The sequence below is a fragment of the Pseudonaja textilis genome, chromosome 2, assembly GCF_049901715.1.
Source record: "Pseudonaja textilis isolate UNSWEBS1 chromosome 2, rPseTex1.2, whole genome shotgun sequence".
NCBI lineage: Eukaryota > Metazoa > Chordata > Lepidosauria > Squamata > Elapidae > Pseudonaja > Pseudonaja textilis.
This window is the reverse complement of record NC_141991.1, coordinates 220,222,641-220,366,819: the sequence shown is the minus strand read 5'-3', so window position 1 is coordinate 220,366,819 and position 144,179 is coordinate 220,222,641. Positions and strand designations below refer to the sequence as shown.

At 37.2% G+C, this 144,179-nt stretch overlaps 1 long non-coding RNA gene across 2 annotated transcripts; it reads left to right on the top strand.

Annotated features, from left to right (window-relative positions):
- The first annotated feature begins 40,544 nt into the window (after positions 1 to 40,544).
- Positions 40,545 to 123,829, top strand: LOC148127377 (uncharacterized). 2 transcript variants are annotated; one of them, XR_015742275.1, is made up of 3 exons: positions 40,545 to 40,630; positions 86,528 to 86,613; positions 123,769 to 123,829. It is a non-coding gene; the product is annotated as an uncharacterized LOC148127377 (long non-coding RNA). The 2 variants fall into 2 exon arrangements; XR_015742274.1 differs by lacking the exon at positions 123,769 to 123,829 and adding an exon at positions 95,004 to 95,424.
- The last annotated feature ends 20,350 nt before the right edge of the window (positions 123,830 to 144,179 follow it).

Genomic DNA, 144,179 nt, shown 5'->3' with positions numbered 1-144,179 from the left:
TTAGACTTGGATTAATTAAGCTTTCAGGTGGAGAATACTGGGATAGAAGACTGACTCAATAAATACAAGGGCAATGCTTCTGTTCTTTCAATTTGGCAACCAAACAATTTTCTCTAACGTACAAGTTGGGGCATTGCCTGACATCTTTTCTGGGCTTTCTCCAGCATATCCACTGTCTCAAATAAGTTTATGTACATAAATCTTTTCTAGTTGCTGAAAGTAGAAGAGAAGGCCTTGTAAATGAGGGAGAGAAAAAAAGCCAACCCAACAGTTTGAATAACCTCATCGCTACCATTCAAAGAAGCAAAAAGTATTGCCTCTATGACATGACCCATCTCACTGAGGTGCAGTACAACTATATTACACAGGAGTTACACATTAGCTATCCCATAATAGAATCTTGTAAAGGCACAGGCATGCCATTCATGTAGTTATAAAGGAACAGAAAAATTCTAAGAAAAGGTGCGTCTGCTTTAAGATTGGAGATACCTTTTGATTCCACTGGGCTTCAAACATTTCTTAGAGATCCAGTCTGAAGCAGTAACCAACCCTAAATAGAGCTCCTGCCAAATTGCAAGTAACTGGCAGTCAGCAGAAGTAGCCTGCAGTATTGCATTCTAACCACTGCACCACCATGTCTCTTCATTATAAATTTTAATGAAATTATATAGATATAGATAATTATTATATTTATAAATTATAAATATAGTTATATATATATATATATAAAATTATATTTACATTATTATTATAAATATGGAAATTATAAAAGCAGAGCTAAAACATGAAAAGATTAAAAAGTGAGTCATCTCCCCTCCCCTCACCCTGCTTTGTTTCGTGGGCAGTCTATGATCTGTTCAATAATTCTTGAACAAACCAACATCTATCATGCAGGCCACAAAGAAGAAATAGGCCATGGAGAATAATCTGAGGAAACATTCTGAGACAGACAGCCAAGTGACATGGAAAGAAAGTTATAGCTTAGTGTCTGTAATGTCTCCTCTGCAGGATATCCATGGTTCAATCTTTGGAATTATTAACTAGGATTGAAAAAACTTCAGGATGGAAGCCTGAAGAATTATTGCCAGAAAATCACTGCTAACCAGACTGGCAGATGGACCAGCAGTCTAACAATATAACACAAGGGTTTTTTGTGTGTGTGTTGTTCCTAGGAGTCAAGGTGAATGTTTTAAAGGAAGGATGGACACAGCCAAATAATTATCTTATTCTTATTCTACTTAATTCTTATTCTATTCTTATTTCTAGTTAACAGCTCACAAACACTCAAACTATAGCTTCATTAGATCAAACAAATACAAAGATGATTAGGAGACAAAGTGTGCTATAACACTTTTGATATACTTCATAGCTGAAAAAAGTAAAATGAAGACGCCTCAACACTGGACCAAAATAATTATAAATAAGAATTTTGTTACAAATTGTGTTCTACAAAAAAAGAAAAAGAGGCTTTGCTTTCACCTTCTTAAATGTTAGTTTAATAAAGGCATCTAAATTAGGCAATTGCTGCAAATATCTTTATGCAGTGCCTCTTAACTTCTACCTCCTTAGCTACTAAACTACAGTATATTAAATGCATGTATTTTTCTTATGGGCACTTAAGTTAAAAACAAAAAAAATCCAGACAAAAGAGAATTTATGATTGCCATTTGAAAATATAGTGAAAAGGTGAAGTAGATTAGAAATGAGGTACGTAGAGAAAGAGTTAGCATCCCCTTCATTTTGATATCCTCCCGCCCCACACACAGCAAAGCTCTTTTTCTTTTGAGAGTTGACATTGGGTCAGTGTGACATATATTTTTGTACGTGGTGCCTGCTGTCAGAGTAGAGCCAATTACTGTTGCCAAAGTGTGCTTCCATGGCCAAGTGGCAGCCTAAAGTTAAGCCTTCAACCATGCACAGGGTGTAATCTCAGTAAATGCTGTTTCCAGTGTATATTGGACTAAAAGCTCTTTACAAAAGCCAGGCATCCTTCAGGTGAGAGTAGGAGTTAGGTAGTGTGTAGGGAAACAGGGAGCTGAGAATGGCGCTGTGCTTTTTTACCTATTACCTTTGTACTAATGCTCCTCAGGAGATCTGATCCATAAAGACACTAGCATATTTTAAGGATCTTGTACTGGCTTAGAACTGTTGGCAGGAAACTCTTGCTTAATCGTATTACTGTGCTTGCATCTGTTTCAATGATGCTTGAGACAAATTAGTCCCAGTCTATAGTCACCAGGGCTGCAGCCAGGCAGATGATAAAATCTGGGCACCTGGATAAAAACCTAACATAAGAGGTTACGTTAATACCAAGCCTCCTTCTTTTCAAAATGCAGCCAATGTGAAATACAGTGTGCGTGCATGTATGTATGTATGTGTGTGGTTCTATAATTGTCATATGTGACTGTACACAGAGATATTTACACTGTTTTCAGTTTTCCTATACCATAGGAACTTCCTATTAGCAGTCATAATTTAGCAAAGGTAACAGAGAGCATACATTGGATTTAGTTAAATTTGGGGGGCGGGAGTCCCACTGGGCTGCTGCTTTGAAGAAATACTGTGGTGCACTGAGATGAAGCAGCAATTCTTCCATAACAACTACTAACTGAACCTGGATTTTACTGAAACTTTTTGATATATTGAAAAACTGCAGAAAAGTAGATAATTTTTAAAACAAATCTGCTATTTTCTTTTATTAGATTTAGGGAATGACTTTGGGTGGGTGACTTTGGGCCAGTCACTTTCTCTCAGGCCAACTCACCTCAGAGAGTCTTTGTTGTGGGGAAAATAGAAGGAGGTAGGTGTATTGGATAAATCTGCCACCTTGAGTTATTTGTATAAATAAAAGGTAGGATACAAACAAACAAATAAACAAAATAATAATAAAAATAAAAAAGTTAAAAAAATGCAAGTATTTAAAAATAAATCTATGGTGGTATCATGATGGAGATTGGAAGGATTGAAGATATATGGTATAAGAATCATATCTATCTTAAATGGAAAATACTGGTTGCAACTTTATTAACATGAAGTTTAGTGCAGCAAAGGATCTGCATTCACAGTTCTGGGCATGATACAGAACTGCTGATCTTTAACCAGTGGTGAATATCCATGGAATAGGGGTGGGGAGCCCAACCCATGATGCCCTTAGCAACTCTGATTCCTAAAGTTTCTTCTGACATCTGCTCTTTCACAGAGGTCTATTTTTCATGGCCATTCTCCACTTATTCTCACAACCTAAGATTCAAATACAAATATTGATGCATCAAGTTGCAAGAAAAATGATTTCTATGAAGATGCATTAACCTAGGGTCCATGATGGATGGATGAACAGGAAGTTACATGCTTTGCAAGGGTGGACCATGTGAAGGCCCTATTTAAGTAGATTAGAGGTGGATGCAAGCTAAATCCACTGGCTTCAGGTTTAGTCATCCAGTCTTTTTCCCATGGGGAGCCCCTCAGTTTCTCAGGTGCTTTTTCTTAGCCCATTGACTATCTACTTCTTTCCAGCTGTGCAGTAGTTATAATGAAAACCATGAATCTGCTGCATCAACCAAAAGAGAATCTGCACAGCTCCAAATACCAAACTAGATATTTGAAGCTTATTCCAATAAATTTGGAGTTTATTTTTTTAACCCCACAGTTTATTGTTTCCACACACACACCCCAAATCAATAGCAATAGGGACAGAGGTGGTATTCAGCAGGTTCTGACCAGTTCTGGAGAACCGGTAGCAAAATTTTTGAGTAGTAACAGATAACAGATAATCAGAGTTGGAAGGGACCTTGTAGGTCATCTAGTCCAACACTCCACCCAAGTGGAAGACCCTACACCATTTCTGACAAATGGCAGTCCAATTTCTTCTTGAAAGTCTCAAGGGATGGTGTTCCCACAACTTCCAAGGGCAAGCTGTTCCATTGGTTGATTGTTCTCACTGTCAGAAAGTTTCTCCTTATTTCCAGGTTAAATCTCTCCTTGTTCAGTTTCCATCCATTATTCCTTGTCTGGCCTACAGGTACTTTAGAAAATAGATTGACCATCTCCTCTCTGTGGCAGCCCCTCAAATATTGGAAGACTGCTATCATGGTCCTTCTTTTTACTAGACTAGCCATGCCCAGTTCCTGTAACCGTAATAGTTTGGAGAATCAGCAAATACCACCTCTGACTGGAAATTTTACAGTATCTTTCTCCTGCAATGCCCACCAAGCCATGCACACAGAACCGGTAGTAACAAAATTTGAATCCCATCATTGAGTAGGGAGTAGGCAACAGAATAAGATACATGGTATAGGAGAGTGGAAAGGGTTAATTCTTGTTCCTTGCTACAATTCCAATCCAAATTTGAATAAATATTAAAGAGCTCCAGATGGAGGATTATCTTGAGGTACATATAATTGACGAAATTAGCACACACTGATTATGGGAAAGATTGCAATTCTGTGTTGCGTTGCAAGAGTACAAAGTGAATTCTGTTATTATAGTATTGCTAGAAAGAACAATGAAAGGATACAATAAAATGAAGCAATAAGTGCCAGCCCTGGATTTTTGCATAGCCTTTAATTAGAGTTACTATATCTGGGCTGCAAAAATCCAGACAACCATTAGATGACAGGTCAAAGAATCAAATACTCCCTTTGCCTCTAATACAGTAGTTATCTGTTTTGTTTTGTTTTTCATTTCAGATGTAGTAGCTCTACTTTCCTTTTCCTGCCATAATCTCAAATGTGAGCATATAAAAACAGCATGTTTGGCATATACGCATGTTCTTAATCCAATCTATGTCTCCTTAATATTGGACTGAATAGTGGGATACATTTCCCTTGACCATATTGTTTGCCTGTAAAGTAGAGAAATCCAAGAGAAATATTTCTTTGCAAAAGGCATCCATTGCTTTGTAGAGAGGCAATGTTCTCAGAGCCATCACCTTTTAATTTGGAGATAGGAAATTTGCTGTTTGTGACATGGTTGCCTGGGCAACCAAGATTTGCTGTTTCATCTTTTTGCCATGCCACAGCCTTGGTGGCAAGCAAGTCTCTCATGACAGGTTTGTGAATGGGACATAGGAGTTTGTGTGTGAGAGAGAGAGAGTGAGTAATTAAGAGTATCTCTGTCATAACATAAATATAAATTATATTCTGGTCTAGAAAGATAACTACTAGTAAGAGTAGTGATCTTAGTATGTTTTTATTTATTTGTTGTGCTTTTCTTTAGCTGTTAAATGGGAATACTCTAAGTTTAAAAAGCAAAGTGAAAGAACTAGAATTAGCTGTGTTTCCCCAAAAATAAGACCCTGTCTTATTTTTTATTTTGGCCTTGAAAATAAGCATTTGGGCTTATTTTCCAGGAGGTCTTATTTTTTTTTAACTGCAGGAGGCAGCGAGCTCAGGGGCTGATGGGAGTGGAAGTGCAGCAACTGCTGGCCCCGCTCTCTCTGTTCCACTGCTTGCCGATGGCTGCAATGGGCCAAACTCTTGACAAGCCCCAGCCTCCACCTACCCGGCCTGCTGGTCCAGCTGCTGAGGCCGTGGGCAACCAGACAGTGGGATGGAGAAGGCAGGGCTGATGGTAGCTGTCCAAACACTTTTCACCCAGAGGGTTAGGGTTGGGCTAATCCCACACTTGCTGACTCTCATGTTGGCCATGCCCATTCCCCCAGGCTTATTTTTGGCATAGGGTTTATATTAAGCCCACCCACCCCCCAAAAAATTGGGTCAGGGCTTATTTTCAGATTGGGTCTTATTTTCAGGGAAACACAGTATGTATTTTTAAATTTTAGATTACATAAAAGCATGAATTGGATTTCCATGTGGACTTGAAACCCTCAAGTTTCATTGTTGAAACAGGTGAAACTTAGTCTTGTGGCACTTTAAAACCAACAAATACACTGGGGATGTATACAGAGGAAGTAAAAAAAAATGCAATCAAAGTCTGCCCCTTTTGCATTTATTGCAACAGACATAAAAAGGAGTGAGGCTTTGGTCACATGGTCATGGGCACAGTCTTGACTTTTTCACCATGCTCCTGCAATGCGTTATAGCACCATTATGTCATAAATTGAATCAGACCAACAGATGGTTATATCATATTTTCTAGTATTTGCTTCCAAAGGTTATTTGCCTACATTCATCAGTGAGATCATCGGCGTTCTGATCAAATGCTAGAGAATCTGGAATACAATAACACGGCTAAGCTAAGTGGAGAAAGACTATTTAATTCAGCAAAGACAGATTTAATCTTGAAAAATAGAAATGCTTCCATAAAGTAAAAGACTGAACAAACTTCAAAGTGTACGGACTGGGTAAACCTTTGTATATTCCTTACATTTCATAGCAAAAAAGTCTACAAATATCTGAAAGATCAAATAGGATAAGCTGAAGGCTCATTCAGGATGCAAATCTTTTTGGCACAGACAGAATTATATTGAAATATTTCATTTATTTTTATTTATTTTATTTTATTTATTTATTTTTGTCAATTGCTTACAAGATAATAGGTATAAGGAAAAAACATAGTTATGAATACATGGATACATATAAGAAAAATAAAAAATAAAAGAAACAATAGGACAGGGACAGTAGGAACATTGGTGCGCTTAAGCACACCCCCTACAGACCTCTTAGAAAAGGGGTGAGGTCAATAGTAGACAGTCTAAGGTTAAAGTTTTTGAGGTTTGGGGAAAAAACCACAGAGTCAGGTAGAGTATTCCAGACATTGACCACTCTGTTGCTGAAGTTGTATTTCCTGCAATCAAGTTTGCTGCAATTAACCTTGAGTTTGTATCTTTTGTTTGCTCTTGTGTTGTTATAGTTAAAGCTGAAGGTAGGTAGGTAAATTGACAGGACATTGTAATGTATGATTTTATATATTATACTTAGATAAGACTGAAGGTGGTTTAGTTCTAGGTTTTCTAGGTCTAGAATTTCGAGTCTGGTGGCATAAGGCATTCTACAACGAGTAGAGGAGTGGAGAACTCTTCTTGTCAAATATTTCTGGACTTTCTCAACTGTGTTAATATCAGATACATAATGCGGGTTCCAGACTGATGAGCTGTATTCAAGTATTGGCCTAGCAAATGTTTTGTATGCTCTAGTTATTAGTGTAATATTACCAGAGAAAAAGCTACATAAGATTAGGTTAACAACTCTTAACACCTTTTTGGCTATGTGGTTACAGTGGACTCTAGCAATTAGATAATTAGAGATGAGTACTCCAAGATCTTTGACAGAGTTTGGATCATCAACAAGATCTTGACTATTCAGCCTGTATTTTATTTTCTGATTTTTTTTTTTTGCCAATATATAGGACAGAGCATTTATTTGTTGAGATTTGAAGTTGCCATTTGTTTGACTATTCTGATACATAGTCAAGGTCTTTTTGAAGAGTAGCAGTATTGTCTGTGCTGTTGAATAGCTTTACATCATCAGCAAAGAAAATGCAGTTGCTCTTGATATGAGGAGCAAGGAGCTCCTTGCCAAAACTATGGTCACAAGCCATGGTCATCCCCATCTTCAAAAAGGGAGACCCCAGCCTAGTTGAAAATTACAGTCCAACCTCTTTATGCTGCGTTACCTGTAAAGTCATGGAATCAATTATTAAGCAATCCATCATCCTCCACTTAGAAACAAACAACCTACTCTCTAGTAAACAATTTGGTTTCAGGAAAAAACTATCCTGTAATCTGCAACTCTTACACTGCAAAAACATATGGACTACACAACTCGATCAGGGCAAAGCAATAGACGCAATCTATACAGACTTCTGTAAAGCCTTTGATAATTTGTACATGACAAACTACCCCTAAAACTAAAATCTTACGAGATCTCTGGACACCTGCATAACTGGATAGAAGCATTCCTGTCAAACAGAAAACTGGGAGTGTCCTATCAAATTCTGTACCTGTCAATAGTGGTGTCCCCCAAGGCAGTGTTCTAGGAACATCTCTCTTCATACTCTACATAAATGACCTCTGTGATCATATCAAGAGCAACTGAATTCTCCTGAAAGATTTTTCAAAGATTATGCTTAGAGGTTCAGCTATGACAGTGGATATCTTTTTTAAGAAGTAGGCACATATTCCATCCAGTCCAATAGATAGAGATGGTTTTAGACATTGTCTTTTGACATTGTCTTCTGTAAAATCGATATGTATTACATCATTGTAGTTGTCTGTGGTTCGACTAGGAAATACTGGGTATGATCCATTGCTGTTTACAAATACTGAGCCAAAGAATATGTTAAAGAGGTTGGCTTTAATAGTGTCATCATTGCAGTCTTTACCATTAAGTCCTTTCAGGGGTGGGATGGACCTTGGGTCTTTTAGTTTGTTGTTTACAAAATTGTAGAAAGCTCAGGTGGAATTGGTGCGTAGAAGTTTTTCTTCTTGTTTAATGTGATAATTGGTGCATTCAGTCTTTATCTGGTGGCATAAATTTTTGTATTGGCTTTTGAAGTTGGTAACATGACCAGATTTGTTTTTCCACCAAAGTGATTTCTTTTTGGATTGAAGCTTCCTTATTGTTATGGGTAATTTGTTTTTTCTGGTTTTGGGAGTTGTTATTGGTACATGAAGTTTGATTACTCTTTTGACTTCAAGTAAAAATATGTTGTAATGGTCTTCTACAGTACTGCATCCAGTGAAGTTATATCTAAGATAAAATCAATCAATTAATATCTAGGACAGCAAGATTTTAAGACATTTTAAAAGATTTTAAGATAAGCAGGATAAAACTGGTAAATGTTGTAATATTGCTTAATGGAAATAGAATTGAAAAATGCATGGGGACTTTTCTTTTCATGAACATGAAAAGAATTGGTATAAAAAATACTTTGGGAAAATCCAGAACAGAAAGCTGTGTAGAGGTTTGGGGAGTATATCATATGTTGCATAAATAAGCCAAATGTCACGGTATTAGGATGAAGTGCTAACTAGATTGGGCTCTGGCCATCTAATTTTGCCAAATAAGATTCTTCCAGAGTGAAACAATTTGTTTCATTTAGTGATATATAATTCCAGTCTGCCTCTATAAGAAAAAAACCTTGAACATGGAAATATAGTTTCAACCATAAAATAGCAATTTAGATTTCAATGAAGCACAATTTGTATTTTTAAACTTTATTCTAGATATGATATATAATACTTCTACGCTGTCACAAATAAAATGACTCTCGGTGACTTACAGGCTATATAAACCAGAATTATCCATATTGAGCTTGAAGCCAATCACTGAAATTATAACAAAATAATGGTAACCATAGCTGCGCCTAGATAAAAAAATAAAGGCTCAAAAATAACAAGATACAAATAATAAATTAAAAAGCAGACAGTCAGATGGCCTCAGGTATGCATTTAAGTAAAGGCCCTTGAAATCACCACAGTTTCTGAAAGTTTCTGGAAAAACAACAAGAAAACAGCCTGATCTATATTAGGAGACTATTCTGAAATATTTGAAAACCTAATCAGTTTGGAAATACCATGACATTATAAAGTTATTCATAAATTGTATTTGAATAAATAGTTCCAGATATAGAAAACATTGTTTTTTAAAAATACATTTCAATTTGTTCTATGATTTGGGCATTTGAACCTTGCAAATCAAATATGAGCAACTAAATTAAATTCAAGAATGAAAAAAGCCTATTTTATTCTTAGAGAAATCCTGGTCATATTCCAAGAACTTTGGGGATGGAGGATATTAGGATCTCAAGTTTTTGTGAATAATTTGAATTACTGTATCTACATACTTATTTTTTAAATCTTACTTTAGATCTTGGGATAGAAACAGTACCTGCAAACAGTACTTGGCAAACAGTGTAGACTGAAAATTTCCAAAATTAGACTTAGGTGTCCTAGCTTGACCTCAATAGATAGTATGATAATGACACATTGTAATTCATCAACATTCAGAGGCTTATCAAAGTTACATCTGGCCCAATATTAAGTCTAATGGAGATGGGAAAGGAGGTCTTCCATTCAAAACTCAGCTTAACTATAGATATATGGCCAAGTGGCTTTGACTAACTTTGCACACATAGCCTTTTTCTTAATAGATCAATGGAATTTGGGGAACTTGCCTCAAACTTACAACCATTGTAGCATCCCATTGGTCCCCCGATCAAAATTCAAATGCTTGGCAACTGACTCATATTTATGATGGTTGCAGTGATTATCACCTTTTGCAACTTTCTGAATAGCAAAGTCAATGGGTAAACAAGACTCACTTAACTATGTTACTTAATTAACAATTGCAATGATTCATTTAACAACTGTGGCAAGTTCATAAAATGGGACAAGTTCATAAAATGGGACAAAACTCACTTAACAAATGTCTCACTTAGCAATATATATTTTGGGCTCAACTGCAGTCATATGTTGAGGACTACCTGTATTGCAGATAACTCAATCTGTCCTGCTTCAGGTGTGTTGTAGCTGCAGGATTCAGAATTCTGTGGGGACTACAGTTCAATACACCTAGAGAGTACACCACTAGAAAGGGCTAGTATACTGGATCATGACTGTGTTCCCCTTTTACCCACAACCTCATAGCAATTGTCTCCTGACTCAGCCTTTCTGAGAAAATTAGAAATAAAGTCAATTATTCTGCTGAAAAACCCCAGAAGCTTGTTAACAGAGGAATAATATTACCATGATGTATAAATCTACATTTCAAAATTCATTATTACTTTAATCATACCTACTCAGGCTTATGACTCTAGGTGACCTTTAAAAAAATGTCAGGTATGTTTGCCAGATAGATTTTCAGTATTTGAATCATATGCAATTATCATAAAAGTTATGAAAATTTAGATATTTCTTTTCGGGTTCTGGTCTGAGAAGATTGCTTTTTGATTTCTTATCTTCAATATGGAAACAATAAGTCCAACTTACAGATTCCTGGCTTCCTATAAACAGCTCTATTAAACCTTTTCCAATAATATATTTTAGTTTTGGTTGTCTAAGGATGCTGCATACATAGAATTCACAGAACAAGTAGATACAGTGCGCAAAATGTTGCACTGCATCAGGCACACTGCCAGCCTAAACTAAGAATATACCTGAAACTATGATCAGCTGATCTTCTGTGAAAATGTAGTGCCCTTGATTCTGCACTATTAATAGCTAGCGAGCTATTTCTGCAGCATGGAATGACAAATTGATTGTGCAGTATTTGCATTTCTTGCAACACTTCCAAGAGTTTATTAATGAAGAGCTATCAATCTGAGATTAAGTACAATATACACATTTATTTTTTTATTTTTTTATTTTATTTTATTTGTCAATTGCTTATAAGATAATAGGTATAAGAATAAACATAGTTGTGAATACATGAAATGGATACATATAAGAAAAATAAAGGAAACAATAGGACAGGGACGGTAGGCAGTTGGTGCATTTATGCACTCCCACATATACGCAGCATTAAAAAAAGGACATCTCAGTTGCCTCTAAGATGATGCAATCTGTTTGATGACCTTAAAATTTAATTGCTTAATTATGGTGCAAATAGAAACCTAGATTCAGAGTTTATGCTCACTGCCAGTTGCTCTATTTCCAGAATTAGACAGCAACCATTTTTGGAAGGCAAAATGGACAATGTCATTCTGCATTTACCCTCTTGCCATCATAAATACAACTTTTCTGCTGCAATTTTAAAAGTATTCTGTTCCCCTTTTGTTCCTCTGGCTGCTTCCCTTTGGCTGGTGTGCTTCATTTCATTAGAAGTTAAGCCTAACAGTTCATTGGTTACTTTAAAGAAGCAGGCATGCTTCCATCACCAGGTCAATAGTTACCATGGCCACTAATGTCTTCTAGAGCTATCTTTATCAGAACTGCTACAATAGCACAATATTTATAACACTTTCCTTGAAGGTGGAAAATTGCTAGTTAGAAATATGACAGAATTTATTAAAAAGTATCTCCATGAGATAAAATCTCCATGACTTTTCCCAAGTGTACATTTTCCTAAGTCCTGTGGTGCACCATTTCATCACTTTTCTAGTCACTTCAGGTAGAAGTGTTTCATCTCCAGCTATCATCAACCTTAAGTGGGTGAAAAAAAGGTAATGAAATGACGTATCACAGAACACTTTTAAGCCCAGGGAAAAGTAGGTAGCTCAGGAGAACAAAAGTATAATTTTTTAAAAAATATGGCAGGGTTATAACCAGTAGCCTTATATTTGAAGGCTATGGTAGCATTACTATACTACTAAAGATAGCTCTAGGCAATACTATAGACCAGGAATACCTAAACTTGGTAACTTTAACCCAGCTGACTGGGTTTTCCTGGGAGTTAACAGAAACCCCTGCTATAGGGCAGTGAGAAAGGTATTTTTATTTTAAAATTGGCTATAATGGACACTTACACACTCACAAGAATCTATGCAGTGGTTCAAATAATTTAACAACCGGTTTGCCTAGGATCAGGTTGGCTGGTGTTATGTCCCTGGAACTTGCCAAAGTCCCCACCCAGGTCCGTTCATGCTGTGGGGGCGTTTGCTGCCCCTCATTGGCTGGCCTCCCTCGACAGCCGGCTATAAAAGCCGGCTGCAGGGTTCGGCCAGCCACTGATCGCTGTGAGCCTGCTCCAGGCAGGGCTAACACGTTCAGTCCTTTATTACTCTAATAAAGTCTTGTTGCATCCATGCCCTGGTCTAGCCTCTCATTGCTCCATCTACAACACTGGCGACGAGGATGGGATGGCTACCAGAGGCAATCCGCAACAGCTGAAATCACTCAATTGCTGAGCCGCAGCCGCGCCGCTGGAGAGCTCGGTCAGCAAAAGCGAAAGGAAGAGCGTCTGTAGCCGCTCAGTTAGCAAGCTACAGGGAAAGTGAAGCGCTGAGAGCCGCAGCCGCTCAGCACAAAAAGAGCGCGGAATTCAAACGGCTGTCGTTTGAATTCGAGTCGGAATACAGCGCGGTGCTGCCATTCCGGGAGTCTCTGACGCCAGCACAGGGTGCGAGATTCAAATCACTGTCAGCTGCGGTCAGCCACTACCGCCTACGCTCTCCAGGAGCGCGAAATTCAAATAACGCTGCCAACGACCGTTGCAGCCTGAGCCATAGCGTAACCCAGAGAGAACAGAGAGATTCTGTGTAACCTCTCAAGAGCTGAAGTCACTAGCCTGACAAGAGCACGAAGGGCCATTTGTCATCCCAGAGAGACCTCACAGCAGTGTAACCTGCAGAAGTTCTCAACATGAACTCCAACCCAGCCTTCCCACCGTTCAAACCTGATGAAGAAAAGTGGGAATCATACAAAAATCGTTTTAACCACTACATCGATGCCATTGGTCTGGCTGATGCTGAGGAGCACAGAAAGACGTCATTCTTCCTCAGTTATTGCGGAGCCATCGTTTTTGATACCGCCACAGCACTCGTTGCTCCACGTGAGTTAAAGAATGTCCCCTGGGCAGAATTGCTGGAGATCCTCACCAATCATTACTCCCCCAGGCCCTCACAGATCGCGAGGCGTTTCACCTTCCGGATGAGGAAGCAAGCGGAAAAGGAAACCGTCAACCAGTATATGGCCGCCTTGAGGACTGCAGCTCTCCACTGCGGGTTCGGGAACTATTTAGATGACATGCTCCTAGACCAGCTCGTCTGCGGGGTCAAAGACCTTCACCTCCAAAGGTGACTACTTGCCAGGAAGGATCTCAACCTCTCCCAGGCCGTCGAGGAAGCCTTGGCTGCAGAACTGGCAACCCAGTCAGCCACCAAAATTCAAGGTCCCGTTCCCAAACAGAGCTGTGCCACCATTCACTCAGAAGAGGTGGTCAACGAAGATGATCCCGACAATCAAACAGACATCCACCGCCTCGCCCATGCCAAACAACCACAGACAGGATCCAGGCAAGAAAGCAACAGTGCACCCAAACACATCATACTGTGCCTATCCTGTGGAGGACCTCACTCGAGAACTTCGTGCAAATTCAAGGGTGCCATCTGCAACAATTGCCACAAAAAAGGCCACATCGCCAGAGTCTGCCAGGCCGCGCACAACTCAGCACAAAAGGTTCCTTCCTTTTCCCATTCTGGACCCCAAAGGCAAGTACTAAATTGTCACACTTGCTACCATGCTAACCACACCTGTCATTCTATTAGTAAAATCACACTCTCCATTTTATTAGAAGGTAAACCTTGTCGTATGGAGGTTGACATGGGGTCAGCGCTCTCAATCATCTCTTGGAGCACTCTCAAGAAAATCCAGCCCAGACTATCCAGAAACCAGCTCCAGAAGTGCCAGATCACCTTGAGGGACTATCAGGGAAAGGACATTCCAGTACTCGGCAAAGGCAAGTTCCTTGTTAATTTTAAAGCTTTCAAAGGCCACCTGCCTCTAGTGGTAGTTAACAGCAACCTCCCTAGTCTCTTGGGGCTTGATTGGTTCCCCTACCTCGGCCTAGGGTTAACAGGAGTCCATGCTGTCTCAGCTTCTGACACTGACTCCTTATTCACTGACTACTCAGATGTATTCAGTGATGAGTTAGGGTGTTATAATGGTACCCCCATCTCATTTGCAGTTGACCCCCAAGCGGTTCCAGTCCGGCTGAAACCTCGTAGAGTCCCATTCGCCATTCGGCCTAAACTGGATGCAGAGCTGGATAAATTATTAAAGCAAGGGGTCATTGAGCCGACAGACTTCGCCAAATGGGAGACGCCAATTGTCACACCCCTTAAAAAAGATGGCAGTCTGAGAATTTGTTCAGATTACAAAACAACAATTAACCGCTTTCTACAAGTTAGCGCTTACCCAGTCCCGGTCATTCAACATTTATTGCACACCTTTGAGCCTGGCAACATTTTTGCCAAATTGGACATGTCACAAGCGTATCAACAGTTCCCTGTTGACAACCAAACAGCTGAACTGCAAACTATTGTGACCCACAGGGGTGCCTTCCGGTGCAGGCGTCTCCAGTTTGGCGTAAGTGTTGCCCCGGGCATCTTCCAATCCCTCATGGAGCATATACTTCAGGGCCTCCCAGGCGTAGTGCCCTACTTCGACGACATATTGGTCTCGGCCAGGGACAGGCCCCAACTCTTCCAGAGAGTCAGAGCAGTGTTAGACAGGTTCAGACAGCATGGCCTCAAATTAAAAAGGGAGAAATGTGCCATTGCCACTAGACAGGTGGACTTTCTGGGCTATAGAATTGACGCCTCAGGCATCCAACCCCTAGAATCCAAGGTCAAGGCAATCCATGAGGCACCCACGCCAACCACTAAAGCCGAGCTACAAGCCTTTTTGGGATTATTGAACTTTTATGCGTCATTCCTACCTCACAAAGCATCAGTAGCAGAGCCTTTACACAGGCTCTTAGATAAAAAATCACCTTGGCATGGGGACACAAGGAAGACACCGCTTTTCACGCAGTCAAATCACTGCTCACATCAGACGCGGTCCTTATTCAATTTGACCCACACCTCCCATTGGTACAAGCAGCGGATGCATCCCCTTTTGGGATTGGAGCTGTATTAAGCCATAGACTACCCAACGGCTCCGAGGCACCAGTCGCTTTCTTTTCCAGAACGCTCTCAGCAACAGAGCGTAACTATAGTCAAATCGACAAGGAGGCTTTAGCCGCAGTGGCAGCGGTAAAGAAATTTCATGAATTCTTTTTTGGCCACAACTTCGAACTAATCACGGATCACAAGCCTCTCCTGGGTCTTCTATCTGGAGACAAGCAGACTCCCCAAGTGTTGTCTCCCAGAATGACGAGGTTGACCTTGTTCCTGGCGGCTTACTCGTACAAGCTCATCCACCGCCCAGGAAAAACGTTAAGCCACGCAGACGCCCTCAGCCGCTGCCCCCTGCCAGCTCCAGCTGAAGACCCAGCCCCGGTCCATGCCATCTTCGATGTCACCGAGCTTGACCTTCCTGTCACTGCCCTCGACATCGCCACCAAATCCAAGACGGACAAAACCATCGCCCAGGTACTGGACTGGGTGAGGAGGGGGTGGCCGGGCTCTAACCTCACAGTTGAATTCACACCTTTTAAGACCCGTCAACAGGAACTATCCAGCTTACAGGGCTGCCTGTTGTGGGGCACCCGAGTTGTCATTCCGGCCTCGCTTCGCACACCAGTCTTAGAGGCACTACACGAGGGCCACCCGGGCATCGTCCGGATGAAAGCGTTGGCTCGGAGTTACGTCTGGTGGCCTGGCTTGGACGACGACATCGTCAAGTGGGTAAGCTCTTGCCAACCCTGTCAGGAATCCAGACCATCCCCTCCAGTCACCACCCCCACAAAGTGGGAGAGCGCCAACGCGCCTTGGTCAAGGCTACACATTGACTTAGCGGGACCAATACACGGCAAAACCTTCTTGGTGGTCGTAGATTCATACTCTAAATGGATCGATGTGGCCCAACTATCCACGACCACCACACAAGCGGTTACCAAGGCCCTGACCCGCCTATTCGTAACACACGGGCTACCACATACCATAGTTTCGAATAATGGCCTCCAGTTTGCCTCAACAGAATTTAGCCGCTTTGCCACCAATCTTGGCATCCGACACATCTTCATGGCCCCCTTTCATCCTGCCAGCAATGGACTGGCAGAGAGAGCCGTTAGATCCACTAAAGAAGCGTTAGCCAGATTCAGCAAAGAAGATTGGCATCACAGGCTCTCCCGCTTCTTGTTAAGCCAACACTCAACCCCTTGCATGGTCACCAACAAATCCCCAGCTGAACTTCTGATGGGTAGACACCTAAGAACTGTATTGGATAGGCTCCACCCTCACTATTGCCCTGACACCCCTCTCGCTTCAATGACGGGGGTCAGAGATTTTGTCTTGCAGGAACATATCTTTGCAAGGAACTATGCCGGAGACCCACTTTGGATTCCAGGAGTGATAGTAGCCATCACCGGCCCCAGGTCGTACCGAGTCCAGCTGGAAGACGGCCGCATATGGAGAAGGCACCTGGACCAGCTAAGGAAGCGACAGGGTACCTTCGCCAGTACCGGATCGTGGGCTCAGGTCGGTCCCCAGGTGCCTCATCAAACTCTCATCGAAGACCATGCCAGAGGCTCTTCGCCACCATCACCCGAGCCAAGGGAGCAGGCAGTAGACCGGGACTGCCCGATGGGTCCTCCACCCGAACCAGCAGATGGGGCCACGACATCGCTGGCCAGAAGCACTGCACCGGTACCAGCGCAGACCTCAGAGCGAGGCTGCACCCCATCACCAACCCTACCGGGTTCCTCGAACTCTGAGACACTTGGTAACTCACCGGAGTTACGACGCTCGGGGCGCCAGCACAGACCGCCCGCTTATTTAAATGACTATGCGTGTTCGCATCTGGGGGGAAGGGGTGTTATGTCCCTGGAACTTGCCAAAGTCCCCACCCAGGTCCGTTCATGCTGCGGGGCGTTTGCTGCCCTCATTGGCTGGCCTCCTCGACAGCCGGCTATAAAAGCCGGCTGCAGGGTTCGCCAGCCGCTGATCGCTGTGAGCCTGCTCCAGGCAGGGCTAACACGTTCAGTCCTTTATTACTCTAATAAAGTCTTGTTGCATCCATGCCCTGGTCTAGCCTCTCATTGCTCCATCTACAACAGCTGGTGTGGCCCATCCCCATCCTCCAGCTCCATATGTGGGATGAGCCTCCTGCAATGGTCAACCTGACCTTGGGTGATCCAGTTGTTAAATTTTTACCCTTTGCCAAAAGGCAGTCTCCGAGGGTGCTTATCTGCACATTGGTCTCACTGCTGTTTAGGCCTTCTGGATGCAGCTCCTTTAAGAAGCAAGGTTTATGAGGAATGAGAAGGGGAGGTTACCATAGAAACAAGGAGATGATGCTCCTGAGAGCTCACGTGGGAAGGTGAAGAATTGTGAGGAAGTTGAGGGAGGGATTTCCCCTCCCTGTGGACCTGCATGCAGGAAATGTTGGTTAGTCTGCAGGCAAAAGTGAGAAGATGAGGAATTAAGTTGGCAGTATGATTGAAGCTTGGCCCAATGCAGGGTTAGTTTGGCCAGGCAAATTATTACCACCATCCCTGCTATCAAAATGGATCCTGAGTGCTACGCTGCTCTGCAATGGAGAAATGGACAATGGAGTGGCCAGTATGAGGGAAGGAGGAGGAGCAGGCAGAAGAAAGAGGGAAAACACCTTCTCCTTCCCTTGTGCTGGCCATTCCATTGCCTGTTTCTCCATTGCAGAGCAATACAGCACCCAGGATCTACTTTGATAGTGGGGGTGGGTGGGTAATTTAACAACCAGATGCCCGAACTGGTACAAATTGGCTGAATCCCACCACAAAGTATGTATGCCCAGTAAGATCCATCCATGGGAAAGACAATAATTGATAATTGTTGCCCTACAAAGAAAAGGCAGGAGGATCCAGCGGCTGGGGAATTGTTCACGAGGAAGGCACGGTAACCTGCTGCCTTGCCTGGATACTTTGCAAGCTGTCTTGTAACCGTGATGTTTCAGTCTGTCAGTATATTATTTTGCTGACTTCATCCAGCCAGCCTAAGAACAGAACTGGAGCACTTAAGAATACAATCTAGATGTACCTCCAGATATTCCTAAGAAAACCTGAACACCATTTCTCTTGTTTGTAGTAATTAATTAGAACTATAAACACATCTTAGCTCCAAATACTGTATTAGAAATTCTATTCACTGCCCTTCTGACTTCTGCTCAGAGTCTTTTCCTCTTTATAGCTCACCTTTTGTGGGACGCAGCCTTTTGTGGGAATGACAATCCAATGCTGGTTCAAAAGCAGAGCTATTCTGTTGAAGCCAGTGCAATACAGTATATTTTAAATTGGGTTTCCTCCTATTAGTTTTTTTTTAACAATATTAATTTCCCTTTGGTAAAGTCCTCAGTTAATTAATGAAATTTATTCATTTCATGTATATGCCACCTTTATTATTTCTAAAAGAACTCTTAGAGCACATCTTCTGCTCCTTCTTCCTCCTGTTTTCTCCACAACAACCTTGTGAGGTGGGTTGGGCTGTGAGAAAGTGACTGGCCCAAGGTCACCCAGCTGCCTAAAGTTGAACTTGAACTCATGGTTTACTGTTTTCTAGCCTGGTCCCTTAACCACTACACCAATAAATATTACATAAACCAAATGCCACAGTGCAGATAAGGTATTACTATGTATTTTGGCTTAGTTTAATTTGTTAATAAAAATTATAGTTAGCTTTTATTTAATCCCAGATCAGATTCACTCTCAATATGGTCTTCTGTTATATTAAGTAGTAGTCTTTTTCAACTATAGAATCATCATTAGTTTAAGTTTTAGTTGAAGGATTTGGAACTTTCCAGATACTTCTAGCCTCAGTCAGCATGTTCAGTGGTAAAGGGTGCTGCAAATTGTGATTCAGTAAATCTGGATTGCCACATCTGAATTATCATGGTTCTATGCAACCATTGTGTCACATGGCAAAACTGTTTTGAAATACAGCAAATGCCAAAACATTTTCATTCCACTTTAATTAAGTTAGCTTGGTGAATTTTAGGCAAAAACAACCAGCATAGATATTGAGTAGACTTTCTCCAGTAATTGCATCTTTTTCTTCATAAAAGATTTCATATAAAAAAGAATAGAGGGAAAAGAGTAAAGAGAAAATGCAGTATACTTCTAAATAAGAAATTATAATACCTAGCTTCTAGTGAAATTCAGTGATTCAACCAAGATTATATACTGCTTTGCCTGCTATATATTCAGACAATGTCCTATAGGTTTATTCTGTGATAGCTTATTAAATACATTTTTTATTATAATGTATGGACCTAGGATGGGAAGGGGTAACAATTTTTCTGCAAAAAAATACTATTTTTTTTAATTGTTTGTAAAATGGCAGTACTTTCATCTGGTTCACACATAAGTATTTGTCTTTATGTGGATATAGACAGACAATGTATCTTTCCCACTCTCCCATTCAAAGATTTAACTTAATTAGGGGACTGAATGCTGAAGAATGACAAGAGAAGGCACTCAAATTTAATGAAAATTGTAACAACATAACCATTGAAGCTAAAACAGGGACAGTGAATTGTTAGAGACAAGGGACAAGAATCTGCCTCTGGGTCTCCCAAACAAAGCATATAAATTCTATGTGCATTCTGGGCAAAACAGACAAACTCTTATGCCTGAAAAGTATAACCTGGCATTGGGAGTGGACAGCCTATGACCCAAGAGTCACAGAAAGCTGTCAAAATATCTTGTTAGAGTTTTCAGACAGACTTCTGACCATACCTGCTGAAAAATAACAGTGCATTTTCTTATCTTTTTAATCTGGAAAATGGATGAGAGGTATACTCCAAAATCTAAAATAAAAATATCACATTAAAAAAAAACACTTTGAAAGTCCTTTCCCACCCCTAAATTCATTTACACATTGTTGGCCACAAAAATAAAACAAAATAAAAAATGTCCAACTCTAAAAAACATGAATTCTGTAGGAAGAAGTATAGAAGTTTTGAAGGAAGTTAGAAAAATAAATAACAGTTTGTTATTACAAAAGAGAGTAAAAATAGGGAAAATAAATATGGGAAGAATTGTATATAAACTCAACAAGAGAAATTAATGAAAGAGTTTGGTGCAAATAATGGTATACATAAATATATGTAAATATAAATGGAAAAGAAAATAAGAAAAGCACAACATACTTCGTGAGATATTGTATATTTAAACATATGGCCTTATTTATATAATGGATTGAAGACCTGATTATTACTTATGAGTAGTTACTTATGAGTAAATAGCCCATAGACATGGATTCTATGGTTAATATAATGAAACACAGAACTCGTATGCTTTAGATTTTTATCCCACCTTTATTATTTATAAATGCTAATAATAATAAAAATAATGATAACAATAACAACAATAATAATGGCTGCAAACATACATAATACTCCTAAAATATTATAGTTGTGTAAAAGTATTTGAAATATATATAGATTTGTAACTGTTTAGCATTATAACATCATACTAAATTCTAAAGGCTGTGATGGCGCAGTGGATAGAATGAAGTACTTCCGACTAATTCTCATGACTGTCAGCAGTTCGATTCTCACTGGCTCAAGGTTGACTCAGCCTTCTATCTTTCTGAAGTCATTAAAATGAGGACCCAGATTGTTGGCGGCAATTTGCTTTAAACTGCTTAGAGGGGAACTGTAAAGCAGTGTGAAGGGTATATAAGTCTAAATGCTATTGCTATTTTTTTCTGTTGTATTTTTTATGTATTTTTAAGGCACTTTTTAAAATAATGTATATATTTTTGTTCCTTTCTTTCTTTTATGTTATTATTTTCAAAGCAACACAGAATTGTATATTATTTACAAATAGTACTTTGTGAGGTCTGTTAGAAATATAAAAAATGAAAATATTTCTACTCAGAGACCCTAATTCTAAATTTCTGCCAATACTGAAGAAATCAGGTTTATACTTCCTCCAAATTGACTGTTTCTGTGTTCAAATTGGTGCTGATATTTTCTCTAGGATGATCTCTTCCCAACATAGTCCATCAGATCTTCCAACAGAGCATCCATCATTATTGTCCATTCATCTTGTTCTTGGTCTTCTTTTTCCTTTCACTTTTTTTCAATATTATAGATTTCTTCAGAGATCTGTATCATCCCATAAGGTGTTCAAAGTATGACACTTTGAACCTGTTTTATGAGTGAGAACTTTAATTTGATTTGTTTGTCTTCTTGGTTATCCATGATATTCTCAGAAATCATCTCCAACCCCAAAGTAAAAAAGTATCAATACTCTCTTTATTTTGTTTCTCCAAATTCCAATTCTTGCTTCTCTGGAGTATCACAGACTATAGAATTCCCTGCACAATTCTGATCTGTGTGCAAACAGATGAGAAGCATAGTACAAAACCTAAAATAAGAATATAACATTTCTTTCTTTTTTTAAAAGAACCCTCTAAAAGTCACTCCCAAACCAAGTCCTTCCCCCACCCCTATTAACACATTGTTGACCACAAAAAGAAAAAAACATGTCTAGCTTTCTCTGTGTGTGTGGGAGGGGGCGCAACATCTGAATATCTTTTCCAAAGCCACCATTTCTATTCTACTAAAAGTGTTGATTCCTTTATTGTTAATAGTTGATTACATAAGGCAGAGGCTATCCACCTCAAGAACCTATATATAATTTGAGAAATATGAACTATCAGATTCTCTGTGATAAGGTAATTGTCATGATAAAAAACAGCAATTCTCAAAAAAACCATTAAATATTTCTACTAACCCTTTTTCCTATCTGTCATCCTTTAAGATGGTGCAAACTTGAGGAACTTCTGTAATTTAAGATGAATTCTTGAAGTAGAAAATTTGAGAAATCTTTGCCTAGCAAGAACAGTTGGATTAATTGAACAACAAAGGAAAGGGGGAAATTGTTCATTCTACTCTAATTAAGTCCAGTTTAGTGAATTTTAGACAGAAATAGAAACAACACAGTCATTGAATTGACTTTTTACAGTGATTATATTTTTTTCTTCATAATAGATTTCATGGAAAAAAGAGATAGTAGAAGGAAAATACAGGAAGTTTCTAAATTATGATACCTGGCCTCTAGTGAAATTCTGTGACTCAGGTAGGGTTCATATTAAACCCCTGCCTAGAAATACCTTCATTCTAGGGTTTGCCAATATTCCATGCAGAATATTTTGAAGATAAAATAACTGGATTTGCTAAGCTATTTTGGATGTCCATGTAGTAGTCTTTTTCTTATGCTTAAAAAAAAAGGACGTGTGGGACTTGTAATGTTAGTATGGTGTATTAATAGGACGTTCCAGCTTCAGTAATAGTGGACCAACAAATTATAGGGTAATACATACATATATATATATATATATACAGAGAGAGAGAGAGAGAGAGAGAATTACACAGAAGGTTACATACTTTACTAGAAAACAGTTCTAATCCTTTTTTGTGTAATTTAGACTTCAGTTGAAAGACTATCATTAAGTTACTGTAGGTAAAATAAACAGAATTTATTATGCTTAATGCAAATGTTTTCACACTCTTTTAAATGCTGGTACATTTCTGCCCTTCCCAGGAAGACTATGACAAGAATATGTGACTGAAAGTTTAGGCTCTTAGATTTGGTCTGCAACTAGACAGCATCAAAGGGTCAGACTCTTCTGTATTTTTCTGATACCATTCTAGTGGTCATCCAGATTTTCATAGACCTAGCCTTGAGGGATGCATTTTCACCAGTGCTCCTAATCATAAGAAGGGGACCAGCAAAAGGCAGATTTTAGAGAAAGTGTTTTTAAAAAAGAATGAAATGCTGTTTTCCTGCTCAAGCTTACTTGTTTAGGAAGAAAAAGGCTTATCCCAGGAGTTATTAAAACTATTGGTCACCTGAAGTAGTGCAAATTGGCTCTAGCAAGTTGTCATTCAGAGACTGACACTGGGAGCTTGCTTTTAAAAATATGCTATCAAGGATAATCTATGCCACCTACTGCATGCAGGGCCTCATAGGAACATTCTTTTCAGGTCATTCCTAGTCTATGAAAATGGCAAATACTTCCATCCTGCAGAGGCAATATTTCTTTATGCTTGGTGCTTAGTAAAATTTGCAAAATGGCCCCAACTCAATTACTTTTGTACTTATTTGATTTACTTTTTTTAAATTGCTCATCACTTTGGGATCAGGTTTTCCAATAAGGATCTGTATTCACTATGACAAAGTAGATTTTTTAAAAAATGTTGCCCTGTTTCTATTCTATCTTTTTGCATTTGTGATTTTTAAAAATATTTAATATTATTCATGATATTATTCATGATAATAGCCACAGAGAAATAGTCTACAGAAGATAAAACCAATGCTGATTCTTCTTCAGAAGCTTGTAGTAAATGTCATGTATAGATGAGGTAACCTACACATATGTGAATGTGGAAGATAAATCTTTCTCTCTTCCCCAACAAAGAGTATGCCAATTGATGTATGCACTAAGTTTGTATTTGTTGTGGTCCCACCCCATTTATTTTGCAAAACAGGAAAAACATAGGCTCCTCATCTCTGTTTTCTTAAATGGACAAAGAATCATATGAAGACTGACTAAGGTTTTTTAAAGTAGCATTGATACAGCAGATTGAACCACACAATAATTTCCCGTTCATAGTGTCACAATGCCTGCCTTCTGGAACAGCATTCCTCAAGAGATCAATAAGGCACTCAGCCTGATGTTGTTTTAGAAGTTTCTCCTAGTTAGGATGGTGGTGAATCTTTCATAGTATTTTATATGAAGTACATCTTTTTCTTCTTGTACTGTTCTTACAGTTTTTAACATTGTACACTGTCCAGAGATTATGTGGAGTTGGGCAGATTTTTAAATCTGATAAATAAATAAATCTTTCCAACTATGATGTTTTTGCAAGTATATAATTTAAGCAGTAATTATTTCTCCATCTGCAGATTTTTACATCCATGTGGCTTATTTTACTTTATTTTTTATTTTTTTGGTACCAAGTAAGTGGCTATTTTGTTGTTAAATGAATTAATGAGATAAATGAATTAATAAGATCTGCAGGGTGGGAGTTATATCCAAGTTTTATTTTAAAGAATAAGGTATCTATTTAGTTCTAATAGAATTTAAAACAATGCATTTACTTTACAAATGGAGCATGGTAATTTGATAATAGGAAGAGATAGAGAAAACCTCTCATCTATAATAGATATCTAAACATAGAGTACAAAAGCATTCAGACTATTTCCTAGAATAGGATATTTAGATTAATCTTCTTTTTCACTGAGAATCACCCATTTTAGCCAGCAACCCTGAATGCAGAGTTTAGACTGCCAGGCAGCTATTCTTCTAGCAATAGGAAAAAGAACAGTTATAGGTAACCCAGATATCTCTATACCTCATCCCTGTCATGTTATATTATTCATGTTTTTGTTTAACAAATTATAAATAAATAAATAAAATGTAAAGGTACACTTAGAAATATGCACTAATTCTGTTAGGTGCACTAGGATGTAAAAAGAGCAAATATATTGCTGCTCATTTACGGAAAAAAAAATAAGAGGAAAAGCAACTTGACAATTTTCATTACAATTTGTGGGAAATGATTACATTGATTTCAAATACGGTAACAAGAAGAACTTGTGCCCTTTCTGGACTATGACTCCAAGCAACTCAGTGTGGGCTGTGCTGACTGAGGCATCTGGTAATAGAACTTCATCAATACCTTGAAAACCAATTGTTGTCTAGGCTTAGTGTAGCATAACAAACAAGTAGGCTTAAATCATTGTAATCACACACATACATATAGATAGTCCTCAATTACAACAGTTCATTTAGTGACCATTTGAAGTTATAGTGGCACTGAAGAAAATGACTTACAACTATTTTTCACACTTGGAACTCCATTATCATGATTACCAAAATTCAGATCCATGGCAACTAACACATATTTATGACATTTTCAGTGTCCTGGGGTCATGTGACTCCCCTTTTGCTATCTTCTGTCAAACAAAGCCAGATTCATTTAACAACAATGTTACTAACTTAACAACTGCAGCAATTTGCTTCACAAAGCGCCTTTCTTGTGGCAAGAAAGGTAAAGAAATGGGGCGAACTCACTTAACAAATATCTCACTTAGCAACCTAAATTCTGGCTCAGTTGTGCTCATAAGTCGAAGACTACCTGTATATCTTTCCTTTCTACCATTTCATCAAAATGTTTCATGATTAACTTAAAAAAAAAAAAGTATAAGTAATATAATATCAAACATATACTCCAACTGTTAATAGAATCACATATTATGTACAGTCAATCTTTGAAGGAGATGGGCAGTTTAGAAATATGAAATATAAATAAATATTTACAAGAGAAAATTGCTGTAATACTTAAGTACTATAAACATTTTAAGTACTCCTCAAAATATAATTTTTAAAAATATCAGGTCACATAATTATTTAAAATTTGGCATGTTAAGCTATCTATCCAAGCATAGATTTTTTTTTTAAAAAAAGTTATATCTATTAAAATATTTACGTTGGAAAATTATTTTTAATTAGCTGCAGTGTCGATAGCAGCACAGGAAATTTGTAGGTTTAGATTCACACTTGGTATAGTATAATTCAGAGTCTTACATTTTATATTTAAAATGGAAAAAAACACCCTTAATGTCTGCTTTTATAATGTGCTAAAAAAAGATATATTTGAATGACACCAAGAATAAAGTAAAATAATGTAGGGTTTTAAAATAACAAGCTGCAATAATATAGAACTATGGAATAAATTTATTGACATTCATTGGATTTCCTTCTTATTCAGCATTCCAAAAACTGGAAAGGAAGATGTGAACTACTTGAAAATGATTTATACATCAAAAAGTGAAGAGAAATTATTAAGCTAAAGCTTTTGCCCTCATTTATGTAGCAAATAAATAGTAATGATAGTATGCAACTACATGGTTAATTCATTCTCCAATCTATAAACATGATTACCATATTCCGATTTTGATTTCCAAAACATCACATGAGACTGTTATTTTTGTTGCTACAGAGTAACACAACTTTTTTATTTGGAGGGACAGAGGATTCATACTGAAATGTATAACCCAATGTGTAAAAGCTAAAAAGTGGTAGATGACAGTGTGTTATGAATACCGTTCTGTAGAGCAAAGAAATGCTTACTTGCAAAAGGACCTGCTCCATGAATAGCAAAGAGAAAGCTGAAACAATGAGATGTTTGCTTACAACAAATATTTCAAGATATTCCAGAAAGAGTTTATCAAAGCAAAGCTCGAAATACAAAAACGGTCATGATAACATTAATAATGCTCGTTTATATTCCACCTTTCATCATTATGTAAGAATATTGTCTTCAGGGAATAGTTGCGAATAGCCCTATTTATTACAATTTAAAGTAAGCTAAAACAAATAAAAGTAATTATGACTGCAATTTTATATGCTCCCTCTTTTGACACACTACTGTATCTTAATATTATAATTTTTCCCCACTGCCTGGAAAATGGAAAAAATGAAATAAAATTTGAAGCAGAAGGAACATAAGAGATGGTTATTAATCTGTAACTTAAAAACTCTGATTCAAATGCATATATATCAAGAACTTCATATCCATGGTTAAGACTCTCTTATTTTCCCCTGTTCAATATATAATTTTTTTTTTAATGTTGTATTTTACTAGTGCTTTTGAAAGCCAAAAAATGCAATTTAAATTTGCTGGAACACTCTTACAACAATGTTCATATAATGACAAAATGTCAAGCAATATTTTGGCACAGCATTGAAACTGTATTTTGGGTATACTTGGTATACCCAAATTTATTGATTTCACTGGACTTACTGACTCATTCATTCATAAAATTTGTATCTTTGTGTATAGCACAATCTTCTTTGATGGTCTCAAGGAAGATAGATAATAATAGATAGATAGATAGATGATAGATAGATAGATAGATAGATAGATAGATAGATAGATAGATAGATAGATAGATAATAGACATACACTTAGAGACATACATATACACATCATTTAGAGCAATATAAAATGATAAAATCAAAATTAACAGAAATGTATAGAAACGTAACTACAGCTTTTAAAATAATAATGAAAAGAGATTTAAAAGCCAGGGTATACAGTCCAGTCCCAAAACAATGGGCACTTCCAAAAGATCAGTCTTTTTATCTCACAAAATAAAAGCTTAGATTTCTTCTCTGGATATGTCTGCAAATATTTTGTTTCATTTTTACAAGGGTGTGGTATTTATACAATTCTTTCACAATACAAGTAGTCCTCATGTAGTGACAGTAGTGCAGTTTTATAGAGCAAGGGACAGCTTAAGAAAAATTATAAATCCTTTCACAAAATTAGCAAGCACTTTGCTTAATGATTGAGTTGCCTGTGCTATTGTTATTAAATGAGAACTACCTGTAGAGTGTATTGTTCAGTTATTTTGTCTTATATTTTGTATTTATTTCATATGGACATTCTTGGGTATCTGTGGCTGCAATAAATTGACTAACTGATTAGGGAACTCATTGAACACATCATATATACGTATGTATAAACACGCAGACATACATAGTTAAATAGGGGTGTGAAAAATTATTTGCCAACAGACAAAATAGTTCTGAGTGAAAATATTAACCCCCTTTTGGATTGTTCTGCATTTTGCATAGATTTACTATGGGATGTTATCAGAATTTCATATGGGTCCTACTGATATACTGAATAGAGGGATATACTGAATAGAAGGAGTAAACAATTACACCAAAAGTTAGTGATTATTTCATTTACTTTGTAAATAGTCATCCAACGTGTCAAGCCTGTGTTAAAAAAAGCAATCATCTCCTCTCCCAGTTCAATCAATGCTGTGTAGAGATAACACAGGGCAATAGTGTGAATACTTAGTTAATCAATCAGGGCTGATTTGTCCCAGCTCAACTCTGTATAAATTTCACAAAATCTCATTACAATGAAATACTCATCGGTGTCTCACCCCAATTTTCACAGAATTGTGTGTGTGCATGCATTAATATGCAGTTTATGAGTATTAAATATGTTTGAAGGACCTCACTAAAGGATTTTCTTAGTTCAAGTTGTAATTGCCAAAGAAGACTGGACCAGTTCTTTTCCCGAAGAAAGAGCTACCACAGTTTCCTTATTTTGGTAGAACTTAGTTTACAAGTTGACATATATATGTTGTAATTGTTTAAGTGCATGATTTTTGGTTAGTCAAAGACTATAGACCTTTGGATGATATAGGGAGTATTCTACTTAGAAATAAATATATAAAATTCTTTTCATTGCTCTTGCTAATGAAAAATCAAGGGGGAGGGGGAATGCCCGGGGACACATGGATGATATTGAGTATTTTGAGGAACTAAGAAGAATAGCAATGAAATTCCACACTTCCTCATCAAAATAAGCAAATGAGCAAGATAATAGCAAGAGTGATATAGTCAAGATCTGCAGGGTTCAGACCAGCAATGTGCCCAGATGAAAAGAGAAGCAGGCTTTTAGAATAATATTTCTTGGAAGGTTGGGGATTGGGAAAAATATTGTAGTTCTTAAAAATATACTATTAAGAATGAGACAAGAGACTGTAGGGATTTATTTTGCCAATAAATTATGTCAAGGAGATTTTTAGAAAGCATGCAGGCAATAACAATAATTGCACATGGAAGTGGAGAAATGCTGATGAGGAAGATTGTTAAAAGAATAGCAACTCCTTGAAATCTGAATTGGATAAGCTGTTAAAGGATTTACAGAGAATGAGGCACAGGGGGAAAAGACAATGGTATCTTTCCCTTGGAGAAAAGGTTAAAAGTAACTCTTTTGTATAAATTAAAATCACATTTTGAGGGGGTATCCGTCAAAAAAAGCCTGTCAGAGAAACAAATGGGTTGATTTTTCTTCTCTTTAAAGCAGCAGCCCCCAACCTTTTAGGTACCAGGGACCGGTTTCATGGAGAGAGCTTTTTCTGTGGACCAGAGGGGGCATGGTTTCATGCACTGCCTGCATCCGCCGGATGGGCCTTCATTTGTTTATGCGGCCCTGTTTCTGGCATGCAACTGACTAGTGCCAGTCCATGGACCGGGGATTGGAATACATGATCAATATATTTGGCCCAGGTAGAATTTTCCTTAAGTTATGATTTAAAGGTGATTTGTTTGTTTGTTTGTTTATCAAATTTATATAGCACCTGTTTCACAAACAAGTGACTCTGGGTGGTGTATAACAGAGATAAAAAAGCAATATATATTAAACTGGCTGGTAATCAATGCAATATTCTAGAAACATACATAATTGTCCACGCTGCTGCTTTTTGCACAGGCTGAAACTTTTGAAAGTCTTCAAGCCCATGTAGATAGAATAAATTACAACAATCTGGGAGGTGATAATCTAATTAGATTCTTCAATTTAAGAAAGGGAGCAACTGATGCACATTACAAAGTTGAGCAAAGGGTCTCCTAGCCACAACTGCCACATGCTTTTTGAGAAGAAATTGTCAGTCAAGGAGGATCTCCAAGTTGTAGATAGGATCTGCTTAGGGTTACACAATTCTATCCAGCATCAAAGATGGTGCAGCCCTAGAACTGGCAGGCACCTAAATTCACATAGACCACATGATTTATTGAAGGCTGTTGTTCCCCATCTGGACCCTTACAGTTTCCAGGTACCTGGATAAGATATCCACAGCATCACTAAATTCCTAGGGGCAGTTTTCAGAGTCAATCTAAAAGGATACCGTAGTTGATGTTATCATATGCCACTGAGAGGTCAAGTACAGTGAAGATGCATGCACAACCCCCATCCTTACCATACTAGAGATAATTTAATAATCTAATTAATAATATAACAAACAAAGTTATAACTAGTAGCCAGCATGAGTTTGTTAAAAACTGATCATGCCAAATCAATTTTATTTCATTCTTTGACGAGTCACTAAATAGGTAGGCCTGCAAAATGCTGTGGACGTAATATATTTAGACCTTCAGCAAGGCAACTGACAAAGTAGACCACAACCTAGTTCTTGGTAAGCTGGAAAAATGTGGTATAGACAAAATACCACCAGGTGGATTTGCAACTGGCTGACAAACTGTACTCAACAATGTGGATGTGGTACCTTAATGGTACCACATCCACATGGAGGGAAGTAAGCTGTGGGCTACCATAGGGTTCTGTCTTAGGCCCAGTACCCTTCAATATCTTCATATATGACTTAGATGAGAGAATAGAAGGAGAACTAATCAAATTTGCAGATGACACTAAACTGGCAGGAACAGCCAACACCCCAGAAGACAAATTCAGGATACAAAAAGATCTTGACAGACTTGAACAATGGACCCTATCCAACAAAATGAAATTTAATATGGAGAAAAGCAAAGTTTTACACCTGGGCAGAAAAAACCAAAGAGGTGGTATTCAGGAGGTTCTGACCAGTTCTGGAGAACTGGTAGTGGAAATTTTGAGAAGTTTGGAGAAATGGCAAATACCACCTCTGACTGGAGATTTTACAGTATCCTTCCCCTGCCACACCCACCAAGCCATGCCCACAGAACTAGTAGTAAAAAAAAAATTAAATCCCACCACTGGTACAAGTACAGATTAGCTGAAACCTCACTCAAAACAGTAACTGTGAGAGGGACCTTGGAGCCTTAGTGGACAATCATTTAAACATGAGTCAGAAGTGTGCCGCAGCAGCCAAAAAAGCTAATACAATCCTTGGTTGTATAAACAGGGGCATAGAATCAAAATCACATGAATTATTAGTACCACTTGATAAAGCCCTGGTAAGACCACAACTGAAATACTGCATTCAGTTTTGATCACCACATTACAAAAAAGATGTTGAGACTGTAGAAAGAGGGCAGAGAAGAACAACCAAGATGATTAGGGGATTGGAGGCTAAAACAATGAACGGTTGCAGGAACTGGGCTTGGCTAGTCTAGAGAAAAGAAGGACTGGGGGGGGACATGATAGCAGTATTCCAGTATTTGAGAGGCTGCCACAAAGAAGAGGGAGTCAATTTATTTTACAAAGTACCAGGGGGCAGGACAAGAAACAATGAAGGAAATTAATCAAGGAGAGATGCAACCTGGAATCGAGGAGAAACTTTCCTTACAGTGAGGACAATGAACCAATGGAACAGCTTGCCTTCAGATATTGTGGGTGCTACATCACTGGAGGTTTTAAGAAGAGACTGTCATGCCCCTGGTGGAGACTGACTCTGAGGAAGAGGAGGAACAGCCAACAGGGAGTGGGAGTGTGACTCCAGAAGTGGTGGAGGAGGCTGGGGAAGGACAGAGGCCAGCTGAGCAGTCAGAGGAGGATCCAGGCCCATCCCCTATCCACCCTAGGTCATGCAGGGAGGAGAGAATCAGGGAAAGTGAGGTCTATTCAAGAGGAGATTACCATGATCCTCCTCATGCCTTGCAGGTGGGAGCTATGTATATAAGTTTGCAACTGCGCAGTTAGAATTTGCAGGAGTCAATTTAGTGTTCACCTTGAAAGAGGTTTATCTTTGCTGGAGTTCTTCCCATGGACTTTTCTCAGTTATTTTCCTGAAGTTTATGATTAGTGATCTTGGCTCGCTTCGGAACTCTCATCGATGCAGTTTGTTTTGGTTTTCTGTTTGCCTCATTATTTACTTTTGTGACTTTAAACTGTGCCTAATAAAACAGTGAAGTTAAGTTGAAGGCCTTACCAGACTTTAATATATGTTTTGGGTCATTTTGAGAGACTATGGGTCATTACAGAGACTGGACAGTCACTTGTCTGAAATGGTATAGATTCTCCTGCTTGAGCATGGGGCTGGACTAGAAGACCTCCAAAGTCCCTTTCAACTCTGTTATGATTCTATTCTAATAGCATGACCAATACAATTTCTATCCCATACCCCATGTCTGAATCCTGACTGAAAAGCCCTTTGAAGCTTTTCCACAGCCATCTTCTTAACCACCTTCCCCAAAATGGGGAAGCTAGATACTGATAAAAAAATTATAGTGGGGTTCTGCAAAGGCTTAAACTAAGATCTCCTTAATTGTTAAAAAAAACCAACCCCCTCATTTGAAGAATTCACCGCTACTAGAACCCATTCACAGGATACCCCTTAGGCTGCTTTAACAAGCCAGGAGGGGCTCCATCTACTTCACCAGAACCAACATGTTCCCATATAGCTAGACAAATCTTCTCTCCAGGCATGTCCTCTGGATCTGCAGCAGGAACAGCATCTAACTGTGAATGAATTTGAGCAACTTTAGCAGATGCTGAACAAAATTTTCTCCATGGCCCTGCAAGGGGATCTTCATGTTCCCTATATTCAAGACATACATTACCCAATACAAGGCCACAGGATGACTATCCAGAGACATGATAACGGCAGAGAAATATGTTCTTAATAGCAGCTCTAATCTGTGCCTAATTGACTTTGTCCCCTGTAAAATGCCAGCAATGCTCTAGATGCCTCTTCTCTTGTTTTATCTCCTTAATTCCATTGCGAAATACAGAAATGATGGAATCTGTGAGAGAATGCAGAGCCACGATTGGATCTGAGGCCTCAGATGCCCTCTTATTCTAAGCAGTGACCAATGGATGATGCAGCAGAATAGCAGGAACAGCTCCCAGCTTTTGAAACATATTAGATCCATAAGTCATTGGGGCAGACTGATTTAATTGGTTTAGCCTCCCTACCGTGGGTAGTGGATTGTGAAAGATCTGGAGTGACTTAGGACCACCTGGTGGACTGATTATTTGGGGAAATGGGCTAAATAGGATTGGAACTTGCAAAGTTCATGAGGGATGGGCCTCTCCTAATCACCTGCTTCAGAGTGAGGTTGGTGGGGTGGGAGTTGAACAGAGTGATTGAGGAAGGTGGTTAGTTCCGAGAAAAGGGACGAAGTGGGAGAGCCTGACTATTGCTGGAACATGCTAAGCAGAAGAGCCTTTGATTAAATCTATGCCTCTCTACCTCATTCTTTTGCTGGTGAATGCTATGGATCCCTTTGCCTTGGTTTAGGAAGAGGGTAGGGTGGGGAGGTTGATGGATGAAGGAGAGGAGAGGGCAGGAGAAGGTATTGCAATGGTGAGAGGTATGGGAAAATATGCGGGAAATAGAGGGTAGGCCACTCTTACTCTTAGAGAAGGCAGCCCTGGTGCTTAAGACTGATACTGCATTCCCTCCCCCGACCGCCCCCCTGCTCAGTTTCAGGATTTGATTTTCAGAGTTTTCATGGCTCTGGCTTCCACTTGCTGCTGGTAAATGCCAGGTCATTTTGACACAGCATTACAAAAGATTCCAAATGTGGATGTGAAACCATTTTTGTGAGGTTGAGCCACAAGGATCAGCGGAGACTGCTGCTTACATATTTTCCTCCCTGCAGTGTAGCAGCATCCTTGCCTGCACTCCTGGACCCTGTTTGGGATGGCCATGAATTCCCAAAGTTTATGGTTCTGGGAGACTTCAATTTGCTTTCTATAGGCCTTGGGCCTGGGCTCTAAGATATTTATTTATTTATGTCCTGTCTTTATTATTGGTACAAATAACTCAAGTTGGCAAGCATATCCAACACACCTTCTTCCTATTTTCTTCACAATAACAATCCTGTGAAGTCCCAAGGTGCTTTTTCAAGAAGTAACTGGACTTTCTGTTTTTTCTTTAAATAATTTTTGCTCCTCCTCCAAGAAGCTTCTTCAGCTGTAGATGAGAAACAAAACATCTTCAAAGAAAAACCAGTAAGTACAGTTGCCTCTTTAAAAAGCACCTTGACCTGGCTGACTGAGAATCTCCATAGACAATCCTGTGAAGTGTAATACCAAAGTTTGAGGAAGCCATGAACCTGGCCCAACACATCGTCTGGTTCCCCTGGCCCCTCCAGATACTGAGATAGCCAAGCAAGTGCAATCCTGTTCTCTTTGCTTGTACTATAAATTCTTACTTATCTTTTTAGTCACTTGAATAACAGATGGTCTTTTATAAAGTTTAAATTTACAGTTCCAAACTTTTGGCAGTAGCAGAAAGGACTGGTAGAGAAGAAGTGCTATGACAGGCATCATTGGTCTGAAATGTATAGTTCTAGATTTACTGTAAACTTTTGACTGTGTAAAAGTGCCTGCCATGCTGGCCATCATGTAGGACTGCTATATTTTGTTTGAAGGATTAGACAAATTCATGAAAGATATGATTGTCAAGAGAGCCAGGATCAGAAACTGCAGGAGAGCATGCTCACATTACTATTGTCCTGCGGATCATTAGATCCCACTGAATTGCATTGATTAGAAAGTCCAAATGCTGCATCATCAAACCAACTTGTGCACCACCTCTATTTATAGAGCAAAATGGCCCTGTGAAAAGAAACATGAGGGTATTGCAAAATTCTTTATGTAAGCCAATATCATCTGATAAGTGCCATTTGTTTCTTTTAGAATAGTGAGCATTATCTGTTCTGAATTGTTTCAAGTCTCCAAAGTAATGATTGGTTCTCACATTGCATGAAGTCATAATCTGATTTTGATTTTGTTTCTTGTTGTGCAATGTGATAATCTAGCTATTTTGGTTTCTAAAATGTGTTTCATGCGCCATGCCATGTGTTACTTCAGGTATTGTTTATTCACAGGAATTCAGATCTTTCCATCACATTATAAATAAGTTGCTTTGTGTGGAAGATGGGCAGTCTCCATATTTGATAATAAATAAAATATATAAATAAATAAATAAAAATAAGTCTCCTCTGGGTAGGAATATAGACAGAGAGATGCACAAATGTTCTCCATATAATTGAAATGGGATTGTTTAAATTGCACACAATATTTTGACACACCATTACAAAAGGGGAGGTGACAGAAATCCTTAACTTTTCAGGGTTATTAGTCCATGAATGTGTTCTTCGAGAGCACAATGCCTTTTCTGATCTGTTGTTGTCTCCTCTAACTATGGAATTTGCATGGGCATATGTTATGTCTCCTCTTGGAAATTCAAACGAACAAACTCAAAGCAGCCGTTTCACAAACAAATCAAACTGAAGGAAAATAACAAGATAATGGCTGGCAAAAACTGTTAGGACTCCCCTTCAAAATTCAAACAAACAGAGATCTCTTTGCAGTAACGTCCTCATTCAAAATAGACATTTTGTTTCTGGCGAAAGGCACCAGCTCAGCTGTGTCCTTTTATACCCATTAAGGCAACGTGCTAATTAACTGGCTTGCCCTTCAGATTAACGTTTCCTGGTTCTGACGTCAATCCACGATTTAACAGTCATCAGATTCAAAACTCCTAACAGGTCCCGATCCTTCCAATCACAACACTATCCCCCACCGCAGGGCCCTTCCCCCGAGTCTGATGATTAACTTGACGATGTTTCGTTGACAACCCCACTCTGTCTCCCACAGCCAATGGAGGCGTCGCTTGTTCCAATTGTCTCAGGTGGTCTACACATTGGAGACTTGGAAAAGAAATACCGTTCTGCGGCCAAGCCACCAACGGATTGTGCAACCGCAACCAGGACATTCCGAGCACCAAAGGGAGATGAAGGTTCGAGGTGATGTAAAAACTTATCGCCTCCTCATGATCCCCAATGATCATACGCACTGGCTGGGTGGCGAAACGAATGGGCCCAGACTTGAGCTCACGCCCATCCACGGTTTCCACCTTAATGGGTGGATGTACAGCAACCAATGGGATCCCATAGTGCATAGCAAAAGCTCGGTCCATAAAGCTGGTTGTAGCCCCTGAGTCCACCAGTGCAACAGCAGGAATTCCCTCCTTCTGTGACTGTAGAAAAATTCGAGTGTCCAAAAGTAAATGCCGAGGAGGGCCAGGATTTACTTCAGCAATTTGAGGTGGGGATGTGAAATGTGTCCGACCTAGGGTTTCCTTGAGATCAGGTCTACCCTGTTTTCCTGATGAGACAAGAGTGGTTTCAGGTACGGATCTGCGGGTCCCTCTCCGTTTGCAGGAATTAACAAAATGTCCCAGACCCCCGCAATAAAGGCACAAGCCTTCCTGGAACCTTCTCGATCATTCTCTTGCTTGTTTCCCCTGATTTATATCCCACAAACGTCTGTCCACAGTTTGTATCTTAATTGGGTTCTCAAACATCACTTTCATTTGCTGAAGAAAACCCTGGAAATCATTCAACAACGGGCTATCTTGAACTAACAAAGGAGTAGCCCAATTAGCAGCCTGCTCAGATAAAAGGCTAAGAATGAATCCTGTCTTGGCCCGATCATTTGGAAAGTTTTCAGGCCTCAAGGACATAAATAATTGACACTGCCCCAGAAATGCCGGAAACATGTCCGTTTGCCCAGAAAATTTCTCCGGCATGGATACTGGGCTTTTCCTCACAGGAGGGGCAGGAGGAACAGCAGCAGGGCTTGGTAAGCTGGAAACATAATTCAGCAATTGTGTTACCTGATTCTGAAGCGTCACATTGCTTTGCAGTAGCTGATTTATTTGCTGTTGCTGCTGCTCGACCAAACGCTGCAGTTGATTTAAATCCATCTTGCTTGAAAGATGGTTTGTTTAGGCCAGAAACAATAATGTTATGTCTCCTCTTGGAAATTCAAACGAACAAACTCAAAGCAGCCATTTCACAAACAAATTAAACTGAAGGAAAATAACAAGATAACGGCTGGCAAAAACTGTTAGGACTCCCCTTCAAAATTCAAACAAACAGAGATCTCTTTGCAGTAACGTCCTCATTCAAAATAGACATTTTGTTTCTGGCGAAAGGCACCAGCTCAGCTGTGTCCTTTTATACCCATTAAGGCAATGTGCTAATTAACTGGCTTGCCCTTCAGATTAACGTTTCCTGGTTCTGACGTCAATCCACGATTTAACAGTCATCAGATTCAAAACTCCTAACAGGTCCCGATCCTTCCAATCACAACAGGCATACATAAGCTATTTATTCTGCTGCTGGTATATATAAAATATTACAAATATGTTCATAAGCTAAGTGAATGAATTCTAAACTCTTGATTTCCTTGCAAGGCTTCTCCAGTTATTGAACTCCAGGCACATGTTTGAAGACAAAACATATTAAGAAAAAGTAACTTGAGCAATGAAGTGGAAAGGAAAGCTAAAGAAGGTCTTAGATGTCTCATATGCCTTTTTAATCCACTGCTGCTCCTAAAATACAGGTGAAACTCGAAAAATTAGAATATTGTGCAAAAGCTCATTTATTTCAGTAAGGCAACTTAAAAGGTGAAACTAATATATGAGATAGACTCATTACATGCAAAGCAAGATAGTTCAAGCTGTGATTTGCCATAATTGTGATGATTATGGCTTACAGCTCATGAAAACTCCAAATCCACAATCTCAGAAAATTAGAATATTACATTCAATCAATAAAACAAGGATTGTATAGAGAACAATATCGGACCTGTGAAACATATTAGTATGCATGCATATGTACTCAGCACTTGGTTTGGACCCCTTTTGCAGCAATTACTGACTCAATGCGGCGTGGCATGGAAGCTATCAGCCAGTGGCACTGCTGAGGTGTTATGGAAGACCGGGATGCTTCAATAGCAGCCTTTAGATCTTCTGCATTGTTAAGTCTCATGTCTCTCATCTTTCTCTTGGCAATGCCCCATAGATTCTCTATGGGGTTCAGGTCAGGCGAGGTTGCTGGCCAATCAAGCATAGTAATCCCACGGTCATTGAACCAGGTTTTGGTGCTTTTGGCAGTGTGGGCAGGTCCTGCTGGAAAATGAAGTCAGCATCCCCATAAAGCTCATCTGCGGAAGGAAGCATGAAGTTCTCCAAAATCTCCTGGTAGATGGCTGCATTGACCCTGGACTTAATAAAGCACAGAGGACCAACACCAGCAGATGACATGGCTCCCCAAATCAACACAGACTGTGGAAACTTTACACTGGACTTCAAGCATCTTGCAGTGTGTGTCTTTCCATTCTTCCTCCAGACTCTGGGTCCTTGGTTTCCAAATGAGATGCAAAAGTTGCTCTCATCAGAAAAGATGACTTTGGATCACTGAGCAACAGACCAGCTCTGTTTTTCTTTAGCCCAGGTAAGATGATTCTGACATAGTTTGTTGTTCAGGAGTGGCTTGACAAGAGGAATATGACATTTGAAGCCCATGTCCAGGATCCGTCTATGGTGGCTCTTGATGCACTGACTGCAGCCTCAGTCCACTCCTTGTGAAAGTCCCCAACTCTTTTGAATGGCCTTTTCTTGACAATTCTCTCCAGGCTGTGGTCATCCCTGCTGCTTGTGCACTTTTTTCTTCTGCACTTTTCCCTTCCACATAACTTTCTATTAATGTACTTTGATACAGCACTTTGGGAACATCCAACTTCTTTTGCAATTATCTTTTGAGGCTTTCCCTCCTTATGGAGGGTGTCAATGATGGTTTTCTGCACAACTGTCAGGTCAGCAGTCTTTCCCATGATTGTGATTCCTACTGAACCAGACTGAGAGACCATTTAAAGGCTCAGGAACCCTTTGCAGGTGTTATGGCTTAAGTAGCTGATTAGAGTGGGACACTTTGAGCCTAGAGTATTGAACCTTTTCACAATACTCTAATTTTCTGAGATTGTGGATTTGGGGTTTTCATGAGCTGTAAGCCATAATCATCACAATTATGACACATCACGGCTTGAACTATCTTGCTTTGCATGTAACGAGTCTATCTCATATATTAGGTTCACCTTTTAAGTTGCATTACTGAAATAAATGAACTTTTGCACGATATTCTAATTTTTTGAGTTTCACCTGTATGTCTATGCTATGGGTACTCTATCTGCATGAAATGTTATCAGATGCCAACAGATGGCAGTAGAAATAACAGGAAACAGCCCTAGAAATACAGATATTTAGAGTAAAACAATAGCATGTAGGCATCATATTCTATTGTCTGCCGGTAAATACTTCTTGGCGGATGCTATAATGGCTAACGAATACAGATTACATAGCATTTGAATAATGCTATGCTTGGAAAACACATTAATGATGTTCTTTAGATTACTACATCTGTATCTACAAAAGTGTAGCCTGCCAGTTACTGCAATCCATTAAAATAGTAGTGATTAGTTTGAAGAAAGCTTTGTTCCTAACAAATCATACAAAAATATGTTTTTCATATGAATTATGTTTTTAAAAGAAAAAGATTATCACAAGCAATGAGGAAGGAGGGAGGGAGGAAGGAAGGAAGGAAGGAAGGAAGGAAGGAAGGAAGGAAGGAAGGAAGGAAGGAAGGAAGGAAGGAAGGAAGGAACCAAGCTTGCCATTATAATATTCTGACATCAGATAGTATTAATATCACAGACTACTAGTAAGAAATCGTGCAAAAAATACACGATCCTAATTATGAGGAAAAAATGGTACAGCGTGCATATATGTATAAATAATTGGGGAAAACATGCCAGGTTTTTTTGAATTGGAAAAAGAGGCATCATATAATGTAAAAGACTAGACAGACCAAGGTAAAGAAAAATAATGTGAAACAAAACATTTTTTACATTCAAATTAAGAAGAAGCAAATTCCTTTCCTAGCAGTGTCCTGACATACCACTTTTGAAGATCATTTTGTTCATAAAAGCAGCATCACATAAAACCCTTAATAAAGGATGGCATTTGCCTATGAGTTTTATTCCTGCATATTAGAGTAGCATTTCTGTTGCAATTATTACAATTTTATTTTATTTTATTTTATTTTTGCTCCTTCATAATATAATTAAGGTCCTTGTTTATACAAGTAACATAAATAAAATTGAAAGCACCTGACAATATCTCCTAGATTAATGATAATTTTAAATTACCCTACAAAAAATGAATATTGGACAGGAGGCCCAAAATGATATGATTAGAAAAAAGCTGTTTAAAGCAGTAATTTACATTGGACTTTTAATATTTTACAATACTCCACGTTGCTCTTTCCAAGCCATGAATATCAAGATTTGTTACCATCTCTTTCCTTCTCTCACTGTATTTTTTTTCCTTTTCCTGCTGTACACAGTATTTGTGGGCTATGGCAACCAATCCCCTGGGGGTTTCTTTTGCCTTAATTTGCATAAACACTGGCATCATATGAATATTCAGTGAGTGGCTTTGCATTAAGTAAGTGCCCTTAATCAGCTTTTCAGTTCAGTTTTATTGGTTGCACTACAGTCAGTTATTTCATCCAGAAAATCTGAGGGCCCTACAAAGCTAAGCAGGTAAGGATTGTAATTCTTTTTATGCATATAATGAAAGAGTATTATCATTTGATTATATAGGTTTTTGGGATAGGCTTAAAGATTGGTGCTTGGCTTTGGGTTTTGTTTTTCATATACATGCTTTCGGGTTTCTGCCCTACCCCCCCTTGCCCACCCGCCTTCTTCTTACTATTATTAACCCATGGCAGTCAGGTGGGCAGACGCTTCAGAATTTGCATAAACATCAACTCTCAATGAATAATTCATCAGGTTATTTTAAACACTAGCTGAGCTCCTACTTTTGGATAGCTCTATAATAGAGCAGTATGATTGGCTGTATGGTATTTTCATCACCCAACAGAATTCCTATAACATAAAAGCTACCCCCCCCCCCAAAAAAAACCCCCTAGGTTGAATGTATCATTTAAATATGGGAATGTGTGGTGTCTATCTGTGTAGAATTACACTTTTCTGTTTCTCCTTTCCATTGGGCTTTTCAGGCAGCTATTAATATATTGTATTTTGTTGAAGAAGGAGAGATGTTTAAAATGGAAACAAGCCTTATAGTATTGATATGGCTGCTGCTAGCAAATTTGTCCTGTCCATGATTGCAGTGTCCATGATATTGGCCTTTACCCTGTATAACAAAACAAGTCTCATCTAGATGAGACTCCTTCTGAACTTACAGTATGTTGCATAGTTCCCTCCCCCCCACATCTACTTTTTCATTCCGCATGTATGCAGTGAAATCATATTTCCGCATTTCAGTGTGTGTTCTTGAGATTGGGGTGGCAAAACAGCAGAGTAATTATTCATAAAAATAATTGTTTTGCTACAGAGGATATCACTAATAGAAATGGGTTAATGAATTTAGAAGGCACTGATAAATAAAAGGAAAACACCTCCACCCATTTTTGTCGAGTTCTTATTTGCATATATGCACATGTCCTTCTTTGTTGTGTAAATCAAAATTCATCAGCTGCAAACCTGCAAGCTGATTATGTGAAAGGTTTTGATCCAAAAGATAAATAAGAATAGTGTTGATATAATTCAGATCTAAAGCATGGTTGTGTGCTCATGTATGTGTATAGATATGCATGCTCGCACATCATTTTGAATAAATCATTACTCTTATTTATTTATATAACAAAGCAAAAAAATGTGGATCTAGAAGATTTCATCCACATTGTATTTACATTGATGTTGGTAGATAGTTGTTATTAATTTTAAAAGGAATCACATATGTTTCAGTAAACTAATGTACTGGTATAATGTAATGCAGCAGATGCAGATGTGTGCAAATGCATGATTGTGTCCTTTTTTAAAAAAAAATGCCACCACTAACCTCACTCAAAAAGATATAGACTTAATTTAATGATAGAAAGAATTTTCCCAGATTGGAAATCACTATTTTTAAACAAATCTAAACAAATTTAAATCTAAGGAAAATCAATTCCCAAGAGGAAAAAAAATGTTGAATTGATGGTGTTGTTCATATTACAGTCACTTGGAGCAATATTCTTTTAACTTTTCTTTAATGAAATTAAAATATGCAGTTTCAAAGACATTTGAGTAGAGTTTTGCCATTACGATGCTATTTGAAAAGTAATTACCTGTTTTATCAGTTTGCTGCCATCATTCCAAATATATGACTCCTTTCAAGGAATATTAGGAAAAAATAATTAAAATTTCAAGTGTTTAGAAGAAAATAATGCAAATCTCTTCTAATATTACAGGAAAGCAGTTACACTTAAATGCTTAATTTAATTCAAATTAATTCTGAATATATTTTTCTTACTATGTATATATAATTCAACTTTGCAACATTTAATGAGCCTTGTGCATTTAATCCTCAGCCATTAGATGTTTACATCTTTAAAAGAACACTAAGTCATTTTACATGCATTAAATGAAAATTTTGCTCATAATCTTTTATATTTTTATGTGCTTTCAGTTTAGAATAAAAATGGAAATAAAAAAAGACCAACAAATATTGTATAAAAATATCATGCATATTCTCAAATTTGTAATGACCCTTAATCAATCATTTTGTTTCAGATCTCTGAATCTCTATATGACATCTCTACAATTGTAAACTATGAAGGTATATAATACAATCTAAAAGCAATAGCTTCAAATTTTATCAATGTAGTCCTGCAAGTTATTTAAGCTTTACCCCTTATAAACAAATCAGGTAACATTTTATCTATTGCATATAACCTTTTGAAAACTAATTGAGAAGTAGATGAAGGTTAGGGAGAAGAATTGGCCATTATGATAATCCTGCCATTTTTTATGGCCACACTTATTAAGCAATCAGTTTGCTTATTGGCCAGCTACAAGCACTTCACCCATGTATCTGGACTGCTATTGCATATCAGATTTAGAAGGCTCTCAATAACATTTTTGTAGTTCAAAGGAAACTATCATTTATTTTACTTCAAACATTTTAATATTTATTCTATATAACAAAATATTAATTCATAATCAATCTCTTATTATATAAAGTAAGAACATTTCTTTATCTAACTAATATATGAATCCTAATGTTATCAGATTTTTTTCCCATATGGAAACCTTGTAGTCCTAAATTCATGTCTCTAACTGGTAACAGAGCTCATTGGATGATTTGGGCTGGACCACACAAATAAATCAGGGTTGTTTTTGTGGAAATCAAGATCTCTTCACAAATCATTTTGCATTCTGAGAGAAAATGCAATATGATAAATATTGATGTATTTATAATGTATGATAAATAATAAAATAAGAAATATATTATCTTGTTGAGCTGCTAAAAATTTAATAATAATAATAATAAATAGATAAAAGGTGGGGAAGGGGGCCTGGAAAATGATGGTATAAAACAAACTCTGACCTTATACTTGAAAGTCTCTTGTTCCTTTGTTGAAAAAAGGGTTAATTCAAATGTTGACAAACAAGTGTGAACATTCTTGTCTTTCTCATAAACTATATAGGAGCACTTCCTACCATACAATTTTAATTAGGGGAGTGATTTCTCAGTTGGAGTTCTTCAATGGCTTTAATGTTGAAATTCTATGCTACTCCTTGGTAGCATGTGCTTATTAAGGAGTAAACTCAATTGAAGACATTGGAGCTTCTGAATAAACATGAATAAATCCTGAAATTGCAAGCTGCTTGGCATTCACATGCAGCACTGGCAAAGATATAATGACTAATATCTTCAAAATGGCTCTGTATTTCTCCTTTGTCAGAACTGTCATGTTTCTTTATGGGAAAAAGAAGTAACATATCCAGATTATATTGTTTAATGTTTGCAGAGATGGTTAATTTATCAGTAATTAAATATTAGTCTTTCATTAAAGATTATCTATCTAACTTTATCAAGCACTCCATTCTAGGGTAGGAATTTAAAATATGTGTGTGTGTGTGCGTGAGTGTATGCATTGTGTGTGTAGACATATAATAGTTCTGGAAAACATGTAAAAAATAATGATCTCTCTTTGTTAAGAAAGACTAGAGATGAGCTAACTACTGAGGAAAGATCTTTCTTTATTTTCCTGGTAACATATAAATGATAGCTGTGAATCTCTGCTCCAAATGGAGACAATAAACACCATAAAGAGAAGTCAACCCTTCGCTTAACCTCTGCTGAAGGAGGCCTCAGTTTTACATAAAACATTATATTAAAATATTTGTTGACATTGTTAGAAATAAAATCTGGGAGGTATCTAATGCAGGTGTATTATCATAAACAGATTGAGTTCAACTAACTTAGGATATTATAGATTAAAACCAACATTGTGTGGTTGGCCTGTGAAAACGATTTACATACACACCCCTCACCATAAACCATTTTACTTAATAGCTGTAGGTTATCACAGTGCACAAAAATGATATTTGAAAAAAAAAATCAAATGCCTAGCATTGCTTTCTTCACCTATTTTTAATTCTACTTTTTTATAAAGAAAAAATGTGATTTAAAAATGTATTAATGTTAACTTAATAATATCTGATTGTGACTAAGGTAGAAAGAATCTATATTTTTGCTAAAAAGTAATGTTGAATGGGGATTATTAAATTGATTGTTCTTCAAGTTATAAGAAGACATTTGATCCAGTCCTCACCAACCAGTTGTCTTCCAGATGTAGAAGAAATTAAACAAAATATCAGCTATGCCATCTGTAGAAACTAACATATCTGAAGGGCAGTAATGTTAAGTTAAAAAAAATTAATTTGATTGGTTCCAGATTTAGATAATTTCCACATTGGTTTTGGAGAGACATCCAATTATTGGTGTTCCAAAATAACAGTAATATGAACCAGCTTTATTCATTTTAATAATAGCTTATTTAATAATAGCTTATTTCATTTTTTCATACAAGTTTGTCGATAGCCTTCTTTGCTGAGTATGACAATTCATTTGCTGTTCATGAAAAAGAAAGGATTAGAAAAACAGATTCCACTATTTATCATCTGCTGCACATGTGGCCTGGCAGTAGCATATTGAAACCCATATCATTTCCAAAAACCAGAAGTTGCTCACTTAATTCAGGTTTCTCCAAAGCAGTTTTTGAATGTGAGAAAACATTGCAGCTTCTATGATTTAATTTTTACTATTAAGTCAACTCTTTAAAGGAGAGAGATCTTTTTTCATATTCAGAAGCCTGAAAAGAGATAGGCTGCTAATGTAAACAATAACAGACAGGTACTACATTCATCAAAGATCCAGGCACTTTTTCAAATCATTGATGAAGTATCCTTGGCCCTATTTTTCATGTTGTAGGTTGGTAGTCATATTCATTGCATAAAAACAAATTTATATACTTTCACCATTGAGAAGATTACTCTAACACACAAGGTTTTTCTTAAATTCTGGGTTTTCAGACATTGGTTATACATAGATATCATAACAAAAATACATATGCACATGTTTTAAAAACACTCATTGATCTGCTTGAAGATACTTTGACAAGTCTAGAGCTGAATTCCCCACATCAAGCAGGTTAGATCTGATGGACTAAAAAACTCCTCTGAAATACCTAATGGTACCTGGTGTGAAGTCTTAACAGCCCTTTTCTTTTTATCATTATTGATCTGATTATGATGAGCAATGTTAGACTTATTTTCAAGAGAATAAATGCACTGTTTTCAAAATATTTCTAGTGACCCCAAATAAGTGATACAAATATGCACCGAGTACAATACTGCCAGGTGACATTTAAAATTTGGGTGAGGTTTCCTCACATTTCCTACATCCCACCACAACACGCATGCATGTGCGCGCGCGCACACGCACACACACACACACACACACACACACTTAGGAAAAAAAGATTATTGGCATGTAGCAAGCATTTTCAAACCATTAACTCCATTTTATTCTTTCATAATGTATCTGTAGTCATTTAATTTTCCGTAAAAAAAACCCTTATTTTCTTCTGACAAGATCAAAAATCTGAGTACCTTTGAAGACATTTTTCTGCAAAGTGCTGATAATCAGGACTGAAAATGAAAATACTGACAGATTATTAACAATGGAGAAATAGCAATGATGGGATGGGGAGGGGACAAGTTACCATAATGAATGAATTGTTAGCATATCCAGATTTCTATAGCTGATCAGACTCATATCATTTCAGTTTTTCTAAATACCAACAGTTCAAATTATTATTAGAGCTTTTCTTCTCTTATTAAACAATATTTCATTTTAGCATGGGTATAATTCTGGGGGGAAAAACAAAGGAAATGCAGAACTACATCATCTAACAGACAAGCTTGCTATCTACCAAAAGAAAACAGAAATGCACTGAAAACTTCAACATGCTACATATTCATTTCCTTCTATTGTATATTTCAAAGGTTTTACAAATAATGATATACAACTGGGAAAATGTACAAACACAAAACTAGTATTTTCCTGAGACATTTAATTTTAAAAATGCTACATTCTCCAAGAGCCATTTGTACATCATTTATTCACCTCAGATCTGTAAGAATCTCTATTTCCATTTTACAGACGACTATTTAAAGTTTGCACACAAATGTTCTTCTATGGATATACTTGAACTCTGACATTACATTTCTTATCTTTTATTTGCCTCTCTGAACAGTTTGGGTACTCAGATAGCCTCATGTCTAGAATAGTGTTTTTGTAAGCATTGATTATTGAACAGTTGCAGGATAATCGCAAGGCTCCAAATAGTTTTTATATTATTATTTGAGCATATCATGCATGTATTTGTTTACTTATATTAAAACAAAACATATCTCTAGTGAAAATTATGTCTCATTGGTTGTTGCATATCTTGAATGTGTGAAGCTTTAGGATTTTGGATGGATACTTGTCACAAATTCTGAAAGATCTCAAGCTAAAGAAGTTAAGATGAAAGACAAAATTATGAGGAGGAGTAGGCAACATTTTCTTCCCTACATTAGTAAGAAAGTTTATAACTTGTTTATATGTTTATAGCTTTGGCCATCCCTTAGAATCATAGGGAAAATTAAAATGTTGAAAACAAAAGAAATTCCAGATTTACCTGCAGTACTATCTTAACAGAATTTTAAAAACTATTACATTTTTGTTGATGGCAGATGGTATTGTATGATGCTAGCATTTTTAATTTTGCATAAAGCATGATCAGATGAATAGCATTAAAATGCATCAATATAGGCAGATTCTAGCTATTTAAGCATCAAATTGCAATAGATATAATGCAGTGACTCTCAATTACTAAGATCACTTTCACAGATGTATTATGAGTATGATACTAATTGATGTAGGCCAACATAGTAGCATATTTAGGTCACCCTTTGACAAGTAAACTTTCAAGGGGTTTATTCTACATCTGTACCATCATAGCACTTTAATCTTAAGAAATCCATAAATCATAATTCAGATATAGCGATAGTATAAAAATATTAGCTTATCCCACTCCTTGAAAATAGTTCCTATGTTAATGATGGAACACATTTTTTATATGGAGAAGATCCCAATTTCAACCTACACATAGTAAAAAAACAACAACCCTCCACTAAAAAGTGGAGAACACACTCACACTCACACACCCACACACACACACCCACACACCATATATATATATATATATTTCTGCTATTTCTTCTGTATAGTGTTCGTCTGGAGAATACAGAAGCCTGATGATGGCAGATGAGATTCTGCCAAAACTTTGCTACAACTTTAATAGCGCAACTATAATGACATTGGAAAATACCCAAACAAAGCTGAATACCATACATATAAATTCCCCGTAGAAACTTAAGAAAACACACACACACACACACACACACACATGAATGTATGTATGTGTATATGTATATGTATATGTATATGTGTGTGTATGTATGTATGTATGTATGTATGTATGTGTATATATATATATATATATATATATAACTTGAAATCTTCAAAAATAAATACCAACCAGCTGAACACTTCATGGAACTAAAAGAACACTGCTTAACCAACACATATTTCATATACAAAGGACAAAGATACAAGCAAATTGAAGGAGCCCCTATGGGATTACCACTGTCACCCGTCATTGCAAACCTGTTCATGGAAGAATTTGAATCCAGAGCCCTGGCTAATGCCACCCACAAACCCAAACTATGGTTAAGATACATCGATGACACATTTGTGATTTGGTCCAATGGAAAAGAAAACCCAAACAATTTCCTAACACACCTAAACAGCACAGAGTCCAAAATCAAGTTCACCATGGAAACGGAAACAAACAAACAACTACCATTCCTAGATGTACTAATCTACAAAAAAACAAATGGCACACTAGGACACACCATATACCAGAAGAAAACACACACAAACTGCTACCTCAATGCCCAATCCCACCACCACCCGGCACAGATAAACTCCATGGCCAAAACACTAATTTCTAGAACCAAACGCCTGGAAGACAAGACACGCATAAAGACTGAACTATGCACCCTGACTAAAGTACTGACAGCCAACGGCTTCCACAAAAGCAAAATCACCGGCTTAATCCACAAAAACACACTGAGACATAATAGAGACCTAGAAGATGAACAGACCTATGGAACAGCTGTCCTGCCCTACATAAGAGGTACTACAGACAAAATCAGTAAGATACTACACAGGCATCACATCAAGACTGCCTTCAAAACAGACAGAAAAATTGCAGCCATCCTTAGAAACCCCAAAGATAAAACTGACCTGGAAAACCAAGGCATATATGAAGTCCCCTGTGCATCATGCTCGGCCACATACATTGGACAGACCAATAGAAGAATAAGCACCCACCTGGATGAACACAAACATGCAGTAAAAAAGCTGGAACACACTTCCTCACTAGTCCAACACATGAAAGCCACAGGTCATAGCATCAACTTCAATGGCACCAAAACCCTAGCCACTATAGAAAACCCCAGCCACAGAATTATTAGAGAAGCCATAGAGATTGAAAAAGGACCTGAAAGCATGAAGAGAAGAGATGATTCCACCAGACTGTCAATCATTTGGAAGCCTGCACTCACAAACAAAAAAATCTCCACACCACTAGCCAGGCAAACACCTGGGCACAAACAGATTCCCCCCTGATACCTCCAGCTCAAACACACTCCAACCAGGCACCCAGATGAAACCTAGCTTCCTAACAAATGATAGCCGTCCATTTACTCAGAGCCAAGCTGCACCAAAAGCCTCCAATACAGGAAACACAATGTTGCCAGCCAATCAAGACACAAAAAAGCCACAAAACGGACAGAAGATATTAGAAACACCAATCAAGAAGAACACAGCAAACTCCAAGACCAATAAACACAGACCAAGACTCCCAACCAATCAGGATGAAGAAAAAACCATTCTGGCACAGCAGTAGGCTAGCCCCAAATTTAAAACTGAAACAACCTTAAAAGTCTGACTCACAGATGAACACAATACAGAAGCCTGATGATGGCAGATGAGATTCTGCCGAAACGTTGCTACAACTTTAAAAGCACAACTATAATGATGTGGGAAAATACTCGAACAAAGCTGAATACCATACATGTAAATACCCATGAAAACTTAAGAATATCTATCTATCTATCTATCTATCTATCTATCTATCTATCTATCTATCTATCATCTATATATCTATGTTTTATGAGGTTCTCGCGGGTATTTGTATGTGGATCCTGGGTTGTTCGGGTTTTCTCCCGCGTAAGATTCGAAGTATCTAGGCAACGTTTCGATGAAGTCTCATTCATCATCTTCAGGCTTCTGTCTCCGGCTCTGTGCTTCTCAGAGTGATGTGAGATTGCAGCTGCTTTAAAAATACCAGAACTATCGCCAAAACCGAACACTTCAACAGCAGAATAATCAGAGAAGCCATAGAGATAGAAAAACGCCCACACAGCATGAACAAACGAGATGACACCTCTCGCCTTCCAGCCATTTGGAAACCTGCCCTCATGAACAGACGAGTACCTAACATGAAGAAGGACACCAGACCCACACCCATGAGAGCCACACAAGATGCCACCACCACACTTCCATGTAGAAAACAGACTCACACCCACTCAGAAGATGAGACACGACCATGGACCAGAAGCTGCACTGCAGCTGCATCACTACCCACTTCAAACCCCTCCGAGCCATACATGAAGCAAACCGACACCCACTATGAAGATGCAGCACGACCACGAACTCAAGCCAAACAGCAAGATCACAGCTCACCAACTCAAATCCCCAGCAACTAAGACTAACCTGAGCACAACCAAGCCCCCACCTGAATAGAACACGCCTCCAACCAATCAGAACACAGCCAACCCCCAACCAATCAGAACACAGCCAAACCCCTACCAATGAGAACACACCCCCACCCAATCAGAACACAGCCAAGCCCCCACCCAATCAAGTCCCACCCCACTAGCAGTTAAAAGGAAGAAGCAGCTGCAATCTCACATCACTCTGAGAAGCACAGAGCCGGAGACAGAAGCCTGAAGATGATGAATGAGACTTCATCAAAACGTTGCCTAGATACTTTGAATCTTACGTGGGAGAAAACCCGAACAACCCAAGATCCACATACAAATACCCGCGAGAACCTCAGAAAACAAATATTGCACCTCTACGGGGAGGAAACCCACCATCTGACCAGGACTTATGAAAAACTTGAAGTCCAAATAGCCTCCATTTTATGTGACCTTGCATTCCTATGCAACTGCCGAGATCAAAATTTAATTCCCACAAGCTTCCAATTGAAATTCCACACCAACACAGCAGCCACCAAACGCATCCTAAAAAGAACAGAACTGGCCCTAATTAGAAATGAACTTCACACAAAAAGGTTTCTCCTAGACCAAATCAACAAAGATCTCCTCACACTCCACCTCAGACTCAGCAACAAGATTCACCCCTACTTTGGGACAAATCCAAACAACTCGCTGTCTGGAGAGCCGAAACACAGACCACCCTCAAGACAGACACACACACCAACAAACTCAGGAAACTACAACAATGCCAGAAACCAACTCCTCCCCCCCACAGCCACACATGAAACAAACAGTGCACAACATCTCAGACAAGATCCTCACTGAAGCTGAAACCAAGGTCCTTTCAAAAGGATTCAACTTTGCTGTCGCTCCCAAACACATCCCCACAGAAACCATCATATGCGGAGTTGAAACCAGCCTGACCAAAACCAACCCTGACGATGCTAACAAAATCAGACTCGAAATCACCAACATCCTCTGCACTAGCAAACCACCCAAAAGCAACTTATCCAAAGAAGAACAAACTGCACTACTTAACCTGAAAGAAGACACCAGCATAATAATCCTACCAGCAGACAAGGGCAACGCGACAGTGGTTATGAACACATCTGACTACCAAACCAAGTTAACCAACCTACTCCAAGACCCCACATACAAACCCCTAAAGACAGACCCCACCACCTACCTAGAAAAACTACCAAATCCAAAATAAAAGCCTCCCCCATCAGTGAAGAAATCCAGCAAAGAATCATACCCAGAGAGAAATCATCCAGATGCCCCAAGCTTTATGGTCTCCCAAGATACACAAAGAAGGAACCCCACTCAGACCAATAGTCAGCTCCATAGGCTCACCTCTACAAAACCTGGCCAAATTTCTTGCCAAACAACTACAACCCTATGCAGAATCCATCAACTCACACGTAAGAAACTCATTCCAGTTCATCGAGATCATAAAGAAACAAAACTTACAACCTAGCGACCTACTAGTAAGCTTCATGTCATATCCCTCTTCACCCAAGTGCCAATAAAAGAAGCCTTGACAGCCATCCAAAACAAATACAACCCCCAAGCACATCCTAGATCTGACCAACCACTGCCTATCCAATACATACTTCACCTACAATGGACAAAAATACAAACAAATAGAAGGAGCACCCATGGGATCACCCCTCTCACCTGTCATTGCAAACCTCTACATGGAACACTTTGAAACACAAGCTCTAGAAAAATACGACCACAAACCCAAACTCTGGCTCAGATACGTAGATGACACCTTCATAATCTGGCCACACGGGAAAGAAAAACTGAACAACTTCCTCACACACTTCAACAGCCTACACCCCAAAATACAATTCACCATGGAAACAGAAGCCAACAATCAACTTCCCTTCCTAGATGTCTTGGTATACAAAAGATCCAATGGCTCCCTAGAACACACCATCTACCAGAAGAAAACACATACAAACCGCTATCTACATGCACTCTCACACCACCACCCAGCACAGATCAATTCCGTAGCCAAGACATTCATCTCCAGACAAAATGCTTAGCCTATGAACAACACCAAAAAACCGAACTACACACTCTCACCAACGTACTTACAGCCAATGGATTCCAAAGAAAGAAGATTTCCCCACCTAATCCAAAAAGAAACCCCAACCAAAATCCAAGACAGAGAACAAGAAAACGGCAAAGCCCTCCTCCCATATATAAAAGGCACTACAGACAGAATCAGCAAGATCCTCCAAAAACACAACATCAAAACAGCATTCTGCACAAACAGAAAAATATCCACCATCCTAAGAAACCCCAAAGACAAAATCGAATTAGAAAACCAAGGAGTATACGAAATCCCCTGCACTGCCTGCCCTACCACATACATTGGACAAACTAACAGAAGAATAAGTGCACGCATTGAAGAACATAAGAACTCAATCAAAAAAGAAGAAATGACCTCTTCCCTGGTCCAACACCTCAAAGCCACAGGACATGAAATTGATTTTAAAAATACCAGAACTATCGCCAAAACCGAACACTTCAACAGCAGAATAATCAGAGAAGCCATAGAGATAGAAAAACACCCACACAGCATGAACAAACGAGATGACACCTCCCGCCTTCCAGCCATTTGGAAACCCGCCTCATGAACAGACGAGTACCTAACATGAAGAAGGACACCAGACCCACACCCATGAGAGCCACACAAGATGCCACCACCACACTTCCATGTAGAAAACAGACTCACACCCACTCAGAAGATGAGACACGACCATGGACCAGAAGCTGCACTGCAGCTGCATCACTACCCACTTCAAACCCTCCGAGCCATACATGAAGCAAACCGACACCCACTATGAAGATGCAGCATGACCACGAACTCGAAGCCAAACAGCAAGATCACAGCTCACCAACTCAAATCCCCCAGCAACTAAGACTAACCTGAGCACAACCAAGCCCCCACCTGAACAGAACACGCCTCCAACCAATCAGAACACAGCCAACCCCCAACCAATCAGAACACAGCCAAACCCCCTACCAATGAGAACACACCCCACCCAATCAGAACACAGCCAAGCCCCCACCCAATCAAGTCCCACCCCACTAGCAGTTAAAAGGAAGAAGCAGCTGCAATCTCACATCACTCTGAGAAGCACAGAGCCGGAGACAGAAGCCTGAAGATGATGAATGAGACTTCATCGAAACGTTGCCTAGATACTTTGAATCTTACGTGGGAGAAAACCCGAACAACCAAAGATCCATATATATATATATATTTGTTTTTGTAGATTGGGTGACTGTGTGGGTGTGAGTCTAATTTCTATGTGGAAGTGTGGTGGTAGCATCTTGTGTGGCCCTCATGGGTTCATCGAAATGTCACCTAGATACTTCCAATTTTATGTGGGAGAAAACCCGAATAACCAAAGATCCACATACAAATACCTGCAAAAACCTCAGAAAATATATGTATGTATGTATGTATGTATGTATGTATGTATGTATGTATGTGTAGGTCTAGGTGTGTTCGGGTCTTTTCCCGTGTAAGATTAAGAGTATCTTGGCAACGTTTCGGCTAGGTCCCACTCGCCATCCTCAGGCTGCTGCTTTCGGCTTCATGCCAGTGCAAGCAGTGTGTGATCGGAGTTGCCGTCTCTCTATAAATACTGGGGGGCTGGTGTGCTGGGCTGGTTGGCTGCACTGCTGCCTCTTGATTAGTTGATGGAGTTGATGCTGGTATAATGGGTGCAACAAATGGATGCAACAAATGAGTCCCATCCACGAAAACCAACACCAGACCCAAAACAACATGGAACACCACTGCCAATCCCCCTCGTCAGACCCAGGCCCAAACCCATCCTATAAACAAAGGACAACCACCATCCAGAAACCAGACCACTGCAATAAAACTCACAAGGCCATCACACAGCCCATTATACCAACATCAACTCCATTAACCAACACAAGTAGCTTTTAAAAGCTTTTTCAATCTGCATTCTGACATTTCAATTTCAACATCTACTTTTACCAGCACTACTAAAATGGTGCAATGATTAAGATATTTCCTTGCATAGAGAATGTTGCTTGTTCAAAATTTTAAAAAGCTAATTTTTAATTATCTTTTTCTTTGTAGATTTTTTTAAATAGCAGAGAAGGAAATTTAGGTCTAGGGTTTTATTGTTCTGTTTCTGAAGTTACCTGAAGTAAAAAAGGATTAAGCTTCAGTTTAAACAAGGCCATGGGGAACTGGTAAATGTATTGTGCTAAGTAATGCTCTTAACTATCATGCTATTTCATCAACATCACTAAAGGGAAGTATAAGAACATTACAATGCATGATAACTATTGGTTTAGTTGATGGGGCAGTCCTTCCTCCTCAAAACAGCCAGTGAATTACTGACCTTATTAGCAGCACAAATGGACAGGAGCGCTTGAGCCAACAAAGGATGTAAAAGAATATTTTGTAACTGGTGTTTTGAAGGTGACTACAGGATTGATTTCTGTCCTGCAGAAATGGTTTCTGATGGATCAGCTAGCAGTGATAAGTATTACTGGCTTCCATTTTAACTCGGAACCATTTTCAACACTTTTGCATTTTCTGTTAAACACTGAATGATGGGTGGGGTTTTTTTTTTGAAAGTTTTATTTATGTTTTCACAAAAAAACACCTTAATACAAATAAAACATCTTTTTGTTTAAATAGCATGGTCCTGGGTTACACTTTTTCATACAGACACAAACTCAATTTCATGCTCATTTTTGTGTTCTATTCCATATCTTATTACTGTTTTACATTTTCTACATAGTTTTTTCCCTCTTTTAATTTTCTCGATTTTATTTTGATTATCTCATCCCAATTCAAATCATTATATTTATACTTTTGTCTGTCCTGTTTCAATTTCATATTATCTTTTCTCATTAAACAAATTTTCTTCTGTAGTTACTAATTGGAGTATGACACCTTTATATCTTTTAATTTTATCCATTCAACTCTTATTTAAGCTTCAATGTATACTTTAAGGTTATAACATTCAATATAATACATAACTTCCAATCGAATTCTGCTTGATACATTCTTAAAATACATACTATATTCTTTAAAAAAAAGATTATAAATATATGTAATTAAAACACTCATTCCATTCCAATTCAGTTCTATCATTAATATTCATTAAAATCTTAACATCTTTAACATTTCTTTTCAATTAAATATCATACTTCTTTGGGAACACTTATAAGCTTTCCATAATTAATTTTTTCCCCCTATTGCTCTTCACTTATATTTTATAAATCATTAAATAATTAAAATGTCCCCATCCTCTCCTAATTCAATTCCCTCATTCGTTTTATTTCATTTGTTTATTAACAAACATTCCACTAGATTACGATAACTATTTTATCCATCATTTTAATCATACATTGTTTCATATTTTCTGAAATTATTTTTATTTCTAATATAACAATACTATCTTATGTACCTTTGCAGAATCCCTTTTTCAATTACTTTGTCACCGATTATCTCTAAATAGGCCCTGTTTTTCTATATCTTGTTTCTGTCCTTTATAACTTCTTTTCCTTTCCTTCTTCCCTTTCTTCTTCTCCCTCCCCCTTTTACCCCCTGGTCTTTCTACTTCTAATTCTCTCTTCTGTAATCCCCTCTTCTGTTGCTTTCTAATATTATACTTATTTTTCAAACTATTCTTCTTTTGTTTTTGGTTGTTTTTTCAAATCTTAAACTTTTCATTTTCTTTCTCCCCTTTCTTTTTTTCCCCCCATATAAAATTACTTGTTCATTAAAGATGGCTTCTTCTTTGTCCCAATCTTCTTGTTCTGGAAGCGTTTCTTGTTGTTTCTCATAGTTCCAGATCTCCATTTCTAAGAGTTGAAATACAAAGCCAAAAGAATCTCTCCCTTCTTGTGCATCTTCCTTGTACTTTTTAAGTTCCATTTTCAGTTCTTCTAGAAATGGTGCCATTTTAAACACTTTCAAACAACCACCCGATTGATTTTAGTCATTCAAATGCAATAACCAAAAATCCAGAGATCACCAAGTAATCCAAATACTCCCAAGCTATTTCTTCTTGCTTCTTTTTTCCACTTTCTTTTCCTGAGGTTCTATTATTTTGTTGCCAAATTTCAGTTAAAATATATCTTTTAGGAGTCTTGTTGAGGTTTTACTGTAAATTCCTTTTAATTCCAGGCAGTCTCCTCCTTTTTTTCCAGATCCTGCCTCTTTATTCTTTTTCTCTCCTTTCCTGCTTTCAAAAGCTTTTAAGTATCCAGAAATCTTTATTATCCCCTTGAAATTTTATTTTCAGCTTAAATGCCTATTGATGTCAAAGTGGATTTTTTTTCAATTTCTTGCTTAAGTCTCTTAGCTGTCAGTATAGGGAAAGGAAGAGAAGAAATAAACCAAATCCTTTCCCTTTTCTCTCTCCTTCACTTCTTCAAAGTCTTCTTTGGGAACAATGTTATTTTTTTTTTATAGTTTAAATTCCAGGGTACCTTAGTTGTGCTTTTGCAGTTTAACTTATCTTCCTCCTGCATTCTTTTCTGGTTGAGTTCTTCTTTGAGGTGGCCATTTCTGACCACTGCTGCAACCACCTTCGGGAAAGGGAGTAATGGCCAGCTGGGGAGGAGAGACGCGGCTCTCCTCAACCCTGCAGGCAGTCTCCCTCCTCTTCACCACCTCTATGAGGTGGCTTAGCCCCAAAACCAGCCGGCTCAGGGTGCTCCAGCGGCGAGTACAGATCGAAACTGCGCACGATCATGGTTTCGGTCTGTCTGTGAAGAGACTCAAACTGGAACTCTCAACATTGAATGACGGTTTTTGACCACTATCCCTAGAAGATGTCCACATTAAGAAATCTGAAGGTCTATTTATCTAATCTTTCCCTGATTGTAGCCAAGTATTTCTCGGGCTTCTTTGTTTAATTTAATAAATTATTGTATTGTTTTAAGGTTGGCGAAATAAAAAAGAATCTAACTTCATGTATTCATGTATATTAGAAATAAGCTGCACAGTGAAACATAGAGTCAGGAAATAACATTCTGAATTGCCTTCTACAGCTTATGTTCTCCTGCTAGAAGTAAATGAAAATGTTCACCTATTTTTATTAGCCATGCAGATTTTCATAATTAGCATAGTAACACAAGGATTCTATCAGACTATTGTCACATAATCTTTATGTAATTATTTCTCACATTAGACACCATAGATGTCCTCATTATACTCAAATATGAACATGATTTCTGACATCTAAAGAGAACTGTATTTTCTAGCAGCATATCTATTCAGAAATGTATACTTTTAAAATAATTTATTGATACTGTGAGTAGTTGTATTGATTTTTTATTACAATATATTTTTTATAACATCAGTTATAAACTCTAAAACCTGCTTCCCCATTAAAGTATTCCTCACTGACCCAAAAAAACCTGCTTATGCTCCCATGTTTTAAAAAATGTATTCAATTAATACATGCAAATGCATGTAGCCTATGTATATACTATGCCTAAATTTCTTTATAATATGAAAAATGGGTAAATTAAAATTAGTAACATTTATGACAGCCTTTTCTCATAGCTAGCATCTTCCTGAAAAATTCTTGAATGTATTGCCTGAACAAGTCAGGGACAGATGTGTGCCATGTTGGAAAAGAGTCAGTGGTGGGATTCAAAAAATTTTAGAACCAGTTCTGTGGGCTTGGTGTAGCTTGATGGGTATGGCTAGGTGGGCATGACAGGGGAAGAGTACTATAAAATCTCTATTCCCATTTCCCACCCCACTCCAGGGGAAGGTTACTGCAAAATCCCAATTCCCTCCCCAACCCACTAACCTGCTTTCCAGCTCTGTTCTCTTGTGCAGAGCAACAGCTGGGACTTGGGAGGCAGAGAATAGATAGGGGCAGGGCTAGTCAGAGGTGGTATTATGAATTACTCAAAATTTCTGCTACAGTTCTCCAGAACTGGTCAGAACCTACTGAACACCACTTGTGAAGAGAGTGGTTTGTTCGGGTATTTTCCCACGTCATTAGAGTTATGCTTTTAAAGTTGTAGCGACGTTTCGGCAGAATCTCATCTGCCATCATCAGAGTTCTGTATAGTGTTTGTCTGGAGAATACAGAAGCCTGATGATGGCAGATGAGATTCTGCCGAAACGTTGCTACAACTTTAAAAGCACAACTATAAACGACGTGAGATAATACCCGAACAAAGCTGAATACCATACATATAAATACCCATGAAAATTTAAGAATGAATATATATATATATATATATATATATATATATATATATATATATATATATATATATATATATATATTGTGTGTGTGTGAGAGAGAGAGAGAGAGAGAGGGAGGGAGGGAGAAATTGACAGCTTTGTGGATGAACTGAAAGCAGGAGGATATATTAAAACAGTCAGAGAAGAAGTGAAGCACAGGGATATAGACAACCAAGCGATTAAGGTGTTGTCAGCACAGGCTTGACAGTAAGTGAGCAAAGAAACTAGAATATTTCATATACAGATGCTATTATTGTGGAAATGTAAACATTCATCTATAGTCAATGTCTCATCAGTTTCAACTAAATATAATGCCTGAAGTCAGTGAGATGTGGCATTAAATAAATATAAATTAATTAGGCCATAATCTGAGGAAAATATGATGCATTTACAGCAATTGCAATAGATTCAGGTATTCTTATAATACTAATAAGATTTTGTTTCCTTGTTGAGATTTTGGCCAGGGAGTCTTCCAACATTTAAAGCAAAGCTGAAGAACCTGGTACCACTGGTTAAATAGTTGGCATCATATTTTTTAAATTTTTCATTTCACAGATTGGGGAAATTGCAAAACCCATTATTATATAATCTATATAAAATTTAATTATGTCTACAAATTTTAGTCTACTCTCTTTTGTATTGGTCCCACCCATTATATTGGTGGGTGATCTTCATCCCAAAGGGGGAATAATGGATGCCTTGTGTCAAAGTGAAAAAAGTACTTGATGCAAATTTGTCTGTTTGTCTGTGTTTAAACTCTTTACACTAATTCATTCTGTCCAAAAAGGATGATCGAAACTACAAGGGGAAAAGTATACATTTTGTTTAAGTCACATTCCGCTTTGCATGCTAATTACTTTCTCTCTGTTCAATGTGGAATCATGCGTCTGGCAGCGGCCAAGTAACATTGGTTGCCTGAAAGTATCAGAAGAACATCTTTCATAATCCATCTAGCCAATTGAGTAATGACAAGGAATACATTCTGGCTCATCCCTGCTGCTAATCAGCTTCCTGCTTAATACATTTGGCCTAAACTCCCTGCTACCATTTTATTCACCGACATAAGAGCAAATGGTAAAAGCTTATAAAATTATATCCACTTCTTTGAAAGTCTTGTTGAATTATTCCTCATTGACCTCACATTGAGCCAAGCATAAGAAATGAGAAATTCCACAGAACACTTTTTCACTTATTTCTTCCCTTCTTTTCGTATCACTAGAAAATAAAAAGGAAGTTTTAATCAGAGTGTAATAACTCTTGTTCATGTTTTTACCTTCATCAGCAACACCCTCTTTTTCTTGTCAATAAGCTTCTTTCATTATGAATAAAATCCCTTTAGAAGATAGACCCAAGATCCAGAAGGAATTTGACAGACTTGAACACTTAATCAACAAAAATCAATATAGTGGTGAGAAAAGTAAAATCTTATTCTTAAGCAAGAAAAACAAAATGCACACGTATAGTGATAGTTGACTCAACAGCAGTAAATGTGAGAGGGATCTAAATGTCCTAGTGGACAACCACTTAAGTAATACCAGCAATGTGTTGCAGCTGCCAAAAAAGCCAATGCAGACCTAGCGTCCTTCAACAGAGAGATAGCATCAAGATCACATGAAGCGTTATGATAAAGCAACATATTTTTGAAGTATGATTCATATTTTAATACATTTTTTAAAAAAACAGAGATAAAAATGAAACTTTTCCTTTTGGGTTTAATGGAAAAAGAACTAGAGAAAAAAACAGAACTTTATTATTATATACATTGACAGTAGCAAGGCTATTGTATGCACAAAAATGGAAAGACACTTTGATTCCTACTATGGATGAATGGTTGCTGAAGTTGCTGAAGTTGGCTGAAATGGAAAAATTGACCACTTTGATTAAAGAAAAGAACATAAGTACTTTTGTTTTTCCTGGAGAATGCTTCTGAACTTTGTGCTTGATGTGGAGAAGAATGAAACTCTGACTGTTGTTTTATCAATTAGATTGATAGATTTTTATAGAAATGGCTTGTTCATATTATTATGAAAAAGCAAAAAGTTGTGATTTGATGTTAATGTTTTATTTTACTGTACCAGAGAGAGTCAGTAGTCAATGCTTCTTTTCCCTTTTTCTCTTATCATTCCTCACTTCTCCTTCCCCCTTCCCTTCCCACTGCTTTCCTATTTACTTTGTATTTTACAATACTTTACAACTCAGTAAAATATTAATGTAAAAAATAAGATGACATGTGTTAAAACTATTTGTACTGCACTGGTAAGACCATACTTGGAATAGTAAATCCAGTTTTCATCACAATACAAAAAAGAGGTTGAGACTCTAGAAAGAATGCAGAGAAGAGCAACTAATAATATAAGAGTACTTACTGGAGGCTAAAGTGTATGGTGGATGTTATGTCCTGAGAACCCTAGGAGTTCTCACTCTGGTCCACTCACTTTGTGTGGGTGTTCTTCCCCCTTTCCTCATTGGTTGGCTCTCCCCAGCAGCCAGCTATAAAAGCAGGCTGCGGGGTCCAACCAGTTGCTGATTGCTGCGAGCCAGTTCCAGGCGTGGCAAGCACGGTCAGCCCTTTATTATTATAATAAAGTATTGTTGCACTCATGCTCTGGTTCAGCCTCTCATTGCTCAAACTTAAAACTGGCGACGAAGGTGGGATCGCTACCAGAAGCACCATGCAACCGCTGAGTCACTAGCCGCCGATCCGCAGCCCAGAGAGAGCGATCGGCCGGCGATAAGAGAAACGCTGATCCGCAGCCAGAGAGAGCGGTCAGCAAACAAAAAGAGCAAACAAAAGAGCAAACGCTGATCCGCTGACAGAGAAAGCGGCCAGCAAGCGATAAGAAGCAAACGCTGATCCGCAGCCAGAGAGAGCGGTCAGAATCGAAAGTTAGAAGTGTCTGTAGCCGCTTGTTAGCCCAGCTACAGGGAAAGTGAAGCGCTGCGAGCCGCAGCCGCTCAGTATCAGGCGCGAAATTCAAACGGTTGTCATTTGAATTTCAAACCTAAAAGGTACAGCACAGCGCTGTAGCCAGTCACTGACGCCCACACAGGTGCGAATCCAAACGCCATCAACGGCTAACAGCCAAACGTGGTTAACCCAGAGAGAAAGAGAGGATTGCAAACAGCCTCTCCTGAGCTGAAATCACTTGCCCACCACGGGCACTAAAACATTGTCTGCTGCCCCAGAGAGATTTTTTCCACAGGTTGTTCAACCGGTCCCAGCACCATGAGTTCCAATCCAGTCTTCCCGGCGTCAAACCAGACGAGGAGAAGTGGGAATCGTATAAGAACCGCTTTAACCATTATATCGATGCAGTTGGCCTGGCGGATGCGGAGAGCATCGGAAAAATCGTATTCCTAATCTACTGTGGAGCCACCGCTCACGATACTGCCGCGGCGCCGTGGCTCCTCGTGAGTTGAAAAACGCCCGTGGTCTGAGTTACTTGAAATTCTCACTAACCACTATTCCCCCAGGCCCTCACAGATTGCCAGGAGATTCACCTTCCGTATGAGGAAGCAATCGAGCAAGGAGACCATCAATCAATATATGGCCGCTCTCAGAACAGCAGCACTGCATTGTGGGTTTGGAACCTACCTGGAGGACATGCTCCTCGATCAATTAGTCTGCGGGGTCAAGGACCTCCACCTGCAAAGGCGCCTTCTCGCAAAAAGACCTCAACCTCGCACAAGCAGTCGAGGAGGCCTTGGCAGCTGAGCTGGCAACAAACTCAGCCACCAAATCCAGGGCCCAAGTGCCAAGCTGACATCACTTCCAGTCCACTCCGAGGAGGTGGTAGCAGAGGAAACCATCAGTGATGAAAACGAAGTCCACCGCCTATTCAACGACAGACGGCCGCAGGTAGGAGCCAAACAAGAAAACATTGGTCCACCCAAGCATATCACCCTGTGCCTAGCCTGTGGGGGATCTCATCAGAGGGCCACCTGCAAGTTTAAAGGAGCCACCTGCAATAACTGCCATAAAAGGGGACACATCGCGAGAGTCTGCCAAGCCCCCAAAGCGCAGCACAAAGGCACCCTCCTCGCACTCGGGACCACAGAGGCAAGTATTGAACTGTCGCACGCACCACCTTGCCAAGCACACTTGCCACACTGTTAGTAAAATTTCTCTCCGTTCCCTAGAAGGTAAACCGTGCCGCATGGAGGTTGACACAGGGTCAGCGCTCTCAATTATTTCGTGGAACACCCTTAAGAGGCTCCAACCAAGCCTATCCACTAGCCGGCTCCAGAGATGCCAGTTTGGCCTGAAGGACTACCAGGGAAGACCATTCCTGTAATCGGCAGAGGCAAGTTTCTTGTCAGTTTTAAAGCTTTTAAAGGTCACCTACCTCTAGTGGTAGTTAACGGCAATCTACCCATCTTATTGGGGCTCGATTGGTTTCCCCATCTCGGCCTAGGGCTAACAGGAGTCCATGCTGTCTCAACCTCAGACACTGACTCCTTATTTGCTGATTACTCAGATGTATTCAGCGAAGAGCTGGGGTGTTATAACGGTACCCCATCTCATTCTCAGTTGACCCCAAGCAGTCCCAATCAGGCTAAAACTGCGTAGGGTCCCATTTGCTATTCGGCCAAAACTAGATGCGGAATTGGATAAACTATTAAAACAAGGGGTCATTGAGCCAACAGATTTCGCCAAGTAGGAGACGCCCATTGTCACACCCCTCAAAAAAGACGGTAGCCTGAGAATTTGCTCGGACTACAAGACGACAATCAATAAATTTCTACAAGTTAGCACTTATCCTGTGCCCGTCATCCAGCACTTATTACACACATTCGAACCAGGCAGCATTTTTGCTAAATTGGACATGTCTCAAGCATATCAGCAGTTCCCTGTAGATAACCAAACAGTGGAACTCCAGACAATTGTCACTCACAGAGGTGCCTTCCGATGCAAGCGTCTCCAATTTGGCGTAAGTGTTGCCCCTGGTATTTTTCAATCCCTCATGGAGCGGATTTTGCAGGGCCTCCCTGGTGTAGTACCCTACTTCGACGACATCTTAGTCTCGGCCAGGGACAGACCCCAACTCTTCCAAAGAGTTCGAGCTGTGTTAGAGAGGTTCAGACAGCATGGCCTCAAGTTGAAAAAAAGAAAAATGTGCCATTGCCACTAGACAGGTGGACTTTCTGGGTTATAAAATTGACGCCTGGCATTCACCCCCTGGAGTCCAAGGTTAAGGCAATCCACGAGGCACCCACTCCAACCTCCAAAACTGAACTACAGGCGTTCTTGGGGCTATTGAACTTTTACGCATCCTTTTTGCCCCATAAAGCATCAGTAGCTGAACCCCTACACAGATTACTGGATAAAAAGTCACCATGGCACTGGGGGCACAAAGAAGACCATGCCTTTCACGCCGTCAAATCACTACTCACGTCAGAGGCGGTACTTATTCAATTCGACCCTAACCTCCCTTTAGTACTGGCAGCAGATGCCTCCCCTTTTGGAATTGGGGCGGTACTAAGTCACAGGCTTCCCAATGGCGCCGAGGCTCCCATCGCCTTTTTCTCAAGGACGCTCTCTGCTACGGAGCGCAATTACAGCCAGATCGATAAGGAAGCCCTAGCAGCTGTTGCAGCCGTGAAAAATTTCACGAATTCCTTTTTGGCCATTTTTTCGAGCTGGTCACGGACCACAAACCCCTCCTGGGCCTACTAGCCGGGACAAGCAGACCCCTCAAGTCCTCTCCCCTAGGATGACAAGGTGGACTCTCTTCCTAGCAGCCTACTCCTACAGACTTATACACCGCCCGGGTAAAACACTGTCCCACGCTGACGCACTCAGTCGCTGCCCCTTGCCTGCCCTGGCTGAAGACCCTGCTCCTGTCCACGCTATTTTCGAGATCACCCAGTTGGACCTACCCATCACTGCCCTGGACATTGCTGCTAAAACCAAGGCAGACCAAACACTCGCCCAGGTGCTCGACTGGGTGAGGAGGGGGTGGCCGGGTGGCAATGTTGATAACAAATTCACATCTTTTAAGACTCGCATGCAGGAGTTGTCAAGTCTGCAGGGCTGTCTACTATGGGGCACTCGAGTGGTCATCCCGGCCTCACTGCGTACCCGAGTTCTGGAAGCATTGCACGAGGGACATCCTGGCATCGTGAGAATGAAGGCGTTAGCACGCAGCTACGTGTGGTGGCCGGGTCTAGACGAGGACATTGTCAATTGGGTAAGTTCCTGCAGCATTTGCCAGGAATCCCATCCTGCTCCCCCCATTGCCACCCCTACTAGATGGGAAAGCGCCAGCACTCCTTGGTCCAGAATTCACATCGACCTGGCCGGCCCTCTGCATGGGAAGATATTCCTAGTGGTCGTGGACGCCTATTCCAAATGGATTGATGTAGCACAGCTATCCACGACCACCACACTAGCAATCACCAACGTGTTAACACGCCTGTTCGTAACGCACGGGCTACCCGACTCCATTGTCTCCGATAATGGCCCACAGTTCGCATCGACTGAGTTCAGCCGTTTCGCTGCCAACCTGGGTATCCGCCACATTTTCACAGCCCCATTTCATCCTGCCAGTAACGGATTGGCTGAAAGGGCCGTCAGGACCACTAAAGAAGCCCTGGCAAGGTTCAACAAGGATGACTGGCACCACAAACTCTCGCGGTTCCTGATGAGCCAGCACTCAACTCCTTGTTCAGTCACCAATAAGTCCCCAGCTGAGCTCCTGATGGGCAGGCGTCTGAGGACTGTATTGGACAGACTACACCCACAGTATTGCCCTGACTCTCCCCTCACTTCCACATCGGGGGTTAGACATTTTATCTTACAGGAGCCAGTTTTCGCGAGGAACTTCGCTGGAGACCCCCTGTGGATCCCGGGCGAGATCGTAGCCATCACCGGGCCGCGGTCGTATCGGGTCAGACTGGAGGATGGCCGCATCTGGAGAAGGCACATAGACCAACTGCATAGACGCCTCAGCACCATCGCCAGCAGGGACCCAGAGGCACAAGACGAGGGGAGGCTTCATCCTCAGCCTCACATCCACATCACGCCCGGTGATCAGTTCACACCTACAGCCGTTTCCGAAAGCCCGAACACAGACAGCGGCGCCCAGACAGTTGACCAGCCCAATCCAGTCTACAGGAGCACGCCCCCAGTGATCAACCCTACGAGCCCCGGGCAGGCCCAAACCGAGGGGCACACTGGTGACACTTTGCCGACTCTGCCTTCCCAGGCAGATCCCGGACGGACAGACGATGTTCCAGAGCTACGCCGTTCCGGGCGCCAACATAAACCTCCTGCCTACCTCAAAGACTATGCATTTTCGCATCTGGGGGGAAGGGGTGTTATGTCCTGAGAACCCTAGGAGTTCTCACTCTGGTCCACTCACTTTGTGTGGGCGTTCTTCCCCCTTTCCTCATTGGTTGGTTCTCCCCAGCAGCCAGCTATAAAAGCAGGCTGCGGGGTCCAACCAGTTGCTGATTGCTGCGAGCCAATTCCAGGCGTGGCAAGCACGGTCAGCCCTTTATTATTATAATAAAGTATTGTTGCACTCATGCTCTGGTTCAGCCTCTCATTGCTCAAACTTAACAGTGGGCTGTTGTGGGAACAGGGTATGTCTAGTCTAACAACAAGAAGAATTAGGGGCAACATGATAGCCATCTTCCAATCTTTGAGGGACCATCACAGAGAAGGGGGGGGTCAACTGATTTTCAAAAGCACCTGATAGAGGACAAAAAGTAACAGATGGAAGCTTATGAAAGAGAGATCCATGCTAGAATTAAAGAGAAATTTCTTATCAGTGAGAACAATAATCATTGGACTGGCTTGCCTCCAGAAGTTGTAGTGGCAAGCCTTTAGAAGGAAATTGACAGCTATTTGTCAGAATGGTAGACAATCTGCTCAAACATGGGGTTGGATTAGAAAACCTCCAAGGTCCCTTCCAATCTGTATTCTGTAAAATATTTTTCTGTCACTTAGAATCCTTCCTGTACAAAGTACACCTGACATTTATTTTATTTTTACATGGTCATTCTTTATCTTATGAAGGATAATAAAACATCTATTTGACCAGATAGAGCTTAGGGTTGGTTGCAGAGCCAATGCTGAAATGTATGTATCTGTAGGAAATTTCCCAAGGATGCTATTCTAAGAGATCTAGAGCTTGAGAACTTGGTCTCCTAAAAAACTGGGAGTTCTTTATGATTTTTTTCACAAATAAAATATATTCTGATATCCACTGACAAATGCCATCAGTATTAATATCAGGAAGAAGGCTTGTGTGTCTACTTGCCCAATTTTATTGTATTAGTTTTCCTCTGTGTATCTTGAGCAAATGGACATGTATTGCTAGTTGGGCAGTTTTGTTAGAGTTCTGTTCCTACCTTGGAGACAAGTCCCAGATGTTAGTCTTCAAGAAGTACTGCAGCTCCCTGAAACCTTCAGTCAAATACTTATTAACATCAACATGAAGCCACTGAAAGCAATAATCAGAGGTAGGGGAATGGAGTAATAGCTACATGCTCGGCTCTACTTTTCATTTCCATTTTCAACAGGTGTGCCAGGCTCTCAGGTGAGTTTTTGCTTGGGTCTGATTGTGAAACAAATTAAGTCTAATAGGCTAAAGACAAGACTAAGGATTCAAATAGTCTTGAAGTAGCATCCTTTCCTGGAAAAAGGTTTTTCTAGAAAGTAGTATCCTTTCCTGGGGGAAACTGACCTGGCTAATAATGCTCATTGCTATGGTTACCCCCCCCCCCCATTAGACTATTGTCTAATGAGCCATGGTGGCGCAGTGGTTAGAGTGCAGTACTACAGTGCAGGCTACTTTTTCTGATTGCCAGCTGCCTGCAAATTGGCAGTTCAAATCTCACCAATCTCAATGTTGACTCAGCCTTCCATTCTTCTGAGATGGGTAAAATGAGGACCCAAATTGTTGGGGACAATATGCTAACTCTGTAAAACCACTTAGAGAAGACTGTAAAGCACTGTAAAGCATTATATAAGTCTAAGTGATATTTCTATTGTCAATATGTATAGACCAGAAGGGAAACTTGAAAATTACAACAAATCCAGAATATGACAGCCAAGCTTCTGTTGGATTTTCCTCCATGAGACAACTGACAACTGATACCTGTTTGGAAGCACTGCATTAATTGGACTTATGTTCAGGATTAACTTTAAATAGCTTTACTCTTGCTTACCTGAAGAAATTTTCTCCTGTATGTTACACCCTAGACCATACATGTCAAATACATCACCCGCAGACAGCATCCGGCCTGTGATAAGCTGTGGAGTTGCCTACGGGGCCATCCTGGAGATGGTGAGGGACCAGCCTCTGCTGCCTCAGGCCTGACCATACCACCCAGCTGCAATGACCAGGCCATGCCCACCCAGGTCCCCAAGGGCAAACAAAACTCCTAATGCGATCCATGATGGGATTGAGTTTGACATCCCTGCCCTAGAGCAACACAGTTAATGATCAATGCTTAAATATTTATTGTGAACACAGACTGAGATGGTGGCCTCACTGAAATTAACTGCAGCAAGAGCTTTTTTTCAGGATGACCCAAGTTATATGAAATTATCATCCAGCTCTATTTTATTTTAAGAAGACACTTAAGACTTATTTCTTATCATAGTAGTTTGTTTAAAATATTATTTTTATATTTTAGTTTGAGGTTAAATATTTTAATTTTATTGATAATATCTTATTTATATTTCAACTCTCTTAGGCTGGCTTACCAAGAGTTCAGGGTTATAAATAAGACAGCTAAGCAGGTAGAAAATTAATGGTAGTTAAAAAAATGGGAATGAACATTATAAAGTGCTTTCAAGTGCATTCAAGTGTTGAGGCTGGTGGCCATTTTCCACCAGGAACTTACAGAAGTTTTACAGCATTACTAAAGTGTTATTTGACACTACAATGGTGATGATTGTAAGATGCTACAGGTTACCTGTAGGAAATTGCTATATCATCTGCAATTCAAGGTGCTGATCATTCTTAGTTTCAAAGCATTATTACTGTTGGAGCCAAAGTTCTTCAAAGATCTTGTTTGCCAAGGTGTATCTGCCTGAGCTTTATATTTGATTGAGTAGAGCTTCTTGCACCTGCTTTTTGTGTCAATGTGCATGGTAGGGTCCTTTCTATATTTACAAGGAATTCCTTGTCATAGATCAAAGGTGTCAAACTCATGGCCCATGGGCTGGATGCATCATGCACTGGCCAGCCCCAACACCTGGTTTAGCAAAGGGGGGAAAGGTTGTGATACATCACACCGTGATGATGCGAGTTTGATACCCCTGTCATAGATGGTAAAAATCCATATCTAAGTATTATTTATATCAGAAGATATACTATTTCCAATACTCTTAGAGGTTACTGTTGCTTATACGATAATATAGTTGTGGGAGTCGTATATTTCAATCTGGATATTCTAAAGGGGTGGGTTTCTACCGGTTCTGTCCACCTCTGTAGAACCAGTTGCTCTGAAGAGCAGCAGACATAGAACTGGTTCTAAGTCTGCTGCTGCTGTGGCCCATCCGCCCTCCTGGGTTCTTACCTGTCTTTTATTTCCTGCTTTTTCAACTGCAGCTGCTTTCTGCGACACAGCTGCAGTTGAAAAAACAGGAAGAAAGGGCTTTTCCAACCACCACGCACTTGCACACAGCACTGCTCAGCTGTCCGGCCAGCTCAGCAGGTTGTAAATTGCGCTCACGCAACTCACGCATGCACGCATGATGCAGAGCAACAGAACCAGTAGTTATACCAGTCGGATCCCATCCCTGATATTCTATCTTAATGTCTTATTATGCTATTGTATCTTAAGTGATCAAAGGATTTCCTGTCAGTGATGTGAACTATGTTGAATGTGTTGATTCAAAGTAGAATTAATTTTTTATAAGTAAGATCTATAAATTCTTTCAAGAATGAAGTAAGTAACCTATTCACTTTGTGAGAAAGTAAACTTGGGGTTGCTATCTGCTTGTCTGAAAAGCAGCTGCAGTCATGGAGACAAGTTTTCTTCCTGCTTCCCTCAGGCCTTCACCCATTCCCTCAGGAACTGTACAGACATTCAAACCAATATTCCAGTTGCCTGGCTAATTGGACCACATCCTGATGTTTTCAAGGACCTGCTGATGTCCAAAAGCAGCCTCTCCCCACCCACACTTTTGTGGAAAAAGAGGTGTGTGTAGGACCAGATGAAGACAAACCACCTACAAATCAGGAAAAGGAGATGATGTCTGGAAACTAGCAGTTATTCTAAGCAGGCAAATGGATTTTCATTCAGCTTCCAGGACTATAAGCTATGATGAGCAACATATCCTAGTGCGAGTCGGGCTTGGGGCTTTGCCTGGAGTTCAGTAGCAACTAGAAAAGGAGTAACCAACAGAAAAGCAGCAACTCATCCCAATTAGACATGAATATTTGGGAAAAGGCAAAGATTGCATGCTACTTCAAAGACTTAGAAACTTTTGCTTAAAGAGAATATTAATGGACTGAGTATAAGGGATGCAGTATTAAAGACATAGTTACATGGCAATATCACCTTGCAAAGTAATGGAAAGGTGGAGTTGACCATGGCAATAGCCTCTTGGTGGGAAAGGCATGTGTTGCAATAAAACATTTTGCATAGATTTGCCATGTTGTAGTGTGTACAATCCTGGGAGAGCAAAGAACCCTTACATACACATAGGATCAGATTATGTACTGAGTATAGTAGTCAGAAGTGCAGAAGAATAAGTTCATATCTGTCTACCTGTTCATTCATTGAGTTATCTTTTATATGATAGATTGGACAACTGTTTGTCTGAAATGGTATAGGGTTTCCTGCTTGAGCAGCGGGTTGGACTAGAAGACCTCCAAGGTCCCTTCCAACTATTCTATTCTATTCTATTCTATTCTATTCTATTCTATTCTGTTCTATTCTGTTCTATATTGTGTGCATGTGCGTGTGTATGGTAGATCAAATTATGATCAAAATTAGTCATGAAAATATATGAAAAATAAAGGCAAATTCATCATGCAAATTATACCAAAATGAACTGCTTAAAATAAGCAGCAATATCTATATCTGTATAGAAAATCAAAGAAGGGTTTTTATATAAAAGCATTTGATAAATTATTATAATTACAAAATATTATTTTGAATATGAAAAATAGCATTAATTTTTAATAATGTTCTTTGTTCCTCATAGCCATTTATTGTCTTGTATACACATTCATAATGCAACTGACAATCATAATAAGTTATCCTTGACTTCTTTTCAGTCTCTTTTATTTTGTATGACCAATTTGGAGTTTTTAAATCTGCCACTTATGGAAAGAGAAATATTTACTTTAACTCTGCTGAGAAATATTCAATCATTACAATAAAGGAGATTGGAAGGGGAATTTGAAAATAGTCCTTTATGTTCTAGAACAAAGACAAAAGATCTTCCCTATACTTTAGAGGATTATTAACCTATGAAAGGAAGAGACTTATACTGGTTGTGAATCAAAGGAAATCTGTGGAATATGTGATTATCTTTAATATACATGGTGTCACATCACATTTATCCTAGTCGAGCTGAGACTTGTTTCAGAATGAATGTGGATGGTGGACTTCTGGGATATTAACATTATTAGCATTTGCTAAACAAACTGAATACAGAGAAAGGCAATTTTTAAAAACTTCCTTCTTCACTCACTCATTGTTATGTACGCATTTTTCTTCTTTTATGTATGCATTTTCCACTCTCAATTTTATAAACATTATAGCTAATACATAAACATAAAATTATAATATTATAGCTAATAGATAAACATGTATTTATTTATTGGATAAGTGACTAAGAAATAATTAATATTCAAGTAGGCAGCATTTATTTTCTGCTTATTAGTTTTATCTATCCACCAGCAAGAGTATGACAAATATTCTGTCATCCTTTTCTATTCTTGATTATCAATCCTCCATTTGAATAAAAATGGATTACACCATTTCTGGGAGAGACACAAACTTGGGCCACGAAGACCATGTTAAAAGGAGAAAAACTATCAAGAATATTTTGTCCCATTTCAAGTTTGGTTCACTTATGTAAATGGAGATATTAAGCTAAGAATTCCTGCATGGTCTTAATGGCTGTAACTGAATCTAAATATGAAGGAAGATATTTAGTCATGTTGGCTAGACCTCAGAAATTAAAGACTATGTGTTAGATGTTGAATCCTACATTTATTAGTTTGGGAAACAGAAAATAGAGAAATGCAGATATGCCTGCCTGCCTGCCTTGTCTTTTATTTTATACAACTGAGCAAATAAAAGCTGTATTTACATGGAATGGTCTTTATTTGCAATGCATCAAGTTTCCAGGTGCATAGTATAGCCAGGGGAAAGTTGCATTCATCTAAGGCCAGGAAATGTGACAGCTGAGCAGCTGCATATGGTTAGACCTGAATTGGGCCAGTATATTTTATTTTGGTCATATAAATATAAAGTTACACTTCCATGTTTATTAAATTGCCATTCACATATTACTCTGATGCTTAAATTAGAATAGCAAATATCATACCTTTGGGTAAGATAAAATCTGAAAAACTGGTACACTGAAAATATGTGTAAGAAAATCATTCTTTGAGTTTCAAATGAGATAAAAACTTGGAACAAAGAATTTTTGAAAAATTTAAAGGATTTCTATTTGAGGCCAAATTCCTAATTTCACTGACTGGATTACATATTTAATATCCAGAGAGAAATTATTCATAGCAGGTTAAGTTATATAACCTCTAAATATTTTAGACTACAAGTTATTTATCAAACACCAGAAATGTGCCTTCTCTGCTGTAGTCTCTGGAATGAAGTTGTCCCTGCTATATGAATGACCTCTTTGTATGAGATTTGAAGACCTGGATATTCATCTAGGCCTTTGGCAAAGGTGACTAAAACCCTTTTTCTAGGTAGCGTAGGTTTATTTTTGGCTTATTGCCCCTGTTTTGCCATCTTCTGCACCTTCTTTTTTATCATGTATTATTCTATTATACTCTGTGTTTTTATTTGTGAACCACCCAGAATTTCTGGGAATTAGCAATGCCGTACATCACAAACAAATAAATAACTCCCATAACTCTGGCTTTTAGACATGCTGGCAAGGGATAATAGAACTTTTCCTAAACATTTGGAGGTTATCCCATTGCCAACCCTTTATATGTAAATGCTGCTTCTTAATCCAAGATTTTTTTAAAATGATCTTAAAAATATTAAGATCATCATTATCATCATTCATCTCTAATAATCAGAGAGGCCTTACAAGATATTAAATTAGAAACAATAATCAGAACCAGGAACTGACTTTACCTCATGCCATTATCTTGATTTTAAATCTTTAATTCCTTACTCCTCATTTCTGACAAAGCTTCCCATATACAATTTTCTAAAATTTATTACAAAGAACAGAAAATGTGCATTGAGTAATAGGTCTGATTGCAATGGAAGCAGACTGAGATCCAGGCAGAAACTAAGGAAGATGCATATCCTCTTTTATAAAGAATTGTTCAAAAGGCTTTCAGGAGATAGTTTTCTCTGTTCACTTGAAATTTAGTTTAAGAGTTTAAAAGATGAAAAGTAGAGCTTGAGATGTCACATCAGTTTGTAACACTTAAACAGCACACTGAAAAAACACATATATAATTCTAGTCTCAAGCTTTGCTTTCTGTAGAAAAGTACATTTTATTTCTATTTATATGATAGTTTATTATTTCTAATATATATATGCATATATATTGTTACAGTATGTGTAATTTTTTTTTTGCCAATAATGGCTTGTTTTGTTCTTTTTTGTGAACCAAGACAAGCATCTCATACCTGGGCTCTTGTCCCTGTTCATACCCCAAACTATCTTATTCCTGAACTATCACTTTCCAGCTCACCAAATGTTTCAAATTTGCTTGCAGGCTCTGAGTAATTAATTCAGAGAATCCTAGGTAGTTTTTTTTAAAACATATTTCCAAATTTTGATTCTCTTGGCACTATTGTAAAATGATGTGGTTAAAGTCTGAATAGAATTTATTTGAAAAAAAGACATCTGCTTCTATTAAAATTTTCTTATATTTCATCAACATTTCATGAGAAGCTTTTCCAAGCAGCTGTCATAGCAAGTCCTTTAAGATTTGGTCTTTTGTTACTGTCCTAGCTCAGTCAGAAAAACTGTGAAGGTATGAAAGTTGGGATGATTGAATTGAATCCTGACAGCAGAGATGCTGATTTCCAAACTATGGGCTTGTATATTTTTTCCTCTCTCTTTTCCTGTCCCCCTCTCCCACTTTGGTTGCTATGCAATTTTCCCACAAGAACCAGAATATCATTTACACTTAAGACAAATTCATTTGAAGGAAGTGAATGACACAAGACGGAGCTGATAATAACAGAATCTAACTTCAATTAAACAAACAAAAGTGCAGGTATTGCTGATGATTGAAAGATGCTTACCAAACTGGGTGGGTTGGTGCTGCTCTAGATAGGACTGTGTGTTGTTTTGTTTTCATGTTTTTTGTGTTCCTTTGTTGTCTGGTGATTTGGAATTGACAGTTCTTAAGTTCTTATTCATGAGTTGATTGTGACAGTTCAGATTGTAGAAATGCATTGCAAGAAGAAATATAAAGAATACAATGCTGACAAATGTGTTTGTAAATAGGCCTGTTAGCAAAGAGCTATCCAAGTTAAATCTAGAACAGGGGTGTCAAACTCGCAGCATCACATTGTTGTCACATGACGTATCACAACATTTTTCTCCTCATTAAAATGGGGGGTGGGCATGGCCAGTGCGTGATGCATCTGGCCTGTGGGCCATGAATTTTGACATCCCAGATCTAAAATGTGATTACAAATGACCCTGAGAGTACAAGGTGTTTATCTGGAAGTAAACCTCATTGAATTCTATTGTTGCATAGACAGATAGCACTCTAAAACTATTGTTTGGGGCAGTTGCTTCATTATTTAATTACTTATCCAGATCTTCCTTCGAGCAAAACAAAACAGAATATGTTGAGGAGAACATTTTTAGATTGTACTGCTAAGCTCTCATGATCTCATGGGACACAAGTGAGTACACATGATCATGATCAAGCAGGCCTAGAGGTGGACATCTCACCTCACAGTCAGGAGGCTGTGAGTTCGATCCTGGGTAGAGGCTAATATTTGGAATAGACTTTCCTCCTCAAACAGGGGGTTGGACTAGATGACCTCCAAGGTCCCTTCCAACTCTGTTATTCTATAATTCTATGCATAGGATTTCAATCATTCAAAGGCATATATAATATGGAGAAAACAAATGTTGCCTGTTTGGTTAATTTTGCATTTGATATTGCAAAGTGTGATTTGTAATTCAAATGTAGGAAATGTGAAAATAAATATATTTTATTTGGTTGATCATGCAACAGAAGTACAATTTTGAAATATGAGTATTGCCTCCCTCCTAACCCCTAAAAAACTATCATCTGGCTCTTTTTTCTGGATATATAGCTTGTCATTCTCTAGAAATTATGGAACCAGTATTTCTAAATAAAAACCAAAATTCCAAAACATTGGTATATTTGTTGATGTGACACAGTAAATGCTGATGAACTGATTTAAGTGGCTACTTGAGAAGCTGCCAGAAAGAATACTATAGTGTGCAGATTCCTGACTGACAGTAGGTTTGAGGGCAAGTCAGCTATCTTGCAGTCTCATTTTCTAGTCTGAACAAAGGACTGTGAAAGGTCTGCATCACAGATTATTTGGAGAAGAAACAGAATAAATGCCAGTTTTGAGCAAATAAGCTTCATTCAACCCAATCAGCTGCACAAAAAGTAGTCACATAGATCAGGGCTGTCGAACTTGTGGCCCATGGGCCAGATGAGTCACACGCTAGCCATGGCCCCACCCAGTTTAGCAAAGGGGGAAAAGTCCCAATATGTCACATGATGCTGCCATGATGACATGAGTTTGACACCCCTGACATAAAGCATATACATGAATGTGCTTTCTTCAGAAATGATTCAGAAGTGTCTTGGACCTCATTTAAGTACTGCTTTTCTCTAAATCAGTCATGGGGTATTTTTTGGGAGGGGACTTTTATGTGAGCCTGATAAAAAGATGCAACTGCTTTAAGCACTGGATTTCTATATGATGGTCTGCATTCAAGGAATTTTTGTTAGAGATATAATAGTCAAAAACATGGACATCGTTTTGCTGCTATCTATGAGACCAACACCCACAAAGATTCTTGAATACCACCATTTTTAAACTTACAACATTGAAGGTATAAGTATAATTTTTTTACAAGGTTGGAATATATTTATTTTATATCAAGGAAGAGTATTTCTGTATTTGTTTGTGACCAATATACTCCAGGAACCCACTTGTTTCACTATGCCTTTGATCAACCTTATCAGTAGGCTTATGAAAAACAAATTGCTACTTTCCTCTTGCTAACATCAGTTGGAGACTGGAGATTTTTAGTAAGAGAAAATGGACAAATGGCTTCCCTAGAAGGAAAATCTACTGTAGGTTTCACAACTTAATTGGACTATTTATCATTGATAGAAAATTGGTTTTGAAATCAACAAATTTCCTCATTTTGGGAAAAAACATTGGCTAGCCTTTCTCTGAGATGAATGTCAATGTAATCTGACCAACCAATATTCTGAATAAACACTCACTATTATAGCTAATCTTACACTTTCAAATATTGACAGCAAAAGAGCAGTGTGACATAATCAAGACATCTAATTAGGCACTTTTTTGATGAAAAAAAATTCCATGTGTCATAGCTAGAAAAGCTCTGTGAAATTGGGGGCTGACTCAAGTGTCAAAAGTAGAGTAAGTAAAATATTTAAATACTGTATTATGTATATGTCGGTTAATATACTGTACTATAGTAAAGAAAAATGCTTTGTTGCTGTCGTATCCTTTCAGTTGGAACTTTATATCATTACTATATCTTTTAATGATTATTAATTTATCATATATCATTCATACACATGCACACATACATTAATTAACAATAAATAAAAGTTATATTAGTGATATAAAATTACTATTGCTATATGTACCAGCAACCAAAGGAACCAACAATGAATGAGAACTTTTATGAAGAAATGCATACATTAATTAACAATAAATAAAAATTATATTAGTGATATAAAATTCCAATTGAAAGGATGCAACATACAATACAAAGTATAACTTCGTACACACCCACACTCACACCCTCCCTCCCTCTCTCTCTCTCTCTCTCTCTCTCTCTCACACACACACACACACACACACACACACACACACACACAAGAGCCAGCTTGGTGTACTGGTAGTGCTTGATTTACAATCACAATTGGGACTGGAGTTTCTATCATAAGTCATTTTGGTTGTAAGTTGAGTTTTGATTTTATGACATTTTTTAACATTTGTTAAGTGAACCATCGTAATCATTAAACAAATTCACAGTCAATAAGCAAACACTACAGTCCTAAGTATAAATCTATTGTACAAATAGTTTTTACTGGCAAAAAAAGCTTGCACCACCTGTCATATATGCAAGCCAATTGCAAGCAAACCAAAATTGTAATTAGATGACTATTGGGATGGTAAACAGTCATAAGTGTGAGGATCAGTCATAAATGCAAGAAGCAGATTCTATTTGACACATCATCACTTCAAATGATAGCTAAATGAATGATTGTAAGTCAAGGAGTACCTATAGGGTTAAGACATCAGGCTAGAAACTGGGTAACTAGCCCCATCTGTGACACAAAGCTAGCTAGATGATCTTGGGTCAGTCATATCCTCTCCAACATAGGAAGGAAGCAATGGCAAACCACTTCTGAAAAATCTTGCCAAGATACTATAGGGGTTTATCCAGACAGCCTCTGAGAATCAAACACCACTGAATGGAAAAAATACTATCATTTATAGGAATGCTTTTGGAAACATGTTGCAATGTAACTCTACAATGAGTTAAGTAGGGGGCACATCGTTAGGGCCAATGACATAGACCATGTGTGCTCTTTGATTGGCATGCCACATATTGCATGCAGATATAGAATGGTGAGGAAACACTAAGCCATGTACATGTCTTCAGTTGTTTTCTGGAGTCAGTATTTACATTTTCAAAAAAAAATTTTTTTGAGTTAACTAGAAATTAGATTTTTTTTTTTCATTTTCTTATCTAACAAAATCTAAGAATCTCTGGTTGCCAAATATTATTCCAGGCCTGCATTGTTTTTTATATTTGTCTGAAGTATTCTTTCAGCAGATTTTATATGCTGGAACATACTGAGTTCTAATTAAGAGTAGGAAAAAGCCACAAATCGGTAATTATTGGGAAAATTGTTTTATTTCACCTCAGCATTGTTGGTCTGAGCATTCATGAAATGCTCAACATGAAATTGCTGACTTAGAATTCATTAACAAACACAATGAGGTCTCCACTTGGCTGAAAAAGCATTTTGGAGGGTTTTCTCTGTATGGATGTTAATTGTCCCCATATGAAGTTAATATTATTTTTCCAGATAGATGAGAGTAATTAGCAGTAGCTGTGTGCCTTCTGGCTGCAGTAGGAATGGTCCCACATATCAGAATAAAATTCAAAATGAATTTATCACCTTGAAATCTGATAAACTGATAATACTAATTCTCATTACAATATGTGCTACATTCTCTTGCACATTCTTTGCAAAAAAAACAACAACGCCCCACCATCGTATATTTGTTTTTCTTTAGTTGTTTATATCTAGTTTACATGCTTGATAACTTTTCAACCTATCAGAATATCTGAGAAGAAAACTGTGGCCTATGGAAATTAGTTGTTAAAATGTGGTGCCTGATTATTAGGATAGCTTCACTAAAATAGTGAAATTTACTTTTGAGTACATAGGCACAGGATTGTGCTGATATGTATATGTGATTGCAAGGCTTTGTAGTTGTTTTACGTTAAGATTTTATCATGAAATAAAGTATGAAATAGGAGCAATGGGAAGAAAGCTACTACAACATTATCATTAATTAAAAGGAGAAGAGGAAAATCAGTGAGTGGGTGTCTAATTTATGAGGCAGAACTGAACACTTCATGGAGAGCTCACTGACTCAGTGTTAATGTTAGAGCATTTTGGAAGGAAGGAAGGAAGGAAGGAAGGAAGGAAGGAAGGAAGGAAAGATTTATGTGATAGCTAATATGCCCATACAGTAGTAGTCTTCTAGAAAGTATTACAAAGATATATTGTTGGGGTCTTTAGTATTTCAACACTGCCACTGTCTTACTGCCTGGGTGAAGGGTGAAATGTGGTATACCTATCATGGAATTGTTGTACTATGGGTTATTAATGTGGTTTGACAATTGGGTGTTATGTAATATGTTATATACCACGAGGTTTTGACTAGTGAACTAATGAACTCACAAAATGGTTATATTATTTGAATTTGCACTATCCAGAGTTATATTTCTATGGAAAACAGGGGTAGTTGGCTGCAGCTTGATAAAAACAAGCAATTAAAATTTCTAAACATAAATTTTATAGGTACATTAGTGAAATATTGTATAATAGCGAAAGAAGATAAACTTATGTCAAAAGTATGCCTGCTATCTGGAGTATTTCTTCAAAATGAATGTCTTCTGTTTTACCTTTCCTTGAATAGAACCTTCCTTTTCTCTCTTTTGCACAAAAAATTAGTGTCTAACACCTTAACAGCAATTGCACATGGACTAGCTTCACAAACTGAGTTCTGGCTCACATTAAGCTCAACCTGGTATCAATTTACAAATCCCACTAAACCTAATTTTGTACTATTTAAGCTGATACTAATCTCAATTTACCTATACCTCCAGTTGTAGGTAAAACACTGCAATGCATTACGTATCAATGTTTTAGTGTTGTTGTTATTTTTGTTTATCATGGAGATGTTAATATATTTATTGTGGGCATGCTATCATTTTATATTATTTGTTTGTTAAGAGGCCATTAGTTGAATGAAATTAGTAACACATCTATTTGATACAATAATACATTTTTGATTATGTTGTAGGAATTTGGATTGTTCCCTGTCTATTAATCTTCACTAATATCCCTACACTCTCTTCTAACATGCAAAATTAGAAATATAAGCATGCTGTGCAGCTAAATAGTTTCTTCACTATAAAAGCATACAGTTGGAGGATTATGGCGGGTTTTAGTTCAAATCCTTGTTTAATACAGAAAGTCCAGGCATAAGGGCATCCATGATAAATTAGTATCTTTGCATGTAGTTGCCCAGTGAAGGAGCATCAATCATCTGCCCAATAAACTGATTTTGCTGTTGTGGAACTGTGCCTATCATGACTTTTTTTTTTCTTTTTAGCCAGAATAGAACCCTTTGTTACTCTTTGGTAGCAAAGAGCAAATCTTTCCCCTTTTCTATGAAACTGTTGCTTAAAGTTTGATGCAGTGATATCTTTACTTTACACTTGATGAGAAAACAGCAATTGAGCGAACAGAGGATTTCAAAATTGGAAAATAAGTTGTTGTTTCATGAATATCAGTCCATATTAAAAAGGGAAATTATTAGGTACTTTATAATATCTCCATTCTTTTTCTTCTCATGATGCCAATCTGAAGTTACAGACAAATTTTGTTTATAAATTGTAGCGCAGTAAATCCCACCACTAAATTTGCTTTGTTCACTGCATTGAATATATTAAAACAGGTATCTCTAATACTTCTCGAGAGAGGATGTTAAAAATCTAAATTATGCTGGCTACCTGAAAGGTCTTGTGTATTTATTCAGCTCATATCAATGCTTCTAAAATGAAAGTCAGTAGTAAATTAAAACAGGTACTCCAAAGCTATTTATTTATATCTTACACATTATATTGGCCTGGATATTTTTTTTGTGTAGTTTATACATATTAAATTCACCAACAACTTTATATTCACCCAATATATTGGTTCATATATTTTATTTGAATCACGCATCAACTTCTACAACCAGGTTTTTTTCTAAGACTGTGACTATCTCTATACATTCAATCCAACATACTTTTATAAGTCATATAATTAGATGTCTTTTTTAGATATAGATATTGTTTCTAGCTCCAGAATTCTCTGAGACATCAAGAGACAAGAGAGCCAGAAATCATTGTTTGGCCCAAATTTGTTTTCCTTAAAATTAGATTGATGACATTGTTGTGATGTACTGTTTAGCTGTGATTATAAAGAGCTTGAGCAAATGACACTTTATAATTCACTTCAGTAAGAAATCAAGAAATTCCATAGGACTCTTATAGAAAGCCATTCAGTTCACTTTCATTTCTGCTCTAAAAACCTGTTTCTCTGATTTTCCTGCATTTCTAAATGAGGCTTCTTTGAGCACTCATTTAGCAACATACACTCAGATGGAAGAGCATGGAGGATTATCTGTGTCCCTGAGATAATGCCCATGCTATGGCAATGTTTCAAGATAACATATGAGTAGCTTAAGACTGGAATAGGAAGGCCACATAAGTTTTATGACAAGTCATCAGGATCCTGGAAACAGCTCGTCTCTTCTACAGCTTTATGGACATATCAGATACAATTTAATGACCATTATGAGTCATGGCTTCCACTTCCATGGTCTAATTTGTGACAATTGAACCCTGAGGACCCAAATTGTTGCTGACTCTGTAAACTGCTTAGACAGGACTGTAAAGCACTGTAAAGTGGTATATAAGTCTAAGTACTATTGCTAAATGTACCAGCAACCACGGGAACCAACAATGAATGAGAACTTTTATGAAGAAATGCCAAATATTTTTTCCCTGCACAGCACCAAGTTTTTTGGTACACAGAATCTTCATTTTGCTTAGTCAGCAGTATCTATAAAGTCTTTAAAACTAGCCTATGCCGACAAAATAGGAATAAATTGCAGTCTCTTATAGTGAAAGAAATGCCACTCATTACTGTAGACAGAAGAACAGATCAGTGAAATACAATCACATAATAATTTACTTTGTGGTAATAATGTCTTAGCATACATTTATCTTTTTTTACCTCCCAAAAGCATTGTTTTATCTGGAATTATCATAATGTCCATATCAGTATATAGGAAATTGAAATAAAACATATGAGAATACAATATAGCTTAAAGTTTTAAGAATTCCTTTGCAAAGTAGCTCTTATAGAGAGATGCTTATATAATTTTATCTATTTATTTGGATTTCCAAGTAGCTGTAGAGCATATACCAATACAGGTTTTTTTACCATACAATTCTGAACATTATTTGGAAAGTAATATTATAACTATTCATTTTCATTTACTTTTTTTTAAAAAACTCAGCTTCCAGCACACATGAATGAAAGGTTGAGAAACTTCCAACAATGTTGCAAAACAGCAAGTGCAAATTTGGATTTAAACCTGAAATCTGTCTTTATTAAATGTTTGTTTATATATCAAATTATACATTGGCAGTGGACCCCTCTTAGAAGCCTTGTTCTTTTTCACAATTGTCATCAAATTGTAGCCACAGTTAAAACTGCTTATATAAAGTAGGTGAGGAAAGCCTGTACTTTGACACTGGCTACTGAAAAAAATTATACAATCACAGCAATGTGATTTCAAAAATAAGCTAATTCCTGGCTTCCAAATTGGTTCCTAGAATTGCCTTTTTGGCATTTAGCAGGTTCTTCCTGATATTATTTTATATTTTTAACCTAATTGTTTCTTTTTATAAAACAGGAAGTAGCATATTACAAAGCTTCAAACTTAAATATTTGAATGTTTGAAAAGAAAGAAACAGAAATAAGAAGAAATAGTAGAAGCATATTAGAACACTAGACACTATATTGGAGACAATTTCATCAATTCATCTTTTTTAAAATTAAGTTTTTGTGAATAGTCAGACTGATCACAGTGATCACTGCAGCCATTTTATGAATCACAGAATAACAGAGTTGGAAGGGACCTTGGAGGTCTTCTAGTCTAACCCCCTGCTCAAGCAGGAAACCCTATACTATTTCAGAGGTTGGTTGTCTAATCTCTTCTTAAAAGAGGACTCCTAGTATGTTTTCAGTGAGAGTTATGAGAGTCCTTATCTACCAGTTCAAAAGAATAATAATAATAATAATCATTATAATCATCATCATCATCATCATCATCATCATCTAGTCAATACCGTTGTTAATGCAGAAAATCTCTTATTTAAGCATCTTTAATGGAAATTTCAGATAATTTCAGACGTTAGAATCCATAGCTTTTTATTTGTTCTGCTGATGAACAATTGTTAGAAATTTCTTAATGTTATCTCAAAATCTTCTTTCTTCTATTTTGAGCTTGTTGGTGTAAGCTATAACTCTGGAGCAACTGAAACAAATTTGCTCTGTCATCTTTATGACAGTCCTTCAAATATTTGAAAATGGATAGCATGCTGCTTCTTGGTAATCTCTACCCCATGCTAAACATGCTGATATAAAGCTTTAGCTGTATTTCTTCTTCCAGGGCTGAACTCTCACACATATGAAATATATAAAATGGAGTTGCAGAGATACAATAGAATTGTCCTTATGCGCCTTAGTGCTTTAATCTTTGGTGATATAACATGTGAAACTGAGCTTGCATAAATGCATGCATAAATAGAAAGCAGTGTACTTTGTTCACAGTAAAGTGTTACACTGAATTACTAAAAGAAAAACACAATTGATCCCCAGCAGCAAATGAGGGCATCATAACAAAATATTTTCATATGACCAAAATAGTTTGCAAAATCAAGATTTGAAAGTGCACTACTGCTACAACTTCAAATGCTACTATAAAGATACTTCCAGATTTTTGTGCTCTTTTATTATTTTTTCACCCAGTCTGTAGGGTATCTACACATGCAACTCCTATTCATACTTTTAAGTACATACGTGTACATGTGTGCACATAGATCAACCAGGCATGATGAACAATATGGAGAGTTTGAATGAAGACCAAGGAACATAATAGATGCAATGTACAGTATATATCTATGTATGGATGTAGGGCATGTAAATCTGCAATCTTATATCTCATGAGAGGTTATCTTATATCTCATGAGAGGTTATATCTGAGATAGACGTGTAGAGAGTTCCTTTTTTAAATTACATTTGTAAGCTACAACATTTTTTTTTAAAAAGATGACAATTTAAGGTACCTAGATTTAGCAGCAGTAGGCCTTAAAAACAAGGAAAATCTTAGTGGTCACATTTGTTATTTAGAATGTGGACATTTTCTCTCGTTATTCATTTTTTTAATAAACCCACCTAGCCTCTGATCAAATGGTAGGGTTTCAAATGAAAATTAATAGACTCTGAAGAGCCAATTAACCATAACTTCTGTCTCTTGCCCAAGTTTAATGTCTTTATTGCCCATTCAGGTTGTTCTCCCTGCACAATCCAAGGATATGGTGTAATCGGACTAATTTTGGACAGTTATCGTGCTCATGCAGTCTTTACAATTACGTGACAGACCAGGTGGCAAGACAGTGTTGGCTTTGCTTTGCCAAGGTGCAAAACAAATTCAGCGTTCAATCAACCTGAGAGAAAAAGGACAATTCTCATTTGCATAAACATGTAGCCACGGAAACTGGAGGCACAGAGGTATAAGGAACAGAGACCTATTTTACATGATGTGCATAGAATATTTGACAGTTTAGATTGGAGGCGTCATTGATGTGCGTAGGAATGGTACGGTTGGTTGCCATGGATATGGTTTCCCTACTGGCAGCACAAAGATTGGCAGGGATGGATGCTGGAGAGAAAAAAGATGTGCATACACATACAAACACCTAAATCGTTGCAAGTCCCTGACATACTCATTCTTTCTTTTGTTGAAAACCTATGTATCTTTTCTATGCTAATGACAGCTCATCTCGCATGCTGTGTAATCTAGCAACATTGATATTTCAGTAATAAATCATTCATGTTTAATATGTATTTATACACTCCATAAACATACATAAGGTCTAATTTTATACATACATATTTTCATAATGTGCTGACATAGCCAGAGATAGTAAGTGAGCTCTAAATAACAAACTTATTTATTTACTTTGTTTCCCTGATTTGCCATATATAACAATAACATGCACTCATATATTTTCCCCATTTTTAAAAAACACATGTCCATGCTAATAAAAGCAACAATCAACAACTACTTACACTAAAGTAATCATGTTAAAATGTTTATAAAAGAACAAATATGTTACGAGTTGATAATATCAAATGACAATATAATTCCATAAAATACAAGTAGTGTTAAGTAAATAACTATAACCTTCGGTGGATACTATAAAAGCAAAACATGCATTAGAGGAAGTTCCTCTAATTCCAACACAATCAATGGATTTAAACATATTTTGTTGGTGTTCAAAATGAAAAGCTGATGGAAGCTGCACAGAATTATTCATTTCATTGACATTTGCATAGATTTCAGATGTCCTGATCTACAGCTCAGTTAAAAAAGCATATCTCAGTTTAAAGAAGATAATAAGTGCACTTCAATGAAGTCATACATTTTTTTTTAAGTAGCATTTATTAGTATTGGATTCAGAATTAATAAAGATTAATCCGATACAGTCAAAAACAAAGTACAGAAAACAAACACCATTCTTGGTCAATCCATGACTAATAGGTAAATTGTACCTTTTAAAAAGCCAACAGTTGTTGTTTTTCACTTACTTGTACATGAACTGAGTGATGGTCATTTCTGTTCTTATATCTGTCTAATGTTTAGTGAGACTATTAACTGGCTAGTGTCTAGAGCTAAGTTAGAACCATATGGCATTTTAAAATATTTCTTTAATAAAGTGAAATATTAGAGTGAAAGAGTAAAAAATTGTGAATATTTATTAAACAGCAGCACACACACACAAAAACTTCCTCACACATTTTTGGTCTCTTTCTAGTCTATACAATCTTTTTTCCATGCACAAAATAGTGTTTCTTTAACCTCTCATACTTTGAAGAAGGGCATAATTCTTCCTTAGTAATATAATATCTTTAGCTATGAATAGAGCTATTACAATTCACTTTTGGACATTAATTTTGTAAAATTAAGAGTTATAAAAAGTGTGCTATCTGTACAGTAAAGACTTGGCAGCTAAGGTTTTTTGTAAAAGCACCCTAGATATCCAAAATGTCCTACCTAAGGAAGCTAAACAGACCACATATTTTGATAAGCCAGTGAGAAGAAACAGCAACATTATCAAAAGTTCAATTCAAAGGTCAAAATAAAAGAATAACCCAGAGGTAAACCAAAACTGAGTAAACCTGAAGACAAGTGAAGTATAGCTACATACTATTCTCAGCAATTGTTTGCTTTCTGTTAAAGATTCATATACAGAAACTTCCAAATAATTCATCTGAATGAATTATTAGAAGCTCATAGAACAAGGAGAACAAGATTAAAAATCACTGGTACATCAGTACCCCTTTGCTTCCCAGGAACCTGCCCTTGAAGCTATGCATTTATTTGACATTCTTTATATTGCTTACAGATGTCAGGAAAGGTGTTCAAGATTAGGTATGTGGAAGGAAAGTTCAGAAATGCCCTGAATTCCTGGAAGTTAGGGACAATGGGCAAATAAGCCTCCTCTGAAGCCAAGCATTTTTTCCAGCCTTCCTTTTCTTTCGTTATTCAGGTAAGGGTTCTAAGGTAGTGATTCTCAACATTTTCTTCACCGCAGACCTGCTTTAAAATACCTTTTATGGCCATAGACTATGGCCACAGACAACCGAACCTAACTCAAGATTTAAATCATAACAGTTCTTCAAGCGTTCAGACCTCCTGTGACAACATCACAGGCCCCCAGGGATCCACATACCACTGGTTGAAAATTACTGGGATCTTAGCATAAGCAACAGTAAAGAGCATGACAAACTTATCACAGAAGAAACGATAAGAGATGCAATTATTTGTATTTTTGAACCAACCTTTTTTTTCCTATGCAGCAATTCAGTGTAAAGCATTGCCAACAGAGGCCTTACCAACCACCATCGAAATGCATCTAGAAAAGAGGAATCTGCTACTATTCAAGGTAATTTGTACCCTTGTCCAGTTGCTTTTGCTACAGTAAAATAATAGAAACTACAATGATTCCAAAGTCTATGAAAATGCATTCTCCCAAAGTTATTTTTCTGTCTTAATGGCATTACCTGCTTTAACATCTTCCCAATCTAATAACCCTAATCTCCTACAACCAAAATAATCAATATTAACTGTCTCCAAGCAGATAGAACAAGAAAGCTACAGGAAACAGTAGCATTGCATGCTGAATCCTTCTTTTCTCCATATAGATCACAAAGCAGTGGCTGACAATGAACATTACACATAGCAGAATTCTAATGAAAACTAAATATGGGTCAACAGAACAGGCCATGTTATAAATACAGTAAGATCCTAGGTTCATCCTTGGCATCTCAAAGCTAAAAGGTTTTCATGGTAAATAATGTAAATAATTTCTGTTTGGAACTAGGAAAAGTTATTGTAAGTCAAACAAAACAATCCACCTCTAGATGGGCAAAATCTGCTCTAGTGTAAGTAGAATTCCTTTTGTAGAGAAGAGTATAGGAATTTTATTCTTCATAAAGTTATGATTTTGGGGATGGGGGTAGAGGTGGAAGGACTAAATTATCCTAACATTTTCCCATTTTCCATTTTCACAATTCCTATTTGCCAAAAGCTAGTTCTTTCTGTTTGTTTCTTTATATACCTTGTACAGGATTTAAAACCTAAGAGGTGTGGGAGGAGCATGTACATGTCTCAATAAACCAGCATGCTGTGACCAAATTCCTAATTCCATAGGAACACAGCAGTCTGTCCTCAGTCTGTTGGATAACCAGCTCCAATATTTCAAGCTGTGAACATAATTCTTAGCCTTCAGAAAAGAAATTCTGCAAAACTCTGCTACTCATGGGCAAGCATATGCTTGCTGAATTGCCATTTATTATCATGCAGAGTTCCAGCAATCGTTCTCATTTTGGAAACAGCATAAATATGAACTGACTTGTGCAAAGTCAGTCCTGGGCTTTCATTTAAATATTAGGATCCTCTTTATCCTTCAAATTATATTAAGTGAAATTATATGAAATGAAATTATACCTGGATTCCTCAGAGCCTCTGAGTTGATTAATACCATATTAACCATGTCCAGTTCACATGCAACATCTTCATTTGGGTGAGGAAGCAAAAAGTGGACTTCCCACATGGTACTGGATCTTAATTGTTGAACAGCTTTCTAGTCACATACTACAATTGACAATCTAGTGCTATGTTTCTCAAACTTGGCAACTTGAAAAGCTGTGGACTTAATTGATGTTTTCAGCAGCAAACTGGGCAAGTATAAGGGACCTCAATAAATTTTAACCTAGACCCCAATATAGCCCCTGTCTGACTTTAGGCCTGGAGAGTCCCTTTTGCTCTGCGACCCAAGGTTGAAGAACAATTAAACAAACTGGTAGCTCAAAGCATCCTTGAGCCAGTAGACCACACAAAATGGGAGACCCCTATAGTGACCCCTGTAAAGCCTGATTCACAGATTCAATCAGAATCTTTGGAGACTACAAGAGTACTCTGAATATCACTCTACAACAGAGTGCATATCCAGTACCAGTAGTCCAGCACCTACTACATTCATTGATTTTTGCTAAGTTGGACATAGCACAGGCATATCAACAATTGCCTGTGGATGCAGAAACCACTGAAGCCCAAACTATCATAACCCACAAGGGCTCATTCAAGTGCAACCGGCTGCAATTTGGAGTTAGCATAACCCCCAGCCTTTTCTAAAGCATAATGGAAAGGCTGCTACAAGGTCTGCCAGGAGTAGTTCCTTACTTTGATGATGTAATTATCTCAGCCAAAGATAAGCCTCAAATAATGGACAGGGTCCGAACAGTATTAGAAAGATTCCAAGAAGCGGGACTCAAGTTTAAAAGGAACAAATGCCACATTGCATACTGAGCATAGAATTTTTGGTCTTCCAAATCAATGGGTCAGGCATCTGACCCATGAACAGGAAACTGAAAGCAATTAAGGAAGCCCCACCCCACAGAATAAAGGGGAATTCCAAGTATTCTTGGGATTATTAAACTTTTATAACATATTCTTACCACAGAAGGTGACCTTAGTGGAGCAACTACATAGACTGTTGGATAAAAATACAACCTGGAAGTGGGGACCCCCAAGGACACCATGCTGTCCAAAATAAAAGACATTTTAACCTTGGACACAGTCTTGATGCAATATAGCGAGACCCTGCCTCTATGGTTAACCTGTGACACATCCCCATATGGCATCGGGGCAGTTCTGAGCCATAGACTACCAAATGGAAAGGAAGCCCCCATAGCTTATTATTCTAGAACTTTGTCAAAAGCAGAGAGGAACTATGGCCAAAGAGACAAAGAAGCCCTCACCGCCATAGCCAGAGTGAAACATTTTCATGAATGCCTATAGGGCAGACACTTCGAGTTGGTCACTAACTACAAGCCACTGCTCAGCATTCTCTCAGGAGACAAACCCACAGCCAACATCTTATCACCAAGAAAGCTAAAATGGACAGTTTTCCTGGCAGCATATAACTATAGCCTTCTACACAGACCAGGAAAGGACATTCCACATGCCGACAAGCTCAGCAGGTGTCCCCTGCCAGACCTAGTGGAAGACCCTGCTCCTGCGACTGCCGTATTCCTTGTAGAATGTTTCAAACCAGGATTAGTGATGGCAGTGGACAAAGGACAAAACGTTGGCGCGAGTTTTGAACTGGGTATGGCGGGGGTGGCCAAACAAGACAGAAGGGGAGGAATTCAAACCATTCAAAGACAGACATCTACAGCTGTCTGCATTAAAGGGGTGTTTGTTATGGGGAGAAATGGTGGTGGTACCATAACATTAAGGGAAAGAATTTTGGGATTACTACATGAAAGGCACCCCAGGATAGTAAAAATGAAGGCCCTAGAGAGGAGTTACTTCTGGTGGCTGGAGAAAGACAAAGATATTGAAACCTGGGTCGCCACATGCTCACCATGTCAGGAATCCCAACTGGTCCCTCCCGCAGCACCCCTCCTTAAGTGGGAAAAGCCCTCAACACCATGGGGTCACATACACATAGACTTTGCAGGACCCTGCCAGGGACAAATGTTCCTAATCATGGTCAATGTCTACTCTAAATGATTAGAGGTGGTTATCATGAAATCCACTTATCATCAGATTCCACTTACTGGTTTCAGCCACTACTGGGAAGATTGAAGCCCCATCAGTGGCTGAAGTGTTGGACAGTGCCGGCTATAAAAAAACGGCTGGCCACATTTGTGGCTTTTGATTCTGGTTGTAAATAGAGTTCCTTGTACTCCTGGGTCCACTCCTTCTTCGTCCGTGCCCATCTAACAGGTTGCTCTCTTTCTTCTTTAGAAGAGATTGCAAAGACCAGACTCTTCTCTAGAACACTAAAAATCTCCATAGACCATTCTCATCCTAGACATTCATATTTTGATCTGTTACCATCAGGAAGGCATTATAGGTGTCTTAAAATGAGGACTAATAGATTGAGAAACAGTTTCTTTTCCAAGGCAGTAATTGCCTTGAATCAAGCAGTGCATTTTTGATTTAGTATTATTATTATTATTATTATTATTATTATTATTATTATTATTATTATTATTATTATTATTATTATTATTATTTTAATTCTTAAAACTCTGTAGTGTGATTGTGACGTGGTGTTTGGGGCACTGTGCTGGAGTAGCTTTCAAATTTCATTGTATTTGTGGAATGTAATGACAATAAAGGTATTCTATTCTATTCAATTCTATTCTATTCTAAAAAATCCCTGTTTTTGGACCAGGCCTGGTCTAGGATTGTCATTTTTTTTTCAATTGAAACTATGTATAAAACTGTCTATATAGATAATTGATGTGATTAAATTGTATCTGGTTTTACAAACAATGTAACCTAATCTGGTGACATTCATAAAAGCTTAACCATACTAATCTGATGATTGATTGATTGACTGGTTGGTTGGTTGGTTGATTGATTGATTCAGCCTTGACCAGGGGTGGGATTCAAATTTTTTAACAACCAGTTCTGTGGGTGTGGCTTAGGTAGTGGGCGTTGCTTAGGTGGTCATGTGACTGGGTAGGCATGGCTTGGTGGTCATGTTATTGGCTGGGCGTGGCCAACTCAATATCACTCATATCGAGGCACACATCTCCTCGCCTGGCCTCTCATGACTGTAGGGATGCTGCAACAGTCATAAGTGTGAAAAATGGTCATAAGTCACTTTTTTCAGTGTCATTGTAACTTTGAATGGTCACTCCACACAAGCAAAGTACCAGCAAAGGAGGGGGAAAATATTCCAGAGAAGTTCCTGAGACAGAAAGTCTAGTCCTGCCAAGAATGTAATAAGGGCTAATGGAGAGGCAGTTTCTGTAAGCAACACCAGAATGTTTCCTTCCTGCCTTCCTTACAGGATTAGGCCAGTAATTTCTTCTAACAACCAGTTCTCCAAACTGCTTAGAATGTTAACAACCGGTTCTAGCGAATAGGTGCGAACTGGTAGAATCCCACCCCTGGCCTTAACCCTTGGTGAATACCTAGACTAGTCCCTGCAGTTTTCCTGGCAAGATTTCATTGCTATTTGCCATTAGCACCTTCCTAGATCACTATTTGCCATTAGCATCTTCCTAGGCTAAGGGAGAGTGATTGGCCCAAGGTCATCCAGCTGTCCTTGATCCTAAAGTGGAATTAGAACACATGGTCTCCTGGTTTCTAGTTCCTTTAACCACTAAACTGACTCTCAATAACAGCTGTACATAGAATAATTCAGAAATACCTGAATACTTTGTTTAATAAAGAAAGATAAAAAAGCAATATAGCAGGACAAGGAAGATGGTTTCAATGGATCCTTCTCCAGAAGAGCTCAGTCTTAGCCCAATTCTGGCAGTTGAAGTCCACAGCTTTTCAAGTTGCCAAGTTTGAGAAACATAGCACTAGATTGTCAGTTGTAGTATGTGACTAGAAAGCTGTTCAACAAGCTGAAAAATCCCCTTCTAGAAGCTGATTTGTGTGAACACTGTCAAACAGTAGATGCACTCAGAAAGGATACAAGCATCCTATGCATTGTTATAAGCAAGGACAGCTGTAACATGCCCTACATGACACCATCTTTGAAGAGTATTCAACAATTTAAGCAGGTGCAAAATTCAGTGGTAGAAGCAACTACGGACACCTTTCATTTGGCATACATGGCATCTGTGCTCTACAAGCTGCATTGGCTACCAATATGCTTTCAGGTACATTTCAAGATGTGTTAGTGGCCTATAAGGCATTCCATGGCATAGGGCCATGTTATTTGTGGGACTATCTCTCCCTAAGAGAAGAGCCAAGCTCTGATTTGTCAATTAGGAGTGTGATCCGGTGTGTCCATAGATGAGAACCATTTCTGTCATGGCACCCAACCTCTGCAGCACCATTTCCCCAGAGATTACCTGACTCCAATAGGTTTCTACAAAGCCTTACAAACTTGGTTTTGTTGTTAAATCTCTGGGAGCGGGGTGTAGTTAAGTCTATATCTTGGTCATTGTTGGTTTCATTTCAGCTTCTATTTTATCTTTTTCTAAGGTATTTACGGGATTAGTTTCATATGCTCCAAATGAGAAGTCATATAAAATAAATATATAAATCTGTGAAAAATTCATACATGCAATGTGTTCAAAATAATTACCTACATGAAAATTAAGGCAATGTTATTTGTATTAAGTGAGGAGTTTTTCTATTATCTCAGTCATAGCCAAGAGCCAATTAGTTCTTAAGAAAAGTTTAGATTACTGATATTTCTTCCAAACTAAATAGATAGGTAAGGTAGAAGGGGAGATAATAAATAGATTGTAATTGTAAGTTAAAGTTAGCAGAATGAGTTGTATGCCCCATTAAATAACGTTTCTGTCTATGTGGTACACCTAAATATTTTGTGTTTGTATGAAAGCAAAGATTCTCCTTCCTTTCGAATTAGCATGTTTGCAATTATATTTTATTTGCTCTAATTAAGTATGCTCTACTTATCTAAAGTTTTTTTAAAATCACCTGTAAAGAAATTACAAATCATGTCCATATCCATGAGAGGAAGCGTGTAAGTAATATTAGAAGTAAAGGTATCTTTCCACGTTTACTAACTTACTAAGCTTAAATCAGCGCTTTGAATTCCATTATGTGCAATCATGGGCCAGCATCCTAACAGTTGAATGTAGTTGCTGAAAGCTTTATTTCTATTAGATAGAGAGTATTCAGAATGATTGTGGCATGATAACAGGCAGGTCTGAATATCTGAGTTACTCGATCTAAAGAAGTAAGTATTATGCCTTCTGCAAATTTAAAAGGGGGGCTGAAAATATCTAGACTCAAACATGCTCATAATAAGGTGGGTGATGTGATCATTTCAGCCTACTACGCTTTGACAGAGGAGAAAAATTGGGTTGGATTATTGTAGGAAAAATAAGGGTCAGATTGTAAAATCGTGCCCAGAGTGGAGTAGTACAGATAATCATTATGAAAAGATAATTTAACATGGTACATCAGCACTTGGCACATCAACTGCCTGTTTTGTCCCATTAAGTGGTGGGGAAAATGTATTCCATTTCTACAATTGATCAGAAATCATGGAAACTAACGGAAGTGATATAGCAATTGTCAACCACTTGGAAAGACAATACATATATGCCAAGTGGTTACACACACACTGTGCTAAGTTATCACTACGAAAAATGTTGTCTCTCTTCATCCTCTGTTACTTTTAAAGATCAGAAACACATTCAGATTTCCACTTTCTTATGAATCATAGCAAATCGCCATGGAAAAGTTATATTCCTTACTCTACTCTACTACATAGGATTATTCCTGTAAGAATATTAAGAAATAACCATATGTATATTCTGAGTTTCTTGGAAGAATATAGGGTCTTTCAAAAAAATGTAGCAGTCATAATAAATACATGAAAATAACAAAATGGATGTGAAGAGTAAACCAGCAGAGTTAGAAGGATGAGCATTGAGAAATACCTAGGTTATATCATTTCTGGTCTTAGCAACTCCAGTAAGTTGCTTTTAACTGTACCTGCTCTTGGGAGAGAAAATGAATAAAGAGTTCTGATATGAAACTCACTTCATAAAAATACTACAATGGGAAAACCCAAGTAATAATTTACTATGATTAAATGATAAAGCAATCAGTTATAACTCCAAATCCCTTTTCTTCTGTCTTCTCCCACCTTTCTTTTAAATCTGTTGGAGATATGAAATAGCATCTTACCAGTTTGGTGAAAAGGTAGAATTCAGTCAAGTGCCATAGGGCACTTAAACCTTCCTATTGTCTACCAGCTTAGTCATGGCTGGCACATTAAAATAAATTATCTAGTCACCTTTTAAAAGTGTAATTATGAGACAACAGCAGTCACTGGAGAAAGTCAGATTGCCTAAAATATCAGATATATACTATATAAGCTGTTGTGCCTGATTAAAAAGAAGTCACATGAAGACTTGTGCCTTTGTTTTTAAAATATATTTACAGATCTTTATTGTTTCTATCAGACCTGTTGTAATATGGTGATTCTAAAATTTTGACACTGGCTGTTTTCTGTAGTATTTCAGCATTGAGTATAGGAATGGGAGAACAAAGTGTGAAGCTGCCCACTACTGTACCTTAAAATCTTCCATCTTTTGTTCTTAGCATTTCTACTCTCCTGCTATTTCAAGATTTAGTATTTTTCATTACTGTTCTTCAGATTATTCTACTTCTAATCACTTCCATTTTAAGTGAATGGGAAATCTCTTCCTAGTTTGTAGAAAATTCAGAAAAAAAACATTAAAAATTGAGCACTGTTCAATAATTCATTGTTCCTCAAAAGTGAAATCCATCACCTAAATTCAAAGGCTTGCTCTTCTCTGGTAACAGCTGTGATGGAACTAGAAAAGCTGCAGGCCAAATTTACTAACACTGGATGACAAATCATCAGTTTCCCCCCAGCTTCTACATTGTACTAGTGCTATTCAGAAAGGTTGTTCTGGGGATGATTGGAAATTGTGCATTTCCCAGCTGTTCCATCACTCCTTAAAGATTTCTGTTAAGTTCATTTATGCTACACTCCCAATTTGAGTTTTTAAACTAGGCTGAAAGTATTTGATTAATCCACATGATTAATTGATTTCACCAATTTTGTGAAATCACAAGTTTTTCAAATATCTGTTAACGAGGCAATTTTTAACATATGTGAAAACTTCGCTTCTTCAAGCCATAATCACTGTTTGTGTGTTCCTGGGATGTGTGTGTGTGCATATGTGTCTGTATAAGCAACCACATAGGGTTATTTATTATTATATACAGTATCTGTTCATTTCCAGGAAAAATTGCTAAGATAATATCTCCCTTCCCTTCCCTTAGAAATGGGTATGTCTACTTTAATGAAAAGAAGGACTAGGAGTGACATAATAGAAGTGTTCCAATATCTAAGGGAAAGCCACCAAGAAAAAGGGATCAACTATTCTCCAAAGCACCTGAAGGCAGGAAGAAGCAACGTATGGAAACTAACCAAGGAGAGAAACAACTTAGAACTAAGGAGAAATTTCCTGACAATTAGAACAATTAATCAGAGGAACGATTTGCCTCCAGAAGTTGTGAATGCACCAACACTAGAAGTTTTAAGAAGAGACTGGATAACCATTTTTCTGAAATGGTATCTGGTTTCCTACCTAAGCAGAGGGTTGGACTAGAAGACCTCCAAAGGCCCTTTTAACTCTGTTAGTCTGTTATTCTTTTATCCCTTCCCCTCCCTACTTTATGACTGTTAGAATCCAGATTTTTGTAGTTGGTACCAAAATGAAATAAACAAAAATAATTTTCAAATAAATAGTTAAGAGTTTGATTTTGCCTGCTAATGTTTTTATGCAGAAATTGTCTTCTTTGTTTTGACTATTTAATACTGCACACACATAATTTTGGACTACTAGTCTCTAGAATCTTACTATAAAATCTTTCCAGGCTTGTTCTTGATTCATAAAACTGAAGACAGTTGAAATGAAATTTAGAAAAGACTTATATCCTGTCAATGCGTAGAATCCTCCCTCCACTTAGAGTGATTGGTTAGAGGCATGCATATCCAGGTGAAGATCTCATTTCTTGCAGAACTAAAAGGGTCAACTTTAAATTCTGGATAGAACTTCTGTGTTTAAGGTTAAGATATAATGCTCATTAAAAAAAAAACCTGTCCTTCCATTTAGATTACTCCACCTATCGGCAGTTTTGGGGCTTCAACAATTGAAATAAATCATAAATAAGCTATATTGTCTTGATATATACAGTGGATAAAGTTTCTAAATTATATTATTTCTGAATGTATTATTTTATTAAATGGCAGCAATGATTTTTTTTTCTGACATTATTTTTAAATAATGACATTAAGTAGAAGTTTTTCCCTTTTCACAGTGTTTGGTTTTGTTTACATATTAGTCCAACTATTTGTAATGTTTTCCAAACACTTTAATTTTATACTGTCCATATAATATTATTTGTATATGTTCATGACATCTTGTACATTGGTTGTACATTTAGGTAAAGGGTCAGACAATTCGTAATAATACACTCATTTCATTTTCTTGACTTTATTTACAGAAACTATATGTTCCATACTATATAAAGATTATTTTTAATTAATATTCTTATATTCTAGTTATAATATCAATAATAATGATAATAGTATGTATATGTTTGTGTGTCTTTGTTTTATGTGTGCATGCAAGTATATCATACAATTTGAATAAAAATGTACTGAATGTTCATATGCAACAATTAATTCTATTCAGAGAATTTTGCCATCAGTTTCCCCTCTGTGATATTTTACTAGGACAAAGAAAGGCTGGGGTGGGGGGAAGAGGGAAGCAAATATAACAAAAAATGGCAATCACACAAACCAGATGTATCTGTCTATAATTTGAGCAAATATCCTTGAGTATTGCTTTGCAATATAAGCTTTTCTGTGGAGAGAGCGTTTTATGCCAGATAATCATTGCTTTGTGGCTGTATCTGCAGATAGACATGTGTGGGTGTGAAAACAAGAAAAGATAGTTACTGACCGTTCTCCACTTGTGGTTTGGTGCTGTTATTTTTTTTTTAACATGCTTTATAAGGTTTTATTTCTGCAGTGTTAAAATATTATGATAGATGGCAGTTTGTCTCCGTGAATTGCACTAAAAGAAGTGGGGAAGTCCATTCCTTGGGAAAAAATGTCACTTGTATAAATACAAATCTTTTTCTTCCTCTCTTTCAATATGTATTCTAAGCCTCTGTTAGTCTAAAGGATAATTCTGTCTGCAGTCACAGTCCTTGGTAAGCTGCCAAGCACAATAGGGCATTAATTAACATGTGCCAGGGATTCATCAACATGCACTGTGGTGGAGAGCCATTGCAGCTGCCCCCTCCTCCCTACACCTCTTTTCCTTTGTCCATGTAATTCATAAAAGATCTTCTTCAGTATGTAAATCACTTTTTGCAAACACCCTACAATACAATGCCCCTTTTATTTTCCAGATCCATTGTCAGGTTTCTTCAACATCCAGAAGAGATACTGACTCTTTCTAAATGGGATTGGGGAAAATGTATTTTAAATACTTGTGAGAGATGCCAAGACCCACCCACTTATCCTCCAACAGTAGAAATGTGTTTATTTTCTGTTACATGGTTATATCAATAAATCATTCAATGAGCTATAAGTTTAGGGAGGGGCAATCTGTTTGAGATTCATCTTGCTAAATGTTGTGCCATGGGGAATTATTGAATTATTCTCAATTATTCACTTATTCTCATCAGTTCAAGGTGAAAGTAAACTGACCTGCTAACTTATGGAAAATGCAGATGAAAACAATAGCAATCTTACTGTATCGATAGCCCACCCATGACTCAGAAAATAAATCAAAGAAGTACATTAAATTTCAATTAGTTGTTGGGTTGACCTCATTTCCTTTTATTGCCAAGGATTACCCGAACTCCTGTCTATCTCCTCAGCTGCTATTAATGTTGTTTCAATAACATTTCATATGCATTTAACTGAACTACATAGGGCTGTTGACTAAACTGTACCATTACTTGATTGTTTTATTTTATTATTATTTAAATTATCTCAACATTTTTCATTTTAGATAGTCATTTCAATGAGAGAATATACTGCAGCTGATGTTGGTTAACCTGTCATAGTGTAGACAAAGCATTGCCCCAGATTTGAGTTCATAATACCCTGAATATCCTGCCTTAGATAGAGGTATGGGGTATATTATCTTCAGGTCAGTCTCTTTGGATTTCTTGAAATTCCCAGAAATTTTCTTTAATTATTAAATTGTGAACTTCATATAGAAGCAGTGCAATTGTCCCTCTTTCTCCAAGGGGAAAACTAAGAATAGCACATAAGATCGAAGTATTGGTGGAAGTTTGGAGTTCTTTTTTGCATCTATCAGATCAGTTGACACTTCACTCACAAATTTATTAATACAAAATAATTGTATATGACACAATCAAAAGTAATACAAAACAATTTATTATCTGAGTTGGAAGATAGAACAAAATTACTACACTTTACAATTCATTCTCTCACCTCCAGTGTGCTGCAAATTTATGATCCACTGTGTCCCCATCATAAGCTTTATTTGGTCTTATATGTGTACACATACCCATGCCAATCAAACTGGGAAAAGCTCAGCCTCCTCTGTATAGTCCTTGAATGATACTCGCCAAACTTAAATTAATTCAATAAATTATTATGGATATTTTTCATGCTTTTAGCAATTTTCTTCTTGTTTTAGTAACAAATTTTGATACAGCTATAATTTTTGGAAGGGCTGTAAAACAACTCCTAATGCTTTCAAGGTCCAAATGAAGAATGACACCTCAGATTTCAAACCCTTTTGGTAGAGAAGTGATATAGGAAAGTTTTTTTTTAATGTGCCATTTATATATTACCAGTAAAAATTGCATTTAATAATCCTTCCTTAAAACAAAACAAAATATGCAATATTTGAAATTCCATTTTTTTAAAAAAATAATAATGACATGCTGTTTTATTGGTTAACCTCCAAGGAGGCTTATATTTTACTATGTGCTTAATCTAAAATAGAACATTTTATAATAAAATGATTACAGAAGTGTTGTCAAAGCTTGCACTGAGGCCTATGACTGAAGAAACAAAACATTAATATATTTGCTGAAGACATAAGAAGGGGCCAATTATTAGCCATAAACATACTTTCGTAAACACTATTTCAGTCAATAACAAGGCAATGCAATCCTATATGCAAAGATTCTGGAAACATTGACATAGATATAAGCAGTGGTGGAATCATCCAGTTTACACTGGTTCAGGTGATCCGGTTGTTAAATTACTCACCCACCCCGCTATCAAAGTGGATCCTAGGCTCTAGACTGCGCTGCAATGGAGAAACGGATAATGGAGCAGGGAGGAAAGGAGTACGCCACTTTCCCTCTTTCTTCTCCCTGTTCCTCCTCCTTCCCTCATGCCAGCTGCTCCATTGCCCATTTCTCTATTGCAGAGCAGCACCCAGGATTCCCCTTTGATAAAGGGTGGGTAATTGAACAAGCAGTTCACCAAGGTTCAAGTTAGCCATTGAGAAGACTTATCCTGCATGTGTGGCAGAGATGGAGGACAAGAATGGACCATGCCTCCCACAGTGGCCAACCTGACCCTGGGTAAATCGGTTGTTAAATTATTTGAGTCCCACCACTGGATATGATGAAATAAGATAGTAGTACTGCTGGTTTACTTTTTCTATGAGTAAAGCAAGGGTCCCCAACCCCTGGACTATATCATGACAGCATCCAGAATCAGGCTGCACAAGCGGCAGGCCTGTGCACACACATATGCACACAGATTGACTTGTGTGCATGGTAGACCAGTACATTGTGTGTGTGTGTTCCAGCCCACTGCTCATGCAAGTCAAGCCCTGCATACACGTGAACCCCAGCCCACCGCTCATGTGGCCTAGTTCCCCTCTCCCGCTCCAGCCAGGCTGCTAAAGTGCAATGGTTAAGGGTCATTGGAATAGAGTAGCTAAGGAAGCTGTAGAATTTTTTTCTATGTTGATTGGGTTCATTATGATGTGTACACTAGTAATTCACAGCTGGTGCCTTTCAATAAGCCAAAATAAAAACTATGCTGGTTAGGGTTAGGATCTCAATTTTCATTTCATGACAAACAAACCATAGACTGACTTCTGTAGTTTGTTTTGTTGTTTGCAGTAGAGATAAGTTATTAATCAGGATATAATACAAAGCTTTATAACACTACATCAGAAGTCTTGAAAATTCTGGCTTAATGATTATAAAGCATAAATGATGAATTTGGATGAATTGGACTATGACTCTCATATTTCCTAACCAAGACCACCAGAGACTGCTCAAATATTCTTTTCAAACTTTCAAGCAATATAGCTAAAGGATGTCAGTGCAACTTATGAATAATTGTGACTGTAACTGCATTTTCTAAAACCAGCTGTTTGCTGTAATATCAATAAGCATCACTAATTGTCCACTATGTCAACCTCCTTAAGTAAACTTTTTAGGAAGTAAATTTGAAGCAAAGTAAAAAGCTAATGAATTTTTGCCAAAGTGGTTTATTAGGTTATATTCATTTAACAAGAAGATGGTGTGCTGTTGACACTCATTTTCTGCCACAGTTTATTTCAGTTTTTGCTGATAAAAAACTGTGTGTGCTTTCATTTTTATGCACAGCGATATATGGAACATAATATCAGATTATTTTGTTTTCACTCTGAATAGCAAAGATAACTGTGCAACACTACAGCAGCAGTGCTTATTTAAGAATATAAGTTCCCTTGGAAATAGGAGAGTGAAATTCATGGTGATTTCTAACTTCAGTATGGAAATATAGAAAATCAAAATCAATCTTTATCATGCTTTTATCTTTGTTCTAAACAGGAATTCTGGTAACATTCTTTGGAGTGGAGAGAAATTTCTTACACTTGTGTAATTATAAAGGGGCGAAGGGTATGGTTTTTGTGGTGAATATCCAATCTCTCTCTTAGTTGAATCCTCTCAACAGATGTCTGAAAACCTCTGTGATCTCCCATAAGTCTATTAAATTCCAAGAGAAGATAATCATAATTATCCTTTTGGAGACCGGCAAGTGTGAAGAATCCAGGAAGTTTCAGGGTGATGGATTATTATCACCCTGCAGTAAACAACAACAATGATATCCCCTCCAGCTTCAACAAAGCAAACTCAAAAAGATATTGGAAATATATTTTCCAGAACCTTAAGAACAAGGCAGCAAAACAGATCCTCCCCCCATTCCAGAAAGAATCCTTTGTAGAAATTGCAAGGCAGATTTTAGAGTAGCGTTCATTTCTAGTGACATGTTTGTGGAATCTGCAACATCTATGTTATGCTTTATACATGGGCAGAATTACATTTGAAATCACAAATCGGTCTTTCCTAACCCATCACTCTCTTACATATGTTAACATCTAGAATCCATAGTCAAAAACTGATGGATCATCTGCTTGTAGATGATAGGAGATTTCTTAGAAAGCATGGTTTAGGACAAGGAGCAAAAATTTAACACAAGTTTAGATTTGGTGTAAATTTGAAATAATCTGCTCTAATTTCCCAATTACGTAGACCTTGTAAGTTATGGGAGGATCATTTTAGATTTAATTTGGTAAAGGTAAAAAGACACAACAAGGTTTGAAAGTCCTTCCAGAACCCTTGGTGGCTATGCTCAGAATGCTAAAAGACTAACAGATATTTACTTCTATTATGGCTGCTATTTTTCACAATAATAAGATGTTCTTGGGATTTTGCCTCATATGAAAATGGCTGCCCTTGTTCTTTCTAACTATGCTCCCATTGTGACTAAATTGGATTTCTCATACATTAATACACATTTTAATTAAAAGTATTGCCTGAACAATTTTGTCTTCATTGGTTCCAACCTAAATTAAGCTCATTTCATTTCTATCGAAATCAGTGGGAATTATTGAAAAGCTATTTCATGGTGGTACACCTATTAGTAGGCCAGATGAAAAAAAGGGAGACATGCTTTAAATCATGCCACAACAACAAAGCCTACTGGTCACTTGTGTCCGTCTCTGCCTGATCTACCTCATAAGATTGTAATGATGATAAAGAGTCATGTATGTGCTTAGATGACTACATATTTTATAGAAGAATAGAATAGAATAGAACAGAACAGAACAGAACAGAACAGAACAGAACAGAACAGAACAGAACAGAATAGAATAGAATAGAATAGAATAGAATAGAATAGAATTCTTTATTGGCCAAGTGTGATTGGACAAACAAGGAATTTGTCTTGGTGCATATGCTCTCAGTGTACATAAAAGAAAAAATACATCCAACAAGAGTCAAGAATCATAAGGTACAACACTTAATAATAATCATAGCGTACAGTAAGAGATCAAATCATACTAGGAACAGTCCATATAAATCGTAAGGATATAAGCAACAAAGTTACAGTCATACAGTCACGAGTGGGAGGGGATGGGTGAGGAGTAGTGAGAAGATTAATAGTAATAGTAATGCAGACTTTGTAAATAGTTGGACAGTTTGAGGAAACTATTTGTTTAGCAGAGTGATGACATTCAGGAAAAATCTGTTCTTGTGTTTAGTTGTTCTGGTGTGCAGTGCTCTATAGCATCGTTTTGAGAGTAGGAGTTGAAACAGTTTATGTTCAGGATGCGAGGGATCTGTAAATATTTTCACAGCCCTCTTTTTTACTCATGCAGTGTACAGGTCCTCAATGGAAGGCAGGTTGGTAGTAATTGTTTTTTCTGCAGTTTTTCTGCAGTTAGTCAAATGTAGTTAATTTAAATGCAGAGCGCTTAATCTACAGGTAACTTATAACCTGTTATTTTTAATGTTGATTAGAACAAAGAATATCAGAGTTGTAAGGGATTTTGGAGGTCTTCTTCTTGTTCAAGCAGAAGATCCTATACCATTTCAGACAGGTGGCTGCCCAGTCTCTTCTTAAAAGCCTCCAGTGATGGAACACCACAACTTCTGAAGGCAAGCCATTCCACTGGTTAATTGTTCTCACTGTTAGGAATTTTCTACTTTGTTCTATGTTGAAACTCTCTTTGATTAGTTTTGATCCATTGTTTCTTGTTTTGCCTTCAGATGCTTTGAAAATAGGTTGACCCCTTCTTCTTTGTGACAGCTCTTCAAATATTGAAATACTGCTACCATGTCTCCCCTGATACTTCTTTTTACTAGATTATAAGTAGACATCAATATTTTTGTCTAAAAATTAGATTAGCAGATATAGCTTACTGAAAAGTGATAGGCATTGGCTTTTCATTGATATACTTTGTAATCTATCTTCCTTAGTTTCCTCAATTCACATATTAACATCTGATTAATACACAGAGCATTTTAAGAACAGTATTGTTTGTTTGCAGCAATAGCCTTACTTTACCTGTTTCCAACCAAAAAGACACCTCCCATTCACAAAACCCTTTGAGACCCACCCAATCTTTATACTCAAAGATCTTTCACACAAATTCCAATAATGCTTAAAATGCATTATGCATATTCCTCATATATACATGTCATACTTCTCAAGGTTTTTTTCAAGTCAGGTTTGACAAAGGCACAGCCCTCAAGACATATAACCTCTAATTAGTAGTCTGTACATTGGTACTTCAACAACTTTGGAGCACACAGTTTGCAAAGGTAATTAGAATACAGTAATACTGTTGTAAGTGTTTTCTAAGTGTTTGGTGAACTGCCTGGTAATCTTCAAATCTTCCCTTGCTTCATTTGGAAGTCAGATCACAGCAGTGTTAAGTGCTCTGTTAGGCATATATGTTCATTTTGCAGTGCCAGACAAGCCTTTCATCTGGATTACGGCATCTAAATATAACTGAAATGCAAACAATAATCAAAAAGAATATGACTAATGAATCAAGAGTGCCCCATTTAGAAATATGAACGACATATTTTAGAAGACAATGACATGAATGAAACAAAGTACACACTGTGTGCTATTTCAGAGGCTTAGGTTTCCAAACATGTAAGTGACAGGATAATTGGACCCTAGGACTTTGAGGCTAAAGAAGAATCCAGCAACGAGAACAACGGGCAATAACTGTAAACAGTTTGCTTTGAGCCTGTAATGACACATTCCTTAGAAAAGCACCAGCTCCCATGAATAAATAGATATCCCCATGACCAAGAAGCAAATCACAAGAGTGATATTGCTGAAGCCAACAAGACAATGTACATACATTAGCATCAAGATTGTTTTAAAAAATAAGAAAAGGATGGGAAATCTATTCATTTTTGCAGTGTAATAAAATGAGAGAGGAGAACATGAAATTGCAGCGAGGGATAGCAAAGAAATTGGAGACAAAGGTAAGTAGGCCAAAATTTAATGGGAAATAAGGGCATTAAACTCAGCTGGACTCCTTTCTGGATAAATATAAATATAAATTGATTTACTGCACTAACTGCTGTATTTTCTCGGTATGAAAATAATTAATACTTTTTTAAAATCACCCTTAAAACAGGTGCAATCAGTGGTAGCATAAATGATTTTTTTAAAAAAAATACTTTTTCTTTAGCCCAATGATATTTGCTAAAGTAAAACAGGAATTTCCTTCACATTCTTTCACATATTCATTCTGACACTTTAAAAAAAGGATCGAGTTATTTTTTCCAAAAAAAAATCTCAGGAAAATGATTGTATAATAAACAAATTGCTAATTCCACTTACAAGGACACTCTTATTAGAACTCTTCCATTTTAAAAAAAAACACTTTTCTTATTGTCTTTAGTGGAAACCCATGGCTCTTCTGACCAGTATCTCCTGTTCTTTAGCCTTTTCAATACTTTGACTGTCTTCCAGGAACTAAAGATCTAGCTTAAAGTTGCCTTTCATTTCAATTCAAAGGAAAACGTTGGATTGTCCAATTTAACAGTATATTTCATACATCAATATTGGTATTAGAAAATAATAGCCATCACATAAGCTTATACAGTAAGTATCTAAAGGCATTATCTCTACATTCAATGTCACTATATTGTCTATTAAACAATACTAATAGTTTTATTATGTTTTAGTTATTTTTCTGATGTTATTTAGGGATATCATAGAATTCAGCTACTTGGCTGATTCACTCAATCCTTAGCAATATAATCCGATACATGTTGACTTGAAAATAAATTCTCTTTCAGCCACATCTTCAGTACGTTCATGAATGCAGTATAAAGGGTGAATCCCGATAGTTGTGGCAGCAGCCAATAAAGCTAATACAATCCTTGTTTGCATAAACAGGCATAGAATCAAAATCACACAAAGTATTAGTTCCACTTTATAAAACTTTAATAAGACCTCACCTGGAATGCTGCATTCAATATTGATCACCACATTACAAAAAAGATGTTGAGACTTTGGAAAAAATGCAGGGAAGAACAACTAAGACGATTAAGAGCCTGGAGATTAAAACATATGAAGAATGGTTGCAGGAACTGGATATGTCTAGTCTAGTGAGAAGAAGGAGAAGGGGTAACATGATAGCAGTATTTCCGTATTTGAGGGGCTGCCACAAAAAGGAGGGGAGTCAACATATTTTCCAAAGAACCAGAAGGCAAGACAAAAAAAGCAATGGATGGAAACTAATCAAGGAGAGGAATATCCTGGAATTAAGGAGAAACAATAGTGAGAACAATTAACCTGTGAGATAGCTTGCCTATCATCACTGGAGATTTTGAAGAAGAGACTAGACAATCACTTGTCTAAAATGGTACACTTGTCTAAAATGGTCTCCTGCTTGAGCAGGAGGTTGGACTAGAAGACCTCCAAGGTCCTGTCCAGCTCTATTCTGATTCTGATTTTGTGAGATAAACCAAAATCTTCAACCCTGCAGGGGACATTTTGGAGAGCAAAACTGCAAGATGTTTGGGAATTACTGAGCACCTCTTTGTTCTATTAATTTATTTTCAGTGATTCGAGTCAACTATCATTCTTATGTGAGCCCATGATTGGCTCCCAAGGTGGAGATGCTGTTTCACAAATGATTGTACAAAAGCTCATATGCTTTTGTACAATTGATGCTACAATCGACCATGAGTAGATTTCACAGTGGCCCCTGTTACCTCCGTTTTCAAAAATATTTTATGCTAGCAGAGAAATATATTTGACTTGTTTTCATGCACCCATAGAATAAGAGGTGAGGAAAAATCCTTTAATGATAGGAAGCCACATTTTTATGTGGAAAATAATAATGAATTTTGTTCCTTTTGGTCATTCAGCTATGCTGTTGAGCCAAATAAACAGAGGTTTGTAGTCCTGACATGACACATCTGAATTAATTACATTCAAAAATAATGTTGCAGAAATTCTGGTCTTAAGAACAAATAAGAAGGAACACTGTTATTTCTCTACTTTTCCATAATTTCACAAAGTTGCTTTGACCTTCCCTAGTTCTGGTACTTGGTTCATCCTGCTTTAATAAAAGAGGTGACAGAATGTAATAAAATCTAATAAAATGCAAGATTAGCAAGAACTAAGAGCAGTATATAATACAAGCTACAATTATTTCTTCTAGGAATCAAACCTAGCAAAATATAGGATTCTGGTTGAAAAAACCCTGAAATGGTCCAATTGTGTTAAGACTTTAGACCTTCTCTTGCTCAGCTATAACTATTAAAAGTTTCTTTTCTTTCTTTTGGAAATATATATTTTTAAAGGTAATACGAAAGATCAATCAAGTCTTTCTTTGAATGAGGATTATAAACTTGTTCTGAAGAATAGTAATATAACCAATGGATGCATGTTGAGGTAAGGTAGTAAAAAAAACTTAAATAAGAATGCATATGTCTATGTTGATACATATTGTACATTAAAATTTATAGGTTCTACCAGATCACATGACCTAAAATAGACATCTAACATCAAAAACGTCATCAAAAAATCACAACAAAGAATGTTCTTTCTGCACCAACTCAGAAAGCTGCTGATACAATTCTACAGAGGAATTATTGAGTCTATCATCTGCACCTCTATAACTGTCTGGTTTGGTTCTGCAACCCAACAGGACAGACACAGACTTCAGAGCATAATTAGGACTGCAGAAAAAACAATTACTACCAACCTGCCTTCAATCAAGGACCAGTATACTGTACGAGTCAAAAAGAGGGCTGTGAAAATATTTATAGACCCCTCATATCTTGGACATAAACTGTTTCAACTCCTACCCTAAAAATGACGCTATATAGCACTGCATACCATTGTACCCTATGACTATTATTACGTGTATGTACCTTATGTTGTACCTTGACTCTTGATGAATATATCTTTTCTTTTATGTATGCTGAGAGCATTTGCATCAAGACAAATGGAGGGGAGCATACCTCACAGCATGGCATAGCTGGAGGGGAGCTGGAGGGGAGCAGAGCGCTCAGGCCATAGTGTGGGCTTTGAAGCACTAACCCTGTACCTACTGCTAACCCTGCCTTGTTGCTTACACCTCCACTTCATCTTATTTATGCAAATTCCCCAAGAAGTAGGTCCAATGCATGTACAGCAGAGGTGAATCAAAGGTAGGAAATGCACTCAGATGCCTTTTTCAGAGCAGGCCAAAGCTGGTGGTCAGTGGAACATTGTTCCCTTGTGCTAATGGTCAGCAAATTCAAAAGGAACCCCCAGCTGAGAATCACTGCCATAGATTGTTGATTCAGGGAATATCCATGTCTTTAGTGTTAATTAATAGTGTTAGCTGTTTTTGCTATAGGGATAGATTTGTGCTTCATTTTTTTTTAATTTTGTGTTTTTGTAGATTCCAAGTCTTGAACACCTAAAAATTAGTAGAGCAAAAAAGGCAAAAACAGATAGTGGAAGATCATTCCAAGAGGCCTGGACAAAGTCATTTTAAGTGATTGAACACAATTGGAAAGTGTTGTGTATTCTGTGTAATGAAAAGGTTGTGTGTCGCACATCAAGTATCAGACAGCACTTTGACACCAACCACAAAAGTGTTGCCAAACTTAGTGAAACTGAAAGAAAAGAGTTTCCTGAAGGGAAATTGAGGAAATATCATCCTTTCTAGAACAAATCATCTGATAGATGATATTAATGTATGAGTTGTTTTTTCTAACTAATACCTCAGTATTCAGGTTAAATTGTCGTGTTGGCACTTTGTGATAAATAAGTGGGTTTTGATTTGCAGTTTGGGCACTCAGTTTCTAAAAAGTTCACCATCACTGCCTTAAGCCCTGGGACATCATTGTGATTAGATTTGAATTGGACTTAGAAGCCTTTTGGAAAGCACTTCAGATGAAACTGACACATTCTGGGCCCACTGCATTTTTTTAGATCATCATAAAGACAATCCCATGTAGAGTATATTACTGAGGCCTAATATAGTGGTGATAAAGCCATGGATCATTTAATAATGGATTCTTGATTTTTTTTTTTTAAAAAAAAAAGCACAACTGCCATGACCAATGCTGCTCCACTTGTTCTGGTCGTAAGTCCAGAAATCTCTAAATTGTAAATCTTCCTGCTCAGATGAAGTGTTACTCATTCTGAGATAGGACTTGGGAACCAAGAAATGGCCAGATTGTTTACCTACATATAGTACATCTATATTTTTGTTTATATTTGTTTTGTCCCAACCAGGTCATCATAGCTTCTAGACACAAAATAAAAACCTTCCTAGCTTAGGATGGTGATATCTAATTGAGTATCTTCAGCATATTAAGAATCACTCACCCCAAATCAACGGATGACACCTCCTAGCAATTTCATGTAAACATTAAATGCTATGATGGTCTTATCCCATTCATTTTAGTTGGATTTAAATTGATTTACTTTCACCAATTAACTATATTTTGCTAACACTGTCATTCTGTACCTCCATCATTTTAAAGGTGAAAATGATATCTTGTGCATTTATAACATCTCTATTCTCAAATCAAAAGTCAAATCAAAATGTCTTTTCCCTTCCTCCCCATGCCAGTGTAGATGAATTATATTTCCAGCCTCTTGTGTGCGAGTTTGATCACATGAAGTATATTTAATCCCATCTCAGAAATCATATTCATCAGCAAATATTTTTCATGCAAAAGAAACCAGCAGGTAATGGAAATTAGTGCTCTCATGCAATGTCACATTCACCTGTGCTAAATTTTAACTGTATTTCTTCCCTCCCCTGAGCTGTGTGCTGTGCAGTTTATAGGACAAAATATACTAAATAACAGGCTTTGCAAAAGGAAAAAGAAAAAAAGAGCTTTTTTTTTAAAAAAAAAAAGAACAAGAAAATGGAAATTATAGCAGAACCACATATACTGTAAACTGTAAATGAGAAATCCAGAGTTTTCCAAAAGTTGCCAATAGATTGTAATTTTTAAATAATAGAAACAGGAAATCATTAAAAATATAAAGGAAAAATCCTTAGTGTATTTAATAAGCAACATTTAATGTTTATCCTGATTTCATTTCTATCTTTCTCCCAGTTCTCCCTAGGTTTTTTTTAGTATTGCTTCAAACATGTCATTAAAAGGCTAAGTGTTGTCCCTGACGTGAACATGTTTCATATATACTTTGATGCATAATTTAAAGGAAAAGAGGAAGGCACTCCTTTATTCCATAAAAAGCAAGTAACCTCTGAGTACTTACTTAACTTTCTACAGTAGTGGAATTATGAAGCAGAAAGATCCACCCAATTAAAACCTAAAACAAAACAAAACAAAAATCATGTGGAACTGTGTTGTATTATTTTTGTAAAACAAACTAAGCTACTTTGGGAAATTGAAATAGAAAAGGCAGAAAATCACAAAAAAGCAAAAAGATGTAAAGGATTAATTTCATCTCTGAAACTTAAAATACATAGTAGTAGGAGTCACTCAGGCAGAGCTAATTAGAGGTCCTGTATGTATGTTTCTTAGCAACAGAAGGGAACTTGTTTAGATCTGGTGTTTAGATGTTTAGAAAAATGTGTTCTGTGTTATGAGAGTATACATTGCTCTTAGGCTTTAATATTATTTTGAATCCAAGTAATATTTGCCATTTTTGACTGGTTGGGTTCTTTTAGCTTATTTACATAAGTGTCTCAACAAATTGAGCCTAGCTAGTAATTGGATGAAGATCAATGGAGGGCTTCATGGGCTACTCTGGAAAGAAGTATCCTGGAAGAAGGCAATGACAAACCACTATATATGGTGCACACAAGTTCATCACTTGTCAAGACTGACTTGAAAAAGGTTTTGCTTGATAAGGTGGGTGGCTGAAATAAACTATTAATTTTTCTGGCTTATGTTTCCAGGTCCTTTATCATATGTACTATTTCTTTTTTCCGAGAAAATGTTATTGTGTGAAATTCAATATTATGCAGCCTCCAAGTAATTTAGTAACTTTCCAGGGCTTTCTCCTCTTCTTCTCTCCTGAAATTCTTGGGACACTGTCTAGAGCAGGAGTGTCAAATTCATGTCATGGCAGCATCATGTGATGTATTAGGACATTTCCCCCTTCACTTAACAGGGCGTGGGTGTGGCCAGCATGTCATGCATCTGGCCCGCAGGCCAGGAGTCTGAAAACCCTGAGAGTACCTTTAGTATTGGCAGCTAGAAGAGAAATGGGTAATCTTACTCCACTGTCAGTTCCATCAGGAGAAACTGCTACAGTCCCAAAAACTATATCAGTGAGAGTTGCCACCAGTCCTCAAGACTTTATTTCTTGTTACTTATATTCTTGCTCCCTGTACAATTTTTAAACTGGTAATAAATTACAAGTACAGCTTGGCACGTTGTCTGCCATACTAGCAGATGGATGGAATGAGTATATGCCTTTTCTATGTGCTTTGTAGGAGAAGAAAAAGTTCTTCAACAATTTTGCAAAGGCAGTCTCCTTCTTTGCCAGTGACAGTAACACTGTTCCAGGTATTGCCCTATGGGAGTACTGCTGTCAAGACATATTGCATAGGAGTTTAACTGAAGTAAGAGAAGCCAGGAAGTTTGCAGTCAGCTGGAGATATAGTTTTTCAATTAATCCACAAGGGGTGAGTACAAATATTTTATTATTTCCCCAAAAATATTAATAATATTGTATTCTATCAGTGGCTTGACTAAGAAGAGAAAAAAGGGACATCCTGACATAAATTTAGATGTGGCAGATTGCAAAGTAGTTTAAGATGTTACATTTAAAGACAGGTTTGTGGCATCCTTCACCAAGTTATTCTCCACAGAGACCATTTTCTCAAACATTTTTACAGATTCTGGTCAGTGACACACAAGCCCCAACTTCTAAGCAGTCTGCCATTCAACAAGAATATTTCTGCAAAGAAAGAAATGAGGAAATGTAAGCATTCAAGTGAAAATTCAATCCTTCACAGTACAGAGCTTTTGCGTAGTCTTTTAAATGACCCTTTTTATCATGGTGCCATGTCTTTACCTTTTTGAATAGTGAGACCTAGTAAGAAAAATAGATGTATGTATACAAGTGGTTGAGTAATGTATTACTCATGTGCACTTTGTTCTTTTTGGCAAACTGACCTTATCAAAGGAAAGAAAGCTATACATTGTGACAAGCGCCTTACTGTAAAGACTGAATTAGGAACCAGAGCGATTTTACTGTTACCTTGTTTTAAATTAAGATGAGTGAGGACCCTTTGAAAAGGTGATAATGCTACTGAAATCTTTCCCTTTGTTTTTCTCTTTTTTTAAAAAAATAGAACATGTAATAACAATATAATATAAAGGAAATATAGTGTATGTTTTATGTTATAATCATCATTTGGGGGATAGTATTAGTTATACTTATCTGATATATAACATTTAAGGTAATATGCAAATTTAGAAGATTATGAAGTTATTGTTTAGTAACTTAAAGATCAATAAAGCAAACCACAGTTAGAAATCACTAATTAGCCTGTTCCCCACCATTTCTACACATACTGCAATAATCTCATGTCAAAATCGCTTTGCAGTTAGAGAAATAGTACGTCAAAGAAAGGATTAGATAAATAGTTTTGCATTTGAACAGTTAACCTTTCTCATAAAGAGAATGTCTGAAACAACAGAATACACAAGCACATCTAAAATAGTTATAGGAAGACTGCTCTGTATTTTCTTTTTCTAAATATTTAATTTGATCATAAGTATCTTTCTTGCAACTATCAGTAGGATTTAATGACAAATTATGCTGATTTTGCAATGGTTCTGATGTGCCAGGATTCCAAAATTACTCTATGTCTTAAAGAAAGAAGCAACAGAAAAAGAGGGATTGTACTTTCCTTTGATTGTAGGCATAGGTTGGCATATCTTCCTGATAATCTTAGGAGAAGCTGACAGTATATATATCTTCTGACACACTTTTTTGCCATATAATACCCATTCATGCATCCATCCACCCCTTGCCTTCAAGTCAGTATGAATACTGGTGATTGCCTGGACAAGTTCTTGCAATTTTCAGATAAGCTTGCTATTGCATCCTTCCTAGGACTGAGATAGAAGGACAGGACTGGCTCAAAGTCACCCAGGTGGCTTTGTGCCTAAGGCTGAATTAAAAGTCATGGTCTGGTCTTCCAGTTTTTAACCTCCATTACAAGCTGTCTTTCATTACATTACATTGATACGATGTATTTCCATATCTGATCAGCTTTGTATAAAATATACTGTATATGCTTCTCTGTGTGTGCTTTATGTTCCTGAAAATAAGAAAGAAAGGGGGGGAAAAACCTAAATTGGGCTAGAGATAATAGGACTCACAGCCTTACTCTTATGTCAAGGCTTAGTAACATTGTGAAAAGACAAATAATCTATGTTTGTTTTCTTTTTTAAGTAATCTTTGTGTTTAAGACTGCTAGAACCTGTACCCTGTTCCCCAGCCAGCTTTCTTCCTAAAGGCTATTTGAATAAGTCAATGTCTCGGTAGTCTTGGACAATGGTTATGAAATTGTTTTTTTTTTAAAAGTCTTTTCTCTTTAACTTAAAAACACAATTCCACAACCATTCTCCCACACTACTTTTGATATTTTAAAAAGATTTCCTTGTTTAGTAGCAACCTTTGTCATCTGCTACCTGTTTCCTAGAAGTATTTGGGAAGCCTTTGTGACCCCCCACCCCACCCCACAAGAAGCCTCTACAGGAAGATGGCAGTGAAACCCTGCACATTTAGCCTGGAACACACAAATGCTGTGCAGCCAATTTATAGATTATTCAACTTCAAAAGAAAAAATAATTTTTATTATGAAGACGGCCAGTTAAAATCACAAGCATTCTGTTCCAATGTTGATGAATGATGACAATAACAACAACCACATTTCCCCTGTGGGAGAAATGTAAATGTTTCCTAACTTGCCCCCATGCTATTCTAATTGGAAATGAGAAGAGGGGGAAATTATTGCTTTTTGGTTATAAGTATAATGATTACCTGGAAGGAGATATTTCAAATTTAGTAGTCTGATGGAAAGCAGCTGCTGCAAGACAACTGAATTAGCCTTGTATTTCTTGTATTTCTCTTTCTCTTCCTTCTTTCCCCATATCACTTATTCAGTGTGATTAATTGTTAATCACACCATGGTGTGGTTTGATTGGTTTGGTTTATTCTATTTTCTACAGGATTTCAAAGCCCTCTACCTTGTGGTTCTCCACTAATTTTATCATCCACTTTCTGTTCCTATGACAAGGAATAACCTTATAACATAGGTGGCTTGAGAGAGAATTATGAATCCAGAGTGACCCAGGGACTTTCCATGAATAAAGGTAGATTTTAAGCTTGGTCTTCCTGATCCAGAAAGATCTAGTTTTCTTCCCTTAAATGTTATCTAGTAGGATGCAGTAGGTGTACTTTTTCCATAGCACTCCCTGCCCTGCGGAATCCCATTCCTCCTGAGATCGGTTAAGACCCTACTTTCCTAGCCTTCCATAAGGCCTTGAAGAGCTGGTTCTTCCTGCAAGCATTGCAGTGGAAGCTCAGTGAAGTTGAATGCTGACTTGTGGGGAAGTGTTGCCTTTGAGGTTCTGAGAATTTTTGTTGTTCTTTTATGGTATTTGATGTTTTTTACTGCTATTTGTGAACTGTTCAGGTTTATGGAACATAAGATGGGCAGTCATACTATGTCTTTTAGAAAAACAGATAAATCAATCCTAGTCAATATTTCAACAACTATACCAAATGTCAGTGTTCCAGCAAACCTCCATTCCAATCAGTAACTCCGAGACAAACATATCTCAAACATACCTTTATTTGAATAGCACCTGGCACATCTGTGGAATCCCAAATCTAAAAGTTTTTGGGCTTTCCACAATTTCCAACTACAAATCCATCCCTGTTGGTCATCATCACATCACATGGCCCAATCACGATCCGTCCAAAAGTAAGATCCTTATTTCATCCTGCACCATATTGAATGACCTTGAACTAACAAAAGAATTTTATTTTGTCTACTTAGAGCTACTTAATTGAAATCACCCCTCTCACACTTTCTCAGGCTATGTGGCAGCGTGGAATATGGCTTCCAAAGCTGACACAAGATTTATGACATTAGAAAGTCTATAGAGATTCTCAGTCATCCTGATCATGGTTGCCCCAAAGATTCTTTTTCAAAAAGCAATTGGACTTTGTTTTTCCTTGAAGACATTTTACTTCTCATCCAGGAAGCTTCTTTAGTTCTAACTGAATGGTGGAGGATGGAAGGATCCATCCATCCCCCACCATTCCATCCTCCACCATTCACTCAGACTTGAACAAGCTTCTTGGATGAGAAGCAAATGTCTTCAAGGGGAGAAAAAAATCCAGTTGTGTTTTGAAAAAGAACCTTTGGGACATTAAAATGACGAATACTTCCTCCATTTTCCTTCTTTGTACTGACTTTATGTGTTCTGTTATACTTTTACACAGAGGAGCATCTGCTTTTCTAATGATAAATATAGTTGTTGATTGCTATGTGCGAGAACATTTTTATCATAATGTAAGAAAGCAGAAAGATGCTAGGCTTTTAATAGTAACAATGCTACCTTCTGACACAGAAATACAAACAATCAAATCTTCACAGTTGTTTTGTTAAAGCTGGGATGTCACTGTTATAAACCCTTCTGGTTTCTTTTATGAAGAGAAATAGTATTTAAATAAATGAATGCATGAAAATACATTTTTAAAGTACATTTTTAAATAATAGGAATTTTCCAATTAACTTAAATAGTTTAGATTCATAAAATGTAATCCTCTTTATTATTTGGAGGTTCTAGGTAACAAATAGTTTCATATAATATGCATATTACATAATATTGGCAAGCAGTATTTTCTATAAAGGGGAGACATTTAAAAGAAAAATTGATAGTTCTGCTGTGCCCAAATTGGCACTGAAAATGGCAGGAAAAATACTTACATATTAAAAAAGTTAATTGGGTGGTTATTCAGCTATCCAGCTTTTCCTATTGATTCTTCTGGATGAGAATCCAGTACAAATGAAAGTCATGCTCAGATATTATCAGACCTGGAGTACAAAGTGTGTTTCTATGCCAGACAAGCCTTGCCCTCCTTCCCATGCTCCTCCAATCAATGTAGACATCTTCATAAGAAATAACTTTATGTTTATAAATATGCAGAAGGATTTCCATGTGAACTAATGAAGGTCTTGGCTTGGGTGGAAATCAATCTAGTGTACATTCATATGAATAGAAGCTTTTTTTTCTTGCACAGAGTAGCAGTGAAGGGGAAACTTGTCCAGAAGGCATTTGCCAGGTATCGGGTAGAAGGGGGGTGGGGGGCTTATATAATAGATTCATATATTTTTTAATAAAACCAGAGACAAATGCTAATCATGATTATGATGATAGGGAAGTAATGAGGGGAGGGGAAGGGAAGGGAGGGAGGGAGGGAGAAAGGAAGGAAGGAAGGAAGGAAGGAAGGAAGGAAGGAAGGAAGGAAGGAAGGAAGGAAGGAAGGAAGGAAGGAAGGAAGGAAGGAAGGAAGGAAGGAAGGAAGGAAGGAAGGAGCTACATAAAAAGGTAAAAGTTCCCCTCGCACATACGTGCTAGTCGTTTCCGGCTCAAGGGGACAGTGCTCATCTCTGTTACAAAGTCAAAGAGCCAGCTCTGTCTGAAGAAATCTCTGTGGTCATGTGGCCAGCATGCTGAAACACTAAAGGCATATGGAATGCTGTTACCTTCCCACCAAAGTGGTCCCTATTTTTCCACTTGCATTTTTACATGCTTTTGAACTGCTAGGTTGGCAGAAGCTGAGACAAGTAATGGGAGCTCACTCCATTACCCGGGTGCTAGGGATTCGAACTGCCGAACTGTCGACTTTCTGATCGACAAGCTCAGCGTCTTAGCCACTGAGCCACCGTGTCCCTTTCAGAAGTTACATAACTGTCATGCAAATGTGCATGTCTTACAACAGTGCTACTTTTTGCATTTCCCAAATTTGGAATAGCTTCCATTGCCAAAATTGCTGCAGACCAGCAATTTGTCATTTGTCAATTTGTCATTTTTGCAATGTTTTGGCAGAATCTCCTCTGCCATCATCAGGCTTCTGTATTGTGTTCGTCTGTGAGTGGACAATTCAGAAGCCTAATGATGGCAGATGAGATTCTGCCGAAATGTTGCTGCAACTTTAAAAGCACAACTATAGTGACGTGGGAAAATACCCAAACAAAGCTGAATGCCATACATGTAAGTACTCGCAAAAACTTAAGAAAACATATATATCAATTGTACATATTCCTCAAATACAATGAGTAATTGAAATCAAAAGCAAAGCATCTATGTGAGTTGGTATATTATGGAAATGACATGAGTGCCTGTTTGTGTAGCATTCTAGTAACATGTCATATATTTACCCTGCATTGTTTGTGTAATGTCTCTCTGAGCAACCCTGCATGTTTAATTAGGGTTGTGTGCTATGATCAGGCTAATTAATATGCTTTTGTCACTATCCTGAAGCAGTATGTATAATGTAGTACTGATATATTTCTATCAGGATACCCCTAATGCAGCAAGATACATTAATTAATCAAAGCTATTATTCAATGAATAAATTCCACTGGAATTACTTCCAACATAATGGTTTAGAATTCTCAGATACATTGACCATATGCTTTAAGCTAAACAAAGCTAAAAATTATAAATCAGATTAAATTCTAGTGTTTAACATTATCCAAATGTGGATTGAGTTCAGTGTGCTGTGTTTGGTGCACTGCCACTTTTCACTGGACCAAAACCTGATTATTATAACTATCACAATAATCAACACTGCACATACATGATTTCCAAAACCCATTGCCTTGACATATATGTTAGCTTCATGGAAGCTGTTTGAGAGGAATTCACAAGGATCCAGGAAGATATGTGTAAATTGCTAGTAACCTGCAGTCTCTGGAGGGTACAGGGAAAATTGGCAAGATGGCAGGCAGAACATTGTGATATAGTAGCTACCCCTTTTGTACATATGCCAACCTCACATGACAGTTCAAAAGGGGCAGGCTTGTCTTAGGGTGATACATAGATTTTATTTTGACATTCACCAACCTGTTTGTTTTGAAACTCCCCCCCTCCCAAGATCTTGCTGTCCCCAATTCTGTATTAAAATCTACATTGCTCAAATGTTTTTCCTTAATGAAAGATGCTTCCATTTTCCTGACTTATTCAAAGAATGCCTGAGTATTTATTTTGAACTTGATGGTGTTTTTTAATGTACCTTATAGAGTTCAGAGATGATGCTATTACTGTTCTTTTCTAGTTCCCATGTTACTGAAGCCTTTATGGCCTATCCTTAATAAGCAAGTTCATTTTGTACATTTTCTTTTGTGATCTAACGCAAGGGTAAGATTCCCAAGAGCTACACACCACAAAACAATTTTTATAGATGGAAAAACAGGACAGTTACACTTACCCCACTTGTTCCATTGCCAAAGAAATAAATAAAACTCATAAGAATTTCTCTTTGAAAGACATTTGAGAAGAAATTATCCTTCATCAAACCTAATGAGTATTAAGAAAATAAATGTAGGGTTGTTCAGCATATTAGGAACCATGATTAAAGTAGAGAAGGGTGTCCTGGGTCAGGCTTTGAGGACACTTTCAATTTCTTAGGACAAAATTTAGATTTCATTTCCCTTTGAAGATCAGGTGAGAACTCATACGCCCATTGAAGATAGCTTCACAGAAGTGATGGGCATCCTAGCCTTCCAAAGAGGAGAGATTAGAGATTCTAATAGACAAGTGGCTCAAATATAATAGATAATTAAATAAACTTGAAATCCAGTGAAAAAATCAATTGGATTTTAGTAGACCCAATTCCAGTGGTTTGTAAAATTTATGATTTGTTCGATTTGTCAGAAGAAAACCCCATGAAAGCTGACACCAGTCAGAACACAGAAAAACTCAAAGAAATAGAATGGATAACATCATCATCATCTTGAAATAAAACATTTGTTAGTAACTACTCTATTTAAGCTTTAAGGAAACCTATAGAAATAGTATCCAAAGCAGAGGAAGAAAGGACTATACTGGGTCTATATCCTATCCTATCCAATATAACCAATATAATCTCTACTGCATTACTGAGGAACATAATAGTGTTAAAGCTTTGACCATATTGTGGTTTTTATGAATGCACTCAAACAAACATGAACATGTGATAGCTTGTGCTATGTGCTTCATGTAATAAATTTAAAGAGCTCCCTGAATGCTGACTCGGCTCCCTGATAAGGGAGCTTTTAAGGACTTTGCAAAAGATCTTGCCTGCTTCCACTAGATGGCATGAAAGCACTGCCCTGGGATTTCTCTGCATGCAAATTCTTTGAACTGGCATCCAGTAATCTGTGATTCACCAGGCTTTTTGATAGCTCTTCCTTTCCTAGGCTTCACTTAGTGCACACTCCTATGTTTCTGGCGGAAATAACCAGATTTTCTATAGTATCAACAATATTTTTTATTATTATCATTATGGTTTAGATGATTTTTAAAAATGCAGCAGCTGATTTTTTTTAAAAAAAAATAGCAGCCCAATTCTGTTTCAAAATAGTTTATCTCCAATCTGGTTTATTTGAATGTATGCAAATTTCCTCCTTCCTGAGAGAATACAGAGATCTGACGTTTGACATATAAACTATGCATCAGTCAAAGAATACTCAGGAAATATAGCATTTGTTAACCCAAGCACCTTTACCAGCCCTTTTCTCTTAACACCTATGTAGGGGCCTAGATGGTGGTAGTGAGATATATATGTTTTAGTTTTGATAGTTGAGAGTGGGATTCACTTGCAGGCCTGGGATGCTGGATCTATTTAGATTTATTTCATTGTTTAGTTTGATTTTCCAGTTAGAAACCAAGAAAGTGGTATCTTTGTTGCTGATTCCCAGTGTAGGCTGATAGAGACAAATTGATTTTTTTCTGTAGGCTGGATGCTGATATTTAGATTACAGAGAGGATTAATTTAGCCTGTAGTAAATGTATGCTCAGAGCATACCTATCAGTTCTTTATCAGTATCTCTCTCACTGTAGAAAAATTACCATATTTCTACACATATTATCATTTTCTCTATCACAAAAATGTCCATTTAAAAGCTGTTTTGATCTTTTAGATAAGTGCCTTGATTTAAAATAATAGCAAAAAAAGTAAAATTAAGCTTCTAAGCTCAGCAGTGCATGAATGACAAATCTGTTATAGTTTGGAGTATATTTTAAGAAACTCCTTTTTAAACCTCTTAAAGCAAATTTACATATGCTCAGAAGAGATATTACATCCTGGGAAAGTGAGCAGAATAATTTATTTCCCTATGCTACTGATACTGTTCTGTTTATATAGACACTGCATAATAAATTCCTTTTTCCCCCAACTGTTATCATGTGATTTTTTTTCATTCTAAGAATTTTTTAATGCATTGCTATTTAAGGATATTTGAATTCTGCATGCAACTTTGATTCCTTTGCCATTTTATTTTGGTTAATTTTTATGGATCAAGTTAGAATGAGATAAAGCACCTCCATTAAAATATACAGTGGATATGCTCAACATTATTGGTTTTTTTTTTAATTGAGTGTTCTATTCCTCTAACAATAAGAAATGAAATAAAACAGACATTATAATACAGATGCTTGTGTAAAGGGCCAGCTGGTTATCCTCATATGGATTATTTGATTCTGGTGCCAGCCTGTTCGGAATTGGTCTCTATAAGCTTGCCTCTTTTCCCACCATCATGGCTCTCTTGCTTTGTCTAACTGCTAGGGGGATATCCTTGCCACAACGTGCTCAATTCAATGATTCTGGAAACAGATTAAGCCAAATCTGAGAAAGCTTCAACCAACTCAGACCCTAAGTCTAATAGTGAGTTTTGGAAAGTGAAAAATCAAAATTCCTGTATTTTACAATAAACAAATTGGTATATATTTTATTTTATTTTAATCTTTGAACTGATGAAATCCCAACATATCACAAAAACAATGAAATGGACAAAACCAGAGTTTTAGAGATGTAAGATTTAAAAAGTTATATTCTTTTAAAGTCAGTTATGAATACAATTACAGTTGCAGGCAGACTTGCCAACTTGATAAAAAATTTATATTTGTGTGTGTGTATATGCCTTCAAGTAAGTGTTGAATTAGTTTCTGCAAGGTTTTTAGCAAGATTTAAGAAGGGGTTGCCATTGCCTTTCCATCTAGGACTGAGGGAGAAGGACTGGCCCAAGACCATCCATCCTCCTTTGTACCTAAGGTGAGATTAGACTTCATGGTCTCCCAGTTTCTAGCCCATGCTTTAGCCTCAACACCAAATTGACTCCCAGTAAGAATCTCCTCTACCATATTCATTCAGACAGATACTACTACACATAATGATTTTGAGTGTTGAATCTTCATCTTATTTGTGTCTATGGAGAGTCTCGATCATCCAGGTCATCATCCAGGTCAAAAAAGGTGCTTTTTTCTTCTTTGTTTTTCAAGAGGTAACTATTTGTGTTTTTTAATGACAATATATGTTGTCATTATAGATACTGCAAAGCAGGTACTCAGAACCCTATATTAACACAGAAAGGTAAGAACAAAAGGTTTTGACTAGTCTTTTTTTAAAAAAATGTTGGAAGTTAAAACCTACTCCTCTCCTAGGAAAATGAAATATTTTAGGATAGACTAAAAAGGCAGAATATTTCCCCTAAAAAGAAAAGTACAAAATCAAAGAGGCAGAAACTCAGCCCCCCACCTTTGCTAATGGGCCATTACTTTGACCTAGGCCTGTCTATTTTATATAACAAAGATCTACTCCAGGTAGAGCTACAATAGGAATTGCCCAAAGCCCTTTCATCCACCCATCATCATCCAGCAAGGTTCAACCAAGCCCGGGACTCAGGACAGCCTACAGAGTTGCCCCTGCATGGCCCCATGGGAGTCTGACAACCAATCAGAATACAAGCTCAAATTCAAATCCCAACAGAGGGCATAAAACCAAGGAACTCTCAGCATTTCTGTCCTTTTTCTTCCACCCAGGATGTCCAAGGCATGTGATCCTGTCCACCATTAAACCATCTTTCCAAACAGTCACCATGTTTCTTTTTTCCCCACTTGGAACTGAACCCAGAAGGCTATTTCTTCCAACAAAAGTAATCTTGAATTTTTAGAAAAAGTGACCATTCTTTTTGGATAGGTTAATTCTTCAGGTAAAGGATAATAAATTTCTACCAAAGCATTGTGACTGGAAACTTCTAGAATATTGACCACAAGATAATATTCTTTTCCTTATCTTTCTTTCACTTGCCATTTCCTGAAATTTTTTCTTCATTTTTGCAGACACAAATGCTCTTTAGGCATTAATTAAGTAGATGTTCTATGTGTGACCAGGGAAAATGCCCTAGTTCCATACCACATTCAGCATATACAGAGTGCCAATATGTAATAAAGAGGCTCTTCTCCTAAAAGTCTTCTACGCTGTCAGATGAACTAGTGCAACTATTTCAGACAAGTAGGAAAAAAAACTATATTACTACATTTTAATCATATTCCTATGTATAGGAAACAACCCTAGTATTTATGAGGTGATATGTAAGAAGCATTAAAATATTATAAACATCTTAGAATATATCCTTCCCAATTCTTTATTTGTATAGTGTGTATAATAATAATACATTTAACTAAAAGTGGCAATGCATATAACTAAAATCTAATTTAATAAAGTAATAAAGTGAATCTAATTTTACAAATCTATGGATCAAGGCAAATCCTTCACAAATGCTTTACAGACAAATCCCATTAAAGTCAATGAGATTTTTTTTTCTAGATCTTCGTGTTTGATATAGTATGATACATGGCACCCAGGTAGTTTTGTGAATGCCAGAACATTTTTTTTTTAAAAAAGACATCTTGGAAATTATAATATTTTGCTAACAAAGGCAAACCTAGATCCATACCCAGTAAGTCCATGCAGACAAAATTCATCCAAACCAGTAGTGGGATTTATTTATTTTTACTACTGATTCTGTGGGCGTAGCTTGGTGGATGTGGCAGGAGAAGGATACTGTAAAATCTCCAGTCAGAGGTGGTATTTACCGGTTCTCCGAACTGCTCAAAATTTCTGCTACTGGTTCTCCAGAACTGGTCTGAACCTGCTGAATACCACCTCTGATCCAACCACATAGGAAAAGTAACAGAGGAGCACTGATTATAACCAACATAGTTATGATGGTAGAATATACTTCTTTAATATACCTCTGTTTCTTTATTATAGAAAGTCTATTGATACTGGGATCAGCCTGAGTTTGAGACTTAAACATTTGCAACATTTTTTCCATGAGATTATTCCAGTTTTATGCTTAAAAATAAGGAACTATTGCTGTTATATCTGCTCTGGCTGTTCTACAGGACTTTGTAGATTCTCTATACAGTTATTTAATGAGCGCAATGTTTTGCAAGGTTTGGAATTAAGGATTGTTTCTGATGCCTCTCAGATCAGTTTAATATAGCTTCAAGGTCCCAATAAACAAACTAAGCATATACTTAGGGCACCAAGAAAGGGGGGACACTACAGAGTTCCCCCACCCATAGCTATCACATCCTTAACTCTTTCCATGCCACACTCTTCTTCAGTAAAAGTTTTGTAATGCTCCTTCTTTATTGTGTCAAATTTAATCTGAATTGTTAAAAAAAAGTTTTCATTGGCACGATAAGTAACTAAAATGTAAAAATTTTATTTGAAAGTCAGTTATCACATTTATTTCCATTTCATGATGTGACAGTTTTGCTTATAATTGATGGACATCATTATTGGGCTGTGTTTAGACATAAGTTGGTCTATATTTTTATTTAAAATATTTGTATGCCTCCCCCCCCATCTTAAACATGCCACTGGATAGCTTTAATCTGGCCCTACTACATCCTTTTAGTTCCTAAATGAGATTATTTTAAAACAAATACTAATTTGAAGACTTTGTTGGCAATATAGTAGAAAGATGTTAAAATGTACATACACAGAGACACATACATACACTCGAGGCAGAATCATAAATTCATATATTTCTGTTAAATGAGCCTTGGATTCTTTTTTTTCTGTAAAAACTAGATGGGATTCTATTGCTAAAAAATACCTAGAGTTGTCATATAGCTAATCTGAAGCCTGTCTCCTAACTGCCTTTCTATCGTCATATGAAAAAAGTATAAATTCAAACTTGTTTAACTGTAACTTATATTGGAAGGCAGCAACTATTGGCTAATATTTATCTATAAGGCAATGAAAATCACATCTGTATATCTATTAACCCAGCCTTTGATTAGAAACCACATGCTCAGTAACACAATTATTTTAAAAATTCATCATATCAGCAGATTTCAAATTATTCCTTTTAAAGTTTAACCTATGATTCTGCTTTAAAAATTGGGAGACAGGATGAAGAGGAATGGAGTATGATTCCAGAAATATGAGAATGTATATTAAAAAGATTACACTGTGTATCCATATTAACTCTATTTGAAGTTTCTGTACTTTTCAAATAAGGAATTTCATGCAATATGCACAATGGCACTCATGCAATAATTAGGTATGGGAAAATCTATTTCGACAAGAATAGAACACATGTAAATGGGAGTAGAATTTTGATGTCATAGTCACAGCCATCATCTTGCTTTTCTTGATCCCATTCCCTATACATTCCTTATTAAATACCTCCTCTATTGCTTTCAGCTGTGGAATGTGTTGTCTATGCAGCTGTAATTGGCAGCCAACCATGGTGAGTAGAAAAAGTGTTAAGACTTTAAAAATTAATTTCAATTTTTATTGTTTTAATGTTTTTACATTGGTTTGAGTGTTGATTGGACACTTGTGATGTTGTTTAAAATATTTGACTTGAGGTTTTTCTAGGAGAAAGTTAATTAATAACAAATTAGTAAAGCATCATATACATGTACTATTTTGCAATTATATTTGTATCTGATCCTGCGTAATATTCTTCTGCATTTGACTTATACAGAAAACCCATTTAATGTTTGTATAACTGCCATTTTGGGAAGGAAACAAATACAAATATAGAATGTCCACTATGATACAAATGAGCAAAATTTAAGATTCTGAATTCAGATAAATAAATTCAGTACAAAGTTCAGAAAATTAAATGAACATGGTGTTGGTATCGAAAAATAATGAAAGTTACTTTCTTCAATGCTACCTTCTTCCTTGGTGCTGATGAAAGAAGAGAAACCTCTGAAAGAATGCAATTTATTCCCTGTGAAGAATAATAGTAGTCTTAGGAAGTATGTCACTTTTCAGAAGGCCATTTGTATGACCAGAAATGCTGCACAACATGAACGAAATTCTATTATCCTTTCTCCCATTCACCTCTCTACATTGAATTAATAGTAACATTTGACTAACAACAGCAGTTGGTCCCCCATGCCTCAGCCTGAAACAATCTGTCAATCATTTTTTTGTTGAAGGGTACAGAAACTGACAGGGACTCAAAGGCAGTGTTGGGATGAATGAAAGTGAAACCATAGCATGTCTTACTCCATCGTGATCATGGTTTCATGTGGGAGGCTATCCTTACAAAGATCTATCCATTTCCTTAGAGCTCATAATCCTACACACATTTTATATATGTTGGAATTTAGATATCTTTGATGTTGTTTATACAGATTGTTACACAGCATAAAACATTTTCATTCTCTTCTGTTTTAAAAATGTCCTTTGCCATCCTTGTGTTTTCTTTCAGAGAAATAAAAAAGAATGTCAAAATAAAAACTAGGGTTCTAAGTGTATTATTTTTATGCATATTAACATGTACACAAATCATTCAGTATATGTATTTGCTAGATAATAAAAGGTAAGCAGTTCATTTTGACAGGTCTGCCAATGTTGGACAATGATAAAGACTTAGGTTTAATCTCCTATACGCCCAGCTAACTGGCAATGCTTAAATCAATTGTACTAACCACCTCTAATAAGTATGCGTTTGTGTATGCAGCTGTGTATGTACATACAATTCACATATAATTCTTTTCCTCTTCCTTTTCAATATTCATTCAGCTTAAACCACTACCTAGCAATTTCCTAAAAACATATTAAAAGAACACATTGGCCACAATGGATAGAATGGGTTCTTTGACAAAATTAAAGTGAAGTGACTGTAAAAATGATGTCATGTCATAACATGTGGCTTATCATTGGGAGAGCAGTGAGCATCATCATAGTAAGATTTTGTTTTGCTGCAGAGCATGTCCTAGTCTCACTGAGTTCAGCTGCAGCTACTCCCAGATAAAGCGTGATTGGATTGCAATCTAAGTCAGTCAACATGACTTTCTAAAGATTCACTGAAATCTCCAGGATAAGACCTTGAACAATACTAAGGGTGGTATGGGGTGACTAAGGATTTGATCTACTCTAGTCATAGAACCCTAAGATAGTCATTGTCTCTCCCTTAATCTACCCATTTGCATAAGCATGATAAAACAATGAGAGATCCCTATGGAAATGTGACTGTACTCCTGATTACATGAAAAGTCTAACAATCAAATGATCTAGCACACTGATTCCTAGAATTTAAATTTAACTGGATTGATTACAGAACTTTATATTAAAAAATATTTAGTATTTGAACTATTTATTTACTAAAATAAATACTAAAAGAACTATGACTGTACAGTATAGGGTATTGCAGCTCAACAAATTGAATTTTCCACTTAGCTTCCTGAAGATCGTGCTGTCTTCCCTCCATTCATTGCCACTGCAGTGACAGACCAAAATATTAAAATATTGCCTTAGCACTTTGTTTACTTGCTGAATGGAAATGCACTCTGCAACTTCCTATATTTAATTCTAGATAAGCTGTTGCATTTGAAATCTATTATGAAGATTGGTTATGAATTTGTAAGCTTTGTGGCTCAAATGAATGGAGGACTTCCATGCGCAAAGAAAGAAACCAAAAAAGCACGAACTGGCTTTTAAGATAGAACACTAAGGGGTGTTCCTCTCCATTTAACAGGAGTACAATTATCTGAATAACTTTATTTAAATAATTGACGATTTAGTATTTTGTCACTAAAATCAGAGAGAGGACTCTGTAGGTCAGAATTAATATAGATAGGAGAAATAATTTTCAAAACAAACATGGATATTGATGAGATTATTACAGATAATGAAGTCTTTATTGGTGAACTGAATATTAAAATTTTGAGACAGAGAAATAGATAATGTTTTGAAAAGCAGATTGGATTAAAATGCATCCTATACAGCATCTCAGTGTTTAAATGCAATTCATTATAAGAATATTAATGAAATTTAAACTAAAACTAAATTAGATTTCATACAACACTACTGTTAACTATAAACCCTCTATTAAAATACACTATTTTATCTTAATAAATAGGGAGTTGACAAAATATTGCATAAGGACTTCTTTTTCCCTTTGCTCTGATTTACTAAATGTGCAATTTTTTAAAAAATAGTATCAAAATCACTCACCCTTTTTGTCACATTTTTGGAAAACTGCATTTTAGCAGCTCCAACTCCTGGATTTGTATGATATCAGCCAGTAATTATGGTTCACATATACTGTAGTTTAATGAAATCATAAAGGCCTTTCTCCTCCCTTTCCTTGGCAAAAGACTATCCCATTACATCATTGCTTCACATGCATTCATTCTTTTCAATATTGTTGGCTGCTTCAGGTTAACTACCAAAATTATTTGCCTGAGAAGCAAGATTTAATTGTCTTACAACTACCTCTGTGAAATACAATAGGGATAACAAGTACCCATTGATTATGCTATTGGATAGAATGAGGGCCCTTATTCTTCCATTTCTCATTCATTTTGTCAGTGCATTTCCTTTGAAAGAGACCAAATGGGTCCCAGCAGGTGAAAGCAAAGAAAAGTGAAAGGGGTCCTTTGATGAATGACAATAATGGGGCCCTCCCCCTCCTCTCACTCCTCCCATTTTTGTAGATTATAAAACCTTATTAAATCATGCCCTGTTAGATGTTGATTGAGAGGGAGTTAGCTTAAACCACCAATTGTGGCATGGATCAGAAAACTGTGCTTTCCTCAATGAGAAATAAGTTCTTCTAACTACTTCCCTAAGCTTTGTATTCTAGATACTTTTTTTTACAAATCTATGAGCAACCTCAAACCAAGATACAGAAACTATATTCCAGCATAGACAGTTACCTCAGTCCCAGTGTCCTTCAATCCTCACAGTAAGAAACTGTAATTGCTATGCTGTTGCAAGAGCAGTCAAACTCTTCTCTGAGAGAAATTGGGATATTATAACACCTGTTGCTAATTTCAAGAACATCACAAAGGACATGTAAAAATAGGGTACCTCCTTCATTCTTTCAGAGTTTCAGAATTAAGAGAAATATTTCTAATGTTAGACCACTTGGGTTTCAAAGCTTTTTATATCAGAATCTTAAACCTTACTTCAAATATCAATTCTATGACATCTATTTTAACTGTGTCCTTTCAAAGAGTACCTTAAAATGCTACCATTTGGTATTAATTTACTTCCAAGTATGGATGCTTGCTCTTTTTATCATTTTGTGTGTGTGTGTACACGTATACACATACATATATATTTGCCAGTATGCTATACTGAACTGTATACTAGTTCCATGAAAATATAGTTTTGCTTTAGTGGGCAATTAAAAGTGGTCTCCAGAATTAAGAGCATAATTTACAGTATAGAAACAAATACATAGTTATAATTCTAAACAAAAAAATTATACCATTTGATCCCTGCATGGTATTTAAGAGATTTTTAAGAGATTTTTAAGAGATATTTCTCAAATTATCTGTTAGAGTGGAATAAAATCACTGATAAATCATCACTGAATCTTATTTAATCTCTTCACATACAAATATAAGGGATATATTTTAATAGGCTGATCAAAACATGCACATACACACACACAAAGCAACTGAAGCAAATGTGATCTGGCATTCAAAGAGAAACTTGTGTCACCCTTTTTAGTCACTGAAATGTTTTGATGTCTGATGGTTTAAAAACTTACAGATATGCACTCATCAATGAGATGGCTTACAATATCAATGCAAAAAATGTATTAGGGTTTTTGCTGTTGCTAATATTCTGCATGTTTAAAATATTAGTATCAAAATCCATCTGACAGATGAAAATCTTTCTGAGCAGGCAAAATACTGCTGTGATAAAAGAAATGTGATGAGACATGAAAGAGATGCATAGAGAGTGAATGCTTTTGAGAGGGAGGCATACAAAAGAAAAGAATTAATTACCTTTTCATCATAAGTTTATGCCCATATTGATTCTTTTGATTGATCTATATGCTTTTTACTCTAATAGTTGCTTTGCCTCTGTTTATTTGTCTCCCTCGTGTAATGTCTATCAATGTTCACCTTTGATGTTGTACAATGGCTGCTGCAAATCTTCCATTCAGCAGCCATGGAACAAATGCAGGGGATAAATATTTTGATTTAATTGTAAAGTTAGAAATCATTCGTAATTTTATTTTCAAAGGTATACATTGTACTGCAGTAGCATTTAGCTGGGAGGGGTAATGAGCTTATATGACTTATATCGCTGTGTGCTATAAGACAATTTTCCCATCAAATTTTCTAAATATAATGAACCAGCCAAACAACTATATTTTTTCTTTTTCAAATGCAACTCTGGATAAACTGGCTGAAATATAATGGCATTATACTGTTAATTATTTTATTTACTTGACTTTTCAAAGAAAAAAATACTACTTGATTTTTATTAATGCATTTGAAGTAAGATAGAGTTGGGTGTTCTCCTTATATTTAAGTGTGTACAGTACACAAATACCCTATTTTATCCAGAAATCATTTCTTTTGGGAAAGGTACCTGTGTATTATATAATGAAGCCAAATAAATGTTAACAGACTGCAAGAAGAAATGACACTTATTATTTTCTTAACAGTTCATTGTCTTGAAATAGATTCTTACACACCTTTCCTCCAAATTACATTATGTATGCTGAGAAATACAGTTGTCAACTAATTGAAGATAAGCTATAATGAACTATTGTGCTTGCCCTTATTGCTTACCAATTATCTACAGTGATTATAATTGTGACCAATATTTTTCTTTTCTTGGAAGCACGTGGGCAATAATTTGCTTATAGTTATGCTATTATTGTACTATATTGTTCTGCAAATAAGTTGGTCTACATATTAGCTGCATTTTGGAGTGGAATGAACAAAAAACCACTTAGAATTTTTAATAAATTCCAATAGATTTAAAAGAAACAGTCTCTTTGTTGTATGGGATAAATGTTCTTGATTTCTTCAGCGATTTACCTCTACTCTAGTTTCAAATTGTAAATGAATTTATGTCAGCCACAATATCTGTCAGTGCAAAACCATGAGTAAGCAGATTGTCTTATATTACAGGCACCTTTCACAGTGAGATGGAAGCCACCAACTACATTAAATAGAACTTTTAATACAGTTCTGACTTAGGGACCAACTCTCAATGATACAGAATCAAAATAAGCCAGTCCCAGTAAGACCAATTAAACCAGTACAAAGAAATATGGACTGAAAAAATGAAAAGCCAGATAAATTTGGTTTTCTTTTCCCTTTCATCATTTCTAGCAACCATTTCAAGTATGTGATAGCAATAGCAATAACACTTAGACTTATATACTGCTTCACAGTGCTGCACAGCCCTCTCTAAGCAGTTTACAGAGTCAACATATTGCTCCTGACAATCTGGGTCCTTATTTTACCAACTCAGAAGGATGGAAGGCTTAGTCAACCTTGAGCTGGCAAGACTCTGACTGCTGAACTACTAGTAATTGGCAGGCAGCAGAATTAGCCTGCAGTAGTGCATTATAACCACTGTGCCACCATGGCTCTGATGATCAGGTTACAGATGCACTGCAAGGATACTGTTCCACAACCAGGGATATTCATAAGGCATGGCAGAATATGTCAAGAAGACTACCACAGTAGTGTTTGGCCTGCACATATAACACCTGTAAAAAGCAGGCATAGTTCACATTGTCAATCATGTTGTCATGACCTCCATCTTGGGTTTTTTAAATTATAACCTGGCAGACAATCCAGCTTATAGCCATGCATCTCTTTTAAATTACTATAATATACATTTTATTCATTTAATGTTTTATTCAGTTTGGATTCTACTCAACTCCAACCAGTCCCGGGAGGGGTGCTTACAAAAACAAAATAACCTTAAATAAAATAACCAAAAATTAACCAAAACTAGTACAAAAGTAACTACAAATATGTCTGTTAGGAACAGTATTACCAGCTGCATGGTTTTCATATAGCTAAATGCAGTTTGTTAAACATTTTGGAATTCATATTCACTGCTTCTCTTCTGAGCTGTAAAAATGGTCTAGATGTTCTTCAGACATTTTGATCATGCTTAGATGAAATATATTGCAATATCAATAAAAAGTTTGCAGCAAAACCCAGATATGGATATATAACCAGTGTTGGGATTCAAATAATTTAACAACCAGTTCTCTGCCCTAATGATTTCTTCCAACAACCAGTTCACCAAACTGCTCAGAAAGTAAACAACTGGTTCTCCCAAAGTGGTGTCAACTGGCTGAATCCCACCACTGTATATAACCAATGGTCATATAGTTCCTGTCCATTTGGAGTTTTCATTTATAAAGTGTTGCACATTTGTGGTACTAAATGTCGACAGTCTTTATTTTGCTTACGATCTTAAAATTTCAGCTGATATGAGTGCAAGTGAGGATAATGTGCCATAATCAGAATATTGAAAATAATAATAGAGGAATAGACTTCCAAAAGTGGGAGCTTATGATGTTCCTATATATCATTTTGCATGATTCAGACATGTCCCTGAGCATTCCATAACATTTTGAATGAGGCATTTATTTGCATTAGAATCAGGCTCAGGTTAGAATAAAATGGTTATGGATACTTTAGTTATAGTTACTGTAGGACAGGGTGTCAAGGCCTGCAGGCTGCATCCAGCCTGCGAGGTGCTTAGATCTGGCTCCTGACCCACCCTGGAGACAGTGAAGGACCAGCCCACAATGCTCTGCCAGCAAAAATGGATTCCCGAGAATCATTTTCGGCTGCAACAGCCTCCTGCAACCCTCTGCCATTTTCACTGGCAGAGGGTTGCAGGAGGCCATTGCAGCTAAAACAGAGCTCAGGAGCCTGTTTTCACTGGCAGAGGCACTGTGGGCCACCACAGGTATCAACGTGAGTGATGTTAAGCTGGCCATGCCCATATTGGCTATGCCCATCCCGTTCCCCCAAGGTCAAACACAATCCTGATGCAGCCCTCAATGAAATCAAGTTTAACACCCCCCTGTAGGGTAAGACTTCATTCTGATAATTTAGATATTGAATGAAGAGCATTAGTTCGAGTAATCTGGTAGTGATCAGTTGAAAGATGATAGGAGCAGATGATAGAAAGGAGCAGACCTGTGTCAGTGTCCAGGACTTACAGACAATACACTTTTGAGAACAGGGAATAGCAGTCGAGGGAGCTTGGAACATTCAGTCAGGGACAGAGCAGTGGAGGCAGACAACTTCACCCTCTCCATTATCCCTTACCAAAATCAAGGTGCTGTGAACGGATTGGGGGTGGCACCTGAATTTCAACTCATTTCTATCTGCTAGCCCTGCTCAAAGAATTAGAGGTTCCTATATTGTCTAGACAGTGGAAGAATGTTTTAACTTCTATAGAAAGGGTGTCATCTCCTATTACAACTTATAGAACCAAAAATAGTTTTTAGAATTTATTGAAGTTTATTATGTTTGTATAGAAAAAACCTGTAAAAAAATGGCATTTTGTTGGATATGTAAAAAGGATAATGCTTCTTCAAAACACTTGTTTTTACAATGTCCTGTAGTTACCACATTTTGGAGGAAGTAAATGATATGCTTGTGCTTGTGCAACAAAAGCTAAAGTTCACAGAAGATAATTTTCTCTTGAACCTAGTACATGGAATTGGATAACTGGACAATGTAAATGGATTCTCCATGCATTTACCATGGCCAAAATACTAATATTGCAGCATTAGAAAAATACACTTATCGTTCTCTTCACTCAATAGATTGATGACTTGATTCCATTTGCCATCTATGAATGAGTTGCTTATAGACATGAACTTTGTGTAACTAATATATATGGGACTCATTTATACAGAATACAGTGAGTTAAAAAAGATAGTCATATAAGTGTATCGGAAATATACATCTTGGATAATATTTGCATTAGACAAGTATATATAGAATTATAATTGTTTACTGTTATAATGACATCATATTATATTTTTGTTGTATTTTTTTCACTTTTTGCTATACCGCTTTTATGTGCTATAACTCTCAGTAAATGATGACAACAGTTTCTCCCTGAAAGCTCCCTCTTTTTAATTTTTTTTTATTAATGAAACAACAAAAAGAAAAAACATTTAAAAACAATGAACGTGGTGCAGACATCCCGACACACCTACTTGTCATACATCCTCAAATAGTACATATAACAAAGAATACAAATTTACATATATACGTAAATGTTAATTGTCATTAATAAATTTACTCCTTTTTTAAACCAGTGGTAAAACTTCTCCCAGATTTAGTAATAATCAGATTCAGTCCTATCTTTTAATTCTTGCATTACTCTATTTCGGTGCACGTCCAGTTTTTTCTAATTATTTCCATCTCGTCTGGCATATCATTACATTTCCATCTTTGGTCAAGGACTAGTCTCACTACGATGGTGACATGGACCATTAAATATATTATCTCTTTATTATATTTTCCTACATTGATACCCAATAGAAAAATTTCAGGTCTGAATTCTATTTTAATTCTACACATCTCTTCTAACCAATTTCTAATTTTCAGCCAGTAAGTTTGAAAGCTCCCTCTTTTTTTATTAATATGTAAAGGTAACAAAATATTTATTGTTAAAGGGCAGCATGATAGCTCAGCTGTTAAGATGTAGAGCTTGTCAGCTGGAAAGCTGACAGATCAGGTTTGAGACATGAGCACCATATGACAGGATGAGCTCTCATTACTTGTCCCAGGTCCTGCCAACCTAACAGTTCAGAAGCATGCAAATGCGACTAGATAAATAAGTACCATTTTGGTGGGAAGGTTGCTGTGTTCCATATTTTCATCCGGGTCATATGATAATGGAAGCATTGCTTAGGCAGTGAGGCTTCCTCGGCTGAGAATTGGAGACGAATCAATCATGACAGAACAGGGGAAACCTTTAAACCTTTAAAGATAACAAAACCTGGAAAGCATAGATGTAACTATAGAAAAGAAACTTGATGTTTTGCCACTGCCACCATCACCCCGTTCATAAAAAATGAAAAACCACTAGGTGATTTTCCCAGAATTAAGTGAGCTGAAACTAGCTAGAGAAGATTATCCTTGAGTACCTTGGAGTCAAGTTTGGTAGTTTTCAAAGGTCAAAAGGAGCACTTGAAATTGCATTTGAAAACCAATTGGAAACCAGTGTGCATAATAAAACTAATTGAAGCTTCCAAGCAGCAGAAGCAAGTAGTGTAGTAACTAAAGCTGGGAAAACGCTCCCCTCCTCACCCTCTTGCTGTAGCTAGGAATCAAGGAGAAGCCCCAGGTTGCAAACTTCTCCTTCCAAGTTAGTACCACTCTATCACTAAACTACATTGGCGTTGTCAAAAATCATGTTGAACAAATAACTCCATCTGTCTCTGCTTTATTCCATTTAGAGCCTACATTTTCCATTTAGTGCCATGTAGGCTGTGTGTGGTTCACCAAGCAGCCTTGTGAAGTCTGCCAAAATATTTTTTTAAACTTAATAAATTCACCACTGCTAAATGTTACCATCAGTAGGAACAATCATCTACCGCCTTAAAGGACATGAAGTGCCTCCAATGCTACTAGACCTCACTGATGCTGCCACATTTAGCACTGCTAAACTCTGCTAGCTACTAAGCAGCTTGTCAGCACATCGGATATTCCTTTGTGGCCCACAATTGTTTCTAATTTATCAGTGTGACACTTTCTCCTCTTAAGATTATGATGGCTACTTTAGAAGCTGAGACAATTTTTTATATATCTTAAGAAAGAGAAATTTATCTGGATATTGATGATATTTCTGTACAAACTGACAGATGACCTTCCCCAGTGGCATCATTTAAACAGTAAAGAGGAGAAGAAAAGGCCAAACTCTAAGGCTCCACACAATAACTTGGCAATTAAGGCAACAATAACTTGGCTGATTTCGGCTCTCCCAGCATCACTGATTAAAATCACTGGTGGGATTCAAAAAAATTAACTAGGCTTGGCTTGGTGGGCATGGCAGGGGAAGGATGCTGTAAAATCTCTAGTCAGAGGTGGGATTTGCTGGTTCTCTGAACTATTCAAAATTTCCGAGACCGGTTCTTCAGAATTGGTCAGAACCTGCTGAATACCACCTCTGATTAAAATCATGTACTGAGAAAGAAGCAGAATCATTGAAGAATAACATCTATAATCACTGCAGAGAGTCCATTAGGATGGTATAATGCATGCTATCAAGGGCTGCCTAGAAATCCAACAAAATGGGGGTGTGGAGACTCCTTTGCCATTCATATCATGCCAAAGATCATTCCCAGAAGTGGATTGAAAGGATTCTAGAAAATTTGTTTACTCTAGAATGCTTACCACATAAAAGGAGTTTTCAGACAGAAACAGTCATCAAATAGAGATGGAAAACCTCTGTTTTTAAATCATTTTAACTGAACCTCTCAAATGAGCTTTTTTTTTTTTTGAACTATCTATTTAGCATCTAGGGAAAATTCTGCAAGGGCAGAAGATAAATGTGGAAAAACCAAAAAAGGTATGAATAACATAGTGTAGAAATATTGTACAAACCACTAGTATTTATGTTTCCATCATGAAATTTTCAGTTGTACCTAACTTAAAATTCATCTTCAAAAATCCTGACTGGGTTTGGAATAGGGAGAAGAAAACATGATTCTGATGTTGCAACTTTTCTGTTAAACTTCTAATGTAGACTACACCATTATATTAGCATAATTTGGGCATTTAATTTTCTCTGTTAAAAACTAAACGTTGATGCTACTTTTATAACACACATTCAATGTGAATGTTAAATTATACACTGTTACATTGAGTTAACATGTTTCACATTGATATATTTTTATTCACTTGTTAAAAGTTCCTCTTCCATAAATGCTTGCAACAATGAGGCATTTAGCTGCTACTTCTGCATACCAGAGAATGGTTATTGTAGTCAAGAAACCCAATTTTCATACATTACAATTATTTGGGATTGTTTCTAATATATGATAAAGTAAGGGAGATGTAGGCATTCTTCTTCAATTTGTTGGAGTTATTTTATGTTATTAAGTTACAGGATTTTCCCTGTAAACCAAATTCCTGAAATCAGTGAATTTATTGCTAAGCAAAGAAGGAAGGGATATCACTAGCTTATTTAACTTCAAAACGGCCATCACCTAAATTCTGTTTGAAATAACTTGAATTGCAAAATAATAAACTGTGAAGACACCAAGATATTTTGATCCTAATACAGAACTTGGTTTAAGTGACTAGACACAACACTTTGAATATGGATAAGTGACACAGTTATAAAATCCATAAAAGGAAAGCACTTCTGTGACCTCTTCCAGCCTCTGGCGATTCTGTAATATTTTCAGATTGATGCTAGAAGTTTCTTCCCAATTGGGTTTACAAAGTGGAGTAAAATACCGTAGCATGCTCTCAAGAAGAGAGATTTCAATTTTAAATAATAAGGTAAACAAAAAGGAAGTAGCATAATCAGATCAGAATGGTTTTACTGACTTCTCCATCTTTCTTGCCACATATTCTATTGCTTATTAGAAGTAGTCGTCAACTTACAACCACAATTAAGCCCAAAATTTATGTTGTTAAGTGAAAAATTTGTTAAGTGAGTTTGTCCCATTTTACCACTTTTCTTGACATATTTGTTTAGGAAATCACTGCGGTTGTTAAATTAGTAACATGAATCTGGGTTCTCTGCTAACTTTGCTTGTCAGAAGGTCACAAAATAACTGCTGAACACTGCAACCATAAAAGTATGAATCAGTTGTCAAGCATCTGAATGTGAATTGCATGACCATCCAGAAATCTTTATTATCCCTTCAACTTTTTATTTTCAGCATTAAATGCCTATTAATGTCAAAGTGGATTTTTTTCCAATTTCTTGCTTAAGTCTCTTAGCTGTCAGTATAGGAAAAGGAGGGGGGAAAAAACCAAATCTTTCCCCTTTTCTCTTTCCTTCACAGCTTAAAAATCTTCTTAGGGAACAATGTTATTGGTTTTTTTTTAATAGTTTCAATTCCAGGGTACCTTATTTGTTGCTTTTGCTATTTGACCCGGTCAACCAAAACTTTCTCTTCTTATCTTCCTCCTGCACATTCTTTTCTGGGCAAGTTCTTCTTTGTGGTGGCCATTTCTGACCACCGTTACAACCGCCTTCAGGAAAGGAAGTAATGGCCAGCTGGGGAAGAGAGATGCGGCTCTCCTCAACCCTGCAGGCAGTCTCCCCCCTCTTTACCACCTCTACGGGGTGGCTTAGCCCTGAAACCAGCTGGCTTGGGGAGCTCCAGTGGTGAGACCAGATCGAAGCCTCGCAGAGACGAAGTTTCGGTCTGTCACTGAAGAAGCTCAAACCAGAAGTCCCTTATCTCTTTGTACATCTCGTTCTTCAATGTTCTTGATTCTGTCCTCCTATTGCATCATCATCTGTTGAATATTTTCAACTTTCTCATCTCTCTTTTCAGTTCTTTGCTCAATATTCTCCATTCTCTTTTCAATATTTTTGCTTGTATCTTTTGAATTACTTGCATAATCATCTTCAGTGTCACTTCTTTCTCCTTCTCTTGTTGTAACATCACCTGTATTGATCGTTGTCCTCCAGATGGTGAGGAGGAAGAAGTCAGGATTGAAGAAGCTGAGACTGGTATCTTTCTTCTCATCTTAGAATGCTTAACAGGAAAATTGAGAAGAAAAAACAAGAGCAACCAACTGCCACTCCAATAAAAAAAATAAAAGCAAAAAATAGTAATAAAAAAGGGAAGGGAAAAAATCTTCATGCACTTGAACACCTTAGTCTAATTGGTTCCAATTATGTAGAAGAAAAGGGGGAAAAGGAAAAAATGGAAAATGCAGAAAAAAATATTTAAACTAGTAATAAAAAAAAATAAAAAGAGTCTAAAGTTGTTGAAAAGAAGAAGAAAAAACTTTTCCAGAGTTATTTTTAAAGGACAAAGTAAAAGTTGAAGAGGAAAGACCAGTCCCGTTTAAAAATTTAAAAGTTTTTACAAAAATCCGAAGTTCCAATTAAAAAAAAAAAAACCTTCAGGTTTAATTTGTGCTTAATCTCGCCGCTTGACCACTTTTATCTTCACTTTTAAATTTAACTTTTAGTCTTTTAGGATATTGTCTCTAGTAAATAATAAGTAGAAATTTATCTCACCAAACTGACATATTTTCTTTCCAGCTTTCTTCCATTCCGGAGCTGTCCCAACTTCAGCAGTTTTAATGGCTGCCTCTCCGACGTGGGAAAAAAGGGCTTCTCCTGGATCTACCAGGGACTTTGGAATGTCCCTGGGATTGACAGGATGTGCCCTCCTCTGTCACCATCTCTATGGGATGGTTTAGATCCGTTGGGACCATCCTGCAATGGAGATATCAGCGGTGATCTTAGAGCTTCAGGATCATGCACTGTACCGCCGTGATGCCAGCTCCGCCCAACAACCAGCAAGTCCTGTTCCTGAGTCACACACTATTGTTGATTTTGTCAGCATAGAAAACTAGCGTGCATTGGGCTTATTTATATATATTGGTGATGAATGTAACCAACATCTTGAATGGGGAGGGCAACAAAAACAGTGGAAGAAGATTTTTGGGTAAATTTTATATGTCTGAAAATTATTACAAAATTTGGAATTATTTGTCAATTTTGGTGCAACAAAAATCAATGAATCAACCATCAATAGTAAAGGAACAAACAGTCAAAAATATTCATGGCAGAGTGAGCATGAAGAACTTGGAAAAGATATTCAAATGCTGTGATCTCTCTACCCATACAAAGATCAGAATTGTGCAGACCATGGTATTCCGTGGTATTCTACTGAACTGATAGTGGACTATAAACAAGCAAAGTGAGAAGAATATTGTTACTTTTGAATGTTGGTGTTGGAGAACACTTCTGAGAATAATATGGACAGCCAGTAAAACAAACTATTAGATCATAAAACAAATCCAAAGTCCCCACTCAAAAAACAAATGATCAGACTCAAATTGTCCTACTTCAGACACATTTGGTGAAGTGCAGCTCTCAGGAAAAAGGCTCTAATGCTGGGAAAGATTGAAGACAAGAGAACAAGGGAATGACTATTAGCAAGGTAGAGAGATTCAATTACAGAGGTGATAAGTATACCATTGGGAGATTTGAAAGAACAGATTAGAAATATATTATAATAGAGAAAAACTGTCTATGTGGACTATAGGAGTTGCAAATGTCTTAATTGCACAAATTCAAATCAATCATACTGTATTGAACAGGAGCACAGGCTCAGTCTATTGGCCCACTAATGACAGATCAAAGATAGCGCTGAGATAATTGTAGATACTACAAGCACCCTGCTAATGGAAAAATGACCTGAGTTTCAGGAGGAATTATTGGGGAATTATCAGGAAATCTTTAACAATCCTTCCTGTGACATGTTTTTGCTATAATTTTGTCTAATATTTTCTATAGTTCAAAAGCATCTCTAGGCTGAGCATCAAATCTGTTTCATCACTCAGTTTTCCCAAGGTCTGGACATTTTCAGATAAGTTGAAACTTTAGTCTATCCCAGAAAAGGCCCCAAAGGAAACAGTCAGTATAACACCACCAGATATATGCTGGGTGGAAATGAACAAATCTATTAAATTTAGTTTTACTTAGTTAGTTTTGTAACATACTTAAAAACCGTAATACGTTTTGGATTAATTTTTGGATAGCATAGACATTTTGCATATTTCCTGATGCATGCATTTCCCAGTTTTCTTGAATATATTTTTGTGGGCATATTATCAAAACACACACTTTCTCTCTCTCTTTCTATTTGTGGGTACATATGCATGTGTGCATATACAAGCTACATGGCAAAATGGGTAATATATTTTGATTTGTATATTTGATCCTCCTGTAAGTTTAAAATATATGAAATTGGCATACATTTTTGGCTGGAAAGAATTTATCAAGCCCTAACATGCAATATTATTCAGGAATAAGTTTCCAAGTTTTCCATATTTTCTGCTTTGGTAGAAAAAGGTGCAGATTTGTGGCTTCACTTCTCCCATATCTAGTGAATTAAGGGTATTATTCCTGTGAGGTGCGAGATCTCAACCTGAGCAGTCAAAGTTTCAGGAGAAAGTGAGCAATATTGAGGTCTAATAATAAAGGGAGTATATATAAGTCATCCCTAGTGTAATCAATGCTGTCTCTATATCATGTATAGAGTCTGAGTCCTACCTTAAAATGGTTGATGTAATCCTCTACCACTAGACATATTGTAATTGTTCCTCACTCTCTGATCATGTCCACAACCAAAGAGAAGACAGGAACTGAGGACTGCTTCTGAAAGTGTTTTGCCAGGACTTCTGGCATTTTCTCATGAAGCAAAGCATTAACCTCCTATAGCCAACTGACTACAACCGCACTCTGCCCCTAAAGGGTTAAAAATAAAATGCTATTGATCAAGACTGTAAATGACAGGTGTCAATTTGAAAATGCATTCTATTTATAATACAATTAAGAAAGCCTACTTAAATTATTATAACATAATTGTGTAACATCTTTGATTGATTTTTTTTCCTTTCTTGTGAGTTAATGTTTCTTAAAGAAAAAGAATTACATCTTATTTGTTGACTGGAGAATTCCCCACCCCACCCCAAAAAGTGTAGTCCTAGAGCTCTAGAATCAATGGGAGTTTTACTAGTGAGGTGTGAATCGCATTTTGACTTATTTTGCTCCAAATTTCTTACTGTGTTCAGGCTGACTGCTATCCAACTATCCAGCTATGTATGCATTGAGCTAGTGACCCTAACAGGTCAGTACTATTCATGTGAATTCAGAAATAAACCCTTCTAAATTCAATGGGAACTACTCCCTGGTACTATATGAATGTTAGAAACTGCCTACCTAGACTTTCACCTCTATCTTTGTCTTGAAGGCAATATGCTGAACCATTTCTAATGTATGACAATTAGAAAACCTAGTAAATCAATATTTAGTTAAATGTTTCCCTACTAATTTCATAATTATTTTTCATCATTAAAAACATTTGACACATTAAGAACCACCCATAATTTCACATCATTTTCAATTACAGAGGCTCCTCAGCTCTAAATTCCTGCTGCTTCCTTTTATTCTGTCAGCTAATTAAACACAGAGTTCTCTGGAAAGCGACCGGTGAAATCCTCCATGCCAACAAAGGAAATTTCTCAGTAGGGTTGTTGTCAAATGCCACTCTGAGATGTGTTATGAAATCTCTCCATAAAGCAAAGTGTTGAACGATTCTTCTGCCACTTGAGGTTTATGATTACCCAGAATTTACAAGGAGGAATTTGATGACTGACTGCAAGCATTTTGGGAAAACAATTTTTCTGCAGTTCAGCTGTTCTTATGAAAGAGTTCATGGTAGCATACTGGTCTCTGGTTTCAGCATAACAATGTGACTTTTTACGGATAGGCAATTAGTTCACTTGCTCAAGTGTCTTGCTTGGAGGAGGAGATTATTATGATTGCAGAGGGAATTCTCTTCTCTTTCAGCATGAAATTGATAGGCTGTGTGCTTTGGAGTTCTAGCTACACATCACATATGATTCTGGACACAGCCAAATTATCTCTTCTGAAATAAATATCATGTATTTCTTAACCTCTTCCCCCCAGTTCTTTAGTTTCTTATGCACTATTTCCCCTTTCCCAGTTGGATTTTTATATTTGGACTTATGCAAGAACTTTTTCCACCCCTCCTCCCTTTGTTTTACCTCTTTGACAAGGGGAATATACAGATTTCTGTCTTTTTAAGTCTTTTCTTAATTTTTTTATTTTTTTATTCTTTTTCCATTTTATATTTTTTCCTTTTTTTCCTACATAATTGGAACCAATTGGATCAAGGTATTCAAGTACCTGAAGATTTTTCCCTTCCCTCTTTTATTTTTAATTTTATTTTTTTAATTTTTTTTTTTACTGGAGTGGCAATTGGCTGCTCTTGCTTTTTCTTTTCAATTTTTCTATTGTACTTTAAGGTGAGCAGAAAAATACCAGCCTCAACTTTTTCAATCCCTACTTCTTCTTCCTCACCATCTGGAGGACAACGATCAATACAGGTGATGTTACAACAAGAGAAAGAGAAAGAAGTGACACTGCAGATGATTATGCAAGGAATTCAAAAGATACAAGTAAAAACAGATAATATTGAAAAGAGAATGGAGAATATTGAGCAAAGAATGGAAAAGACGGATGAAAAAATAGAAAATATTCAACAGATGATGATTCAATACGAGGACAGAATTAAGAAAATTGAAGAACAAGATGTACAAAGAGATAAGAAGATTGGAGATATGGATACCCGACTGAGTGAAGTGAAAAGAGATAAGGGCAGATCTCTGCAATCATTGGGATGGGAAATTGATAGATAAGAACTCTATCTTAGATTTCAAAATATAGAAGAAGAAAAGGGTGAAAACCTTGCTGAAATGATGACAGAAATCCTGGCAGAAGCATTAGAGATAACTAAAGAGAAGATGATGGATGGAATGGATGAGGTTTTTCGTGTTTATACAAGATATGCGATGAGAAATAAACTGCCAAGAGAAATTCATACCAGATTTACTAAGAAAATAATAAAATCACAAATACTGCAGGCAGCAAGAGAAAAAACACAAAAATACAAAGATAAAGAAATAGTGGTACTGAAATAGGTACCGAGAACAGTGAGAGAGATAAGAAGAGAATATTTATTTTTGACCAAAGAGTTACTTAAGAGAGGAATAAATTACAGATGGCTGATACCTAAAGGTCTCATGTTTACTTGGCAGAAACAAAGACACAAAATTGATATGGAGTTATTCTATCTGGAATATTTAGAGGAAGGGAGGAAGATACAGAAGAGTCACTAATTGAATTTTAAGAGGAATGTACAGCAGTAAATGAAAAAGAGGAAGGAGCTGTAACTGGTGTACCCAGAGAACAACGAGAACCAAGATCTACTAGAGAAACAAATCCTTCTTACAAAGTCTAAAATGGATAAGAAAAAATTGATTATAATTAATATAAATGGGCTTAATTCAGCTATTAAAAGAAGAAAAGTATTTCATAAATTAGAGAAATTAAAATTTGATATAATCTGCCTACAAGAAGTACATATTAAAAAACAACATGATTATATATTGAAACAACAAAAATTAGGGAAATTAATTACAGTGTCGACACATTGTAAAAAGAGAGGAGTGGTGTTATACATTAGAGATACAGTCCCTGCGGAACAAATATATACAGATGATGATGGAAGGATTTTGATGGTGGAGATAACAGACAAAAATCTAAAGACACTTTTAATAGCAATTTATGCTCCAAATGATAATCAAGAAGATTTTTACAGGAAATTACATAAGAAAATAATTGAACTGGACTATGCTAATGGGAGATCTTAATGGAATAATAAATAACAAATTGGATTATAAAACACAAAAAACAGCAAAGAAAACTAGAAAGACATTGCCAAAATCCTTCTTTCGAATGGTAGATGAGCTAAACTTAAAAAATGCATGGAGAGAGAGAAATGCATCATGGTCTAGAATAGATATGATATGGATGTCAACAGAATTGCTTTCTAACATACAAGACATTGAAATAGAAGCAAATATCTGGGCAGATCACAATCCAATAACACTTGTATGGAAAGGACAAAAATTGAGATCTAGATGGACTTTAAATAATACGATATTAAAGGAAAAAGACTTTAAACAGAAAATTAGAGAGAATTGACTTTTTTCTTTAAAGAAAATACAAAAGAGGATACATCATTACAGAACCTCTGGGACACGATGAAGGCTTATACAAGAGGTTTGATAATGGACTATGCAAGGAAAAGAAATATAAAACAGAAAAAAAATCTTTAAAATATTGGAAGTTGATTACAAGAAGTTGGAAAAAGAACCACAGAAATTTCCACAAAAAAGGACATTAAAAATAAAATGGACATAACTAAGCATAAAATGGGGCTAGTGGAAAAAGAAGAAATAGCACAAAAAATTAGAAATGCTAAGCAGAACTATTTTGAAGATGCAAATAAACCAGGCAGATGGCTAGCATATAAATTGAGAAAGGAAAGAGATTCGAGAAGAATAAATCAATTGATAAATGAACAAGAACATGTATGTTATGGAAATGCGGAGAAGAAGAAAATTATTCAAGATTACTATGGAAAACTGTACCATCAAGAGAATGTTCAGGAAGAAAGAATTCAACAATACTTATAGGAAGCAAATTTGCCCCAGATACCCAAAGATATAGAAACAATGTTAGAAAGTAATATAACAATGATGGAATTAACAGAAGCTTTAAAAAAGCAAAGCATTGGGAAAGCACCAGGTCCAGATGGTTTGCCAGTGGAATTTTATAAGACATTCCAGGAAACATTGAATCTTCACTTATTAGAAGTTATGAATGAAGTTATGACAAAGAAGAGAATACCCAAAACATGGTCAGAAGCATATATAACACATGTACTGAAGGAGGACTCAGACCCACAGCAAGTTAAAAATTACAGACCTATATCACTATTAAATTCAGATTATAAAATTTTTGCTTCAATTCTGGCAGAAAGACTGAAAAGATATTTAAACAATTTTATTCATCCTGATCAAAATGGATTTCTGCTGAAGAGACAGATTAAAGATAATATGAGAATAATTTTAGATACACTGGAATACTATGAGGCACATCCTGAAAAACAAATGGCTCTGCTGTTTATAGATGCAGAAAAAGCCTTTGATAATGTGAATTGGTGTTTTATGCTGTTACAATTGGACCAAATGGGCTTTGGTAAAAAA